The sequence below is a fragment of the Alexandromys fortis genome, unplaced genomic scaffold (assembly GCF_014885135.2).
Source record: "Alexandromys fortis isolate MF-2015 unplaced genomic scaffold, M_Fortis_MF-2015_v1.1 scaffold_157, whole genome shotgun sequence".
In the NCBI taxonomy this organism is placed as follows: domain Eukaryota; kingdom Metazoa; phylum Chordata; class Mammalia; order Rodentia; family Cricetidae; genus Alexandromys; species Alexandromys fortis.
In genome coordinates, this window is record NW_026068041.1 from 1,289,400 (window position 1) to 1,429,948 (window position 140,549).

The window sequence follows — 140,549 nt, forward strand, 5'->3', positions numbered from 1 at the left end:
CAGATGCGCGGCACCCCACAGTGCACCAGAGATTCAGAATCGGCCATCTGGCTTGGGGTCCTCTTTGGAAAGAGCCTAGGACTGAAGCCAGAAGACCTCGGGCCCTCTTTCAGGCTGTGACCTTGAGTGACATAGCTTGGGATGCTCGAGTGAGTGCAGCCACACACGAGGGCTCCAGGAATGGCAGGTGGAGACAGATTGAAGAGTTCCTTGTCAGTGTCCTGCGCTGTCCCGCAGGTGCAGCCTTGTGCTGCACCCTCGGTCTCAGGGTCCAGCTATGCTGCAGGGAGCCCTGAAGTGGCACCCTCAGCTAAGGCTGGGTGCTCAGCAGGCAAGGCTCCACTCCTCTGTTTGGTGTCCGGGGCTCTTGCTGGTCCCCGTGATTGTACTGAACTGAATGTAGAGGCAGTCAGGAAGAAGGGGGTATCGTGACTCGCATTGTGAGTTACTGGCTGCCTCTGGGCACTGATTTGGGTCTTTCCCTTCTCTCTCTCTCTCTCTCTCTCTCTCTCTCTCTCTCTCTCTCTCTCTCTCTCTCTGTTTGAGACAGGGTTTTTCTGTGTAGCCCTGGCTGTCGTGGAGCTCACTCTGTAGACCAGGCTGGCCTCAAACTCACAGAGATCCCTCTGCCTCCTGAGTGCTTGGATTAAAGGCATGCACCACCACCACCTAGCTCTCTTTCATTCCTTAAGGAAAGTCTCAAACATGCACAGTTTTAAAAGCTCGCCAGGAAAACAGGTTTCATCAGTGACTCCTCTTACACCCTATTTTCAGTCACCCCTGTCCGCTCTGTGCTCCTCCCCTATAGGGACACCTTTTTTAAAAATTATTTTTAACTATGTATATGGGGGGAGAGGTATGTGGGCACAAGTGCAGATGCCCTTGGAGGCCAGAGCCTCAGATCCTCTGGACCTGAAGTTCCAGACTCTTACTCAACATAGGTGCTGAGAACCAAACTCAAGTCCTCTGCGAGAGCAGTATATGCTTTTAATTGCCTAGCCATCTCCCCAGTCCTGGTTTGGTTTGGTTATGATGACAAGGTCTCACATAGGCCAGACTGGTCTAGAACTCTCCATAGAGCCAAGAATAGCCTCCTATCACCACCTCCCAAGCCCTTTGATGACAGTCAGGCAGCATCGGATCTGGTCTGTGTGGTGCTGGGGACGGAGATGCACCTGCCTCTGCCTCCTGAGTGCTGGCATTAAAGGTGTGTGCCACCACCTCCCGGCTTTATTGCCATTTTCTTAGGCTTGGGTTCTGGGAACTTGGGCACAGCAAGCAATTTACTGATTGGCCATCTTCTCAGCCCAAACAAGGTCTCACCGTATAGCCCTGTTCAGCCTGGAACTCGCAGAGACTCATCTGCCTCTGCCTCCCGTAGTGCTGAGATCAAAGGCGTGGGACCGCCATGCCAGACTCCAGCATTCACTTGTAAACCTCTCCAGCTATTTTCCTGACCTGCAAACTGCTCCGTGGTTCTGTGCACGCATTTCTCTCAACAAATACTTGGGATGCTATCACTGGGTCCTGCAGTAAGTATAGTTTATTATGTTTCTTTCAAATTTTTTAATGTGGTGTGTGTGTGTGTGTGTGTGTGCAGGCTCACTCATGGAGGTCAGGGAATTGTGTTAAGGAATAGGATCTCTCCTTCCACCATGGGACTCAGAGATCACATTCAGGTTCTCAAGCTTATGTGGCAAGCGCTGTTATCCACTGAGCCCTCTCACCCACCCCAAGGTTTTAATTTTTTTAAAGAAACCGCTAAACAATTTTTTCAGTAACACTGTAAATCCTTTATTATATTTATTGTGTTATTATAAGTAGAAGGTTTTTTTAAAATCATATTTTTTAGACTCAGCCAGGCTGACAGACATCTATAATCCCCATTCTCAGGAGGTTGAGGCAGGAGGATTATGAATGTGAAGTCACTCTGGACTACATAGTAAAAACCCTATTTAGCCAGGCGGTGGTGGCGCACGCCTTTAATCCCAGCACTCGGGAGGCAGAGACAGGTGGATCTCTGTTAGTTTGAGGCCAGCCTGGGCTACAAAGTGAGTTCCAGGACAGGCACCAAAGCTACACAGAGAAACCCTGTCTCAACAACCCCCCCCCCCCAAAAAAAACCTACTTCAAAAAAATAAGCCAGCTTGGCGGTAGTGCATGCCTTTAATCCCAGCACTCAGGAAGCAGAGGCAGGTGGATCTTTGTGAGTTCTAGGATAGCCAGAACTACATAGTAAGACCCTGTCTTTAAAAAAATCCAACAAACAAGGGGCTGGAGAGATGGCTCAGCAGTTAAGAACATTGCTTGCTCTTCCAAAGGTCCTGAGTTCAGTTCCCAGCAACCACATGGTGGCTCACAACCATCTGTAATGAGGTCTGGTGCCCTCTTCTGGCCTGCAGGAATATAGGCAGACAGAATATTGTATACATAATAAATAAATACTTTTATAAAAAATCCAACAAACAAATAAAAAACAAGAAATGAAGGAGGTAAGAAATGAAGGCAGGGAGTTTTATTCTGTTACCTTTGACGTTATATGCAATCATTTTTACATCTGAATATGATCCGCATACCACACAGCCACCACCACTTTGACCGTCTACTGCATTTATCCAGCATTGTTTGGGCCTTTGCAAGGCTACACAAGCTTCGCCAGTGTTTAATTCCAAAATATTTTTACCATGCCCCTCCTATCCCTCCGCCAAATATTCCCCCCCCATTCACTTCCTGGCTCTCCTTCCCCAGCTCTCCCCAGTCCTCCTCCGCTGTGACCTCGGAGTTGCTGCTGCGGAATAATTTAATGTGTGCCCCGTCGTAGCTGGCTTCTGTCACTCGTGTTGGAGCTGCAGTTCATGGTTTTGTTGTTGCTTTGATTTGTGCTTTTTTAGAAAAGACACTCTCTCACTATACAGCCCAGCCTGGCCAAGAGCTATGTAGACCACCAGTCTATCCTAGACTTTCAACAATCCTTAAGCTTCTGCCTCTTTTTTTTTTTCTTTTTTCTCTTCATGTTAAATCTTATATGTACGGATGTCTTGCTTGCGTGTCAAAGGGTAAGCCATGAGAGTCTTTTCTCTTCTACCATTCGTATTCTGGGGTCTGAACGCAGGTCGGCGGGCCCTGAAGTAGAAGCACTTACATGCTGAGTCATCTTTCCAGCCAGCATTAGTCTCTTATACTGCTTGGATGGAGGTGTCTCCTGGGTAAATTTCATTTTCTCATTATTTGCCTGTGGATTACTTTGGGGTTTTGTGTAGGCCACTGTGGCTCTTCAATGTCACTTCGCATCCTCCCTCCCAACCCCTACACTGCTTTATCTGGAAGTTTCCTATACAGCCACCGGCCTTGGCTGGGAGCTCGGATACAACACGAGCAGACACGCGGATGAGTGGCGAATGCAGTGAGGCTGATTTTAAGGGATGGGTCTCCCGCCCCTTTGGAAACTGTGCTGGGCTTCAGCAATGATCTTCCTTAGCTCTGAAGCTCCTTCCCTACCCCGACCCTGTGGGTCTAAGACCGTTCACCCCAGGAAGCTGCTGAAATGTGTCTCCAGGGCTGAGATGGCCTTGGGACTGTCTCCTAAGCTGCCCAGTCACTGATGAGTTGTTTAGACAGATTCCAAGTATTCCGCCAGGCTTGTGTTTCTAGGATGTGTACATGTTATTCTGCCTGGCTGGGGCTGTGCTGCTGGGGCTTATTTAGGAGTGTTAATGTATTAATGTTTGAGTAGGACCCATTTCCTAGCAGGCTTGTTCTCTGTGTGCCTTTGAACATGCCGTGGAGGGGACAAGGGCAGCCTTTATCTAGGCCTCCCTGTCTGTCTCTGTCCATTCCTTCCTCTTACACTACTCTGGCTTGAAGCACTTGGCCCATGAATGCTCCTGAGGGTGCCAAAGAGTGAGATGCTCTCTCCTGCTCTAATCTGAAATAGCTGTGGAGCTAGAGAGCCTGAGACCCGAGTTCCAGAGGCACCTACAGAGAGCGAGTGAGCTGTGACCCCCAAACCTCACTAAAAAGAGCATCATGATGGAATCCCTCCCTCCCTCCTCCTGCAGAGGAAGTGGCTAAGTAGGGGCCAGGGTCAGGGGTTAATGACCATATTGTGCTCAGGGCTGTGGATAGCTCAGCTTGTCAGTGGCAGCATCTAAGCATTCATAGCCCCAGGGGAGCCCCTCCCCTTTCCCATCCATCCTTCTCAGAGGGAGGAGTCCCTGCTGGCCTTTAATTGCCATCAGGTCATTATACCCACTGAGGACACCAGGCCATCTCCTCTGGTGGGGTCTGCTTTGCTGAGGCCCCAGATATAGCCCTCCACCTCCTCTGTCCGCAGGTCCCAGTTAACTCGCCACCATCGTGGACTGCCGGGATGTGGCAGGGACCAGGGGCCAATGAGGGAGGCAGCCAGGGACTCATGTAGCCTCAGCACACACACACACACACACACACGGAATAAAGTGAAGTTAGAAAATAGTAAACTCAGCTGAGCGCAGTGACATACAACTGCAATCCCAGCACTCAGGAGGCCAAAGCAGGAGGACTGCCAAAAGATGAAGGCGAGAGTCAGGTCTACATAGAGCTCCAGCCTGGCCAGAGCTACATAGTGAGACCCTGCCTCAAAGAATCGTAAGTCAATAGATAAACTCACTAAAGTCCACAATCCCAAGAATAAAGGTTCAAATTTTTTCTATTGTCGTTCCAGATTTTTTTTTTTTTAAAAAAGATGTTTGTTTATGTGTGTGTTTATGCGTGTACATGTGGGTATGCAAAGAGGCCAGAACGGGATCAGATCCCCCAGAACGGAGTAACAGGTCCTCTGCTAGAGCAGCAAGTACCTCAGCTCTGAACCACCTCTCCAGCCTCTATTACATTCTGAAAAGTGTTTGCATGTGTATAAGCATGTCTGTGCAATCTCCCCACCTTCCTCGGGTAACTTGTGTGCACATGCATACGGAGGCTGGAAGACAACATTGTGGAGCCAGTCCAGGGTGCGGCCCACCTTATCTTTAAGACAGGGACTCTTACTGGCCTAGAACCTGACAAGTTTTCTAGGCCGGCTGCTCTTGAGCTGGGGGATCTGCCTGTGTTCTCCGGTGTCGAGAATTGCAAGCACGTGATATCACGCCTGGCTTTCTCATGTGGTTGTGGGAACTGAACTCAGGACCTCAGGTTTGCACGGCAAGCACATCACCAATTGAGTCATCGCCCCAACCTGTCCTGTTTTCTCTCTCCACGTGTTTAAATACAGTGGATTCGTGCAGGGTTCACTATTAGCTTTGACCACACTGCTCCTAGTTGAAGCTACCTGAACGCACATATCTGCAGATGTCCTGGATTTCACATGACCTTACACCATAGACACTTCTCTACAATATTAAAAATCCTGCAGGAATGTCATTTTTTCACCACCACAATGCATTCTGTTATGTGAACGTGATCTGCCTTGGGTTCCCGTCCTGGGCTCTTGACTGTTAAGGTCACAGCCGGCTTTTGTTATCACACACACTGCAACAGCGTCTCCAGGCATAGAGCTACACAGACACATCTTTAACAGAGCGTTGTCGGGTGTCTTCGTGAACCAAGTCACCACAGAGACTGGACTGGCGTGTGGTCCTTTAGGAGCAGCCCTGCCTTGCAGTTGTGGCAGGTGTGTCCTGTGTGTCACATGGTGACCCTGCAGCCCGCCATGGAGGGAACCTGCAAAAGTTGAGACAAGTAAGGTTAACTCAACAAGGACCCCCGAGATCCTGGGCCCTTCTGCTCCTGTGCACCTTGGCTGGTCTCCTGTCCTGCTGCTCCAGTCCTGGGAACCGAGCAGCAAGGATGACTGATGTCTATGGCAGAAGGTACGAGCGGTCTGAGAGGCTCATAGCAGTTCCCTGGAGATGAAGTGTCCAGTTTGGATAGCAGGGGAAACGACCCCTCTCCTGCAGACCAGCAGGGGGCCCTGTTCTCTCCCTGTCAGGAATATTGTGTTGGGTAAGGCAGCCTCATGAGTAGGCTTTGAACTCTGCCAAGGGCAGACATTCCTACTATGTGCTACAGCACCATGTGTGGCGGGCGACATTTTTGCAGCCCTTTGGGGGGAGAGTGGGAGGGTTCACACAAAGGGATGTGGCTGAAGACCACCCAATCCCTCTGAAGCTGCCTAGCCCTTGCTCTCCTTGATGCCCACACAGTTGGGTGATGACAGCTGTCCATGACCAGGTGGAGTACCTCTGCAAAACCATCCATAATGGCATGGGTGTAGGACAGGGTCATTGCTCCCAGGCTGGGAATGTGGCCAGCACCAAGAAGGAAAAAGGCAGCTCAGCAACTCCTGGAGGTGCCAGCACAGGGCACCCCAAGCTCTATGCACCCTCATGCTCTCTCTAGAACTGGAGATGCCAGCTCTCAGTGTACCCCAAGCTCTATACACCCTCATGCCCTCTCTAGACTTGGAGATGCCAGTTCTCAGGGCACCCCAAGCTCTATGCACCCTCCTGCCCTCTCTAGACCTGGAGATGCCAGCTCTCAGTGTACCCCAAGCTCTATACACCCTCATGCCCTCTCTAGACTTGGAGATGCCAGTTCTCAGGGCACCCCAAGCTCTATGCACCCTCCTGCCCTCTCTAAACCTGGAGATGCCAGCTCTCAGTGTACCCCAAGCTCTATGCAGCCGCCTCCAACTGCAGCGTGGAAATGCCACTGAACAGAGCCTTCAGCTCCCCTCCCCCACCATCAGATGGCTCCTGTCTCCAGACCCTCCCTCCTTGACTCTCCTGCCTGCTGGGGGATCTTCCCCTCCAAACCACTTCATGGTCAGGCCTTCCCCATGCACTATCAATATCTCCCCTTCCCCACCCCTCCTTTCTCTCACCCTGTAGAGAACAATGCTCTAGACTGTGTTCCTCCATCCTCCTCCTGTATCCAAGGGAGTTGGTGTTGCCCCCAGATACCATCAGCAAGTCCTTTTTCTCAAACACACCCACCTCTGCTCTGGGGACGGTCCAGGGCTCAGGTCCTTGTCTCTGAAGTATCTCCCTTGTCTTTCCAGGCCACATTGCTGGTCACCTGACCTCTATGACCCCTGTGGCAGGAGGGCAAGCCAGCAGCATCCTCCTTCCCTCCTTTCTCCATACCCATGGGATCTGCAACTTTCCACACATCTCCCTGGCCTTGCCCTAGGATGGGGGGCCTTCACCTTGCCCCACTTTTTTTGACGGTCTCAAGCTGTGAGACTGTCCCCGTTCCCCAGACCTCATAGCATCTCCTCACATACATGCTCACAGTACTCAAACTGTTTTTGCCTTGCTATGAAATAGTGTGATCTATCTACCAAAAACACAGGGGGTGGGCTGTTCTTGATCCCTTCCCTGTCTTGTGCCTGCCCCCCACCATCTGGTCCATTTCCAAGTCTCACCCATCCTGATCCTCGAGGTGGTATGAGCTGGTATCCAGTGACTCTCCACCCACCACTCAGAGGTGGAGGTGCCTTGGGCAAGTCAGGTTCCTACCTGAGCCTCATCTGCCTGGATGATGTGACAAGAAAAGCAACCTTCCTCCTTCCTGGCTTGTTTGGGGGCTCTGTGAAGACCTTATGCCTTGGCGACCATCACTGTTGACATGATCTCTGTCGCCCCAACCAGGGTCCCAGGCTCCACATTCCCCCAAAGAAGACCCGACGCCGGAGTGCTGGCCATACACGGGCCACGGAAGTAATCCTGCCACGTTTCTCCAATCACTGCAACATGCCCACCAGGCAGGCACCTGTCACCCCATTTTACCCAGGAGGAGACTGAGGCCTCAGTGCCACAGTAGAGAGAGCCATTGCCTCCACGGATGCCGCCCACACCACCCACTGATTCAAAAGCTTTGACATCTGCTGGGCACTGTGCTGCTAGGTGCTGGAGGCCTAACAGTAAGCCAGGCTGGCACAGACCTAGCCAACAAGGCAGAGAACTTTCTAGAACACATAAATCTGACTCTATAAACTCAGCGAGTAGTTAGAGCTAATGGCACACGCCTTTAATCCCAGGACTGAGGCAGAGGCAGGCAGGTGTCTGTGAGTTGGAGGCCAGCCTGGCCTATATAGAGTTCCAGGACTACATAGACAGACTCTGTCTCAAACATACACACACACACACACACACACACACACACACACACACACACACATGCATAGAGCTTCCCTCTGCCCTCAGGATCCAAGCGTCTTCTCAGTAGTCACCATCAGTCCTCTGGGTTCACACGGCACCCCTCATTTTCCACGCTCCACTAGGGCACATATGGGCTATGGGACTTCTCCCTCCCACACACCATGCACCACCTCCTTGCCTGCCTCCCCCCAGTAGCAGCTCCTTCCTGCTTCTTACCTCAGCCTCCATTTGGAGCTAATCTCTAGCACCTCCTCCAGGAAGCTTTTCACCCTCAGCTTCCAGACAGAAGAAGGATCTTTCAATGTGTTCAGGCATCCGGACTCGCAGCATTTGAGACTCTCAACCCCTCTCTTTGAGGGCCACAGTTGTTCAACTCTCCCCCACTCTCCCAGTGCCCCTCACCACCCATCCCACCGAGTCCTCAAGTTCATGGCTGCCTCTGCCCCCTACGACACAAGCCCAGCAGAACAGAGACAGAGGAACACACATACTCCCAGCCTGTGAACATGCTCTGTCCATGCTGATGGGAGAGATGGAGCAGTCAGTGAGTGTTCTGGCCGCTGAGCCCAGCCTCCTCAGAGCCATGGCCTCTAGGATTCTAGACATGGCCAGGCGGCTGTAATCCACCTAAGTGTTCCTGTCCCTCTCCTTCCAGGCCCTAGGCTCTTTTGGGGTGGGCAGGCAGTGGTCCTGGAAGACAAAACAAGTGAACTGGAGTCAGTGGGGATGAGATCCGGGACCCGATTGTGCAGCTTCCCTGTGACTCAGTTTCCTGATTTAAAAAGGGCTCTCATCAGTCCTTCCATTTTGCGGGGTGGCTGTGGGAGGCGACAGTGGCACCAGCTTCCCAGGGAGCGGACGCTTCATTCACTGTCTGGCTGGCTTCCTGACACTCCCCATCTCAGACACAGTCTGTTTCATTTTGCAAAGTTCCGGGGAATTTGGTTTTGGCCCTCTCTAGAGGCCAGACCCATTGTGTGCGTTGCTCTCTCTAGAGGGGTCTGCTGGGGAACACCTGTGCCTTGGCCCCAACCATAGCACCTGCACACCGAGGCGTCGACACCAACACTCCCCCCTTGAGCCCTAGTCTCCACCTCCCAGGACAGAACTTCCTGGCCCCAGGAGGCCGCTGTGTAGATGAGATGGCTGACTGAAAAGTATCTTGTCTCAGTGCTGAGCCGCCTGGGCTGGAAGCTTGGAAGATGAAGGTCTCTTTTCAGCCTGGCGGCAGAAAGCGGGCCCCAGGACCTCAGTTGAGCCCTAGGCTCCCCCAGAGTGGCTTCTCCAGCCCTGGAAGCCTCAGAGAAGCCGCGGACAGCCTAGAAGGGCAGTTTTCAAAATGGCCGCCGCGGCCGCCAAGGTCCTTTCTCCTCCCTAGGCGCCCTGGAAGAGGGAGGGCAGCACGGCCAGGCCACGGTCACTCCTGCAGCCCAGGGGTGCAGCAGAGTAGGCCAGGAGGCGTGGGGAGGAGGGAGTTAGGGTGGGTGGGGGGCAGAGAAGAGCCAGAGAGAGGGGCCGGGAGAGGAACAAAAGGTCCCTTTGTGACACGGGGCAGGGAGAAGAGGGAGCGCATTACCCAATGCCCAGAAGCCATGTTGGTAACAAGAGAACCATTCTCTGCCTTGCTTGGAAAACAACTTGGAGCAGAGAGAGACAGGGAGAGATTTAACCCCATGGGCGCGGGCACAGGGGCCTGAGGCCACTGTGGGAGGCAGGGAGAAGTAGGAGCTGGAGGGGCCTATGGGGTCCAGAGCAGTGGGACTTCCTGTCTCCCAGCCCTCTCTGTAGTCAGAACCAGACTCCCAACATGGCCGCTTGGCCCAATCCCAGCTGCCTCTGGCCTGGGGACAAGCCATAGACGGGCTTCTACCTGCCTAGGCCTGGCCGGATGAGCCATGAGAAGGGCCTTCAAGATCGCCTGCCCTCTGGGGAACCCCCTGATTCCTGACATCTTCTGGGTTCAGGTCCCATGGCTGGTCTACCCAGTTCCAAGGCTACTGCGGGGAAGCTGTCTCTCCTTGACAAAGTGCCTCCCATCTTTGCTCTGTTTTGTCTTATAGGAAGTTCTTCAAATCTAATTGAATTTCTTTATTCCCAGCCCAGCTTTCTCCTGCTGCCCCACCTTCTATGTCCTATTCTTGGTGCCCAGGCTTCTAGAACAGGGCAGGGGACACTAAAAGATGCTTTTGCGTCCTCTCCCCCTCCTCCCCTTTCTCTTGACCTTCCTCCTCCATTCCCAGTCTTTCCTTCACGCCTTCCTCCCTCCCTTCAATTTCCTTCCTCCCTCCCCCCTCCCTTCCCCCCTCCTTCCTAATGTCTTCAATGATGGAACTCGGGCTGTGTCCTCGGCGCTGTTCCAGCCCAGGGGCTATAGCCACGGAGAAATGGCCTGCTTTTGCCCTTGCAGTCAATGTTCACTAGAGGGAGATGAACAATAAACCCATAAGCTGACATCAGGGCAAACCAGGAGGGAGGGGGCCATGAGAAACAGAATCGCTGCAGCTGCAATGACGCGCGCCCATTATCCCAGGACTCCCAAGGCTGAGCTAGGAGAATCTCAAGTTCTAGACCAGCCTGGGCTACAGAGAAAGTGCCGGGCCCTGTCAATAAAAAGGTGGTGGAGGAGGAGGAGAGGGGGAGGGAAGAGAGGAAGGGAGAACCACGAAAAGAGCGCGACATCGGACTAAGATTCTGAATGAAAGAAGGAAGATATGTAGAAGAATGTTCTAGACAGAGAGATCACATGCCAAGGCCCCAAAAGGGAACGTGTTGCTGAGCTTAGGAGCAGGCAGGGGGCCAATGGGGCAGGAGAGGTCAAACACTGAGGGTCAGGAGCCCAGCTGTGAAGGCTAAAGGAAGGGATGATGTCAGGGGTCCACCAAAGCTTGGAGCAGGGGATGGGGGGGGGGTTGATGTAATCTGTGCTGCATTGAGACAAGGACCCTGGCTGTCGGTGGGTATGACGTCATGGGGGTCTCAGGCATAGACGCTGGAGACCCCGAAGGATTTTGCTACATCTTTGGGGATTACTTCCACAGGCCCCTCCTTCTTAGGTGGCTGCCCCACTATCATCCAGTTCTTGCCGCTAATGTTTACACAATACCTACTAAGTGCCAGGAGTGGGAACTGTTCCTAGTAGGTGTGTAAGGTGAACTCCCTGGTCACCAGTGGGTGGGTGACAGGCCTCTGAACAGCACCTCTAGAGGACAAACCTCATCTACAACCTATGCCTTGGCTATATAGCATGAAGACCCTCCTTTGGACTGTTTCTAGGGACAGCCCCCCACAAGTCCCATCTTGCTGCGGTACCTTGCTACAAATGGCCCACAAAAGCAGAGTTTGACTGCAGGGCTTCCGCTCAGTCAGGCTGGCCTCTGGCCTCCTGAAGCTTTATGTGCCTGTGTACAGCCACAGCCACTCAACAGATTTGTGGTCCATTAAAAAAGAGAATTCAGTCAGGCATTGTGGCACACGCCTTTCATCCCAGAACTCGGGAGGCAGAGGCAGGAGGAGCTGTTCGGGTTCGAGGCCAGCCTGGTCTATGTAAGTTCCAGCACAGCCAGAGCTACATAGGGAGACCTTGTCTCAGAGAGGGGTGGCAGGGAGCAGGGGTGGTGTGGGGGGGAGGTGGGGCAAGAGACTATGAATTCATTCCTCAGAGGGCAGAGAGAGGTCACTCAGCTGAGGTCAGCGTCACTCAGCAAATCTACTGGCTGGGCTTGCTGAGACACAGCTGTGGGACAATCAGGCCAGGCCTGGGCATTCTCAGCAAGACGCAAGGCCCCTGCCATGAGTCAGAGGGCCTGACGCCATAGGTGGTGGCTGCCAGGCAGTGGCACAGTGTGGGCCCTTGGGCAGCCCCACGACTTGGCATCTTGTACCTTGTCCACTTCAAGGCCTTAGGATGGTGTCAAGAGAAAAGCCTGGTGCAGGGAAGGCTGCAGTTAGAAACAGAAGGGGTCCAGGCATGTGCACAATTCACAACGCCGCCAACCAGCAGGTGGGCTCCTGCTACAGGCTGTGCAGGGAGAGACAGAGGCAGAAGAGAGAGAGGACCATGGGGCAAGATTCTCATGTAAACTCTTCCACTAAGACACACCCTTGAGCAAGTCCTGATCTCGCCTCTCGCCGGGTCTTTGTTTTTCTCATCCATAGAACGAAGACCATGCTGGCGGCTTTCTCGGAGATTGTCCAGTAAAACAATAAACTCCAGGGATGAGCCTGGCTCCTCAGTTAAACCCTGGCCTGGCATATAGGGAGCATCATCAAAAGATAATTTAGATAATTAGTTATTAACCTCAGTTTAGTTACAGAGCCTGATGCTCGCACAAATGAGCTCAAGTTCCTACTAAAAATCAGTGACCCAGCCAGGCGTGGTGGAGCACACCTTCAGTGCCAGCCAGCACTCTGGAGGTGGAGGCTGACCGGTAGAGCTTTGTGAGCTTGAGGCCAGCCTGGTCTACACAGGATTTTCAGGCCAGTCAGGGCCACAGGGTGAGACACTGTCTCAATAAGTAAATAAATAAGTAAACAAATAATTCAGTGTGGTTTTGATTTTGTTAAAACTCCCACTAGCCCTGTGGCCTCTGCTTCTCTGGGCTATGAGATTCCAGCTTCTGTGATTTTATCCAGATTCACAGACAGGCCTGACCTCTCCAGGAAGCCAGATTTCCATCACACAGGGAAAGTACCCTTGTTATTCTCATTTTTCAGAAGGAGAAACTGAGTCTCAGAGCAAAGTCTCAGGCAGACAGCTGCTGTGAGGTTAGGGACGTTAACTACCTCAGGCACTTCTCCTACCAACCCAGCTTGGGGGGGGGGGTCGTTGGTTCTTCTGGAACAATTCCACTGCTCAAAGGAGTAGCTGGAAGCCTCACAATGCCTGGGATTGGTCCACTATCCCACAACCAGACAGTGTCCGAGCAGATCCTGAGGAGAGGGAGGAATTCGGAGGGAGCAGGGGTGAGTGGAATGAGTATGGCCACCGCTGAGGCAGTGACCAGAGCCTGGAGCCCGAGAAGGCACTAGCGAGAATGGGGTGTCCAGGTGGGACAGGCAGCAAGACCCAGAATGGTGGACCTACAAACAGGCAGTAGGAAAGAGTTTAGGGGGTAGATGGAGCAGGAAGAGGAAGCTAGGGAGACAGAGGCAGCTATGTATGCCCCAGGCCTGTTAAGGGACCTGGCCCCCAAGATGACATCCAGTCTGGGAGTCAGCCACCACCAGGATCACTCTTAACTCACAGGATCAAAGGTTCGACGCAAGTGGGGCAGCCTGCTTGGAGACAACGGATCACGCGGGGCGCGGCCCGTGTGGGCCCAGTGCCTTGGTCAACGCCACCCACTTGTCCAGCAGCCCGGGACGGAAGCCTCTAGGCCTTTCCACGCAGTACTGTCGTCAGCCAAGTCACATGGGGGCAGGCAGCAATGGGGCTATGGCGCCTTCCGGTGGCTTCTCCACCTCCACCCCGCCCCTCAGGATACCGCTACCACGTTTGGAAAACAACCGAGGAAATCAAGTGGAAACACAAATCCGCCACCCGGTTCCTCCCGTTCCCCCGGGGCCAGACACCCCTCACCCCCCTCCACCCCCTAGCACAGGGAGGCAGAGCCAGCACAGCTTGGTTTGCTTTGGCGAGGCCCCGTGGGCACTGTGGCACTTTCCCAGAATTCCCAGCAGCTAGGCCTATCACCCAGCCTCAGAGGAACTTGGGGCACCTTCCTTCTTCACCCCCAACCATCTAGACTCGGGAAAATGACCTGCCTGGCATTCCCAAAGACAGACAATTACCCCAGTCAGGTCCTTTCTTCTGCGGCTCAGTGCAAACTGGCAAGTGCTGAGGAGGTACCCTCTTGCTTTCGCACAGGCCAGATTGGAGAAGCTGACCCCATTTAGAAGACAGGAATTATGGATGGCAGGAAGGGTCCCCGAGGCCACACATCTCTGATCAGAAGTCCCTTCGTCCACAAGCACTTGCTTCACTGTCCCCCAATCTGGCCACCTCACCTTCCCAGCTTGACCTCCCCTAAACACTTCCAAGTCCCTACTAACTCCATACCCGCTACTTCCCTTGCCCAGGTCTGGCTCTGGACAGACTCTTGCTCATTCTTCAAGGCTTACCTCCACTGTCCTCTGCCACGCTCCGGATCTCAGAAGAATGCCACCTGCTGCCCCTTGTGTGTGTGCACAGCATGGATGGTGTTAGTGTGTGGCATCTGTGTCCTTACCCTGTGTCTGACCAAGGGCAGGGCCTAATGGAGGTAGGCAGAGGGCATGAGCAGTGGCGATGGTGGGCAGGATGCAGCTTGGGAGACAAGAACATTCTCGAAAGGTCAACTTGCAGTGTGGTGCCCTTCACATACCCTTTAGGGTTACTTCTTCCTGCTCCGGACTTAACCACAGTATCAGTGTCCCAAACCTCTCCTGGGCCCCAGCTTCCAGGATGCAGCAAGGTTCCTTGCTAAGAAGTTTGTTGGGGTGTGTGGTGGCGGGGGAGGAGGGAGGGGAGGCACGCTTGTGGATTTTAAGTCCCTTCCTACCAGGGATGCTGTGTGTTTCTTGGAGGGTCCCATTCCAGCACGACCCCTAGTGCTCTGCTGGGGTTGGCCGTTTAGAAAGTGGACAGAAGCATCCAGATTTCAGACCAAAACAGAGTTCAAGAAAGAGGGGACCAGAGCCCTCGGAAGGGGTTGGTGGACATGAACAATGGCTTGCGGGAAAAACTGCTGTGGCTGATGACCAGGCATGAGAGTGATGAATTCGAAAGCCTCATGCCTAGATCGTTCAAGAACAGTGGGGCCATTGATGCGCAAGGAAGTGGTGGGGACAGGATGGTGACACAGGTTTGGGACATGGATATTTCGGGGCTAGAGGCAACTCTAGACATCCCATATGAGGGAGTGGTAGGCAGATGAAGAGCAGCCACCTAGTCAGGAAACCTGGTACCAGGGCCCGCAGGTGGCAGGAGGCTAAGGCAGGAGACTCTTCAAGGTCACAGGTGTGAGGTTTGTGCTAAGCTGGTGGAACCCAGAAGGGAATGCCCCCCACTCTCCACCCTCAGGAGTTTGATGTCCTAGAGAGATGGACATGGCCGCAGTCCTATCTGGATCTTAGGAGTGCCCAAAGGCATGCTGGGGACCCTGGGGAGGAATAAGGGGGACAGGGAAGGGGACAAGAAGCAATAATGCCAACACTATCCCAAATAACCTCCTCTGTGTCAAGGGCAACCCATGTAAACCTGGCATGTAGATGGAGTGGCGGGCTGCTTCCCGCCACCCGGGAGGGCTCCTGGCCACCGGCTAGCTTTACCCAAAATAATTACATGGAAACTGTATTCTTTTAAACACTGCTTGGCTCATTAGCTCTAGCCTACTACTGGCTAACTCTCACATCTTGATTAACCCATTTCTATTAATGAGTGTAGCACCACGAGGTGGTAGCTTACCGGGTAGGATCTTAACCTGTGTCCATCTTGGAGAGGAGAGCTATAGCATCTGGCTCACTGCCTTCTTCCTCCCAGCATTCAGTTCTGTTTACTCTGCCTAACTAATTTTTTGTCCTATCAAAGGCCAAGGCAGTTTCTTTATTAACCAATGAAAGTAACACATAGACAGATGATCCTCCTCCATCACTGGCAGCCATCATCCAAGGTCCAAGCCACGCTGTGGTAAGGATGTTAATAGGATAACTGATTCATAAAACCGAGACCTGGAGATTAGAGAGCAGCATGCTGATTTCCTGACATTTGAGAATTACATTGTAATTAGGCAAAAGAACACCTTGTTTTAGCGAAAATGTGAATGAAGATTCAGCACCTGTCCTTCAAGGAGCAGTGCGAGTGTGCACCATGTGTAGCGTGTGTGTGGTCGTACACGTCACGTGCAAGCACACAGAAGAGTGGAAAAGAAAATGGTAAAACGGTAGACCCGAAGAGGTCAAATGGCGACCTTTGGGGCGCATTTGAATTTTTGCGCTATTTTAGTGGGCTCTTCTATCAGATATATTGCTTAAAAATAAAAGGGGCCTGGCAATGGTGGCACACACCTTTAATCCTAGCACTCGGGAGGCAGAGGCAGGTGGATCTCTGTGAGTTCGAGACCAGCCTGGTCTACAGAGCTAGTTCTAGGACAGGCTCTAAAGCCACAGAGAAACCCTGTCTCGAAAAACCAAAAAAAATAAAAATAAAAATAAAAGGAGCTGGAGAGACGGCTCAGTGGCTGAGAGTGCTGCCTGCTTTTCCAGAGGCCCTGAGTTCAACAAGCACCCACGTGGGGCAGCTCACAACTGCCTATAAGCTCCAAAGGGCCATATACCTTCTATGTCTGCCCCTCTCCACATGCGTATAAGTAAATAATAAAATAATATTTTAAAAATCTAAATAAAAACAGAATCTACAGGACAATAAAGTACTACATTAAAACAAAGTCCAAGCATTGCCCCTGATTGGATAAATGACTCTGAGAAGGATCAAGCAGACTGGAGGCCATGTTGGATCCCAGCCCTTCGGACCGGAACTTGTCCCAGAGACAGGGAGGGAAGGGCAGTGCCAGATGTACCAAGGCCCAGAGACCCATCCTGTCGCAGGCAGGTTGAGGCGTGGGTGGTCTAGAGTCTCTTGTCTGTCTTCAAGCCCTTTGCACTCCCTGTATGCCCCATCCCTTGTTAGCTGGCCGGTTTGTCCCACACATGAGCTAAGGGTAGAGTGGGAGAGGCCTGCTCTTCACCCTTGCGCAGTCCAGCCCATCCTGTTCCTAACCCCCTTCCCCTACGTGGTCCTCCAGTGACCTCACACCGCCCCGAGCGTGGGCTGAAGTTGCCTGATTCAAAGCTAAAGCTGAGGTGTAGGTCAGGGTCTCAGACAGACCAGAAAGGGCTTGCCATCCTGGCTGCCATCTGCTTGTCCCCCTGGAGTAAACAATAAACCAGCAGAGAAGGAGAGCTGGGTACTGCACCCTGCAACCCTGGAGGGGCAGCGAGCTGGAGTCAACTTACCCAGCTCAAGAGAGCTACCTGCTCTACTTTGCCTTGGAAACTTGACCCAGGTTGAAGGGAGAGTTTCCCACTGTGAGAGTCTGCATCTACCTTTGTTCTCCATCACCCTCGGAGCTGGTTACTAAGCTCCCTCCCACCTGCACACTGCTGCCCAGGGCCCTTCGCCTGACTCCCCTATAGGCTTCTTAAATCCGTCAAGCTCACTGGTGAGTCTTGGATTCATGAAGTTGTCAATGTGCTCAGAATCCTCAGTGTCCCCCACTGGCCACTAATAGAAGCCCAAACATTCCCCTGGGGTTTCCAGTCTGGCCCCAGGCAGGCAGCCACTGTCATGAGTTGGTATGGGACAGCCCTTCATTCCTTGGTCTAGGCCACACAGGAAGAGGTGACACTGGGTGCTAAAGAGAGAGAAACCTGATGGAACAACAGGGAGTTGGACTGAGGCTCTGGAACCAGGAGGGAGCTGGGAAACTGAACAATTGGCCACATGCTACCCAGGCTCTGGAGCAGGGATTGGCTGCTGACTTCATTTGTGGCAAACACAGGGGCCCAGCACAACCTTACCTGTGCTATGTGAAAAGCAGTTTCCCCGCTCTCTGGTCAGTCTCCTCAACTCCTCTCCGTCCTTCAAAACTCAGCCCAGATGCTACCTCCCAGAGGGTTCTTTCCTGCATCTGTCAAGTTCCCACTCTGACCTGTGCCCTCACCTGACTGATACCCCCTAGGCTACAGCCCTCCTGAGACAGAACCCTGAAGGCTTAGGAACCTGCTTTCTGAGTGGAGGGCTGCCTCTGTTATCTCAGCTCTCATCCTCCCTCCCTCTCTGGCCTCAATTCTTCCCCTCTGTTTTGTTTTGAAACAAGGTTTTCTTCTGTAGCCCAGGCTCCTTTAGAACTGAGCAATCCCCTGCCTCAGTCTCCTGAGTTCTGGGATTACAAGCATGAGCCACAGGGCCCAGCTTTCCCCTCTCTGTCTAAACTAGACTTAGACGGTAGCCTACTACGCTCTCCTCCAAGGGCCATGAGGACACCTGACACGGCGCCTCCTCTTTTTAAAAAAAATGATTCATTTACTTGATTTATTAATGTATATGAGTAATGTTTTGCCTTCATATATGTCTGCACCGTGTGAATGGCTGGTGCCTGTGGAGGCCAGAAGAGGGCATTAAATGCTCTGGAACTGGAGTTATGGAAGGTTGAGAGCCTCCCTGCAGGTGCTAGGAATTGAACCCAGATCTTCTGCAAGAGCAGTAAGTGCTCTAAATCCAAGCTGTCTCTCCAGGTTTGTTTTTTTTTTTTTTTGAGACAAAATTTCTCTGTGTATCCCTGGCTGCCTTGGAACTCACTCTGTAGACGAGGCTAACCTCAAATTCAGAGAACCAGCTGTCTCTGCTGGGATTAAAGGCCCGTGCCACCACTGCCTGGCCTCTCTTCCTCCTAATCTAAGGAGGAAGCTTCATGTCTCCTTCCCTAAGCTCCAGTCCTTGGTGGGCAATGCTCCCCGTTCTGCAGCGGTTACTCCTCCTCTGCAGACTTCCCTGGCAGTTTTTCAGGGTGCTTTATTTTTTCAGATTGTGCTTCCTGAAGGGACACAGACTGTGCCCCCCAAAACCAGTCTCCCTAGCTCCCTAGTAGAAACACACAGTACTCATCAGTGGACTGGGAAGGTATGGCCTATGCTTGCGTACTGTGGCAGATTAGCAGAAACCCCATTCAGATGGACCTGTCTATCACAGCGAGCACTCCCCTGAATCCCGGGGGAGCAGATGCATGAGAAGTATGTCTGATGGGCACAGTCCCAGGCGTGCACTGACGTGAGCAGGCGTGTGTATGGGAAGATGAGCCCCCTCCGCACCACAGATAAGGTGTAGTGGTCATGCAGTCACCACCGTCTCTGATCCATGCGCAGGCAGAGACAGTGCACCCTGCATATTTGCACGGACACACCTGCACACAAGTATAGACACCCTGCCTCTGTAATCTGTTGCAGGTGTCAGCATGCTGTCCACTGGGGACCACAGGGATCTCTCAAGGGCCTTTTCTTTTCTTTTCTTTTCTCTTAAAGAATTACTGATTTTATAAATGAGAGGGGCACACACGTACAAAGAGAGAAAGACAGAGCAAAAGCAAGCAAGAGCGTATGTGTGCCTTCGCACCTGTGCGCAAGTCAGAGGACAGTTCCATCATGGGGTGTCCCAGGAACTGAACTCAAGTTATCAATCTTAGCAATGAGAGTCCTTACCTCTGGCCATGTCACTGGGTCCTTATACTATTTTTTTTTTTAAAGATAGGGTCTCATGTAGCCCAGGCTGGCCTCAAACTCCATAAGCAGTCAAGATTGACCTTGAACTTCTGATCTTCCTGTCTCCACATCCCAAGTGCTGGGGTTACAGGTGTGTCTCCACACCTGGTTTATACACTTCTGGAGATAAACTCAGGGTTGATGCACATGAAGCAGGCACTCTACTAACTGTGTTATATCCCCAGCCCTCTCAAAGGTTGTGAAATCCCAGAGTAAAGGCTACCTTTACCCACAGCAGCACAAGAGAGGCAGACCCTGCTCTGGTTCTCTCCGTGTCCTCACGTGGTCCCCTTCCACATCCCTATCTTCATCTTCCCCTGGCTCTCTTGTGCACGGGGAATCAGAGAGCGCCCAGGCCTGGGGGAGGGCAGAGCATCCAGACAAGTGGCAGGATGTCAAGGCGACGCGCTCCAGGGGTGGGGGCTGCTCTGGGAGGCTCCTGGTTTACGCGGCTACAATGGTTCAGAGTCTGGTCTCTGACACCTCCTTCCTAAAAAGCCGATGATTCTAGGCAGCTCCAGACCTCCCTCTAGCCCAGCTGGCCTCTGAGTAACACAGCAGCCGGGCACAGCAGTGCCATAGAGCAGTCACTGTGATGCAGTGGGCTGACAGGTGTCTGCCCTACAGTAAGTGTTCCATAAACATTAGCAGCTGGCCTTATGAGCTAGAGGGGGTGGCATCCAAAGTCCCTGTCTGAGCTAGAGGCTGGGAGGTTCATGATGATGAGCTGGGACAGACAGGGAGAGAAGGAGGGGTAGCTCCTGGCCTCTGCACGGACACGCGAGACATGCGCACATGCTCCAAGGTGTACCGGGAAGCAAGCGAAGACAGTGAGCAGCCAAGCCCTGTGGAAGAAGAGAGAAGGGTGATGGCCCCTATCTATACGAGAGCAGAGAAGTGGGTGGAGCACGCTCTAGACGGAAGGTCACCTGAACAAATGCCCAGACATTGCTGAGCACCATGGTTGGGGACAGTCACTGTGAAACCCTCAGGCTCAAGAAAATCACTACCGCGTAAAGTAGCCCAGAGACAGGTGAGCTAGCCTCACTGTGCACAGGAGCTCCCACCCCACTCAGGATGTGACGCCCCTTCAAGCTCTGTGCCTTTGTTTACATTGCTTCCTTCCAAAGATGTCACCGCCTCTTAGAAGCACAGGCATCTAGTTCGTTTTGTCTATTATCATCAACAGACAGACCTAAACTAACGGGAAACTCGGACTAGTGGAATGAATGAATGAATGGATAGATGGATGAATGAATGAAGCAACTGTCACATCTCAATGCGGATGAGTCACCTGATGACTGGAGCCAATGGCATGTGACCACACTACACAACTCAGAGAACACCACCAACACACACCAGCAGGCCACCACGAAGCCTAGTTGTCACCGCCGCCACAACCACGCGGAGAGTGACTTTCTCTCCTTGTACCCCTCCCCACCCAGCCGCCACCCACACACACTTTCTCTCTTGCCTGGGGCAGCTGGTGGGAGGGGGCTGGGCCAAACTGGCGACTGGGGGAGGCTGGGAAAGTCCAGGCTGTCTCTCCTGTGGGGGGACAGGGGCTGTGTGCTGGGATGCTTACGGGGATGGAGGAAGGGAGGGTCGACAGCCAGTACAGCTGCGGTCCCCTTCCCAGCAGCCTGCCCGGGCACAGAAAGGTCTCTTTGTTCTCTGCCTTTAAAGGCTAAGAGAAACACTTACGCATGGCAAATTAGCCCAAAAATGTATTTCTCTAAAGCACCCGATTGTCTCCCCAGCCTGCAGCTGCAGGGAAGTCCCAGGGAGCTGGGGAGGGGCAGCTTTGGGGTGACCCTGGGGGACAGAGAGAGGAGGTGGGGAAGAGGGGCCGTCTTGCCTTCCTGCCTCTGCTCTCAGACTTCCAGTTACAGAAGGGCACAGCTGGGGAGGGTCTCGGGGTTAGGGAGACAACCCAGCCTTGTATTACAGAGAGGGAAACTGAGGCTGAGAGAAGTCATACTGAAGTGAGGAGCATTGACCTGTGGCAGGAAAGTTCCCTTGGACTGTTCTCTCTGCTTTGTCCTCACTTGAGCCAAGAGGTTCCCAGACCCCATGATCAGCCAAGTCAGCTGCCCCAGGTACAGAAGAAAAAGGAGCCTGCTCACTTGACTTATCCTCTGCCCACCCAGGGCCAGAAGGGGGACAAGGCCACACCTTCCATGGCTACTCCTGAGCCTGGAGTTGCTCTCAGACACCTGAAGGCTGACAGAGGCCGAGGCTGAGGCCCACAGAGGGAACCCTCCCTAGGGGCAGCAGGAAGGTCACCTTGGTCAATATATGAACAAGTCAGGTAAGGAGAAAGTTCCAGAATTCCACACAGTGTACTCCTGGAACCAGCTCTCTGTGGACCCTGCCAGCACAACTAGGTTCCCAAAGATGAAGAGGGCATAGTTGTGTCCCCAGCGAGCTCATAGTCCTATGAGGGAGACAGACAAGAGATGGTAACAAAAGTGTCCCACAGGGAGAAATCCCATAGACAGACCCAAACCAAGCTCCCCAAATCCAGGGAAGCCGATATGGAGATCTTTCCCAAAGAGGGTTTCAGGCCTTGAGACTAAGAATGGGAGGAGGGCCATGCCAGGGTGGCTCCCGACAACCACTCTTGTGACCACCACCTCAGACCCTGATTCTGTAGGATCCATAGATCATTTCTGAGCCCAGCCTGTGGTGGACAGACAAGACAGACCGCATCCTGGGGTGGGGGGCTCATCCACCAGCTGAGTGACGTGAGTTTTCTATGCGGGAAACTGCCCAGCCGGCACAAACTGCCCCCAAGGAGGGTTTAGCTCTGTGAGGCAATAAGATTCTTGGTGCACACTGGGGTAGGGAGGCTTCTAACAGGACAGTCACCAGAAGTAAGCGCTAGACACTGGATGAGCCAAGCCTGATGCCGAGGCACATGGCAGTTGCTAGGTACAGGTGCAGGTGCAGGACATACACACAGGCAAAACATTCAAACACATAAAATAAATAAATCTAGCTGGGCGGTGGTGGCACACGCCTTTAATCCCAGCACTCGGGAGGCAGAACCAGGAAGATCTCTATGAATTCGAGGCCAGCCTGGTCTACAAGAACTAGTTCCAGGACAGGCTCCAAAGCAACACAGAGAAACCCTATCTCTAAAAACCAAAAATACAATACATACATACATACACATATACATAAATAAGTAAATATTTTTTTTTAAAATGTAGAGTATATAGATGAGAGACTGGTGAGAGGGCTTAGCAGGTGAAGCTTCCTGCCTCCAAGCCTGACTCCAAGTTTGGTCTCTGAGACCCACTTGGTGGAGAGAATGGACCCCTAAATTGTCCCCTGATCTACACACATACCGACACACACTAGATAGATAGATAGATAGATAGATAGATAGATAGATAGATAGATAGATAGATGTAGTTTTTTGTTGTTTTTGTTTTTTCGAGACAGGGTTTCTCTGTGTAGCTTTTTGGAGCCTGTCCTGGAACTCGCTCTGTAGACCAGGCTGGCCTCGCTGCCTCTGCCTCCTGAGTTCTGGGATTAAAGGTGTGTGCCACCACTGCGTAGCAAGTGTAGTTTACTTTACTTTTATTTTATTTTTGCCTCAGGGTCTCTCTGTGAAGTCTTGGTTAGCCTGTGAGTAGCTATGGAGACCAGGCCAGCCTTTACCTCCCAAATGCAAAGATTAAAGGTGTGTGCCACAACACCAGACTTGTAAGTATAATATTTAAAAGCTAAGGAGCATGTGTGAGTGTGCAAATGAGTATAAATGAGCGGGTGTGTATCTGAGTGTCCTGTGGTTGCATGCAAGTGTGTGAGGTTGTGCACCTCTGCCTCTGTGTGTGTGTTACGGTTGTATATGACTGTGTGCTCCTCTCTGGGTGTTCGTGCCTATGAATGCGTAAGCACACACTCAGGTGACTAGTGCACACACTTGCATATGAGCGTGTACATGTCAGTGAATTTTGGGCATGTGTTTGTGGTGTCTGCTAGGTGTATATGTGTGTCTCAATATAAGTGTGCAATTAGATGCTTGTACAGTGTCAAGTTTCTGGATGGGAGTGGCCGGAAAATGTATGCGGAATATTCATACTGTGGGTACACGGGTGATTGTGGTGTGAGTGTGTATACGTGTGTGGCCATGGAGGGACCCCCTTCGGGAATGCTCCTCAGGAAGGGAACCCAGCTGAGCCTCTAGGTGTCAAGGGTATGAAGGAGCCAAGCTGCCTGGGCAATGTCCTCTTGGGTGGCTGCGGAGACCATGAAGAAGTACAGGGGACTGGTCTGCTACGGGTGAAGCCCTCACTCGACATGTTGTTCCCTGGCTCAAGGTGACACCAGCATTGAGCCAAATCCTGAGCGGTGCATGGCCCCCTCTTCTATAGTCTAGATTCTCACCTCCAGCAGAAGCCAGAGCTATTACACAAGACTGATGGACCCCGTCGTCACAGGCACACCCTGCTGGGTGCCTGGGCTCCTCGGGCAGACTCTAAAATACCACCCCTCGCCTCTCTCACACCTTGCCTGCTCAGGAATCCTCAGTTAGCCACCAAGGGTCTAACTTCACTGGGCCCTCCCTTTCCTCCCTAGGCGCCCCATAAGGTGTTTCTCATAGGCAGAGAGTGCAGTCCTGGAGTGTGGAGCTGAGACAATGGGAAACTTCTCTGTGATCCCTCTATAAAACAGCAGAGAAATTGAAAGCAGACTCACGGATGCAGGCTGCCCCTATTCCTAACAGCGTGACTCACACAGCCAAATGATGGATCAACCCAGGGACCATGGACAGCCAATGGGCAAACAGTATTCAGTGCCATAAAGAACATCGTATTGTTCACCATAAAAGGGAGGCAGGGAGGCCAGGTGATGATGGGTCAGCAGGTGAAATTGCTTGCCATTCAATCTTGATGACCTGAGTTCCATCCCTGGGACCCGGAGAAAGGAGGCAAGAGAGAACCAGCTTCACAGATTTGTCTGCCAACCTCCACGTGAGCACCAGGGTGACCATGCCCACATACATACATCATGCACATACTATGACATGGATGACCCTTGAAGACATGTGTTAAGTGAAAGAAGCCAGAAACAAAAAGACTCCACTTAAATAAGGTACCTGGAGTGGGCAAGGTGAGAGGCAGAGAGGAGAGCAGTGGTTACCAGTGAGGTGAGGGGAGCTCAGAGAGTTAGCACCTGAGAGGCACAAAATTTTCAATTTTGAAAGATAAGACAGCCGGGAGGAGGTGCAGCATATGTTTAAGCCCAGCACTCGGGAGGCAGAGGCAGGCGGATCTCTGTGAGTTCAAGGCCAGCCTGCTCTACAGAATGAGCTCCAGGATAGCCAGGACTACACAGAGAAACCCTGACTCGAAAAGATGAGAGAGTTGTGGAAATGGAGGTGGTTACAGTTGCACGGTGTGAATGCAACTAATGCCACTGAACACCCAAACAGGGTTGAGATGGTTACCTGAATATTATGGGTACTTTTTATACATGTACAACCACACTCAAGCGCGAGTTGGGTTTTGTTGTTTTGTTTTGTGTGTGTGTGCGTGCATGTGTGTGTATGTGCGCGTGTGTGGGTGCTGGGGATTAAATCCAGGGTCTCATGCATGCTAAACTGCATCTTCAGTCTCTGAAACATTTCTGGAGAGACACCAAGCCGAGACAGTTTTATAAGAAAATCACTTCATGGTTTGGTTTTGTTTAAGACAGTGTCCCATGTGGTCCTTAGCTGGCTTCAAAGTCACATGTATCAGAGGATGACCTTAAATTTCAGGTCACCCAGCCTCCCCTCCTGAGTGCCGTGATTACATCATGCCATCACACCCGCTGTGTGTAGCGCAGGGAAACCGAGGCCAGGGCCTCCTGCACGCTAGGCAAGCATTCTGTCGACTGAGCTGTAATGCAGCGCAGTTCTATAGATTTAGGAAAGCGCCCTTGCCTTGTAACCTGTTGTGACAGAGGGAACAACTTTGACAGGTGTCACATCCCAGGATCCTCCTGTCCCACACCCAGCTTGTGTGCAGGCAGAGTGGGGGTACGGTACCTGTGCCAATGACTATGTGATTGGGTCCCCTGCGGGGCAGTTTCTTCCCCTCACTCCACTCCCATGACAGCCCAGAATCTTCAGAAAAGCCCAGGGCCCCCCAAGGGGACACCAAATGGACAAGCGGGGTACAGACAGCCTTGTTCTTCTCATTTTCACTTTTACTGTCACTATCTTAAGGCTTCTACTCTGAAAGCGTGTAATACAGAACTCAGATTTAAGTTGTAAATGGAGAAATGGCTCTGGCTTGGGACGCAAGCAGACCCTAAGAGAGGTTCTCTGGGATGCTCTCTGTCCAGCCTCCAGGACACACGCCAACTGCAGCGATGGCTTCAGTCACCAAACTGGCACCTGGGGGCTGGTGCATGGCTCAGTGGCAGGGATTGCTTCTAGCGTGTGTGAGTTCAACCCTCAGCACCACTGCAAACCAAAAAGCTGGCATCTGACTTGTTTTTTTCATTTACTGATAATTTTTGGATGTGGGTGCTTCGCCTGCATGTGCATCCACATGCTACATACATGCTTGGTGCCTGCGAAGGCTATAAGAGGGTGTTGGGTCCCCTGGAACTGGAGTTACAGGGGGTTGTGGGATGTCTCTCCAGCCCCAGGGCATCTGATTCTTGCTCTCTATGCTCAGGAGGCAAATAGCTCCAGCTAGTGAGGACTCTGCATTCTGGGGTCTCTGTGCTCCACATTCTTACCAAGAAGGTGCACAGTGGGGCAAATCTGAGACAGTAGCTCAGGCCATTGCAGGACAGACATGCGGTCTCATTTGACAGGCAGGAGCTGCGAGCCTTGCGTCCTCACAGGCCCCTTCCAGATTAGCTTACTGCAGAGAGACCCATTAGCTCCTCCCTGGTACCAGGGCTAGAAGGCACCAGAACCAGAGCTCAGTCCCACCGAATCTAACCCAAAACTGTGCTATTTACCACTGGTTGCTCCCTGCAGGGACCTTATTCTTCCTCGAGGAAACACTCCTCAGAACCACCACACCAAACATCAGCACATCTGGGCACAAACTCCAGCCAGGCAAACATCTGTCCTGTCTATTCCTTCCCATCTAAATCTCAAAGTCAGTAACGCCAGGAAACCTTCCTTGGTCCTTTCCCTAGCTGGGCAACCTGTGATCCCAGGCCTTCCCCTGCTAGGGGCTCTCCCAGCGGAGAAGTGGCTCCCCCAACAGCAAACAGGCCTGTGTGGGATTCCCCTCTGTGGGCTGGATGCTCAGCAAAGACTCAGTGTACCATAGACAGCTGGCCAATGAGGGTATGCATGAGAGGCTTAGGAGGTCCCGTGGTCCCTTTGGGCCCTGATATATGGTGTGAGTGCTGACCCTCATAACAGAAGTCTAAAGTCCAGGATATGGACATAGAGAAAAGAAGACAGCAGTGACCAGAGCAGGTACCCTCGCCCACTTAGCCCCTGAATAGAGGCAGCAGGAAAGAACCAGAAAAGCCTGACAGTAGTGTCAGGGGAGTCGGAGGGAGGGAGGGAGGGAGGGAGGGAGGGAAGGAGAGAAGGAGGGAGGGAGGGGGGGCAGAAGCAGAAGTCATCCATCTCATCCCAGATGACTCTTCATTTATATACATACATACATACATACATACATACACACATAGGATCTCTTGTAGCCCAGGCTAGCCTCAAACTTCCTATGTAGTAAAAAATGATCTTGATTCTGATCCTCCTGCCTCTACCTGCCAAGTCTAAGCATTACAGGTGTATACCATCATGCCTGGTTTCATGCTGGGGATCCAATCCAGGTTTTGGGGGGCCCCACCACGTTCCATGTCTTCACATTGGACCCATCTCTGCTTGCTTTGGTCCCCTGCCTGTAACCAGCGTTTGCTTGGATGGTATAGGAGAAAGGGATGTGGCACATAGGGCTGTGCTGTGACTGACCTCTGACCTGACGGTCACCCTGCCCAGCCACCTCTAAGCTGGTCCTTGCTAGGCCTTGGGGCTATTTCTGATCTTGGAGCATCTCCAACTACCAGTAAGTCATCACGGGTTCTCAGCTGACAGGTTATGCAAGGTTCAGGCACTGGTCATGTGGGATGGCCGGGACCCTTGTGGGACCCTACGTGCCGAAGAGGCAGCACACACAGCTCACAATGACGGATAGAGGAGGCATCAACATGCCTCCATGCTGACCTACCCACGTCACACTTATGCCCCCAACACTAGTTCAGCCACCATCACGCAGACTTAGGAGCAGCCCCACGGGGACATCTTCCTGATAGGCAACGTTCTTCCAGCATATCCTGCACATAGTCAGGGGCTCCTCAACTTCTCTTCTTTTCCTGGCCCGACCTCTTCTACCCCACCCTCCCCAGTCTCTCTGCATTAACCATGTTTCCCAACCCCCAAGCGTCTCTCCACAGACGCAGCTCCAGACAGGGTCCTGACCCACATCACAGCTGAGTCCTGGCCCCAGGCCAGCCACAGACAGAGCCCTTGACACTGGCTATAGATTGTCTATCAAAGCTGGGTGATTGCCAGAGGCCTTTACCCAGCCTGACCCTGGTCCTGACCCCAGCCTGCAGCCTGACCTTAAACCCAAAATGAACACTTTACCAGCCTTGATCTTGGTGACAGACATGAACCCTAATCCTGAGTCAAAAATGAGCACTTTCCTTGGTCATAGACTAAGCCTCAAGCCCAGCCTGAACCATTATCCTCCCTCGAGAATGAATACTCACCCTGTCTCTGACAGTCTGTCTACTGAGCCCCTTTTCCATACCCTACATCACCCTGATCCTTGTCCTGGACAGGACCCTTATCCTGAGTCTGGATCTTGAGTAAATCCTGACTTTCTCCTACAATGAATTTCCCCCCATCTACAGACTGAGCCCTGACCCTAGCTAGACCTATTCTTGGTCATGATCCTAAGCCCTAACCATGATGCTAGTAAGAGCCCTGGTCCTAGCTACGATCTGAGCCATGATCCTAACCTCTGGCTGACTAAACTCCAATCCTGACGCTAGACTGAGCCGTGATCTTAGGCTGAGCTCTGAATAGCCGTAACCTGAGTCTGAGTCCTCATTCTGGCTATATATGGTCTTTACCCTAATTCTAAAAAACTGGTTTCCGTTTCGAGCATCACATAAACCTCCACCCTGAGAAGAATATATTCAACCATTCCCCGGACAGCAAGCTCCTAGCCAAGGAGGCTCTTGGAGGATCTTGAACTTTCCACAGGTCCAAATACGGCCTTGGAAACTGCTCACTCTTTGCAGGTAAAGAGTGGGGATCTCAGAGAGTCTTGATTTCCCCAGTGTCTGGGTTAGTCAAAGACAGAGTTTGCACCGTCACAGCGATGGGCTGGCCCAGGACAGATGTTACAGAGAAGGTCATTAGCAGTGGCAGAGAGAAGTCCATAGCCTCAGAGACTCCTCCAGCTCAGACAGGTCCAGGGGCTTCACGGCTCCTTCAGGAACCTTGAATTCACACATCTAGATAAGCCCAGGCCGAAGGCTGACACCCAAAGAGAGAGAGAGACAGGCTCGGGAGCCACCTTGCAGCCTGTGACTGAGCTGGATGGGCCCATGGCTCCCCCTCTCATGTTCAGGCACCTTTCTTTCCCGGCCCCTCACATCTCTCAGAGGCCCAGGTGGGAGATGAGGCCCCCAGAGCCAAGCTGACATTTGGTCTTATCGTTCCGGGGGCAGCTCAGGACCCTGTCCTAGCGCGAGTTTTCCCTCTGCCCAGGCTCAGCAGTACAGCCCAGGACTAGGGAGAGCACCCTTCGAAGTCCAGAAGGCCAGGAAGCCTGTCACCTCTAGCAGTGCCCATTTCACAGACCTCAGACCCAGAGAACTGAGAGGCACAGCCAGCTGCCCAGGCAGCGCAGGCTGGCAGGGCCACATCGGAATGCAGACCCCAACCCTGGCACTAGCTCCACTCCAGCTGCCTCAGGAGGACCGGCGGATGGTGGGGGAACCTGGTGCCAGGCAGCAGAGGCTAGGGTGGGGGAGACTGGCTGACCCCTCACGCCACCCCCTCCAAGGCACCCCTGCCTGGCTCCATGCGGCCCTGCTGCCCAGCTGCCAGGACATCCGCCCAGGCCCAGATATCAATCCACACCAGGGCCCTTGCTCGGCTTTCTTTGCCATTCTCTTCCCTCCCCAGCTCTCTTCTCTCCTCTCTCTCTCTCTCTCTCTCTCTCTCTCTCTCTCTCTCTTTCTCTCTCTCTCTCTCTCAACATGTCATTACAGTAGAAACAAAAAGCGCGGGGGACAATGCGGGCATTGACAGCGCCCCCTCCTGCCCCTCCCCCTTCAGTGCGTGCCAGCACTCTTTCCACCCGCCCAGGGCTGGAACCACTGCCAAAGGAGCCCTGCTCATAAACAAGAGGAACCAGATAAACCAGGAACACAATAGAGGGATTTGTTGCACTCAGAATGGTGGGAACAATGTCAACGTCGCGCGCAGCTGCTTCTAAGTCCCCACCCCACCAAGTCCTGCCAAGTAGCCCCTCGCCCCCAGCCCCTCTGATTTATGAAAGGTCAGAGGGCACCATGGCTAAAGGGCCCCTTCCTTGCATCCCTCGTTAACCCTTCGGAGACAATGGTCCCTTCTCTAAGAGGTGGCGCCTGGGGGCGGGTGTCATACACAGCACTTCCTGGAGCATCCTAGGGCCGGCTGGTGGCAGAGTATAATATAGCGAGGCAAGGGCTCCAAGATGCCTTTGGGCCAGGCTTCATCCTTTCCCAAGTGACAGTCTCATCGAAGGAAGTCTTGCTAGTGACCCCACACTGAGTTGAAAAGATGGCACCTGACATTGCTATCCCACTGTGCCCTTGGGGGCAACAGCCATTGCTGATGCCCACTGTGTACTGAGGCCCTTGCTAGATGCAGGAGGAGTGAGGAAGGGCGAGCTAGAGTCCCTAAGCTGGGAGGGGACAGATTGTGAGTAAGTGGAAGCCCAGGGAAGTTGGCCTGGCACCACTGGCACTGGACAGGGAAAAGGGAGGGTGGCAGGGCAGAATTCCAGGGCAGGTGATGCCTCAAGAGAGGTGGCAGGGGTTGGAGCAAAGCCGCCAGTTCCTAGTGCCTCCCTGCTCCACTCCGTAGGGACCGGAGAAGGTCCCTACGATTAGGGAGACAGGGGTCCTCGCGGCCACCTCACTGGGTGCTTAGGAACACTGAACGAACGGTCACAATCAAGGCGTGTGATGGTGCTCAGCGTGTCATGGCTACTGCTGTGTAGTCTCACTGCCATCCTGTCCTCCTCAAGATTCCCATGGCCGACCTGAGGCTCCCCTAACAATGCCCCCTGACCTGATCACAACCCGGACCTTACCTTAGCTGGGATCCCTCTCCCACTCAATTGCTTTGGGTTGCAGGGGGGGACCCCTGAAACCAAGAATCCGGGACTGGGGAGGAGAGGAATGCTGAGGACGGTGGAGGCCCAAGCAGACTTGAGGCTTTCTGAAAATATCCATATTTTAGCCCCTTTGTATTGAAGTACCAGCCCACACTGGAGGAAGGTCAATATCTTTCCACCTCTACCGAGAAGGGGCCCTTTGACAACGCCACCCCTCCGCCTCCCAAGCAGCACTTCTCCCCCAATCCTGTATGGATTCTGTGGTCTCTGCTTTCACACCACATGTGGGATGTCCGTTCTCCCTTCCATCAGCCTGAACGAAGAAGCCAGTGTGGCAAGACAAGAAAGAGGAAGAAAAAGCAGCCAAGTGGAAAGGGCGAAGGACGATGCTCTTCACAGTCACGTGGAAAATCCTCAACAAATGACTGACAAAAACTGTATAATTAATAAGTCAGTTTAGTGCCAGGTAGTGGCACACACCTTTAACTCCAGCACTCGAGAGGCAGAGGCAGGTGGATCTGTGAGTTTGAGGCCAGCCTGGTCTACAGAGTGAGTTCCAGAGCAACCCTGTCTTGAAAAAACAGAAAGTAAAAAAAGAAATATATAAGCCTTAAACAGTATCACCAAATAAGAAGTTCGGGAAATCGGGGCTGTATTTTTTTTATTATTTATTTATTTATTTATTTATTTATTTGGTTTTTCGAGACAGGGTTTCTCTGTGGCTTTGGAGCCTGTCCTGGAACTCACTCTGCAGACCAGGCAGACCTCGAACTCACAGAGATCACCTGCCTCTGCCTCCTGAGTGCTGGGATTAAAGCCACCACTGCCCGGCTACTTCCCACCTTTTTAAAGATAGGGTCTTATGTAGCCCAGGTTGTCCTTAAATTTACTATAGCGTTAAGAAGACCTTGAACTACTGGTCCTCCTACCTCCACCTCCTGAGTTAGGGGCCAACCTAGTCTATAAAGTGAGTTTCAGGTCAGGGCTACATAGTAAGACCCTGTCTTGGGTGTGTATGGAGGAACTGTTAGCATCACAGAAATCTGGGTAAAGGATTTTTCTGGAATTTTTTTTGAGTGTCCTTAAAAACTTTCTGTACTTTAAACGTTTTGCCAAACTAAAACATAAAATCAAGACAACTAACGGACTAAAACAGCCTTAGAATATGAACTGGGTGGGTGAGAAAGATGGTTCAGTGGGCAGAAGAACTTGCTCCGAGTCTGGTGATTTGGGTTTGTTCTCGGGGACCTACATAATAGAAAGAGAAGTGACTCCTGTCTGTTGTCTTCTGAGGTCCACACACACACCGCATCATGCACACACATGAACAGTCTTTTAAAGACAAAGGTTTATGAATAAATTTAACAGAAGATGTGAGGGCCTATTTGTGAAATCTATACAATATTGCCGAGAGACATTAGACAAAAATCTATTGCCAAGGTCTGTTACGTTCACAGAGGAAAAGACTCCATATTGGTGAGATATCAGTACCCTAAAATTGTTTGTTTAACAGATTTTTTTACATTTATTTATTTATTTATTTATTTATTTATTTATTTATTATGTATGCAGTATTCTGTCTGCTTGTATGCCTGCAGACCAGAAGAGGGTACCAGACCTCTTTACAGATGGGTCATAAGCCACCATGTGGTTGCTGAGAATTGAACTCAGGACCTTTGGAAGAGCAGGCAATGCTCTTTAACCACTGAGCCATCTCTCCAGCCCTGTTTAACAGATTTAAGTCGATTCCAGTCCCAATAAAAAGCCATCAAGGGGTCAGAGATATGGCTCAACGGGTAGAGCACTTCCCATGTGAGCCTGACAGCCTCTCCTACCGAGAGACGGTGACTGAGACACGACAACCCGGGAAGCTCAAGTGCTAGCCAGCGCAGTATTGGCAGTGGCAAACAAGACAGAAGGCAAGCACTAGAGCCTGAGGTCATCCTCCAACCTCCATACACTAATACCATCTAATCACGTGACTGGCAAAGCTACAGATCATAGTAGTATATTACTCCATCAAAAAATTATGTCCTGGGCATGGTGGCACATCACTTTAATCCCAGCACTTGGAAGTCAGAGGCAGGCAGGTCTCTGAGTTCAAGGCCTGCCTGGTCTACAGAATGAGTTTCAGGACAGCCAGGACTACACGGAGAAACCCTGTCTTGAGAAACAAAACAAAAATGCAGATCAATGGACAAACAGTGCTTAAGAATAAACTCACATAGTCAATTAATTTTCAACATATGGGCAGAAGACAAAGCCGGGACAGTAGGAAGCTCAGCAGGGTGCTTGCCACCAAACCTGATGACCTGAGTTCAGTACCCCAGAACCCTCGTGGTGTAAGGAGAGAACCACATGCTGTCCTCTGACCTCTGGACATGCGCTTTGGCACAGATGTGCCCAAACACATACATACACCCAATAAATAAATAAATAAATAAATAAATAAATAAATAAATAAATGTACCATGTTGATTGTTTTTTTGTCAACTTGCCAGAAGCCACAGACATCAGAAAGAGAAACCTCAACTGAGAAAAAACTGCCTCCCTCAGATTGGCCCACACAAGTCTGTGGGGAGTTTTCTTGATTAATGATGGATGTGGGAGGGGCCAGCCCGCAGTGGGCGGTGCTATGCCTGCTGAGTGGTCTTTGGTTATGTAAGAAAGCAAGCCACGGGGAACCAGCCAGTAAGCAGTATTCCTCGACAGCATTCTACTTCAGTTCCTGCCTGGAGTCCCTGCCTTGACCTCCCTTCTTGATGGACTGTAAGCTCTAAGATGAAACAAACCCAGTCTGGAAAGATCTGACACCCTCACACAGGAAAAGATCAATGCGTGTGTGTGCGTGCGTGTGTGTGTGTGTGTGTGTGTGTGTGTGTGTGTGTGTGTGTGTGTGTGTGTGTGTGATGGAACAAACCCTCTGCCTCCTCCTCTGCTGTGGGATATCCCTTTACACCGTGTGAAGCTATGACACTGACTGGTTTAATAAAAAGCTGAACAGTCAATAGCTAGGCAGGATTTCCAGGCACAGAGGATGTGGGGAAGAAGAGCGGAGAAGCCAGGCAGATGCGGAATGAGTCGGACACACAAAATGGGATAGAGATAAAAGCCATGTGGTAGAACATAGGTCAATAAAATTATGGGTTAGTTTGAGTTATAAGAGCTAGTTAGAAACAAGCCTAAGCTACTAGTCGAGCTTTCATAATTAACCGAGCTTTTATAATTAATAAGACGTCCCCGTGTGATTATTTGAGAGCTGGCTGGAGGGGACAGAAAAATCTGCCTGCACTCCCCAAGTTGTTTTTGGTCGTGGAGTATTGTCCCAGCAACAGCAACCAATCAGCAAACCAGGATGAGGTTTTTGGTTTTGGGTTTTTTTTTTTTTAAGGGGACAGGTCACTGGGGAAGGACAATTTCTCCAATAGGGTCCCTGCAACTGACTAGTCACGTGAAAAAACCCACATCTCACACCATATATGAGAAAATTACCCAAGTGGGTCGCAGGCATAAATAGCCCATATGAAACTGCTGTGCTTCTGGGAGAAAATCTAAGCCCTTAGGCAAAGATTCCGGAGACACGTTAAATGCACGGTGCACAGAAGGAGAAAAAGGTAAACAAAGCTCTTGCTCTGCACAGGACACCGCTGACAAAAGGATATTAATATGTGCTAATTAAAAGGCTTAGTTTCGAGGCAGGGTTTAATTGTGTGGCCCTGGCTGGCCTGCAACTCACAATGTAGACCAGGCTGGCCTTAAACTCACAGAGATCCATCCGCCTGCCTCTGCCTCTGAGCGCAGGGATTAAAGGTGTGTGCCACCACATCTATATGGCCTAATAAGAAGTTTTAAAAATTGAAGACCATCCAAATACAGAGAAATATTTGTAAGTTGCATAGGCAATAAAGATCTGTAATCAATAAAAATATAAAGAATTCTCGGGGCTGGAGAGATGGCTCAGAGGTTAAGAGAACTGATTGCCCTTCCAGAGGTCCTGAGTTCAATTCCCAGCAACCAAATGGTGGCTCACAACCATCTGTAATAAGATCTGATACCCTCTTCTGATCTGCAGGCCTACATGTAGGCAGAACACTGTATCTTTAAAAAAAAAAAAAAAAGAATTCTCAACATTCAAGAACGCAAATTACATTTTTTAAATTTTTAAAGATTTATTTATTTTACTTTATGTAAGTAAATGTTTTGCCTGCACATATTCCATGTATGTGGTTGTGTATGTGCCAGTTGGAGTCCCTGGAACCGGGGCGGGGGATGGGTGTGAGCCATCATGTGGGTGCTAGGACCCAACAAGTGCTCTTCAGCACCGCGCCGCCATCTTTCCATCCTTTATTATTGTTTTGTAAAAATCTGTTCATGTGTGTGGGCTTATGTCGGGGGGAGGGCACAGTTCAGGGCATATGTATAAAGGTCAGAGGACAACTTCTGAGAGCCAGTTCTTTCCTTCTCTCTGTTGAGGCAGCATGTCTCCTGTTCCTACCTCACTCTGCAGCTGGCCCATCAGCTTCCAGCTGATTCTTCTATCTCTACCTCTCATATTACTGCAGGAGTGCTGGGATTACAGATGTGTACCACATCTGGCTTTTTTCATGGGTTCCTGGGATTGCAAGCATTTTTACCAACTCAACTATCTCCTTGTTCCTATTTCTGTTTTGAGACATAGTCTCACGACATCCCAGGCTGATCTTGAACTCTGTGTAGCAGAGGATGACCTTGAACTTCTTGGTCCTCCCACTTCCACCTCCCGAGTGCTGAATTACAGTCCTGCCCCAATACTTCTGGCTTATGTTTTGCTGAAGACAGAACAGGGCTTGTGTACCCCTCGGCAAGTACTCTACCAACTGAGCCGCATCCCCGGGCCCCACCATTCTTTTATTCCCCCAGTTTTTCAAGACAGGGTTGCTCTGTGTAGTCCTGGCTGTCCCGGAACTCACTCTGTAGACCAGGCTGGCCTCAAATTCACAGAGATCCACCTGCCTTTGCCTCCCTAGTGCTGGGATTAAAGATATGCGCCACCACCACCCAGTTTCCTTTTTTTTTTTTATCTAATAGATAAAAGATCCATAGATAATTCAACAAAGAGGACATGTGGCAAATAAGCATAAGAGGCACCAGAACATGAACCATTAGGGGAAAACCAACCAGAGTCTCGCTGATGCTCCTCTGTGTTTATTAGAACGAGGAACCTTGAGTACAGTGTCATAGCAGGTGCCATCCAGCTTGGGGAGAAGCTGGGCACTCTCACACTCTGCTGGTAGGGACACTAAGTGGTACAGTCACTTTGTAAACTACAACAACCAAAAAAAAAAATTCTTACAAAGTTAAATAGACACAGTGTCTGACCCAGACACTGCACTCCTGGGTATTTACCTACAAGAAGAGAAACATAAGTCTATACAGTGAGAACACGAATGCCCATAGCGGTTTTGTTTGTAGTAAGTCCAAATCTGGAAGCAGCCCAGACATCCGTCAACAGACAGATGGATAAACAAATTACGATCCACCCATACAGCTTGGTGCTCTTGCACAATGAAAAGGAAGCACTCCGACTCGCAGCAGTGACGGACAGCAAACTCATTACGTTGCACCAAAGAAGCTGGACACTCTGCTCCCCGAAAGCACACACTGTGAGTTCCATGAGAAGATTCTAGAAGATGCAGATTAACCCAGAGTGGACCAGTCCCATTAACGGCTCTCTGGAGATGGGGCAATGTTGGAGGGAGAGAATGCCAAGAAGAAAACTGGGGGAGAATTTGTGGCGATGGTTTTAGATTTGGGGTTTCTTGTGTGTCAAAGACCATCTAAGTGTATCGTAAGCCTGAGAGCCTTGTATGTCAACCATACTTCAGTGAAGCTGTGAAGAAGAGAAAGTGTGTGTGTGTGTGTGTGTGTGTCTTTCAAGACAGGGTTTGTCTGTGTAGCTCTAGCTGTCCTAGAACTAAGAGATCTGCCTGCCTCTGCCTCCCAAGTGCTGGGATCATAGGCGTGTGCCACGGATGCTGCCTCTGCACCACCGCCACATAGCAGGAAGAGGAATTTTTAAGGCATGGGCTGTGGCTCCATAGTAGACGGCACTGCCAAAAAGAAAGGAGGAGGTCTCAGAGGAGCTGGAGGAAGCTGTGGCAGAATGTCTTTTATGAAAGAAAATGTATTTTCCATAAAAGAAATTTAAAAATTAAAAAAGTCATTTTTAAATGGGAAAAAATAACTCACAAACTCAATCAGGGCATTAGGGGTGATGTAGGTGTGTAGCTTTCATTGGTTAATTAATAGAGAAAACTGCTTGGCCTGATAGGGCAGAATTTAGATAGGTGGAGCAGACCAAACAGAATGCTGGGAAGAAGGGAAGTGAGGCAGACGCTATAGCTCTCCTCTCCAAGATGGACTCAGGTTAAGATCCTTCCCGGTAAGCCACCACATCGTGGTACTACACAGATTATTAGAAATGGGTTAATCAAGATGTGAGAGTTAGCCAGTAAGAGGATAGAGCTAATGGGCCAAGCAGTGTTTAAAAGAATACAGTTTGTGTGTTGTTATTTTGGGCATGAGCTAGCCAGGCAGCCGGGCGGCAGGAACGCAGCCCGCCACTCATATCAATACATAGGGGCTCACTGTGTAGCCCAGGTTGACCTCATTAAGTAGTCCAGGCTAGCCATGAACTTGGGACTTGGGATCTTCTTGCCTTCACCTCCCAAGGGCTGGGACTGCAAATGAGTCCCAGCTCCCTTAGTTTAGCGCCTACTCTTCTGAGTTACCTTCAGGAGCCTCTTCCTGGCCTTCTCAGGAGCGCAGAACGGGCACACCCTTGACAGTGTAGGCCCCAACCTACCTCTGCTTCACTTCAACGTTCTACCACTCCTGTCCTCAGAGCAAAGCCAGACCTGCGCAGAGACCATGTGGTGACCTCAGACCTCTACCCCCATTGCACGCCCTCTCTCCTTCAACTCCGGTCACACTGGCCTCCCGCTATCCCTAGAACACCCCAGCTACCTCTCCCACCGGGACTTCTGCACCCACTGTTCTTGCTGTCTGGAGTGTTCTTTCTGAGACACCCCTGGGCCTGACCTCCTCAGAAGTTTCGGGTCTTCAGTCAACGGCTTGATCAGGGCCCTGCCTGAATTCCTTTGCTCACAGCCGTGGCCTCCCTTCTTTCTGTTTCTGACACCTCCTTACTCAGTTTCCTCAAATCACATGGTGAAAACAATTCATCTGTAGCCCTTGTGATAGTTCAAGTCTGTGATTCCGACTACTTGGGAGGCTAAGGCAAAAGGACCACAAGTCCAAGGTTAGCCCGGGCAATTTGTCTCCAAAACAGGGAAAGGGTGTTCAACGCAAGGTGTTTCCCAGCATGCACTAGGCCTTAGGCTCCATCCCCAGTACTACTTTACTGACTGAGCCTGAAGGGCTTGAGGACACGTGGCACAGTAGATACCCTAAATATCTGTGGAAGCGATGCTCCCCATGTCCCAGTGTACACGTTTCAAGTGTCCCACACATCACAGTGGCCTCAGAACCCGAACTGTGGCTCCATGTCACAGATGTGGTAACGAAGCACAGCCTTGGCCACCGGCTCTCACCCAGATGTCCCTGCTGCCTCCCCCAGTGCCAGGCTTGGGTCACCCAGTCACAGCTTCCAGTCCTACTGGAACATATAGCTAGGCTCCTCCGAGCAACCAAAGTCAAAGATTTGCCCTTACCCGGTTCAGCCTCTTGTTGTAAGAACAACAGGGAGAATGGCTTCCTGGTTTTCATCCAGAGGGGAAAAGAAAAGCCAGGCATGGGACACAGACAATGCCGTGTGAAAAAAATCCAGATCACTGGAGCTGGGGAATCATCTCTCAGTCAGGGCAAGCCTGAGGACCTGAGCTCAGACTCCAAGCATCTGGCACAGGGGCAAGCATCTGCAATCCCAGCACGGGGTGGAGGTGGGGCAAACACCAGACAATGCCAGAAGCCTGCTGATCAGCCCGTCTTGCTGAATCAGTGAGGTTCAGCTTCAATGAGAGATGCAGTCTTAAACTAGGATGGAAGATACCTAATGTTGACCTCTGGCCTCCACGTGCATCCAGTCCCAACACATGTGCACATATCACACATACACACATACATGCACACACAACAACAACGATGACAAAAGGAGGCATATTAAAAGGGAGGTAGGTGCAGGGCCACAGCTCAGGGTGGGCAGCTCACTGCACATATGGGAAGATGTGGGCAGAGAATGGGAAATAGGGGGCACTGCTCCTCATATCCCTCTGACCAGTCCCAAGGACAGGGAAGACAGCACTACAGTCACAATGTCCATCAAAGCAGTAACCACTGGCTACAGTTAATTTTATCCCCCTTCTCCTTCAGATACCGTTTGCCAAAGAGCACTAAAAATAATAAGAAGCTAAGACTTAACCAAGTCAGAAGTTAATCATAACAAAGATAGAGAGACACGTGCAAAGGTTGGAGAGATGGCACAGTAGTTAAGAGCCTGAACTGCTCTTGCAGAGGACCTGAAGCCCGCACTGTGGGCACGCACACATGTATGGTAACATAAACACACATATGGTGTGCACATACATACACACAAATTAAAATAAATAAATAAGCAAATGAATATTTTAGGCAGAAATAAGTGTGCATCAAATAACACAGCATCAAAACACATAAAGCAGTTGGGCAGTGGTGGTGCAGAGGCAGGCGGGTCTCTGCTGAGTTTGAGGCCAGCCTGGTCTACAGAGCAAGCTCCAGGACAGGCTCCAAAACTACAGAGAAAACCTATCTTGAAACCCACCCCCAGAAAGAAAGAAAGAAAGAAAGAAAGAAAGAAAGAAAGAAAGAAAGAAAGAAAGAAAGAAAGAAAGAAAGAAAGAAAGAAAGAGAAAATGAGTGCTGTCTGAGAAGCCAAGGACAATGTCACTGGGTTTTGATCCTACTGCACGTACTGGCTTTGTAGGAGCCTAGTCTGTTTGGATGCTTGCCTTCCTAGGCCTGGATGGAGGGGGGAGGACCTTGGACTTCACACAGGGCAGGGAACCCTGACTGCTCTTTGGACTGGAGAGGGAAATGGGAGGAGGGGAGGAGGTGGAAATTTTTAATAATAATAATAATAATAAAAGAAAAAAAAACAAACAAAAAGGTGTGGCAGGGATGGGGTGGGGGAACTCTGGAAGTTTCCTGACAGCGAAGTTGTTATGAACCTCAAGACGCAGGTAGACACACACACACACACACACACACACATCAGTTCACACTCCACTCACAGACCGGCTCACTTTCTGTGCATTTTGCTGTCAGGCAGTTACACACGAACACCTCCAGATGTGCACAAGGCTACCCAGGCAGGCACAGAGCTGAGGGTCTGGAGAGATTCACACCCAGCTGTTACACTTCCTAGATGCACGTTTGTCTTCGCTGTTTTGTTTACTTATGGAGGAGATGTCTATCACGTGCCACTGGCACGGTTTTTAAGTGCGAGGCCCAGAATTCCCGTTCGTCGAAAGCTCCGTGATGTAGAGTATAACCGAATGGGACCTGTCACCTACCCCTCCCTCATTCAGGTAGGAAACTCTCGCTGGAACACAGCAATTCCAGGCCCACTCCGAACATCCGAGGAACAGTGAGTGCTGCTATTGCCACCTGCTTCCCACGCCCATTCCCAATTCTCAGATGTCCCCTCCTGCTCTCACCCTACCCTGGCTTCACTGGTGTCTGCAGGGTTAACACCCCAGTCTCCTAACAGCTTTTTGGCCCCCAAGATCTTCTAGCACCTCCTCTCCACTCCTCCAACTACGAATCTCCTATGATGCTTTAAGAGTAAACGTCAGGCTGGGCAGTGGTGGCACACGCCTTTAATCCCAGCACTTGAGAGGCAGAGGCAGGCGGATCTCTGGGAGTTCGAGGCCAGCCTGGTCTACAAGAGCTAGTTCCAGGACAGGCTCCAAGGCTACAGAGAAACCCTGTCTCGAAACCGCTCTCCCCCCCAAAAAAAAAGAAGAAAAAGAAGAAGAGAGAGAAGAATAAACTAAACTTCAGGGGACTGGGGAGATGGCTCAGTGGTTAAGAGCATTGGCTGATCGTCCAGAGGACCTGGGTTCAATTCCCAGCACCCACAAGAAAGTTCACACCTGTCTGTAACTCCAGTTTCAGGGGACCTGACACTCTCACACAGATATACATGCAGGTAAAACAGCGATGCACATAAAATAAAAAATAATTAAATTTAAGAAAAAAAGAATATACTTCAAAAACAGGTTGAGGTTGAGGGGTGTGACTCAGTATAGAACTGTTGCAGAGCATGGGAGGGGCTTAAGCTTCCATCCCTAGTGCCCCGCCACACACACACACAAACTGGCACTCCCATGCATGCACATGCACACAATGTCTGTGTTATTTTCCTATTCCTTTTCGAAAACTCTATGGTTCCTGGTTGTCCATAGAATAAAGCCCAAGCCCAGCACCTCACCCTCAGCCAGCCTTCCACACACAGGCTCCATCCAAATCCTCCACGTGTCTCCTTTAACCATCACTGGACCACTCTTCTGTCTATCCCATCTCCTCCTTTAAGGTTTGACCCAAATATCACCTCCACTGGGAAGTCTTCCCTGGTTGGCCCTGGACACAGCTATGTTTGCTGAACACCCCCAGTCTGACACAAAGGAATCCTTTCCCCACCCTGAGCCGTACAAATGTCTCTAAATCTTTCCATCTCCCTATAAATATATATGTATGTATAACAAATATATTTATTTATTTATAATTATTTTTATTTTATTTTGTTTTTTGAGGTAAGCCTTCTCTGTGCAGCCTTAGCTGTCCTGTAACTCTTGACCAGGCTGGCCTTGAACTCAGAGACCCACGTGCCTCTGCCTCCCTAGTGCTGGGATTAGAAAGCTGTGCATCACCGCTGCTCAGCTGTTTATTTTAAAAAGATTTTTTAAAATTAATGGGGTGTGGTGGCCCTTGCCTTTAATGCCTGCACATGGGAGATAGAAGCACGTGGATCTATATGCGTTCAAGGTCAGCCTACTCTACATAGAAAATTCTAGGAAATCTATATGGTGAGATTCTATCTCAAAAAAAAAAAAGCTTTTGCAAAATCACATGCACATGAGGGTCTGAACCCTGGAGTGCGGGTGCCCTCGGGGGCTCGCTGTGTTGTGTTCTCCTGAAACAGGAGTTCCCAGCAGTTGTGGGCTGCCTGACAGGGGTGCTGGGAATCAAACTTGAGTTTTCTGCAAAGTAGTATATGCTCTTAACCACCTGGCCATCTCTCCAGTCCTGGCTTTTGAAAACACTTCCATGGAGCAGATAGAGATAGAGTAGCTCATTTCTACAACCCCAGAGCTCACAGGCTGGAAACCTCAGGCTTCCTGCACTCCGTCTTGCGCCCTGCGCCCTCTGCCCTCTGCACCTCTCTTTAGCGTCCGTCCCTACACAAGGTTTGTGGACGAGCTTGGAACGGGACTGGCCCACCTGCTCTCCACCTTTGGGGCTGGCTGTCTTTGGGGATTCAGTTCTAGACCATTGAGCCAGTTCCATCATGGTGACCCTCAAAGTGGCCCTTCTACACTCCCCCATCTTTGTGAACCATGTCACACAAGGGGATTGACTGCCCCAGGTCTGAGATACATAATAACTTCCAGGTCAGCCTGACTACAACGTGAGACTGAAAAAAATAAAAGCAAGAAGGTGGGGCGTAGCCGGGCGGTGGTGGCTCACGCCTTTAATCCCAGCACTTGGGAGGCAGAGGCAGGCGGATCTCTGGGAGTTCGAGACCAGCCTGGTCTACAAGAGCTAGTTCCAGGACAGGCTCCAAAACCACAGAGAAACCCTGTCTTGAAAAACAAAAAAACAAAAAATAAAAAATAAAAAAAAAGAAGGTGGGGCGTGTGATCACAGTGTTGGGGGAGGGGTCAGGAGATCAAGTAGCTAAAGTCAACCTGGGCTACCTGAGAACCCATCTCAAACAACAAAACAAAAATACTTGTGTGGGCTCCTGTATGTGTCGTGTGTGTGTGTGTGTGTGTGTGTGTGTGTGTGTGTGTGTGTGTGTGTGTGTGTGTAGACCAGAGTCATTATTGGATGTCTTCATCAATCCTTCTCCACGTTGGCTTTTTATGTAATTTACTTTTATTTTACGTGCATTGGTATTTTGCCAGCACGTACATCTGTGTGAGGGTGTCGGATCCTCTGGAACTGGAGTTACAATTGTGAGCTGCCAGGTGGGTGCTTGAAACCAAACCCAGATCCTCTGGAAGAGTAGCCAGTGCTCCTAACCGCTGAGCCATCTCTCCAGTCCCTCCACCTTAGTTTTTAAGAAGATGAAACTGAAGCTCATTGGCATGCCAGCAAGCCCCAGGGATCGTCCTGCCTCCGCCTCTCCAGCATGGGATTACAGGGCCAAGCTCAGTTTTTTATATAAGCACTGGGGATCCAAATTCAGGTCCTCGTGGTTGTGTGACAGGCACCTCATTCCCAGAGCCGTCTCCCCAGCTCCTTCTTTGTGGATCCTCAGGCTTCCATATTCTTCTTCCAGTGTCAAAAATTTGCATAGCTCCATAAGAAACCTACACACCCTGAGCTGTGGGGCTCCAGTATTGAGACCTAGAAGACACCAGCGCTGCCTCCACGTCATGCTGTCCTCTGTTGGATAGAGCCTAACCATCTGTCTAGTCCTCGCTCTGGGTTCTTCCCAGCAAGGCAGAGCCAGGCTCCTGTGCCCTCACAGCTGAATAAGTTCATGAGTTCTCACACCAGCAATCTGCTTCTCCTGTTTCTAAATCTAGCATCTTGCAGCCCCTGCATGCTTTTGTCAACTGGTTCAGTACAAGGTACCTCTCCCAACACAGGGCACAGTGGCCAGAACACCATAGGACCTCTTGAGCCTTGAGTAACTTTCATCCTCCCCACCCCCACTTCATAGAAAAGGAGGCTCTGGCTAGGAGGGAAGGAAGAGCTGGTGCACAAGAAAGAGACTACAGCTTGAGTTGGAAGATGGCATGGGACCGTGTGCTCCCAGATTTCCTGATCTTTCTCAGCAACCCTGCTCGAGACAGCCATCAAGCACCCCCCACTCTTCCCTGTTCCCACCAAGACCCAGGCTTCACCTCCTACAAACACTTCATCTTGCCAGCAGTTGGGTTGGCTCGACAGCATCATCCTCTCCCACACTGACCGAGTTCCCATTACATACCAGATGGGGAAAACAATGTATGCCAACGTCATCAGCTTCTGAGCCACTCTGGGTGGTGGGTCCTTGTAAGGCTCCCCGAGATTTTTCTGTGGCCTGTATCCCCTGAGGATACAATACCCACCACATCTCCAAGCTATGCAGGAAACTCTGGGCTGCCTTCAGCCCTGTGCCATCTGCACCTCTAGTTAGAGCCTCCATCCTTACATGGGGTTTGGGAAGGAGCACAGAATAGCCTGGCCCACCTACTGTCCACCTTTGAGGCTGCCACTGAGGATTCCCCTAGAGGTCATTGGGCCAGCTCCTTCATGAAGACCCTCAGGGTGGCCTTTCTATACATTTCCATCTTTTGTAACAACATAAAAAAATCTGTGAAAGGAAATTAACTCTTCGCTGTTCCTCTCCCTTGCTGAGTCTCTACCCATCCTGGCTGGGAATAAGGAATTACCAAGGTCCAGTTAACTCCTGGAAGCTGCTGTGCATCAGGATGCAGGAGTCCAGCCTCCCAGCCTCTGGTGCTGATGGTTATTATTAAGTTGGCAGGATCTGGAATTACTGAAGAGGCAAGTGGAGAAAAAATCTAGATTGGATTGGGGTGGGAAGATTTACCCTCAGTGTGAGTGGTACCATTCCACAGACTAGACTAAATTAAAAGAAGAAAATAAGGCCTAGAGAGATGGCTCAACTTGCTGCTTTTTATAGAGGACCAAAGCCCAGTTCCTAGCACCCACATCAGACGGTTCATAACTGCCTGGAACTGCTCACAAGTGCTCCAGCAGACACCCTCTTCCGGCTTCTGCGGGTGTCTGTATGCACACAGGCATGCATAAGCACGCTCAAAAACATACACACACATAATAAAAAATGGGGAGGAGGCACCGGCATTCATCTCTCTTCTTCCTGACTGTGAGTGAAATACAACTGGCTGCCTCAAGCTTCCTGTGGCTCTGCTTTCCGCTCCGTGATGGCCTGCACCCTCCAAGTGTGAGCCCAGATAAACTGTTCCTCTCTTAGCTGCTCCTGTCAACTGGTCTGTGACAGCCTGAGACAAATACCTGACACACAGCCCAGTGTAGAAATGTTGGTATACTCTGCTGATTTCTTGGTACCCCAGGAGTCCCCTCCTCTCCAGACTCTAGCTCCCCAGTTCCCATGGTAACTAAGACCGGTCACTGCATAAGGGAGGAGACTGAGACCTGCCCTTCTGCCACAGTGTCATGTCCCCGACTCTTCACCACACCACCAGCCATCAGGGAGGCGGGAACGGGATGGTCATCAGATACAGAATGCCATTGGTCCATGGGCACCCTTCTGGCCATCAAGAACTCGCCCCACAAAAACTGCCACTGAGGACCCTGATGGCACTGCAGGTGCCTGGGCTGCTAGGTGCGGTTGCAAGCAGCCAATGGCATGAGCGGCCAGCCCTCTAGCCCAAGGGTACCGGGTACTGCCTAGACTTCCAGGAACTGTAATAGTCCTGAGCCAGGGCCTGAGCTCTAACTCAGCAGTAGAGTACTTGCCTGGAAGGCACAAGGCCTCAGGTTTGACCCCTAGCATCAAGTAAACAACTAAACAAAAGAATTTGAGGCCACCCACACACTGAGACAACGGGGATGTTCTATCGAGAACTCACCAAGTCCAGCTGGCCAGGGTCTGAAAAAGCCTGGGATAAAACCGGACTCGCTGAACATAGCGGACAATGAGGACTACTGAGAACTCAAGAACAATGGCAATGGGTTTTTGATCCTACTGCACGTACTGGCTTTGTGGGAGCCTAGGCAGTTTGGATGCTCACCTTACTAGACCTGGATGGAGGTGGGTGGTCCTTGGACTTCCCACAGGGCAGGGAACCCTGATTGCTCTTTGGGCTGACAAAGGAGGGGGACTTGATTGGGGGAGGGGGAGGGAAAGGGGAGGTGGCGGTGGGGAAGAGACAGAAATCTTAAATAAACAAACAAACAAACAAACAAACAAACAAATAAATAAATAAATAAAAAAGAATTTGAGGCCAGCCTGGCCTACATAGCGAGTTCCAGGACAGCCAAAAGTTTACAGAGAAACCCTCTCTTGGAAGAAAAAAGAAAGGGAAAGAAAGAGAGAGAGAGACAGAGAGAGACAGAGAAAGAGAGAGAGAGAGAGAGGAGGGAGAGAAGAAGGGAGGGAGGGAAGGAGGGAGGGAGGGAGGAAAAAAGAACCAAACTAAAAGCAGGCCACAGTGGCTCCATCCAGGGCCGAGGGTTATGTGGCTGCTACATTTCTTTTTCCCCTAAGATGACGCTGCCAGCTGACAGAGGTTGGTGACGATGAGTCACAGGGCCACAGGCTAGGTGCTTGACTGGGCCAGGTGCTCGGCACCCTCTGAGGCCCTAGTTCTTTCTGCCCCCAGTCTGCGTACACTGTGTTTGGTGTGACTCTTCACAGGGGGTCAGGACACCGATCTGGAGACAGATGGTCTGGGCCAGCTCCAGCTCAGCTCCAATCCAGGGCACGCTAGTGCCCTCCCAGGCCTCTGTGTATGTGCCTACAAAACCGGAAGTGTGGCCTGGAGCTCCTTCAGGGTCTGCATTGGGCTGTGATATTTCGGATGACTCTGGGGGCTGCTGGTCCTCAGCCATGAGCCAGGCTGACACCAGAAGGTGCGGGCTCAGCAGCTGATGAACTGCGCCCCCTGCGACAGCTGAGCTCCTCGGTGCGCCCCTCCCATGCGGGAGGAGTCACCTGGTGGCATGCGTCTGAGCTGACCCTGGAACTGGGTCAGAGGAACTCCTGGGACCAGGACAGAGGGTACAGCTCAGGAGCGCAGACTGGACTTTCACAGCCTGGGGGGTCTGAGTGAACCCTGGACCCTTAAGCAAAGACAGGACAGGTGGAGGTCCCCAGAAAGCAGGGGCAGCATTCAGTCCTGACAGGCTCCAGGTTTCAGGGGAGAAAGACACACCGAAGTGGAGGGTGCAGGCGTCTGAGAATGATAAACAAGAGAGGGAGAGCCTTGGTGAGGGGTGACAAGATCAGGTCTCCCTGCTGCGTGGGGATACGTCTGTGGGAGCAGGATCTGTCCTAGGGCATTACAGCCACATGCCAGGGGCTACTGTGACCAGCAGGCCTTCATGCCCTTCTCTTATATCTGAGCCTCACGCCTCCATTTGTGAACTCTTTCTCTGTTTCTCTGTCTCTCATCTCTTTGTTGTCTCTGTGTCTCTCTGTTTCTATGTCTGTCTCTGTCTCTCTGTCTCTGTCTCTTTCTCTCGCATTCCTCTGGGAGTTGATCAGGGCTTGAATGACACCCCCGTCCCCTCCTTGCTATTAATTCCCACACAGAGAATAGAGCCCTTGTTCCCTCCAGAGGATGGTCAGAGCCATCCCAAGAGTCCCTGACTTAACCCCTTCTTCTGACTCTTCCCTTACTTGTCCCTCACCGAAGCCACAGAGCAGCAGGGACCAGAGTAGTCAGGGACTCTAGGAGAACAGGAGCTCCCTCCTTCCCAGGCCCCCTGCAATCAAGTCCCAGGGTGAGAAAGGAGGCCCAGCCCTCAAGAGAGCCAGACCCCTGCTATGTACCCAAAACTCCCAGACAGGCCCTGGGGACAGAAGATCTCTACAGCCACACCTGGCCCCAGGGTCCTCAGCCTCCTCAGGGTCCTGACCCTGGGGGTACCTTCCTCCCAGCCCCCAGAAGGCCCTTTTTAGGGTAGGCCCTGGAGGATTAAGTAAGAAATAGGGCAGGACAACATCACACTGTCTGAGCAGGGTGCTGAGGGAAGGTGCTGCCTGACATTTGGATCCTCTAAGCTTGTGGGGCCCGAGAAGGGACAGGAAGTCTTATTCACTCTGGACATAAAGGCTTCAGCCACATCAGAAACAGAGTGGGGCTTCAAATGCCACCTCAGCCAGTCACTTTTGTCTCTATGGGGAAACTGAGGCCCAGAAAGGGAGAAACACAGCCCCCTTCCCTCTGCAAGTGAGTGGTTGGCACAGTTCCAGGGACCTGGCTTCGGCTCCCCTTCCTCCTGCTCTCTCTTCGGCCCCCACTTCCCTCCAACTCTCTCAGATCTGTAGGCCTGGCTATGGGACCCCTGAGCAAGTTAGCCTGGGCTCACACAGGAAGAAGAGGATCCCACACCTACCCCACCGTCAGTATCGACAGTCTTTGTCTGTTGCCCGAACAGGCCTGAACCCTCTAGCCCCAGATTCCTCCAGGCTGCCCCTGCCTCCTTGCCTGTGTCCTGCCACCAGCGGGCAGGAGTGTTGTGGGGGCCTGGGAGCCACATCCCAGGGCAGCCAGCAAATGGACCAAAGGTAGGTAGTTGAACCGGAAACCAGAAGAGGCAGCTCAGTGCTGGGCTCAGGCCAAGGGAGGGGCAGGTGACCCAGCACTTGCAGGTGAACAAGAGAGAAGCAAGAAGGAAAGGTGGGCTGGAGCCAGGTGGAGAGGACTCAGAGGTTAAACTAGGAAGACAGCCCCAACCCGAGGCATGCTTCGTCCTTCCAGCCTGTCACCTCTCCCCGTGGCAGTCTCATTTTTCCCAGAGTTCCCTAACTCCCAGGCAACCCCGCCCCCACCCCAGAGAAATGCACATAGAGAAAGAGACAAAGAGAAAAACAGAGACAGAGAGATGAGGAAAAGAGAGCCGGAGGGAGGGAATGGGACGCAGCCTAGAGGGAGAGAGAGGCAGGGACCTTGAAGACAATGGTGGACTGGATGAAAGGAAGCAAGGACAGGGAGACAGTCTCAGACAGACTGACCACTAAGAAAGATAAACAAAACCAGAAATACTGGCACACTGTTTTAATCCCAGCACTCAGGAAAGCAGAGGCAGGTAGATCTCTGTGAGTTCATGGCTAGCCTTGTCTACTATATAGGAGAGCCAGGATTACATAATAGAGGGACTCTGTACAAAAAGAAAAGAAAAAGATAGGGCAGGGAACCCTGATTGCTCTTTGGGCTGACGAGGGAGGGGGACTTGATTGGGGGAGGGGGAGGGAAAGGGGAGGCGGCGGTGGGGAAGAGACAGAAATCTTTAATGAATAAATAAAAAAAAATAAAAATAAAAAAACAAAAACAAAAAATAAAAAACAAACAAAAAAAGAAAAGAAAAAGAGAGAAAGGAAGGGAGAAAGAAAGAGAAAGAAGGGAGAAAGAAAAAAAAGAAAGAAAAAGAGAAACAAAGAAAGGAGAACAACAAACAACAGATTATGGCGTCAAGTAAGAGAGGCAGAAAAAGGAAACAGTAGAGAGAGAAAGAAATCGAAATGGAGACAGAGTCAAGAGGAAGAGATTCTAAGGTGGGCCAAGGGAGCAGAGATAGCGCCAGGCAGAGCTGGGACCTCCCAGGCTCCTCTGTGCAGGACAATACGCTGCTCCTGCAGCCTGAGTACACCGCTGCCAGTCCCTGTCCCAGACAGGCCACAGGAGAGACCTATCTGCTTGGTGGAAGTTTTGATGCTGGGCAGAGGCCGTGGCATGGTGGCTTTGGAAGGAGCATGCTCCAAAAATGTCCCTGCAACCTCCATCTTCATAGGTGAGCTTTTAAAATTACAGAGTTCTACCCAAATCTGTAATTCCAAATGGGTCCTGGGAATCTATATTTACAAATTCTCCAAAGAGTTTGTTGTGACCCCTGGTTTGGGGGCTCCCTTGGCAGCTAAAGAAAGTGGCGGTGGTCAGAGAAGAGCTGAACTCCACCTGAGATCACATAGCAACTCTCAGCAAGGCCTGACCTCCCAGGAAAGCTGGTAGATAGATCCCAGCCTGTCCTTCACCCTGCAGGGGGGCTGCCGGGGGGGGGGGCAGCACCCACAGTGCTTCCCTCTGTCCCTCTATCAAGGTCCAGGCACAGCTCCAGGGGCTGCTGAGGCAGTAGCCACCCAAAAACCCAGAGAAGAAAGGAATGGGTAGGGATGGGATTTCTGTCCTGTCCGTGTCCCTCACCCTACCCCACTCTGTCACCACCCACGTCCTCAGAGTGCCAAGGCCTGAGGCTGCAAGCTCTCACCAGAATGGAGGTGGAGGGCGGGACAGGAGGGAGGAGGGGAAGACACAGGGGCTTCCTGTCTCCCCCCCCCCTTGCCCTGACTCCCTGGGTTCAGGGCTGGGTCCCCTGGAGGGGCGGGTGGCATCTGAGGCTGACAGATCTGCCCTGTTCTTCCTTTTTGCTGGGGGAAGGGGTGGAGCAGGCTCAACTCTCTATCCCCCTCCTCCCCTTGTTTAGATACCAGGGGCCTGGTTCCCCAGTAAGTTATGTCCCATTCCAGGGCCCCAACTCCGGGAAAAGAAGAGTTCAAGATCTGACCAGTTGCCTCCAAAACAGAAGGGACCCCAGAGAAGGCTGGCCGCTAACCCTCGGCCAGCTCCTGGTTCCCCATTCCTCTCTCCAGGAGGTTTCATTGAGTTGCTAGTTTCGTTCCCTGGGCACCACCATGCACCAAGCACCACCACCCTCTCCTCAGGGGAGGATGGGCCACGTCTACAATAAACACAGCATCACAAGTTGCAAAGGTCAATAAAGGGAAATTCCCATGTACACTGTTGGAGGGGAGTTCCGGTACTGGAGGATCATGGGTTTGTCTGTAGACTTGACCATTATGCTGAGTGATAAGCAAGGAACCACATGGGAGGGCACGGTTGGCTCCCGCCCCACAGTTTGCAGGAATACCATGACCCAGACCACGGGACAGGTCTACAGGGAAGGGAGGGGAGGAGGATTCTTAGTGTGGTATCTCCATGGTCAGTGAGCTCAGTAAACACGAACCGATGTAGTATGCTAACACATTCAGGCCGGAAGCGGCTGTCTAGAGGAGACACAAAACCAGGTGCATGCTTCTCCCTGAAGACCCCGATGTTGACTGCGACAGAGCCCCTAGAGGTGGCAGAAGCAAGCTCTCTTCTTATAAATGAAGGGGTGCACCTATAGGGCAGCTGACTTCCCCAAGGTCACACAGGGACTTTAACAGAGTCGGGAACAGTTCCTCTCATTGCACCTGCTGAGATACAGTCTGCAAGACTTGACTCTGGACCGAGGCCCACACAGCAGGCACTCAGTCTCTGGTTTCTCAGCTCATATGGAGAGACAAAAGACCTGAATTCATGAGGCTGGGGTGGGTGGGCTGAAGCTTTGGTCACACCACAGCTCCTTGGTATGTGCACATTCCCCTCGCGGGCCTGTCCCACAGACCCTGCTCTTGGCATAGGGGCTCTTCACTTAGGAAGGGACATGATCGTCCAGGCCTTTTAATGTAGCTCATCGGCTGCCGTGCCTGGCCAATGCTGGACACACTAACTCACATTCCAAGTGACCCAGAGATGGCAACACCCTGCCCAGGTTTGCCCCAGAACTGCACAGAGCACTTGCCGTTCCTTGCTCTGTCCACATATGCAACAGTCTCATAAGACAGGTGTCGCCATCCTCATTTTACGGATGAGGAGACCAAGGCATAGGGAGATTAAGTGGCTCGACCTGGTAAGTAGGACAGAGATCACACTTGAACTCTGGTCTCTCTGGCTCTGCTGTCCCAGCCTCCATACCACTCAGCTCCCTTTCTCATAACAAAGTGATCTCATCAAAGTCACAGATTCCAAAAGCCCTCCTCCGATCACCCCCCTGTCACTTCTAGGGGACAGAGGTAAACCATGCGAGAACAAAAGTAATAAGCAAGTGTCCTGGGCTCAATTCACACCCAGCCTAGTACTGGGTGGGACCCTGGATGACCGAGAAAAATGACACGGGATCCCGGGTGGGGGGGAGGGGAGCCGCCAGCTGCTCATCTCAACAAGCCCCTCGCCCAGCTGCTGGCAGCTGGCTGTAGACAGACTGAAACCTCAGAGGTCACGTGTAGCCTCCCCTGTACGAACAGCCCCCTGTGTCCACAGCCATGTCTCTCTGCTCCAGGCCTCGGTCCCTGGTCCTTCCCTCCGTCTTCCCTATTCCCTCGTCATGCACATCTATCTGTACAATGTCACCTAAAAAGCATCTGGGGCATCAGCAAATGAACGAATGAACGGAAAAGCAATCCCTAATAAATGTGTAAGTTCTTCCCTTACCCTCCAGACAACAGAGCCCTCCCTTGGGTATGTCTTCAGAAGACCTGGAGGCAAAAGTCACAGTGATGTCCAGACCCATAATCACATGACTCCTGTCACCTGCTTCCCTTTCTGTGTGGTTCAGCAGGCTGGGACCCTGTTCCTGCTCTGTCTGGGTTAGCCGGAGCAGATTCAGGAATTCCTGGAGAAAGCAATTTGAGAGGACAAGCAGCAGTGACTACTGTGAAGCTCAAGATAATGGACAGTCACCTGTGGCAGAAGCTAGCAACAGTGACTGCCACTGACGGGCTCCACCGTGATCCAAGGACTGTCCTAAATGTGTACCAACACGATCTGCTTTAATCCCAACCTCAGCCTAGAAGGAAGCTAAGAGCCAGAGGCCATAAGCCATCTGCAGAGGAAACACAGCTGAGAAGTTGGGGTGCGGGATTCAAGCCCACAGCTGTGCACCCTGAGTACCAGCTCAGGCCTTCCCAGGCCCCCAAACGACCTCCACACCTACGCGCAGGTGATTCTCTCTTTTGCTGTGGACTTTCCTCCTGCAGCCCCACCGAGGAGGGAAGCAGAACCCAGCCCAGAGGTCACAACCTAAAGATATAAGGCCCCATGAGTAGGCAAGCAAGGCAGAAGGCAGAAGACAGGCTGGCCTGTGGGGTGGGAGGGTGGACTTGGCTGTAGTGAAAGCCAAGAGCTGGGGTAAATTGAGGTCCATGGGTTGGGAGGTCGGTGTGGGGATGGGAGAGCTGAAATCAAATCACAGCCCTTCTTCTCCCCTTACTCTTGGGACGGGGGAGGGGGAGGACAGGAAGCAGGAAAGGGTCTAAGTTGGAGGAGAGAAGTTGGAGGGAGAACAGAGGCATCAATCATGGGAAAGTGAAGGCACTAGACAGGAGGGGCCCCCAAGTCCTGTGAACAAGGCCTGACACCCAATAGTCACCCAGCAAATGTCAAAACAGGCAGAGCTGGGGAAGGCCGCATCATGCTTAGGCATTGAGGTGCCTCCAAGGCCACGCTCAGCAACTCTGTCCTCTCTGGGATGATGGAACTAGCATCCACCAAAACAGTAGTTAATAAGCAGAAAGGCACTGTGGTGCTTGCCTGTAACTGCAGCACTCAAGAAGCTAAAGCAGGAGGCAGTGAGTTCAAGACCAGCCTAGGCTACATAGCAAACAAAACCTGGGCCAGCCTGGGCCACGTCAAGTGAGACCCTATTCCAAAACAACAAAGACACTAACCCCTCCCCCAAAAAAAGGATTCCTCTATAAGTTCAAAGCCAGTCTGGTCTGAATAGTGAATTCCAGGACAGCCAGAGCTACATAGTAAGATTCTGTCTTGAAAACAAACCAAAATAAAATAAATAAATAAATAAATAAATAAATAAATAAATAAATAAATAAATTGAGGGTTCATGTTTTAAGTAAAAGGCAAGGCAATTTCTTAATTCTGGAACCTTGAACTTCCGACACATCATTAGAAACACATTACCACAGCTGTAGGGAAACACGGTGTCTGACCATGACCCTGACCCTCAGGAGAGACCCAGGAATGTGCCGAGGTGCACAAGGGACAGGCACTGGGCTGAACACTGTCCTCTTTACGAAGCATGGCACAGGCTATCGGGGCTCTCAGGATACCTTGCTACCCCTCATTTTACAAATAGGGAAACTAACCGGGCAGTGGTGGCACATGCCTTTAATCCTAGCACTCGGGAGGCAGAGGCAGGTGGATCTCTGTGAGTTTGAGGCCAGCCTGGTCTACAAGAGCTAATTCCAAGGCAGCCAGGACTGTTACACAGAGAAACCCTGGCTCAAAAAAATAAATAAATAAATAAATAAATAAATAAATAAATAAAAACAAACAAACAAACAATAAATAAATAAATAAATAAATAAATAGGGAAATTAAGGTCCAGAGAGGAAAGAAGGAAGCCAGGGCCACCTAGGCACCTGCAGCAGTTGGAACCTTTGGGCTCCGGCGGGGAGGGGTTCCAGTATATTTCATCCGTGAAAGACTCAGCCATGCCAGGTTCTAGGACTCCAAGCTAGTCTGATTAAACAAAGCCTGAACTCCAAAACCAGGCCTGCCACCATCACCTCCTGTCCCAGCTCCTGAGCCCCCCTGCCCTGCTCTGCCCAGAAGCAACTGAGCAGCTCGGAGCAGAAAGCAGGAAGGGCTCTCAGGCAGCTGGGTCTGATGACAGGAACGAGTAGTCTCTGTCTCTGAGGGCTTCTAAGAAGGGGGCAGAGGCCAGGCTGCCCCAGGCAGCACTGGGCACCAGCCCCAACTTCCTTGTTCCCGGAGAGGGTGGGGTTGGAAGAAGGAAGATTTGGGCCTCTGGAATGGCCTCCAGCTCAAAGAAGAAAGAGGGCAGGGCCAGGCCCCTGTTGGGTCAGGTCTTGGAACAGATATACTCCTCCTGCCTCAGAGCACAGGCCCTCCACCTCCAGGAAGCCCTCCCTGACTGTTCCAGTCCCTTTCTCTTTTCCTCCTTAGATAGGAGCTCAACTCAAGGACCACCAGCAAAAGGCATGCTGGGCTGCAACAGAAAATTATGGTCGTCTTGACCACCAAGCTGGGTCAGGAAGAGAGAACACAGGAAGCATACACACACAGACATGTCTCCACTGGAGCACAGAGGGAAAAGAATTCTAGCAAAAATGCCCAGAAGAGGGCCTCTTAGCTGGGCTGCAAGCAAGGACTAGACCTCAGCACACAGTTGGCAGGAGATGCCCAGAGAGAACTCGGTGGGCAAGGTGAATAGCCCAGACCAGCAGGAGAGAAGAAAAGATAGGCCCCTGTGACTCTGCCTGGGGTCTAGGGGCAGCAGACAGCCATGAGGACTAGACTGGAGAAACCAAACCCAGGTCTCATCACTTTCATAACTAGCTTGTTGCGCATGGGCTCATCCCTCAGCCTTTCTGAGCCTCAGTTTCCCTGAAGAATAAAGATACCAGACTCAGGCAGAGGTTTGATCAGAGTATGGAATCAAACATCACGAGCCCTCGGTGATGGGCAGGTTCTCCCTCCCCACTTTAGTTAGAGACTCTGGAAGCTGCTGCTACAGGGTGCAGAGTGGAGACCACACATAGGCAGGAGCTCAGCACATCCTCCCCTGGCCTAGACCTGGATTTGAGAGCCGTAGGAAAAGTTCCTGAGGGTAAGGGCTGGACATGGGTGCTTACCTAGTATGTGGGAGTCTCTCAGCCCTGGGTCCCCTTCCCCATTCCCTACTCCCTGGCACTACAAAAGCAAGCAGAGCCCGAATTCCCAAAGGTGGGTGTATAGCCAGGTGCCTGTGTGATGGGAATGAAGGGAACCCCTCACCGTGTCTCTCAGCATTAGCCCAGAGCCTACCTTATTTTCTCTAGTGAACGCTTACTATAATTACTAAGTAGATGTGTGTGTGTGTTATTTTTTCTCTCCCTTGCATACACACACTTTAAAGATATAAGCAGTAAATGTATGAAGCTGTCGACATTGTACAGGTAAAACCAAGTCCCAACATTCCTAGACTAGCCTGCCCAGGGCCACATGGGTATGAATGGTAGACCCTCCCCGGTGCCACATAACTTTCTACTACACAGCCTTGCCAAGATGGAGTGAGCTAGAAGGTGTTTAAGGGTGCATACTCATCCCCAGACACCCCCTAGTTGGATGCCAGGGTTACTCTTGACATCCAACCCTGACCCTCTGCTTCCCCAATGCACAGCCCTTCCCTAGCCACGCCCTCAAACTCAAGTGACTACAAGTTTGGTCACTGGCTCTCTGGCTCAGAGTCCAAGTAAGTCCTATCCATTCTTCTTAGACACTATGGATCTGGCAGGGGGGTCCCTCCCAGTCTTGGAATTGCAGGGGACCCTGGGAGGAAACCAGAGCCTGTCAAGGGAATTACAAAAATAAAAATAAAATATACCCGCCTCTGCTTCCCAGAAATTCATTCAAAACCAATCAGTCTGGCATAGAATCTGACATTTTTAAATCCAAATCAGCATTTGTCTTAACTGCACACAGCTGATATGGAGGTGCACACCTGTAATCCTAGCTCCTTGGGAGGCTGAGGCCAGGGAATGGAGAGTTCAAGGCCAACTGAGGCTGCATAGTGAGACTTGTGTACCTGATTCCAGGCCTGAGACCGTCCCTGGGCAGGTGCCAGGAAACAAACCTGGCAGGAATGCAGAACCTCAGGCCCCTCATGACTGAGAAGCATCAAGCTAGCCCCCAGGACTCAGGACAGCCAAAACATAGACTTGGGAAGGCAGATGAGAGGGAGCAGGGATTCCAGGTGTGGTCTATACCTCTGTGATCAGAGGTGGTCCCCATCTGATCCCTTCCATGTCCTATGAGGGAATCTGAAAGACAGATGACCGTACGAAAAACTGAACCTGAGGCAAAAGCTCAGGCTTTCCTAGAGCCATCCTAACACCTCACGGCTCCTGGTTCTGCCAGGTAGCAGGTTTCCCACTCTCTGTATATCCTCCAAGGCAGGGAAGGATGGCACTTCTCTGCCATGTGACAAATGAGAGGCCTGGGCTCAGGGTTGGGGATTATGGGTGAAGCCTGCTTCCAGGCAGGACAGCACCCCCAAAAAGGGTTAAGGGTTACTGTTTACTTAAGATGATCTGGCCTGGCAGTATCATCAGTGGACTTCGAGTCCCACTGAGAGATTCAGGTCCCTCCCAAGGACTACCTTCTGGGGGGATTGGGGACCATCTCAAAGGAACATGAGCTGCACCCAGGAAGCTTGTGATTAGCTTCTGCCCATGGCAGGAAGCCTGGATTCCACCACACACAGGCCTTGGCCCTCTCTGAGGAGCATACACCAGCACCACCCTCACCCATGGTGGGGAGGAGCCCTCCTCTCAGGGCAGCTTTGATAGGATGTGGGGTGTGGGGTCACGAGCATCCCTGGCATAGAATCAGGGATGGAGAGAAAATAGCCCCTCCCTTCTAGCTGCCAGCTGGGAAAAGAAGCAGGTGGTAGTCCTGGCCCTCCTAGCCACCCTGAGGTCCCTGAGGCCTGACATCGAAAAGCAGGGACCCTCCCCACTTTCCCAATTCCCTACTCTGTAGAGAAAATGGGGCCTTTACCTTCTCCTGCTGGAGAGCACTGGGTTCCTAAGACCGAAAATGAGGCAAAAGAATCATGATTGCCAGTCTGGGGCTTATAGACGTCTTGTTCACAGGGGAATCCCTCAATCAACACATAATCCTTCCCCTGTCCTCCCCCCACAGGCCTAGCCCCAGCAGCATCTCTCAGCAGGTAGCTAGGCAGGGTCCAAGCAAGTCAAGCACTCAGGAGAACCTGCATGCAGGGACGAAGAAACAGAGAGGGAGCACAAACCAGGTGTGACCCTCTATAGAGCCCCCCACACACACACACACGCACCCCTTACTGGCAGCTGGGCCCAAGAGGGTGGTGGCAGGGAACTGGAGAGGTCAGCGGCTGTGAGACCACCACCTCCCCCGCCCCCAGTTTCCTATAATCCTGGGCCCACTCCTCCCCACAGCGCTCCTCCATGCCCCAGGGGTCTCAGGCTCAGCCACAGACAGAGAGCAGGGAGGACCTTCCCTCCAAGAGGAGGGACTGAAGGGTGGGGAGATGAACAGGGACCCACCGGGAGAGAGATGCCAGGCCAGCAGGCGGGCAGCGGGCAGGCAGCAGCGGACGTTGGAGACCGCTGCAGAGGAGCCGGGACACGACTGGCTGGATGCTTGTAGCTCAGTCCCTCTGTCCATCCAAGGCGGCTTCTCTCCGGGAGGTTCTGAGGCCGGGCGGGCGCTGTTAAAAAGCTTTTTATGTGTGTGTGCGTTAATCACATGATTGCCGTTCACCTGTATTTCGAACAAAGACAGCTCACTGTTTCAAGGCCCCGAACAAGAGTCTGGGCACAGGGAAGAGAAGGGAGGCGGGGGGAGGAGGGTTGGCAGCGCCGGGGGTGGCGTCGAGGAAAACTGGGGGGAGATTGTCCAAGGCCAGTGAGCGAGAGAAAGAGAAAACCCTTATCAAACTCCTAATTCACTGGGCTCTGCAGCCCCAGACACACTGGCCCAATTGTCTGGCTGGTTGTGTGTGCGCAAGCATGTGTGAGTGTGTGTTACCAATGTCTGCCACCCCCTCGACATGCCTTTGCCCTGTGTGACTATCTCATTGTGTTCCACTATCCACCCTGGGGCCGTCCCCAGTCATGAGGCCTTGATTCTCCAGACCCCAGTTCCAGCCTGACTCCAGACAGTACCTGTTGGGTGTGGGCCTAGGACCTTGCCCAGCTAAGAGAGACAGAGAAGCCACATATTGCCACTGGTGTGACCCAGGCTCCTCTGCTTGTCCCTCCGTGGGAACCCTAGTTCTGCATAGCCACTCAACCAGGAAAGGCTGCCTTTGCTGAGAAGAGAATGGGACAATAGCCTATGGAGGTGTGACCAAGGAAAGGGATGAGGGGAAGGGACCCTGGGGCGAGGGGCAGGAAGAACAAAGGATGCGAGTGAGGGGCAGAGGAAAGGGGGGTCAGAGGCAGGGCAGCTCCTTTCTCAGTGTGGGACAGTGAGGGACTTCATGACATCTAGGGCTGGGACTTTTCCATTCTTCCCTGTCCCAGGAGAGGAAGAGATCAGTGTGGGAGTGAGACCCCAAAGTCCTCCATGTCCCCTTGAAGAGGACCCTCTCCCACCCGGCCTCAGCCTCCTGTGTCTCTCTACCTTGGGCAGGTCTACCTTTCTGAAGGCTGCTATCTAGAGAGAGGGAATTATGGATTGAACCTGGGTATATGTACATACGGGGCAAAGGTTGTTCAGCTGCGGACCTCCTTGTCAGGACCTCTGACTGTATACACTGAGAGAGAGCAGGAGAGGGTGACCGAGCGAGGCCGTCTGGCAGCGGTCCCTAGCACACAGTGGGACTCAGTAGGATTTCTTAAATCAAGCAACACAGGCTGCCACCCTTTGAGATTACCAGCTTTCCTCACATCTCCCCCTAGTCCTTTGTCAACAGCCCATGCTGATAGACCTGCGGCAGAGGTCTAGGGTCCCAGACAACAGGTTCTGACTGCGCCACCTGCATCTCTCCCTTCCCAGATGTAAAGTGCCCCGACTCTCACACCAGCTGCCCAAACCCAAGCTTAGGCCAGGGAGACGGGCCTAGGCAGCAGTGCCGGCAGGGCTTGGGGGGGGGGGGGAGCTGGGCAGAGTAGAGGCGTCCTGGGTGCTGGGGATGAAGGCAGCGCTGGAGGCTCCACCTTCTGCCCTTCCCTCCCTCCTTTTCCCCCCTCCCCTCCCCCTCCTTCCTTCCCCAGCCGTCTGCAGCGGCTCAGTCGCTCAGTCAGTCTCGGGCTGTCCAGCCAGGGTGTTTGGTGGTGAGGATTCAGGCTCCGTCCAGACGAGGCTGTGGCCTGAGGCTTAGGGCCCCCCAGCCCCTCCCTCCCAGTCCATCAGTGTCAGCCCCCCCAGCCCCGACCTGGACCGCACACCTTGGGACACGGTTTTCCACTTCCTCAGGACGAGCCCCAGACTGGAGGAGAGGTCGGAGGAGGTGAGTGCGCACCGCTCCCCTGGGCCAGGACTGCTATCATGGATCTGGGTCCCCCCAGTTTGGGGTGGGAGAGGCTGACACCCCACAGGCAGGCATGCGTCCCCCCACCCAGCTTCCTTAGACTGTCAGGGCAGACGAGGGGAAGGAGAGTTGAGAGAAAAGGTGGGAAATTCCAGGGGCCCGGATTAGAGTCGAATAAAGGGTCCGTTTTTCTTCCTTTCCATCAACAAACCTCCACCCAAGAGGAGGTTTAAGGAAAAAACCCACCCACACCTAGAGACGGTTGGGATCAGGGGGTGGGAAGACATAGAGGCGGGACGCACCCACTTAGGGTCTGGCATGTGCGCGGGCCCAGGCCCGAGTGGATTTAGCGCGGGCAGAGGGCCGCCACCTCGGGGCTACATCCGCGTCCAGCCTGGGGTGGCGCACGGCGCCTCTCCATAGCGCCCTCCTTCCTGTCCAGGTGGGCGTTGGGCTCTTCGCGAGGACCCCGGCGGTGGGCCTGGGGGAGGCGGCCGAAGCGGCGGCGGCCGGGAGCGACATGGCCGAGGAACAGGACCTATCAGAGGTGGATCTGAGCCCTGTGGGCTCCGAGGAGCCCCGCTGCCTGTCCCCTGGCAGCGCGCCGTCGCTGGGACCCGACGGCGGCGGCGGTGGCTCGGGCCTGCGAGCCAGCCCGGGGCCCGGCGAACTGGGCAAGGTCAAGAAGGAACAGCAGGACGGCGAGGCAGACGATGACAAGTTCCCTGTGTGCATCCGCGAGGCCGTCAGCCAGGTGCTCAGCGGCTACGACTGGACGCTGGTGCCCATGCCCGTGCGTGTCAATGGCGCCAGCAAGAGCAAGCCGCACGTCAAGCGGCCCATGAACGCCTTCATGGTGTGGGCACAGGCGGCGCGCAGGAAGCTGGCCGACCAATACCCGCACCTCCACAATGCCGAGCTCAGCAAGACGCTGGGCAAGCTTTGGAGGTGAGCCCTGCCCCGCCCCAGCCCCGCAGGCCCTAGCTTCGTGGGCATTAGGGCTAGCCTGGGGCCCCAGAGTAGAATCGCCCAGGCCCCTCTCCTAGGGCCAACCATCTCTTTAGAAGACCAGATTTGGTAACCTTGCCCACCCATCTACCCAGAGTGCTCCTGGGGGACTCCTCGGGCTGCTTGCCCTGGAACTCAGAACCCCAGCGGCCTAGGCTAGGCCTCCCCATCCTGAGATGGCGGACGGGGAGGCGCCCCCTCGTGGCTGGAATTCTGTGGGTGGTGGGCAGGGAAGATTGCGTGGTGGGACGCTCTGATGACCTCCACTCAATCCCACATTTCACACATTTGGGTGCCGCTGCCACCCGTTTCAGTGGTCGAAGAATGTGGGAAACTCTGGGAGAGAACTGGTCTTGCTGTAGACCAGTTTTGCGACACTGAAGCAGCCAGATGGAGAACTTGTGGGGAGGAGGGGTTGCAAGGAAAACAAGAAAGGCAGAGAAAGCAGAGTTCCCTGCTCCCACAGGGTCCCTGCTCCAACTGCCCTGGGAGAGCTTCCTGACCCCAGCCTCTGCACTGAGGGCTTCCTTATTCCCAGGACAGGGCACACAAAAAGAGGCCCTCAGGTCCAGCTATGTCCCCGAGCCACCAAGCTACTCCCTCTTTTCCACTTTCTCCAGCTTTGGCGCCATCTTCCCTCCCTGGGCTCCACCCAATGGTTGAGCAACCTCTTCCCCAAGCTCAAGAACTGGAGCTGAGCACCCTAGCCAGGAGGAAGCCTGCTTCCTGCCAGGGTCCCTCAGAACCCTAGGCTACCTAAGCTGCTCCTCAAGTCTCTGGGGCAACGTTTTCCCAGGGAGCAAATTTGACCCTTGTGCTCACCTGGCCAGTCCCAGATGTGTGGAGCACCCCTACTCGCCACGGGCACCCTGGGCCAGGTTCAAAGGGAACAAGGGCTCCAGCAGGAGCTAGATTGCTGAGGTCACCTGATCCCCACTAGACTTTCCAAGAGACAGGCCCAAGAGGCAGTCTTGGCTACTTGGGTCAGTCAGCGACAGAGTCCAGTCACCAATCCTTGTCAGAGGTTATTCCCCACATTCTCTCTGGTGACAGAGGTCACACTTGACTCTCTGGAGTGGTCTGGAGTGGGCAGAGAACAGGAAAATGGAGGGGGCTCCATGTTTGAGGAGACTTGGGGTCTGTTAGAGGAGCCGGCTCCTTCCACTTTGTTGGCCTGGTGTGAAGACCACAGGCCTTGAAGTAGCAGAAGAAGCAAACCGTTCCCTAAGAACAGAGCCATCCGCAAGCAGCTTCCTGACCTGTGCTTGCCATGTGCTTGCTGAAGGCCCGGCACCCCTCCCCCAGCTTCCTCAGCCCTGACCAGGCAATAGCTGGACGCCCAGCCACTATGAGCCCAGAGCCCAGCTTTGCTCAGGGAAGGCAGTGGCGGCTAACTCCTTTGTCCAAGGTCCGTCTCGGCGTGTAATAGCACTGAGAGATGGACCCCCCAACTCTCCAATCACCATCTGTTGCCAGGGTTTATGGAGTCCCTCCGTTGTCCCTGTCCCAATTCCCACTTTAGAACCCCTGACTTAGTCCCCTTCAGGCAGACTCATCCCTGGCTACCACTCAGACTGTGCCCACAGCGTTCCACCTGGAGCAAGTGAGGCAGGAAAGCCTGGATGGCCGAGGATCACCCCAGGGATGGGAAGTGGCAAAACAATGCCAGGGAGCCAAGACTGTGTCAAGGGGAGGTGGCTGCTTAGGCCCTGGATGGGGGTCCTCAGGGACACCGGAATGTGAGCTGAGCTTGCCAGTTGCTCCAAGGGTTTGAACACACTTTTTCCAAGCTCATGCCTCTAAGGACATTAGGAGCATAGATGGTTGGGTCAACAGAACTGAAGAGCAGCCTAAAACACAGACTGAGGAGAGAGCTGTGCATGAGTCTGGGATCAATGCACTTGAACACAGGTCTTGGGTGGCCGTGTGAGCACTTGGCACACTAAACTTGGCTGCCATCTGGGGAGGAACCATGACGTGCTGACCTGTGGGATGTTCGGTCCTGTTTAACCTGTACAGAAAGTACAGTCCAAGCCAGGAAACTGGGACCAGGCTGCAGCCGAGCTCCTCCTGTAGGGCCCTCATTGGCCTCTCCTGCCTCAAGTCACACAGACTCTTGCTCACATGTTGGCCTGGCAGGAGGACACATAGAACAGCGGCCAGTGCCCCACTAGGAGCTGCCCACTGGGCTGGGAATCAGCCTCCCTTCTCCTTCCACCCATTACAAACCAAGAGGCAGGTAGAAAGAGGGAGCAAATGAGGACCAAGCTGGCCGGGGGAGGGGGCGTGCAGTGGAGAAGGGCAGCTCTGAATGTGAGGGTTTGTACAGGAGGAGAGGGTGGCTTTGGAGATGGTGTGGGGTGGATGAGGAGACCTGCACAGACTTGGCTAAGATTGGCGCTACCACCACGGCTCCCCCAGGTTTCTGTTAGGGCTGACTGGGTACAGGGCAGCTTGGGGGGGGGGGGTGATGGTAGGCTCCAGTGTCGTAATCTTCCTGCACTTCTGCTATGTGGGGCCCTCTCCCACATTCCTTGCCACTTTCTTGGTGATTTCAGGTTGGCAGCCAGGCAGGGGACACTGAGAAGGATAGGAGAGACTGTACGGTGTCACCAGCCACCCCAGGAGCATCTGTGCTGGATCCATGCTGACAGGACCCCACCATTCTGCTCTGTGGTTCTTTCTAAGGCCTAACTTGGGGTCTCCACCTATCCAGAGAGTGTACTAACTCTAATGGAGTCTGGCTCAGCTAGAGGGTCCCTTGGAGAATGCTGAGAGGGTGCAGGGCAGACCAGGAGGCTAAGCTGCAAAGGAATGCTGCTGCTGGCTAGAAAGTGCCTGGCATAACCATCCCGGAGAGGGGGCTTGGTCTTCTGTTGCCTAGGAGAAGAGGGCACCAATTGGGTGTGCTGGAGGGAGAGAAACCCTTAAAGTGGACCAGTGGTCCCTGTGTCTGGAGTCTATGGATCTGTTCTTTCCCCCTATTTAAGGTGCCCCACCCTGTCTTCCTTACCCTGGGGCAGACAAGTTCTGGTACCCTCCACCCTTCAACTTTGACCCGAAGCTGGAGTCGAATGGGTGGGGGCACTGCTATGAGGGCTTTTCCACGTCATGAGGGCTGGCCTCAGTCTGTCCCAGAGTCTGGGAAGAGACCCAAGATTCCTCTGCCTTCTGTCACTCCCAGGTCCAGACACAAGATCTCTCTCTGGAGACAGTGCCCCCGTATTGAAGGGGCTCACACCTAGAACACTCAGCCCCACCACATAGAAATTTCACCAAATCATTTTTCTGGACTTGAGGATCTACCCTTGGGCTGTCCCGTGCAGCTCCTCCCCAGGCACCATCAGAGTAGCCCCTGTTTCCTCTAGGTCCCCCCTCCCCAAGCCCAGGCACTTCGTGTATTTATATATATTTCTGGTGACCCCACACCCAGGTGAAGTAGGTGTTATCATCCTCGTTTTGTAGGTGAAGAAACCCGGACTCAGAGAAGTAACTTGTGCAAAGTCTGGCACACAGCTAGTAAGTAGCAGAGACTGGGTTCCTCTACAGCCGTGTGCTTCTGTCTGCACGCCTCCAGGTGTGCGCCAGGGAGCTCGCCCTTCAATGGGGCTTCAGTCACAGGACCGACTGCCCTCTGCTCGCACTGACACCTGCCCCTTGTAACTCCTTTTTGACCGCATGCTCAGAGGCTGGTGGCTCCTGTTGTCCTCTAGCCACTGAGAGGTAGGGGACAGAGATGACAACCACCTCAGGCTGGGGCTCCTTGGTCTGACATTTTCTGGGAGCTAACCACAGGGCACAGTCCTACATTGGGCCTGCCCTCTGGGTTCCCCGTCCCAGGAATGAAGTTCAGAGGGAAGCTCACCCGGGTGCCCCAGCACTCACTAGCTCTGGTGTCCTCCACCTCCAGGCTGCTGAACGAGAGTGACAAGCGCCCCTTCATTGAGGAGGCTGAAAGGCTCCGCATGCAACATAAGAAGGACCATCCCGACTACAAGTACCAACCTCGGCGGCGGAAGAATGGGAAGGCAGCCCAGGGGGAGGCAGAATGCCCAGGCGGGGAGGCTGAGCAAGGAGGGGCTGCTGCCATCCAGGCCCACTACAAGAGTGCCCACCTGGATCATCGACACCCGGAAGAAGGCTCCCCCATTTCAGACGGGAACCCAGAGCACCCCTCAGGTGAGTGCTGGGTCGGGAGCTACCAGTGTGCTGTTGGCAGAGCTGCAGTGGGGCTGGGAGAAGCCTGAGCTGAGATCTGGGAAGGGCTGGCCAGGGGTGCAGCTCCTCCAGCTGGAGGACAGAACCTGGAGGCAACTCAGTGGGGATTCTGGTGCTTTTGAGAAACGATTGGTCAAAAGCCAAAAACCAAACAACAAACAAACAAAAAAGACGGTGGTGGTACCTCTAATCGAGGCAGAGGCAGGTGGGTCTCTGAGTTCAAGGCCAGCCTAGTCTACAGAGTGAGTTCCAAGGCTATGCAGAGAAACCCTGTCTGGAGAAACCAGAGGTAAGAAGCAGGCAGGGTGAGTGATCAAACATGGGTGGAGAGGAAACCACTGCCTCTTCCGGCTCCTGCCCTGGGGTGATGCTGAGCACATGCCACAGAGCGTGCCAGGCTGCCTTGCATATGTGGATCCCTTCCACCAGCCAGTCAGCCTGAAATGCTGTGGTGAGGTGAGCAACTCCTCACCAGCGTCCTGCAGATGAGGAGACAGGAAAAAGAGCCTGCTCCTCAGCTGAGGTCTGAGCCCAGGTGATGGGACTCTGTGGGCGATGTTTTGCTTGCTTGCGTTCCTCATGAGCAGAGCGCCAGTGTGCCGCGCAGGAAGTGCTCACAGAGTAGAGAGCTGCTCTGGCTAAGGCCTCATTGTGTCAGGTACCAGGAGCCACCAGGAGAAGCCCACGGTCCCTGGCTTAGGAGCCTACAGTCTAGAGGAGGAGTAGGGATGGAGTAGAATGGAGTGAATAACGTATAGGAAGGAACTAGCATAGGAAGAGCCTCTTTGAGACTCAGGCGGCAGCATCTATCTGTCCAAGAATGATCCAACTCCAGGCTGTAATCACAGCAGGCTCCCCAAGATGCAGTACCTAAGCTCCCTGGTCTCATCTCCCCAAGATACGGTACCTACGCTCCCTGGTCTCATCTCCTCTTTACTGACAAACTGCTTAAAGGAAGATTGAGGGTTTTCCCGGGGTCACACAGTGAATGGCAGAGCCAGAATTCAAGCCTTGGTAGGTCTCCTGAAGTCCGCAGCCCTTGGCTAATGAAGGACTTGGCACTGCCTCCAGTGTGACGGCTGAGGTGCAATCTGCCCCGGCAGCTGCTGGCCTTACAACGCTGTGCTGTGGATTTGCTCCTCTGTGCTGGGATGCTCGGTCCAGTCACCTTCCTTCCATGTGATCTCATCATCTGAGCCCCTTTGAGACTCCCCCAAATCCCTGAGACAGCAGGTGGCTTCCTTCTCTCACTCCCTCAGTCCTTTGCATGAGCCTTCACACAGGGCCCACTGATCTAGAACCCTGTGGGGGCTCTTCTCTCTCCGTGGCTGCAAGCTTTTGGAGACAGGGCCTGATTTTATTTCCATTTCTTCCTAGGATCTGGTACACCTGGCCTGGCACTTAGCAGTGCCCTGAGCATTTGCTGAGATGTGTGGATGAGAAAGTTAACAGACAAAGCCAAGGGGGCAGCAGGGCAGGGAGTAGCCAGGCTTGAGGCCACAGTGCTGCTGAGGTAGTAAGAGGTAACAGTCCAAAGTAGACAGGGAAAGTGACCAGCAGATATCAAGGGTGCTCTGAAGAGCAGGCAGGGCCCAGGACGATAGCCCAGCATGACCCAGTAGACTCCGCCGTTAGGCAGCATGTCTGGTCTTAGTGGTCAGCATCCTGTTGCCTGGAGATGAGCCACAAGGCCTTCTAGGGTCCATTTGCCTCTAACCTGCTCATTATCTCTCCTCTCTCTCTTTTTCTCTCTCTCTCTTTCTCTCATCCAGGCCAGAGCCATGGCCCTCCCACCCCTCCAACCACCCCAAAGACAGAGCTGCAGTCCGGCAAGGCAGACCCCAAAAGGGATGGGCGCTCCCTGGGGGAGGGCGGGAAGCCCCACATCGACTTCGGCAACGTGGACATCGGAGAGATCAGTCACGAGGTAATGTCCAACATGGAGACCTTTGATGTGACTGAGCTGGACCAATACCTGCCACCCAATGGGCACCCAGGCCATGTGGGTAGCTACTCAGCAGCTGGCTACGGGCTGGGCAGTGCCCTGGCTGTGGCCAGTGGACACTCTGCCTGGATCTCCAAGCCACCAGGTGTGGCTCTGCCCACAGTCTCACCCCCTGGTGTGGATGCCAAAGCCCAGGTGAAGACAGAGACCACAGGCCCCCAGGGACCCCCACACTACACTGACCAGCCGTCAACTTCCCAGATCGCCTACACCTCCCTCAGTCTGCCCCACTACGGCTCCGCCTTCCCCTCCATCTCACGCCCCCAGTTCGACTATTCTGACCATCAGCCCTCAGGACCCTATTACGGCCATGCAGGTCAGGCCTCTGGCCTCTACTCAGCCTTTTCCTACATGGGGCCTTCTCAACGGCCCCTCTATACGGCCATCTCTGACCCCAGCCCCTCGGGGCCTCAGTCCCACAGTCCCACACACTGGGAGCAGCCGGTATATACGACTCTGTCCCGACCTTAGAGGGGGCCCTGCCACCACCAGTCCCCACCTTCCCCCAGCCTGTGTGCCCTGCTCCCCATCAGCCTCAGGCCTGGCAGGGGCAGTAGGGGAGGCTGAGAGGCCGACAGCAGCTGGGAGGTTTCTGCCAGCTCCTGCCCTGATGCCCTCCACGTACCCCAGCTCGGGAGGCCCAGCCCTGACTGAGCTGGCAGGGGAGGACTTGATGGCTGCCCCAGACTGAGGGTGAGGGACCACCTGCCCCTAGAAATGACCCTCTACCCCAGGACCCGAGAAGTCCTGCTCACTCCTTCAGGGAGGTCGGAAGCATTAGGGTGGGAGGCCTCACTCCCGTTTCCTCCTTAGAAAGCAAGGGGCTCAGTGGCCCAAGCACCGCTATGTCACAGTGCCTGAGAGACAGGCTGCCAGGGACCTGCCTCAAAGTCTAGAGCTGGCTGTCCTGTCCTGAGGACTCATTGGGGACAGCTCTGAACAGCTTTGTGGGGCGTAGGCTGGGATAGTCCCTGGAAGCTCCTGTCTTTTCAATGCCCCCCACACCTGGACACAGGAAGGAACTGGCAGAGGTCCCCAGATTCAATTCTGTGTTAATAACCTTGTCTATCTGAGGAGAGCCCCACGTTCTTCCCCACCACCTCCCACACCTCAAGGCCCACCCCAAGTGAGGAGGCAGGGGCTCCCAGAAAGCCAGAGGCCACTCAGCCGGTCTTCCTCTCGCCTCCTGAGTGTCAGCCTCAAGTCCCCAGGCTCAGAGTTAGCGCTGCACGGGCCCTAGTCCCAGAGCCCAGCACCCAGGCTGCTGGCAGCAGGCTGGACACTAAACCCCTGCGTGTACATTCCACCCTTGCCCTGTGCCCTTCGCTCCAGCGATACCTTAATAAAGAACGTAGCTCTGTCTCCCCAGTCCACATGTAACACATCGCTGCCCCTTATTTATCTGCATAGTCGCCATGCTCCCGCCCCTCCTCTAGCTACCCCAGTCCCCATTAACTTGCATTAAGCACTCCGAGTAATAAAATCAAAACTTCCGGTCACCTGCTTGGTGGCCTGACCTGGCCTGTCTCTTGGTCTCTTACCCCCATACCTGTGCTTCTTCAAAGGTTTTCTGGGAGCAGCCAGAAGAGTGCAAAGGTGAGCGATTCCTAGGGTCTTTCTCCCCTGACCTGGGGATGGTGGGTCCATAGAATGTGTGGATGGACCTTCTGTGGCCACACTCTCCACCTACCGCCTCCCCCAGCGCACAGACACACACAGACACACAGACACACACACACACACACACACACACACACACACGAGAGAGAGAGAGAGAGAGAGAGAGGGGGGGGGGGGGGGGGGGGGGGGGGGGGGGGGGGGGGGAGGAGAGAGGAGAGAGGAGAGAGCCCACGCTATCACAGCAGCAGGTTTGTCTAAGCCAAGCAGCTCCATCCATTTCTGTGTGTCCCCGCCCCCCAAGAGTTTGTCCTCAGTAGTGGCTGTGACCTATGCCACTGCCAAGCTCACCTCACCAAGGTCAAGGGGAATCTCTACCAAGTTGCTGACAAGAAGTGCCAACGGCCACACATCTCACAGCAGCAAAGCTCCTAGTGTGCCCCCAGTTGCTGGCTTTGCCAAGACATACGTAAGGACGCACATACATCCATTAGGCCTCTGAGGGAGTGGCTCCCGTTGCCTGATGCTTTGGGAAGCTGGTGCCCTCCCGACAGCACGTGCCCTGAACTACTCTCCAAGGTCTACTGTTCCACATCATCCCCCCATCTCCATCAGTCCCTGAGTGGGTGGGTACCGGGAACACGACCCACCATTCCATCTAGACACTGTAACCAGTAAGCTCTTTTGGTCACCTCCCCCAAACCGCTGGCTCCTTTGAAGCCTGGTATATGAAACCCTCGCTCTTTTTAACAATATCAAATGCAGCATCAGACCACCCAAACTACATGGAAGCTGTATTTTTTTATTGGGCTTTATTAGATCTTTACCTGTTGGACGACATGACCCGTTGCTCCACCTTTATTAAATCTTGGGGCCTAGCTTCCCCTGAGCTAAGTCTGGGCATATGCATCTACATACTTGATTATCTTCACTGAAGGCACTAGGCTGGGGGCCTGCATGTGCCCGAGTGCCCCTCCTCATCAGTGCTCTTCCTCATAGACTACCTTCTTCACCCATCGCAGGTGACAGGAGACTGCCGATTCCCTGGGGAAAACAAGGGCTAGTGATTGGGGCATTCCCTACATCTACCAGACCAGGAACCATAGACAAACTTCACTTGCCCCTCTACTGAAAAGCAGGACATTTGTCCACTTCCGGTCTACATACTGCATCTGCTCTGATGGGGAACTGTAGACAAGCTGGCAAGATGGAGGGGCCCATGGGGGGCGGCTGTTAGCTCATGAGGTTGATCATCCAATCACCACTGGTGCAGGTAGCAGGGAAATGGCCATGGGGGAAGGCAAGTGGAAGCCAGCGTTAGTGGGCTGTCCACATCCCTTGGAAGAGTTTGGATGCGCTCGGGCACAGCAGAGGCTCCAGAGCCAGGTGTTTCTTTAAATGGCTGGGGAGATGACCTTAAACCTAAGGAGACAGATTTGACAATGCAGGCAAGTGACAGGCCCAGCCAGTTGAATGAGGTGCTTCCCAAGAGCAGAATTAAAGGGGAAGATGAGAGGGAAAGCACCCTCTTCTGTCTCCTTACACCCTATCCCCTAAGGGTTAACGCCCCCTCCTACCCAAGCTCCATCTCCCTTTAATCACATCTGATACTGAGCAGCCCAGCAGGGAACAAAGGCACCATTTAGAGAAATGGGCCAAGAGAGTGACCCCGCACTCTGGGGTGGCTGCCTGGATGCCGGCACAAAGGCGGCATTTCAGGGCTGAAATTTCAGCACCCAGCTTGATTAAAGGATTCCAGAGGCTTGGAGGAGGGTGGTAGGGTGCGAAGTCTGTGACTCCCAGAATTAACCACCATCCAAAGCAGCAAGCACCCTCCTACTCCTGTGCCACGCATCCTTCCCACCCTGACCAGGGTGCCCAGTCCCATGTGGCATGCCATGACTCCTTGGAGTTGCAGTGGACCAGAGGTCTTCCTTTTAATTATGCCAGAGTCCATGCCTTCTTTTCTAAAACAAATTCTTAGACAAGTCTCACCTAGCCCAGGCTGACCTTGAACTCACTCAGCAAGCCTCCTGCCTCCACCGTCCTGATCCCTAGCTCCACACACATCTCTGCCACAGGATGTGAAGGGGTGGGAAGTGGGACGCACAGAAGAGGGACCCTTGCGAATGAGCTCAGGCTGAACCCAAGAGCAAGCACATCATCCTAGCTCAAGTCTGAGAAGCAGAGGCACAAGGTGGCAGAGCAAAGAGATGGCCATGGAGGGCACTATGTGAACTGGCCCGGGACAGAGCTGGACAGGTGCTTGGTTGTTGTTCCAGTTGCTGACTTGCCCAACAGGGCTCTGCCTGGGGACAGTGGGGGAATCACTGCACCCCCACACTTCCTGCTAGGGCACCACTCCTGAAAGGGGATCTGAGTCCTTGATAAGAGCTCCAGGCAGGTCCCTAGGAACAATGGCTGGCTTGATGAGACCTGCTCTGTGATACTCCTGAGAAGGGAGAAGCCCCTGCAGCCAGTCCCCACTGGAAAGGAAATTGGGGGTTTCCATGGCAACCAGCTCCCTGGGCACAAAGACTCATCTGTCTGCTGAGAAGGCAGCTGAGGTGTCCCCCTGCAGCAGCTTTCACTCTGGTGCATGGGGAGATAGAGGGAGGGATGGGAGGACCCACGGGGTCAAGTCCCTGGTGCTTCAGAAAGAGCTAACAGTCACAGGGCCACCTCGATGTGGGCCCGCTCTCTGCAGCAGGTGGCAGCACTGCAGACAGCAGGCGCAGAGGGGTAGGAAGGGCAAAGTTTATTATTTACATGTATAAAATGGGCATAGAAATGGCGCCCGGCACAGTCCAACAGCGCTGCTCAGTCGGTGATGATGAGCTCGTCCACACCCCAGTCTTCATAGCTCCCATCCGGCAGGTAACGGCGAATGATGATTGGGATCTTCCGGGCCCTGTGGTGGGGAAGTCACAGGACATGAGGGCTGGTGCCCTGGCTCTGCAGCACGGAACAGGAGGGAGAAGCACGTGTCACAGAAACCCCCTCCCTCATCTCGGGGGCTTGACTATGAACGAGCCAGAGATCTACAGGATCAAACACCAGCTTCCACAGACGTAGAAGCCGAGAGTTGCTGCTGCGCTCTGGAGGAAGGACCCCTGTCTGAGGGACTTACTTGAGCTCCTTCATGGCAATGAGCAATGGGTCTGTCTCTCCCTCCAGCTCCACCATCACAGGGGCACACATCCTGCAGGGACAGACATGGGTTGGAGAGACAAGAAACAAGGCTCAGAGAAGGTGACTATGGTGTCCTGCTCCTCATCCAGCAAGGTCACCTAGGCAGGCAGCTGTGGTGGTGGAAGTATACAGGGAGCTGCCACTAAGCAGAGAAGACCAGCAGACCGGATTAAATTGTGCCTCCAAAACAAGCCACTAGATTTCTGTCCACATCCCAATGGTCTCGTTTATTTATTTATTTTTAAATATTTATTTATTTATTATGTATACAGTATTCTGTCTGTGTGTATGTCTGCAGGCCAGAAGAGGGCACCAGACCTCATTATAGATGGTTGTGAGCCACCATGTGGTTGCTGGAAATTGAACTCAGGACCTTTGGAAGAGCAGGCAATGCTCTTAACCTCTGAGCCATCTCTCCAGCTCCCAATGGTCTCATTTAAAAATGAAGATAATCCCTGTCTCACTGGGAAAACTGAAGACTAGAAGACTCCACGCCACTCACTGTTCTCCACCTTGACATTCTCTGTTCATTTGAGGGGAGTCCCACTTTGACTTTTTTCTGGTGAGGAAACTGAGGTACAGAAAGGCGAGTAACCTACTCAAGGTTCAAACACACACAGGCAGAGAGGCAGAGTCTAGATGTGTTCCTAACCACTGTGCTATGACGTGTCCTATGAAACACACTAAATTAATCTAACTNAGATGGTTGTGAGCCACCATGTGGTTGCTGGAAATTGAACTCAGGACCTTTGGAAGAGCAGGCAATGCTCTTAACCTCTGAGCCATCTCTCCAGCTCCCAATGGTCTCATTTAAAAATGAAGATAATCCCTGTCTCACTGGGAAAACTGAAGACTAGAAGACTCCACGCCACTCACTGTTCTCCACCTTGACATTCTCTGTTCATTTGAGGGGAGTCCCACTTTGACTTTTTTCTGGTGAGGAAACTGAGGTACAGAAAGGCGAGTAACCTACTCAAGGTTCAAACACACACAGGCAGAGAGGCAGAGTCTAGATGTGTTCCTAACCACTGTGCTATGACGTGTCCTATGAAACACACTAAATTAATCTAACTGTAATGCTCCATCAGAAGAGGCCCTTCATTTTTACCACATCAGTCAAACCCACAGCCCTTCACAGCAACAACCCCAGAAGGGTCACATTCTCCCAGCCTGGCCCCCATCCACACACCCAAAACAAACTTTTATGCCTCCCCGCTCCCGTGTTAAGTGTCCCCTACATTCTTAAGTTAGCATGATGATAGTATCAGACAGAGGAGGGGCCTTTGTCCTGAGGGTGGGACCACTGTGAAGGCTTTATAAGAGGAAGAGAAACCCAAGCCAGCTTGCTTGGTCTCACCATGTGACCCTCTACCATGCTATGACGCAGCTTGAAGCCTCGTCAGGCACAGATGTCATGTTCTTAGACCTTCCAACCCCCAGAACTGTGAGCCAAACGTACGGAGCGAGGAACCTTCTCCAAGGATTCTGTCACAGCCACAGAAAAGAAGCTGAGGCACCTGTCCATTCTGCACCATCTCTCCACAGCCTGAGGGCTCAGGTGTCCCCACTCCGGGAATGACAGTCTTCACTGCCTGTGAGTTTACATGTGCCATTCATGGCACCAAAGACACCAGACTACTGTCCACAGCAAACCATGAGCTGCTGGTGGCCCAGGACCACACATGGCCACTGTGAGGGCCCATTCCCCAGCCAATGCTTGGCCCAAGCAGGGGCCCCAACACTAAACAAGGGGATGGCACCTCCAGTTCTGTGCCCTAAGAACAACTCCCCTGATCACCCTGGACAGGCTTATACCTATAAATCCAGGGCCCACGTGTAGCAAGCAGAGTGGTGTCACACCTGATGGAGATGTATAATCAACTCCTGAGATGGCTAAGGCCTGACCTATGCTATGATCACGCAATGATTATCAGCTGCCTGCATATGCGTGGGCCTATGGGCAGTGCCCACCTGGCAGTTCGGGGTTGGCAGCCCATGCCTACTTAAGGGCTGGGAGAGGGTTTGCCCAGAGAGAGAGAGGGTAAAGAGAAGGAGGAGAAGGAGATAGATTGCTGTGAATAAAGTCCTGAAAACTGCTGCAAGAAGAGCTCCGGATGTTGCGTTTTTCCTTGCGGGACGAGGGTGGACGTGACAATTGGTGGCCTCGTACGGGGAACCTCCAAACCTCTCTCCGTGGAGCCCAGAACTTGCTGCAGGGGGTGTAACGGTAAGATTGAGGAATCGCAATAAATGCGGGTTTTATGCTCTCACCTGTAGAAAAGGTAGAGCGGGAAAGTATAGCCACGACCAAAGTGGACGGTTTAAAATGAAACTAAAAGGAAGGACGGGAGTTTAGAATGGGCGCTTCAACATCACACCTGATTTTTCTGGCTCTTAACGAGCTGTTACTGAGTGCATTGGAGAGGTTTTTGGCTAAATGTGACACAATTGCACTTTGGTTTGCCGTCTCTGGCAATATTAATGTGTCATCCTGGGATAAGCCTGGTAGAGATCTGGATTTTGCCGCTGAACAAGGTACGCTAAGGAAGGGAGGTATTTTCATGTGGTTTGAATTACCGAGGCCTCCAGTGGAGTGTAAGCAGCTGCAGCTCCAAGACCAAGGAGCTCCAGGCGGCTCCAAGGCCAAGCAGCACTGAGGGTCTGGAAGCTGCAAACACCAGGACCTGCCTTGAAGATCACAAGGCCAGAACGCTAGGCCACTCCCAGCGTGGGCCTCAGGGCGCAGAAGCGCAGCACTGTCGGGTAAGATCTGTTGGCCTGAACCTCTGTCCCAGCCCGGGGCAACCAGCCAGGACCAGGGTCGGGCTGGCCGCTCAACAGCCAAGCCTCCACCTAACAGTTCGGTGGGGAGGAAGTCTCGCCTCTCCCCTGCCTTTGCTGCGACCCGAGTTCGAGCTTGGCTGGAAAATGGCAGTAGATTGTAGTAAATACCTTTAAGAATGCAACGTCCCCGCTCAGCAGGAAGTAGCCAGACGGACTGACAACGCCCAAATTCCCTAAAACACGGTTTAAGCGGGGCCATTTCAGAGCAGAAGCAGGATCAGCTGGGTTGCTAGGGAAGCCGAAGAGGTGCACTAGGGAGGTGTCTTCCATGCACTCAGCTGACAGGAATAAATGAGCCACGGGGGTATGGTAGCTGGGGTATGTTATTTAGGGGACTGCTGAACTGCTCCTGAGGTTATGGCAAAGCTACTCCTAATGACAGGAGCAGGCAGAGGAAAGCCAGGGAGGGGAAAGCAAGATTGCCTCCCCTTCCTCTCCTCTGTGCTGGCCCCTCTGCTACCAGTTCTGACTGCCCTTGCTGCTACCGCAAGCACAGCCGCAGCTGTGGCAATTGGCTCAGCTTGGCTGTGAATGGAAGTATCTGGGGTGGTTGTGTGTGATATGAAAAATTTAAAGAATTGTCTAGCTATCTTTTAGGTAATTGGTCTGGTGAATTCGAACAACAACTGGAAAAGTTGCGGGTGACGATGGTGACTGCAGATTCTACACGCATGGATACCAGCCTGGCAGAAGAACTATCCTCCTGGATCACTCCATGGATCATCTAAAGGAGTGGGCGGGAGTAGGAGCCCTAACAAGGCTTAATGGTGCTTGCCTCCCTGGTATGCCTGTGGTGCATCTGTCACATAAGGGTTTCACAGCATTGCAATGCAGTTATGATCATTCAGGCCTTCACGGCCATTGAAACAGGACAGTCTCCCCAAGTTTGGCTAGAGATGTAAGAGCAAGTCTGATTGCATGTGGGTTGGTGTCTAACTCCCACCTCTGTAAAAAGGCACCGGACAGGTCTAGTGTTCTGAGTGGATGACACCTGGACAAACACTAGTACATGTTCCATTTTTAACAGAGATCAGACCTCTACTCTTTCTTGCCTGTTGCTTTACAAAACAAAAGGAGGAACTGTAGCGAGCAGAGTGGTGTCACACCTGATGGAGATGTATAATCAACTCCTGAGATGGCTAAGGCCTGACCTATGCTATGATCACGCAATGATTATCAGCTGCCTGCATATGCGTGGGCCTATGGGCAGTGCCCACCTGACAGTTCGGGGTTGGCAGCCCATGCCTACTTAAGGGCTGGGAGAGGTTTGCCCAGAGAGAGAGGGTAGAGAGAGAAAGAGAAGGAGAAGGAGATAGATTGCTGTGAATAAAGTCCTGAAAACTGCTGCAAGAAGAGCTCCGGGTGTTGCGTTTTTCCTTGCGGGACGAACGAGGGTGGACGTGACACCCACGTCTTCTCTAGACCATCAGGACATATTTTTTTGTTTGTTTTTTCAAGACATGGTTTCTCTGTGTAGCCCTGGCTATCCAGGAACTCACTCTGTAGACCAGGCTGGCCTCAAACTCATAGAGATCTGCCTGCCTCTGCCACCTAAGTGTTGGGATCAAAGGTGTGCACACCACCATCACCGCCCAGCTTGGAACTGGAGGGATAGATGGTGTGAGCCATCATGTGGATGGTGGGAACCAAACCTGTGTCCTCTGCAAGAGCAGCAAGTGCTCTTAATTGCTAGGCCATCTCTCCAGTCCTTTCTCAGTAAGGGTTCTGAGGATTGTACCTTTAGAGCTGCCAGGTGACTCTGGGGCCAACCAGTTTGAGAGCAACACTGACTAGTTCATTACTAAATATTCTCATCTCTGCTACTCTCAAAAGCCTGAAATTTTCCCAAGAGCAGAAACCAAATGTCCTTCCTGAATAACAAAATGTCTCCAAAACTTGGGGTGTAGTTTGGCAATAGAACGTAAGGCCCCGGGTTTAGTTCCTAACACCAAGAAAACAAAAGAAACGCCCACTGCATACAAAGCCTTACAGACATGCATGGCTGTATTGACCCGTCTGTAATGCCCACTGCATACAAAGCCTTACAGAACATGCACGGCTGCCCTGACCTGTCTGGGCCTGGTCTCCCCATACATAACAGGAGCACCTGAAGGGCATCTGTTCATCAGTGAGTGTCCCTATCTATGGACATGCAAGTGCAAGTGTGGGCTTCAAGTGACTGTCTTGTGCTGCAGCCACTACACATCACCCACCCAGTTAGCAAGATGTGGGCAAATCAGCCACCAGGTGGTGCTAGTGGGCCGGACCGAACCCCATCAAAAGCTATCCAAGCAGGCATTTCACCACCTAAGCAAAGGTTACCCATCCAGTGCGGAAGTACAGGATCCAGCCTGGCTGTCCCTCACAACAGGCAGAGCACCACCAGAGGTTATGGACCCCTCAGGGGAAGGTGCACAAAAGCCCCAAGGAAAAATATGACGGTCAGGTTGTCTTGGAGCCACAGAGATGCTCCTGATTCCTGAGATGCGTCCACTATTGGGGGGAGGGGATTGCTTTGTTTTCATTTGTTTGGGTAGGTTTTTCTGTTGTGGAGGTGGTGGTTTGGGGCTTTTTGTTGTTTTTGAGATGGCATCTAACTGTGTAACCTGGCTGTCCTGGAACACACTCCGTAGACTAGACTGACCTTGAAGTCACAAAGATCCACAGGCTCAGCCTCCTGAGTGCTGAGATTAAAGACATGTGCTATCTCACAGGGCCAATTTTTTAATTAACTAATTAATCTAAATGGCCACATGGAGATACTGAGTGCCATAACGGACAGTATGGGCCAATAGGACCGTAGTCCCTGAAGGTGGCTCTAACTTTACTCAAAGGAGCCAAGAGTGCAACCGTTCTAGAGAAAAGAAAGGTCCATTCCTGAGGAATGGCTGAAGACCACCTCGTCCACACACAAAACCCTTTATCAAGGCAACACCGCAGTTATCTTTCCCCAGGGCTGTGTAAACCTGTGAGGGGATGCAGACAGCTCTATGCCTCCAGCATGCAGGTCTCCACATACCCGGTGGTAGAATGCTCCGCTGGCTGTGTTTTCTCTAAACTCCCAGGTCTGTCCTGCAGCATCCGCCATTCCCCCACACCACCACGTCAGAAGTCCAGCAGTTTCTCTCAGGCTCAGGTCTCCCACTAGAGTTCCACTAACTCTGCCTCTTCCAGATTACAGCAATCACGGATTGCCTGAGTCTGCCTGCCTACCGTCTAGACCCCAGAAGCCACTGCTGCTCTTAGGCTTTCCCAAGTGAAGGGCCCTCCCTACCCCACTGGGCTGGCCAGTCTCCCTCCTAACAGGCAGGGGTATAAGCCTGAAGGGCTACCATGGCCTTCCCTGAATTCATCCTCATCTCACTTCAGCAAACTGACAGGAATTATCTGAACTCAGGGCCTCACACGTGCTAGACAGACACTCTGCCACTGAGCTATGTCCCCAGATCCCTTTTCACTTCTAGCTTGAGACGGGGTCTTACTAGTTGCCCAGAGTAGTGTTGAACCCATAGTCCAGGTGGACCTTGAACCCATTCTCCCACTGTTTCTGTCTCCTGAGTGTCTTCAATTACAGGTCTGTGACACCAGGCCTGACTAGGGTTCTTACTGACACTTTTTTCCTGTGTGGTTACTTTTCATGGCCTATTTTTTACATTACACCACAGGATCCCTAAGCCCAGCACAATGCCTGGCACACAGGGGCTGGGCAGGATCAGCAGCCTGGGGCTTACGGTGAGGACAGCAAAGGGCAACACTTACGCGATCTGGAGTGCCCGGGTGCCCAGCACACGGGCTCGCTCGTACTTGGTCATGTACGGGGTGGTGATGCGCTTCTGGTTGGCCTGCGGTCGCTCACCAGAGGGGAGAATCTCAACATTCTCCTGACCTTCCTGGATAGAAGAAAACAGAGGGGACATCTCAGGGTGAGTTTTGGGTCAGAGAGGAAGATGATGACAATGACCTCACCACCACCATTAACACTTTCTGGATGTCAAGGACATCTACTAATGCCCCATTCCTTCCATTCCTTACTACCCCGTGAGGAATAGGCGGGAATCATGGTCCCTATTATTCCAAGGGCTTCAAGAGCCAGCCAACCTGACCAAATTCTCCAAACCAGCAGTAAAGAAGACTCTGGTCAGGACTCCAGAGCCAGCTGCCCCACCGAAAAGAAGGCTGGTCCTGTAAGTGATGAGCACACCCTAAACGGGAAGTTGCACAAATACCAGATCTTTCACGGGTGGCAACTGAGTCAATGGGTCGAGTGGCAAGGACAGTCATGGTAAGAAGAAAGAGTCACCACCCATACTGAGCAACAACTTGCCACACATACTGTCCAGGCTAGCCCTGGGTTCCACCCTCTGCTCCAAACATACGCATGCACACAAGCACACATACACACACACACCTGGGTTCCATCCTCTGCTCCACACACACGCATGCTCACAAGCACACACACACCTGGGTTCCACCCTCCGCTCCACACACATGCACAAAAGCACATACACACACCTGGGTTCCATCCTCTGCTACACACACACACACACACACACACACACACACACACACATAATAATCCGCCAGCATGGCCACAGATGCTGAGGTACTAAGCAAAGGGTTTCTGATAGCAGAGTCTTGACCTAGAGGAGAAAACAGAGGCACAGAGCACCAGCTGCTGCCAGGATCGTGCACAGCCTGTGATGAGAGTTTACAGGATTCTGAAACCAAGAATTCGAACTTAGGGTATGGCTCAGACAGGAAAGAGCTTGCTGCCCAAACTGGAGGACCTAAATTTGGATCCTTAGTCTCCATGTAAGACTCTGGGTATATAACAGTGTGTGCATATAACCACAGACCAGGAGGTAAGAAGAGAAAGATTTCTGGGGCTTGCTGACTGACATCTAGCTGACGCAGTGAGTCCCAAGCTCAGGGAGATCCCATCTTGAAAGAGAAGGTGGAGACCGTAAGAGGATGACCGCTGAGAGTAGCTCTGCCCCTCCACCGCACTACACAGTGAGTGTACCGCACACAGACACGCAAGTGCACATGCACGAAAAAACTTTTTTTTAAATATTTATTTATTTATTATGTATACAATAGTCTGTCTGTATGTCTGCTGGCCAGAAGAGGGCACCAGACCCTCAACAGATGGTTGTGAGCCACCATGTGGTTGCTGGGAATTGAACTCAGGACCTTTGGAAGAGCAGGCAATGCTCTTAACCTCTGAGCCATCTCTCCAGCCCAAAAAAACTATTTTTTTAAAAGATAAAAATTGTGGGGGCTGGAGAGATGGCTCAGCAGTTACGAGCACTAGCTGCTCTTTCAGAGGACCCGGGTTCAATTCCCAGCACCCACATGGCAGCTCACAACCATCTGTAGCTCTAGTTCTAGGGTAATCTGACACCAATACACAGAAAATAAAGTTAAATAAATTAAAAATAATAATGATAATAATAAAATAAAAACTGTTTGCCGAGTGCTTGCTACAGGCCCCGAGGTATTCTAAGTGTTTGGGGTAGAGCAGCAAATGAAAGGGAGCAAAGCTGTTCCACCTGGGCCCACGCCCTATTCAGCACGCAGGCGGCACAGACAGGCTGGTTGCTGTGAGCTAGAGGCCAGCCTGGTTTAAACAGCTGAGTTCTAGGGCTATCTACCAAGAACAAGTCTAAAAAAACCCATTCATAATAAGATACAACAATCCCAAGACCAAGCTAAGGTCTAGCTCATGCAAAGGCCAAGAGTGTATCTGTAAACTGGGTAGTGGTGGCGCACGCCTTTAATCCCAGCACTCAGGAAGCAGAGACAGGTGGATCTCTGTGAGTTCGAGGCCCGCCTGGTCTACAGAGCGCGTTCTAGAACTGGCTCCACAGTTACTGAGAAACCCTGCCTGTATCTGTGGGAGACACGTCCCTGGAAAAGGGAACAGCGAAACCGTTCGGCAACCATCACCCACCCCGCTGTCTAGTGTCCGGGCTGCAGTGCAAGAAGCTGAGGGCTGAGGGGGGCTACTGACCTCCTCGGCATTTTCCAAGTCATCTAGTCCTTCGTCCTCCTCCACATCGTCAAAGTCATCGCCATCAAAACTAAGCCAGAAGAAACAGCTGGTTAGAGCGTCACCTGCCAGAATCAGAGCCACAGCTCGGTGTATCAGGTGTGATGTAGGAGGGACCGCAAATCTCAATGAGGGAATCTCTGGCTTCGCTGTATGCCTTCAATCTTGTCCCGTCTGCCCCCCAATTTTGCTAGGACTTGTTCACCACTGTTCCCCTCTCTATGAACTACTGCGATCAGCTCGTAACAAAGTACTTTTCTGGTCTGAGGACTTTTTTTTTTTTTTTTTCAGTTTTTCGAGACAGGGCCTGTCCTGGAATTAGCTCTTGTAGGCCAGGCTGGCCCCAAACTCACAGAGCTCTGCCTGCCTCTGCCTCCCTATGTGTTTGTGTGTGTGAATGTGAGTGTACGCACGAGTGTGCAGATGCCTGTGGAAGCCAGAAATGGGGTGTCAATTCCCCTGAAGCTAGTATTGCTCAACACGGTACCAGGAGCAGAGCTTTCACTCCCTGGACAAGCAGCAGTGCTGGTGATCACTAAAGCCATCCTCCAGTCTCCAGTGCAGGACAAGCCCCACCCCCATGTAGAGGGGGAAGCTATACATCTGTGAGTGTGATGCTACACTCCCATACTCCTAGCATTTGGAATGGAGGAGGAGGCGCAGAAGTTCAAGCCCAGCCTGGGCTATCTATATAGGGAGATGCTGTCTCAGGAACAAAAACAAAATTTACTTCAGGGCTGGAGGTGTCGCTAAAGTAGTGTATACACAGCATGCACAAAATCCCTGGGCATTAATTCCCAGCAGAGAACATTACCACGATCACCCTACCCCTGAGGTGAAATGACGACTGTGAAGAGAAGATAATCTAACCTCGGTGAGACTTCCACCACGCCCCAAGCTCTGCTGCTCACTGATTACTTTTTTGTTCTGTTTTCTTTTTTTTTTTTTTTTTTTAATTTTTCGAGACAGGGTTCTCTGTGGTTTTGGAGCCTGTCTGGAACTAGCTCTTGTAGACCAGGCTGGTCTCGAACTCACAGAGATCCGCCTGCCTCTGCCTCCCGAGTGCTGGGATTAGAGGCGTGCGCCACCACCACCCTTTTGTTCTGTTTTCAAGGCAGAATTTCTCTGTAGACCAGGCTGGCCTCGAACTCAGAGACCCGCCTGCCTCCGCCTCCCGAGTGCTGGGATTAAAGGCGTGCACCAGTCAGCTTCACTAATGATCTTTTCCTTGCTAACTCCTTCCCAGTCTCACTCGTCTTCGGCCAACAGCTGGCACATCTGGCTCCTCCCTCCTGCTTCACACTCAGGGGGAGCACCTCCTCAGCCTTTCCTGGGTTCCCCCTTTTCCCCAGTCACTCACTAGCCACCTCCTCTCTAGGGGTCCACACAACCCTGGTTGACACACACGTCTCTGCTTTCACTGTATTTTTCCTGCGTTTTGTCTGCTTGCTTCTGAGACAGCGTCACTCTGTACACTATGTGACTCAGGCTGGCCTGGAACTCGCTACGCAGCACAGACTGACATCTGTTCACAGCAATCCTCCTGCCTTAGCCCCCCCCCCCCAGTGCTAGGATTACAGGGGTATGCCCACCATATCCAGCTTCTATTTCTGAGTTTTGACAGCTACATCTATTTTAGGACTCCCATAGTTTATCTTCTCTTTTGACCTAACACATGCAGCCATCAGGAAATCCTCTTGGCTCTATTTTAAACTATATCAGCAGCCAGGCATGGTGGCACACCCCTATACTCCCAGTGCTCAGGAGGCAAAGGCGGGCGGATCTCCGTAAATTTGAGGACAGTCTGATCTACACAGTGACTTACAGGACAGCTAGGGCCATGTAGACAGACTCTCTCTGTCTCTCTAAAAAAAAAAAAAAAAAAAAAAAGAGGAAAATATATCCAGGAACTGGACATGGTGACATAGACCTATAAATCCCACTGTTCTGGAAGTAGAGGCAGGTGGATTTTTTTAGGTTTGAGGCTATCCTGGCCTACACAGTGAGTTCCTGGACAGCCAAGGCTACATAGCTGAGACTTTCTCTCTCTCTCTCTCTCTCTCTCTCTCTCTCTCTCTCTCTCTCTCTCTCTCTCTCTCTCTCGTATGTGTGTCTGTATGTGTATATGTGAATACCATCTCTCTCTCATATATGTGTCTGTGTATAAGTGTGAGTGTATACCAGGGGCCAGGCATAGTGGTTCACGCTTTAATCCCATCATTTGGAAGACGGATTGCTAAAGTGGAACCACCTGGTATACAATGAGATTTGGTCTCCAGATAAATAAAATAAATATATATCCAGAGTTCAGCCCACTTCTGGCCACCTATGCTACAGGCCCGCGCCTGCTCCCAGCCTCCCAGGCCATCTCTGGATAGCTTCTTCCTATTTCTACGACTACACGAACTACACCACCGGCATTCCCTTCCTGAAAGGGGGTGCCCAGAGGGCTTAACTCCGCACACTGTCCCGGGAGCATTGCTCCGCGAGGTAGGAAGTTCTCAAGACTTCACCCCCACAGACCCCGTAGCTGGGCTAGCCTGTGCTCCAAGCACCCAGCTCGCACCACGAAGTCCTCCCCTCCGAGCCCGCGCTCACTTGTCTTCGTTGTCTGACATGATGCCTTCACCGCACTGATGGCTCGGGACCGCACAAGAGTGAACCGCGCGCTTCAGTCGTCCCCGGCACTACCCGCGGTCTGCGCCTGCGCCGTGACCCAAAAGCAATCACTTCCTGGAGGCAGTCAAGAACGTGACGCGAGTGCGCACGCGTGGGCGTGTACGCTAGTTACCGTAGTAACCAGATGCACTTGGTGCGGGCCCTAACACACTGGCTTCCCCGAGGATCTCCTTCAGGAGGGCGCTGCCACGCTTAGGGTGAGCGCTCCGCCCGGGACCGTCCCGATGGGGACTGTGTTCACTGCACGGTCCGGAGCCGAGGGTTCGGGCACCAGCTTCTCAGATACCCAGGGTGCTGGCGATGAGAGGTCGGGACTGCGACGCGAGGGCTGGTCATTGCTTCTCTCCCTCCTAGGGCCCTCCCATGGCTTCACAGGAGAGGGTGGGCGCAGTGTCCAAAGGAACCGGGTTCCGGCGCTGCCCTAAGCAGGTCACTTACACCCCGGGGACCTGCGAGCTGCTCAGAGGTCAGTGCTTTACAGGAGAGGTGGTGATTTCTTTAAGACACTGGGATAAAGAAAAGTTCAGGAGAGGACCAAAGTCCAAAGGACGGAGAATTTTGGGGTGGTTACCTCATCTTTTACATTGCACGTTCAATGAAACCTAACTTCTCCTCACCACAGTGAAAACTTCCAGTACCAAATCCAATTGCCTTCCCTGGGCTTAGCACAATATATAGTCCGTCTTATAGGCTTTTGGTTTCCCAGATATCACCTTAAAAAAAATTATTTATTTATTATGTATACAACATTCTGCCTCGATGTATGCCCGCACACCAGAGGAGGGCGCCAGATCTCAGTACAGATGGTTGTGAGCCACCTTGTGGTTGCTGGGAATTGAACTCAGGACCTCTGGAAGAGCAGCCAGTGCTCTTAACCTCTGAGCCATCTCTCCAGCCCCTCACCTTTTTTAAAAAAAGATTTATTTCTTTTTATTTTTTGTGCATTGGTGTTTTGCCAGCATGTATACCTCTGTGAGGGTGCCAGATTCCCTGGTACTGGAGTAACAAACAGATGTGAGCCCCGTGCAAGTGCTGGGAACTGAACCCAGGTCCTCCTGAAGAGCAGCTGGTGCTCTTCACCGCTGAGCCATCTGTCCATCCCTACAGCCAGCACCTTCTAAATGGTGAATGCCCCCAGGCAGAGAAAGTGCCTGTTTCTACTCACAGTTGTGGCGCCAGCCTCTGATACATGGATGAGCATATATACATTCATTTATCCAACAACTAAAACACCTGATATGTGATTTTCATATTCTCCTACATACTGGAAGTAAAGTGTTAGGGGATTGCAGAAAAGCAAACAATTCTTGCTTCCATAGAGCTAACAGTATAGGAGGTTAACAAGAAAAAATTATAGAGCTGGGGTGTAGCTCAGTAACATGTATGCTAGGCATACATGAAGCCTGGGTTTCGATCTCAGCACAGGACACACAAAAATGTTACAGTTGGAAAAGTCGGCTCAGTGGTTAAGAACGTGTATTGTTCTTCAAGAAGACTCGAGTTCCCATATTAGCCAAAAAAAAAAAAAAATGTGTATGTCTTAGGCAGATATAATGATATGCAAGTTTGCCGCTTGAGAGGATTGCCTGAGCCAAAAAAAAAAAAAAGACTGGTCGGGATAATTAGATAATTAGTAATACCCTGTCTTTAAAATAAAATACAATAAAGGCTGTAGAGATAGCTCAGAGGTCACTTGCTGCAATTATGGAGGACCCAATTCAATTCCAACAAGCATGTCAGGTGGCCTGAAACCACCGTTAGAGGTTCCGTGCCTTTTTCTGGCCCCCACAGGCACCCATACACACATAGACATACTCATGCACACACACACAAAATCTTAAAGCCGGGTGGTGGTGCACGCCCCTAATTCTAGCACTCGGAAGGCAGAGGCAAGTGGGTTTCTGAGTTTGAGGCCACCCTGACCTACAGATGGAGTTCCAGGACAGCCAAGACTACACAAAGAGACTCTGTCTTGAAAAAACAAAACAAACAAACAAACAAACAAATAAATAAATAAATAAATAAATAAATAAAAGCCTTAAAAAAAACTTTTTTAGGTGGGCAGTGGTGGTACATGCCTTTAATCCCAGCACTCTGGAATCAGAGACAGGTAGATTTCTGTAAGTTCAAGGCAAGCTTGGTCTACAAGAGCATATTCCAGGACAGCCAGAGCTGTTACACAGAGAAACCCTGCCTCGAAAAAACAAACAAAAAAGACTTTTTAAAAAAAATCCATAGGCCGGGCGGTGGTAGCGCAGGCCTTTAATTCCAGCACTCAGGAGGCAGAGGCAGGCAGATCTCTGTGAGTTCAAGTCCAGCCTGGTCTACAAGAGCTAGTTCCAGGACAGGCTCCAAAGCTAAAAACAAACAAACAAACAAACAAAAAAACCTGTCTCGAAAAACAAAAAAAGAAGTAAAGAAAGAAAGAAAGAAAGAAAGAAGGAAAAAAAAAAAGAAATCCATATATAGTGGCTTATGACTTTAACCCCAGCACTCTGGAGACATAGGCGAGTGAGTTTGAGGCCTGCTCAATGAATATACCATGTTTCAGAACAGCCAGGCTACACAGTAAGACCCTTCCAATAATAAATAAATAAATAAATAAATAAATAAATAAATAAATAAATAAATGGATAGATGAATATATAGAAGAAAAAGAAAAAAACTAAAAATGTGACATGCACTAGAGAAAATGGAGCAGGCAGAAGAACATGCGTGCTTAGTTGGGAGTTGGGGAGCAGTGCTGCAGTGTGGAGTTTGGGCAAGATGAGACATGCTGAGACGTGGGGGAGATGCGGGGTTCAGCTGCAGCTCAGGAGGTCTCACAGTGTTTTATTTTGCAGTGATGATGAAGGAGTCCAAACTGACTAACTTCCAGCAACGACACATCTTGGACACCATGAGAAGTAAGGACAGTCACTCTAGAGACTTCCTGGACAGAGGACCAGGGATATATCTTTAATATTCCTCTATGTGAAAGGGAAGGGGAGTTCATCTCAAAGGACAGAGATAAAGCCAGACATGATTATATACACTTCTAGTCCAGCACTTAGGAAGCAGAGGCAGCCCACAAACTACACGGAAACCTAATCATGGAAGTTCAGCCAAGGGCTTGGGCTTGCCCCTCTAGCTCTATTCATCTACATGCTGCCACACGACTTGTGCCTTTCACCTCTCCTCTGCATCTGGTTGGTGACTCTGCCCTCTTCTCTGCAGCTCTCTGTCCAGAAGTCCTGCCTATACCTCCTGCCTAGCTATTGGCCATTATCTTTTTATGAAACCATTCACACTGACACATCTTCACACAGTGTAAAGGAATACTGACCAGCCAGTGGTAAAGAATACTTAGTACTCTTGCAGAGGTTCTGGGTTCAGATCCCAGCTCCTACATGGTGCCTCACCCCCATCTAAACTCCAGTGCGAAGTGATCCTCTCCTGACTCCTGTGGGCACCAGAAGAGGTTCATATATGGTATACATTGATATGTGCAAACAGTCATAGACATAAAATAAAAATAAGTTCACCTTGAAAGACAAGTCTTCCTTGAAGCTGTTCCCTAGGAATTCACTGTCTACTTTTCCTTAAGCAAAACACTGTTTCATAGCTTGGTTGAAGCCACAGATCCCTCTCCCTGATATGAATGTCCAGCATCACTGAGGCTGTAACTATTTGCTTGCTCAGGGGAGAGGCAGACCTGGGGCATGGGATCATCTTGAGAATGGTATCTGCTTGGTTCCATGAAGGGAAGGCAGTGGGGGAGTGGGGAGTAAAGGCAGGCACACACTTGTAAGCCCACAGCACAGAAACCCAGTCATCCTTGACGGCCCTTGTTCTCCCTCCTACCTGGTCAACAGCCCTGCAAGCTACAACCTGACCCTGATAACCTGTCTTCCCTGCTCCTCACCAATGCTGCATGTTATCTGAATAGCTGTTTTCCTTGACCCTACCCTTGGCCATGAATGGGAACTTTCAACAGCAGAAAGGGTAACTTTCCCCCAAACCCTCCTACGGCTTGCTACGCTATAGAATAAAATCCTCTTTCCAGAACCTTCCATAAGTCCTGATCTCTGTCTCCCACCCCATTAGCCTCTTGGCTGCTACCTAGATACCTGGGTACACGGTGCCTGAGCGCCTTCACCCCAGCTGTTCTACCTGGAACAGTCTTCCTCAAAGTAACTGCAAGTCTAGCTCATCACCCTTCACTGTCTGCTCAATGTTACCCTTTTACAAAAGCTTTCCCTGTTACAACCACAATCTGGGCTGCAGTTTTGGCTCAGTTGGTAGAGCCCTTGCTTCAGATGCACCAAGCCCTGATGCATTCCAGCACCACAGAAACCAGGTGTGGTGGCAAATACCTACAATCCATGCACTTGGAAGATAGAGGCAGGAGGATCAAAAGTTTAAGGTCTATATGGAGTTGGGAGGCCAGTCTGGATAGACCCTGCCTTTAAAATAAGCAAAAACTGCCAGGTGGTGGTGGCACACATCTTTAATTCCAGCACTCGGGAAGCAGAGGCAGGTGGATCTCTTTGAGTCTGAGGCCAACCTGGTCTACAGAGCAAGTTCCGGGCCAGGCTCCAAAGCTACAGAGAAACCCTGTCTTAAGAAAACAAACAAAACAAACAAAACAAACAAAAAACAACATCAAAAAAGCAAAAAACAAAACACAGGGCTGGTGAGATGGTAAAGCAGGGAAAGGTGCTTGCTGCCACGTGTAACAATCTGAATTTGATCCCTGGGACACACATGGTCAGAGAGAACTGATTCCTACAAGTTGTTCCCTGACCTGTACACATACACAGACATGCATGCACACAGCACATTAAAGCAAAAACCACACACAGAGAAATAAAAACACCACACCAAAGACTCAGTGTATAAGAATGTTTATTGCAGCATTTTCAGAAGTAGTAAAAATCCAACCAACAAAAACAAAACAAACCCAGAGAGAACCTGAATGACTAGCTGAATAAATAGTGTAATCATTCTAACAACTAGTAGATTACTATAAAAAATAAGTTACATATAAATGTGTCTTTATGGAAAGTTGGTCATGATAAATTGGTAAGTGAAAAGGGTCTGTTATTGACCATACAGTGTGATCCAGTGTTTAAGAACCGTTTGTGTACATATTGAACAAAAAACATCCTTGAATGTGTTTTAGAAGCATCAAGAACAGGGAGCGACCACCTAATTGTTAGCACAGCCTGTAGAGGAGCAGGCTCGGAGGGCTGGACTGTCCACACTGTTTGACTTCTAATTGGCAAATACCATTTCTCTTCGAAAAGAAAGACAAACAGGTGCCGTCACTTGACCTTTTTGTTCCAGGAGGAGCCCCTCTGCCCCTGCAGTGCAACCCAACATCCAGCCAGAGGGGCTCTCCTCCCAAGAAGCCAGCTACAACCATCTACCTGCCTCCCATCCTGGCTACCCACTCCCACCTCCGGCCTGCCAGCATGTGTCAAGCCAATGGGGCATACAACCATGAGCAATTCAAGCCTCAGGCCACCAGTAAGTGATGGATGGTCTTGGGCTAGGGGCTCTCTTCTGTCTTCTGGGGTCACAGAAGCCTGGGACAGACAGCACCATTCCAGTAGTGGGTAACAAAACCCAGACAGATAGCCCTCTTCATCCTATAGCTTTTTTCAAATTAATCCAGTTTTCCTAATCCTAATCCCAGAGGGATACATGGTCCCTCAAGTTCATCTCCTCTGTATTTGAGCCCGCATCTGGGACCCCCTCCTCCTGGCCTCTAGTACTGCTTTTGGCCCAGATGCCCCGGGATCCTCACAATTCCCTACACACAGGTCACCTCGGAGGCCTGCATTTCTGGATTCTCTGTTAGCTCTGCACTGAAGCTTTTTCTTGGTTGTCTCAACTGCTAACCTGCCATGATCTGCTCTGGAACAGCCAAGGGAGGTGCTGGATCTGCAGAGTCAACTCCTCTCAACCCCAACACTCAGCGTGTAAGGGAAACAACTACTCTTCCCTCTTAACAAGACCATCTCTGGGCCCTACAGGAGATCTGGAGAAGGAGAAACGAAGACTCCAAAATATCTTTGCCACTGGGAAGGACATAGAGGAACGGAAAACGGCTCCACATGTGCAACAAGAGGACCCAGCTCCCGAGGTGGACCGGTTTGAAGAATGTGAGTGTGTGTGTGTGTAGAACTGACTACACAAGAGAACAACATGACTTGCTATAGACCCCCTCCCCCACCCCGCCCCGCTCTCCCTCAGAGGCCATGTGCTGGCTGGGCCCCTGTGCACTCCCACTGTCCTGTGCACTGATGGCCCTTCCCCTCTGTGCAGTGGTGAAGGAAGTCCAGGACAGGAAAGAATTCTTGGCTGCCATGGAGGCTCTGGGACAGGGCAAGCAATACCGAGGAATCATCCTGGCTGAAATCTCCCAGGTAGGAAAGCCCAAAAGTGGGGAAGAGTAGAGTCAAATGGGAGGAGCCCCAGCCAGCACCACAGCTGGCCTTTCAGGTGGCAAGCTCCCACCATGGTGTCCTGCCATGACAGCCATCTTCCTGGTGGCCCTTTGCAGAAAATAAGGGAAATGGAGGACATCGACCGCAGCAGAAGCGAGAGGCTCAGGAAGGCTCTGGCCACCACCTAATCCTAGACAAGGGCGGGCCAGCCCAGTGTGACCACCAGAGCCTTCGCTTTGCCAAGCAGTGTCGTCCCCAGGTCTGCCCACCCTCAGAGACCACGCCAGATCATGATGTTGCACTGCCCAGGGATGCAGAGGCCTCAGTGACGCCTCTGAGTCACTGTCACAGCCACAGTGTTGGCACCTTCTTCAGGGGAAAGAGCCCAGACATACCATGGACATCTGCCTCTCTCTGGCTCTTCCCACACCACAGCTGTCCTCCAGGTGCTCTGTGAACATGATTCTGTCCTTCCTGTATCTTAGGATCTGTTTCTTTGCCTTCTTGTAGCCTTGGGCAAATGTTTGACCACAATGATTAATTGGCCAATAAAACACATTTAACTTGGCCATGACATGTGCCGCCTTGTTTACACAGGAATAAACACATTTAATCTGTTCAGAATCAGAACCCGTCCAGCGCACATGGGTTCTAACTGCTGTTTGCACATTTCCAGAGGAGCAGGGAAACAGATTCCTGAGCAGCCTGTCGTCAGTGCTAGCCCTCAATTCTGCGGTGTGAACACCCGTCTCACTAAGACACTCCATCCAGGTAGTTACTGCTGAGGGGCCCACTTGGGGTTAAAGGTCAACTTCATGACTTCCACCAAATGAAGACTAAGGAAAGAACCATAAAAGGAGGGATCCATACTAAAAGGGCTCTGGCAGGTGCCACAGCCTTGGTTCCAGTTCCATTCACGTGCTCCCGAGGTCCCAGCCTGAAGGTCAAGGAACTCAATAAGGAAACAGCCCTGCTCCCACCTGGTATGCCCTCGCTCCCCACAACTGGTTTACTGCACAGCAGTGTCCTTCAGGTTGTGACTCTGAACAGCCTGACCTCACTAGTATCCCATCATTTCCGTCTCTAGAAATGAAATACTTCCTGCACCTGCTACATATAATCTGTCTTCTTACTGAAGAATAACCATGGCTGTTACACAAGAGCCAGCAGATAGCATCAATCAGTAGGGACACAGCCTCCAGCCCAGGCCTAGCACACTGGAAAAGCCAGGGCAAGTGCTGCCTACAGTGGCAAACTCAAATAGATGGCAACATTTACAGATTATGCCTGTACAGAAACTGGATTCTGGGTTTCTTTTGAAAAGTGAGCAAGATGTGGCAAGCCTGTGCCCACATTCACAGGCAGCAGGTGACTTCTGTGAGGAGGGCTGGTCCCTGGAGACATGGGAACTATGATCAACACTGAGACAGCCTGGTGGAGCCCTCTCCTGGGTTACAGCAGCTGGGTCACAGGACCCTTCTGAAAAACCTGAGGTGGTGGCCTGGGCTCCAGGTCAACAGCGCATCTGCAAAGACTGCCAGGGGCTATATGGGAGTGCAAGCACCTCTCCCCAAACAAGAAGGGAATCCTGTCCCATGGGAGGCACTGTGGTCAAGTTCCCAACTGCGTGGACAGCCCAGCCCCTCCCAGGTGGCCAGACACCTGGCCAAGAGGTGGAGCACACACAGGCAAAAGGGCACAGATGTGGCTGTGGCCAAGGCTACTGGGCACTAGCAACTGAGAGACAGCGCACTCCTTCCCAGGATGCAGAGGGAGGGGCAGGCACTGAAGACGCCGAGAGCAAGAACAGTGCCTGGACCACAGGCTGCCTGGCATATTCCCCAGGGAAAACATGTACCCCAGCACTGTTCTCCCAGGGCCATCCAGGGGTGAATGCCACCAGTCCTCAGAGGGAACAGACAACCACACAAAGGAATGGGTCCATCCCCTGGGTATGGGGTGGGCAAAAACCCTGTATCAGAGGTCAGATCACAACACCTTAGAGAATAAAGGTTAGCACCTACCAAAATCACACCTTTCTAGGCTAGTCTGAGTCACCACCTCAGCACAACCACCAGGTCCTCATGTTGTGGGTGAGACTTCCCATGAACCAAGAGAGGTAAGGGAAGAGCCCCCTACAGCTTGGGAGGAAGAGGAAAGCAGTTCATTCCCAACTGACACAAAACAGCACTCACTGAGGGGCCAGAATCTGAGACTTCATAGAGCTCCTGAGTGAGGGGACATGACTTCACGACTTTCAAGGGCACGTGTGTTGGAGACAGGAAGGCAGAGACTAGACTTTCAAGGGCACGTGTGTTGGAGACAGGAAGGCAGAGACTAAGAGTCAGGGCTGAGAAGGAAGAAGTTAGGCAGCCAGCCTTGTTGCTGGCCTGCTGCAAGGTGCACATGTCGTGGCCTGAGCCTGCCTTGGGCAGGACTGACAGTGAAGACTCCATCTGGCCTGGTTCAGAAGTACAAGGAGAGTTACTGCCTCTGCCTAGTCCCTGCATCCCTGCTTGCGCCTGGGCCTGTCACAGCATCTGGAGTCAGAATCCGAGTGGGCAGGGCTAAATCACAGCTGTCTGGGACACAGGGAAGAAAGAGAGAAGAAAACTTCAGCCCAAACCAGCTGGAGACTCCCAAGGAGGCCAAAGCTCACCCAGGGACTCCCTCCCAAGGTCACTGTCCCCCTTGGCAGGTCTGAGGGCAGCAGAGTGCTGTTCTGGCCTGGAGGCTCCAGGAGAGGAGAGGAAGTCTGCTTCCTGCGCTGTCTGTCAGCTCTTGTCCGCAGGGACCTTGCTTTTGGTGTCACGCTTGTTTCCCAGCAGCTTCAGCACCTTCATGGTCTTGAACTTGCCTTTCTTCTTACCCTCGGACTCAGCCTCTCTTTGGAACTCTGCAGCAAAGAAGAGGGACCATCCGGGGCAGGATGGAGCAGTGGCCAGCGTCACTGAGCAGCTTCAGCCCATCCATGCACCAAGTCATGTCACTATGCCTAGTTCCCTTTTCTCCCTGGGATCCACACCTGGAGGACAGTCTGGAACCTGAGACAGTGGTGCTCAACCTGTGGTCGCATACTCTTCTACATATCAGATATTTATATTACGATTAATAACAGTAGCAAAATCACAGTTATCAAGTAGCAAAGAAATAATTTTATGGTTGGGGGTCACCAAAATATGAGGAACTGTACTAAAGGATTGCAGCATTAGGAAGGTTGAGAACCACTGTGAGGTATAGCTCACGTTTTAGTCGTGATCACCTAGACTGACGTACATTTCTCTGTAGGCTACAACAGAAATCTCAACTGCCAGGACTAAGGAACACCTCAGAAACCTCTGCCCCAAACCTCAAACTCTCACAAGGAAAATGTGTGCCTTTGAAAAGAACCAATACCAACCATGTGCTTGTAGGTGCCTAATCCCAGACTGGTGCTTTGCACCGTTAGCTCCATAACCCTCAGCCCACACCGGGGAGAAGCACCATGGCAATGGGAGTGAAGTGAGGGCTGAAGGAACTGGCTCAGCCACCAGCTCATGTTCGAGAAAGGACCAGCAGTCACTCTGGCTCCAGCTTCAGCCAAGATATAGCCATGAGGCCAAACAGTGAGCCACAGGTGGGACTAAGGTCAAACCCCAACCCAAACAGCTCTCAGGGAGCAACTCCAGGCACTCTGATCCTAGCTCTAGATTCCCATACCCCTAAGCCAACCCGCAGAGCTCTGGAAAGATAATCTGCTCAGAGCAAAGCCAACCTGGGTCAAGGCCCCCTGGTGGACCAGTCCTCCCCTCCCAGCCTGAACCAGAGCTGCATGGTTGTGACTGGCCTCACTACACTTGGCTTTCCAGCAAAATGGAGCCTGGAATTTGCATTATGACCAACCATCCCTATGGGGCCTGTTCAACCTTCTATTTCCAGGCTGCAAACATAGGCTGGCGTTCACAGGTAAGTACTGGTCCCTCCACAAGATGAGCCTCACCTTTCTTCCTCATCATAGCTTCCAACATCTTGTCTTCCTCTTCTTCCCTGGGGTGGAAATGACAAGCTGATTGACCACAGCAGGAAAGAGCCAGGTCACCCGTGAGCCCCTTCCAACCTTCAGGCCCCACAGGACTTGGCAAATGTGAGGGAAAGCTGGCAGTGAGGGCAGAGCTCTGCCAGGAAATGGCTCCACCTGCGGGGTCCCAAGCATGTCACCTCTGCCGGTCCTCATCCAGGCAGTTGACAATGGCATTGCGCTGCTCGATGAGGGTCACAAGCTCCTGCATCAGCACCTTTTCTCTGGCCCGATCCTCCTCTGTCCAGTCCTTTTCTGCCAAAGGAGAAAGCCGGGGTGAGTGGTGGGGACCCTCTTCCTCACAGTAACAGGACACACCACCTGAGTTCCCAGGAAGACAGCAGGTAACTATACTGTGGAATGAGTGGAGGGCCCAGAGTTGACACTCACAAGCTCTTAGAGAGATGGAAGCAATTCTAGAAAAAAAAAACAAGGACACCCGGAAGCCCACCAGAAAGCCTTCAAGAGACGCCCTGTAGAGGAAGAAACCCTCAAGGGCATCCTGCTCACCAAACACATCATTCAAGGATACCATGCAAGGCCAAGGTGCCCACCAAACACACTGTTCAAGGAGCTCGTGTAGGGCTAGCAATTCTCAAGGCTTCCTGCATATCAAACCCACTGTTCAAGATACCAAGCAGGGCTAGCACTCCCCAAAGCCTTCCTAACATTTGTTGGTGGCATCTTGAGAAAAGCTATTGGACTGGCTTGAGTGGACAGGGGTGGGAACGACAAGGAACTTCCAGAGGTCCACTTGCAGAAGCAGTATGGTCCCAGTCACGCAGAGGAACATGTTCCCAAGGCCTATAGGAGGGCACTGGGGACAGGAGCCCAGTCAGGAGGATCCCTGATGTCACTTCCAGCCTCTTCCCTCTTCTAGGCCCAGGGCTGCCTCACAAGACCACCGTCAGGGGCGCACTCATGTCTGTCTGGTTCCTCTCACCATCTCCAGACTCCAGAGCACCCACACCTGGTGTGCTACATACCTAGAAATAAACCTCCTGAAGCTACCCTTCCCCTATGACCTCACCTTGCCAAAACTGAGGGTCAGGAAGTCCAGCCCAGTTCTGGGGACAGAGTATGGCTTCACAGTCACCACCCAAGTTCCAATCCTGCTCTGCCTTTCTTCATCTAGAGCTTGGTAAATTATGCTTCTAATCTACACGGAGGGAAATTGAAGCTTTGAAAAACGAAGCCTTTGGTCAGCAATGGCCAGAGACGGTAAAGCCAAATTGAACCCAGGCAGCTTGACCGCCTATTTGGTATCTATGGACCGAACTCCCTCAGGGTCAAATAAACCAGCTTTATCTTCAAAAGCAGCATCAGGGGAAAGCTAAAGAGGACAGGGTTACAGCCACAGCCTTGGGGCTGATGGTTCATATCCACTCTCTCACACTGGGCTCCTGAGTGCTGGCCACACCCCCAGCTCCTGCTGACTTGGAAGTGACTCATGGTTGGCAAAGGACGCCTAGGACATTCTGTGACTTGGGGTTACTCCAGCGTTCGAATTCCCCAGTCAATGGAGAGGAAAGACAGAGAGATGGTAGACTGGTGTTGAGGACCTGCACAGGGCAAAGGCAGAGCTAGTAGCTACACAAACAAAGAAAGCCCAGCCTCTGGGTCCATTTCTTTTTTTTTTTTTTATTTAATTTATTTATTATGTATACAATATTCTTTCTACATGTATGCCTGCAGGCCAGAAGAGGGCACCAGACCTCATTACAGATGGTTGTGAGCCATCATGTGGTTGCCGGGAATTGAACTCAGGACCTTTGGAAGAGCAAGCAATGCTCTTAACCACTGAGCCATCTCTCCAGCCCCCCTCTGGGTCCATTTCTAACCTCAGCTGTGAAATGGCAATGACGGTCCATCACCCGAGTCTGACATGATGTCACAACGTAGGAAAGAGGCTGGAACCCTGGATCCTTCCATGGCTCTGTGGACTCTACTAGCAGCTATAGATCAGTGCACGCCACAGCCACACACACGACAATCATTGCACACCACAGCCACAGACAAGCTCATCACAAATGCATAGGTTTTAAGAGTCAAACTTGGATCCTCATACAAGCACTTAGTGACTAAGTCACCTCCTCAGACCTTCATGGGTTTATTTTGTTTTCCAAAACAGGGTTTCTCTGTGTAGCCTTGGATGTCCTGGAACTTACTCTGTGGACCTGGCTGGCCTTAAACTCAGAGATGCACGTACCTCTGCCTTCCAAGTGCTGGGATTAAAGGCATGTGCCACCACAGCCAGCTACTTTTCAACTTTTTTGTTTTTTTGAGATGGGGTTTCTCTGTGTAGTCCTGGCTGTCCTGGAACTCACTCTATAGACCAGGCTGGCCTCAAACTCACAGAGATCCACCTGCCTCTGCTGCCTGAGTGCAGGGATTAAAGGCATGTGACACCACCACCCGGCTTATTTTTCAGTTTGTAAGGCAGGCTCATGTAGCTGAGCTGGCTCACCTGGCTTGTTGAGAAGGCACCGCAGTTCATATTCTACGTCAGCCTGGCGCTGCTCCAGGTTCTGCTGCTTGACACTAAAGGGTGAGATGAAGAGGAAGTAAACGCTTCTGTGCAGTGCCAGCCACCCACACTGAGCTGCCATGGCAGAGTGTGCAGGCTCCCAGTCCTCCCCAGGCCCCAGTGGGGAGCAAGCAAGGAGTCAGGACTCACACGTAGATAAGCTCTGACTCTCGCCGCAACAGTAGGTGCTTCTCATGAATGAGCTTGAACCAGTCCACCAGCATGTTGTCCTCGCTGCCCTCTGGAAGCCAGATCCCCACTGAGGCCAGAGCTGGCACCCCTCCCAGCTCAGCACCCCAGGGTGAGGGGCTCCCATCAACCCACAGCCCTCAGCCATCTCCTCTCGGCAGCTCCGCACCATTTGCTCCTCCACGCAGCTTCTCTTCCAGCAGAACGCCACGGTGTTCCAGGGCATCCAGCTGGCGCTCAATAGTGTCCATCTCACCATAGATGTCCTCCTCAGGGATATACTGGTCAGCCTGGACCTGCCCAACAATACTCTGGTCACCTAAAGAGCAGTGGCCTTCCCCTCCACCTGCTCCCGTCCAACTCACAAGGTCCCCTGGCCACTGCAGGCTGCAGGAAGCCAGGTCCTGTCCCACAAGGTAGCATGACAAGAAGGCAGCATAGGTGTGGAGAAGGGGCTGTCCCCTCCCTACCAAGGGGCTGACAGACTCCCAATGAGAGGCCAAGTTCCTGCTCCAAGAGAAGCCTCTCCCTTCTATGTCACTCAGGAGGAGTTCTTTGTGGGCCAGACAGCTAGTGTAACAGGTTACAGAGCACCCTGGGGGCACCCTTCTGAGAAGCACACGATTCTTCTAGTGCCCACTCTCTGCACTTGAACTACTGTTAGAAACACCCCCTCCCTCTGCTCCTGGCTACACAGGATCCCTGAGTTAAATTCGACCTTCCAATTGGGCCACCCACAGGTCCCAGATGCCTAAGGCTGCTGCGGGGAGGGTGCTGGGCCCAGGCCAGCTGGGCCTCGGGGTCTCTCTGCCAGCACCTTGCGTTTGATGAGTGGAAAGCCATGTCCGGGGGCAGGTGGCCTCATGGGCTTGGCTCCTTTGGTGGCCTTCCTTACGGCTGGAGATGCGGAAGGAGATGGCTTCCGGTTGAAAGGATTCTCTTTGCAGGAAGACTGAAGGAAGACATGATGGATGGTAGAGTCTGAGAAGTCTGATCACACAGGCTATGGAAAGCAGGCCAGGACCCACGTGGCAGGAGGGGAGGGCCCAGGCAAGAACAGAATCCCCCAAGTTCCAAATGGTTCCACTTCCAGAGTACTTCCCCAGGGTCAGTTCCACACCTTACACACTTTCTGCTCAAGGGCACGGCTGAGGGAAAAGTCTTTGAGCCCAGTGTGGTGGCACGCCCATTTAATCCCAGCACTCGGGAGGCAGAGGCAGGCCCATCACTGTGAGTTCAGGGCCCGCCTGGTCTAAACAGTGATTTGTAGGACAGTCAGGGTTATTAAAAAAAAAAGGGGGGGGGGAGGGGTTATGTGTTAAAGGGTTAAAGGATAGAGCAGGAGATTAGAGGGTAGGGAATTTATCAGGACGCATTTTATAAACCAGGCGGTGGTGGCACATGCCTTTAATCCCAGCACTTGAAAGGCAGAGGCAGATGGATCTCTGTGAGTTCAAGGCCAGCCTGATCTACAAGAGCTAGTTCCAGGACAGGCTCCAAAGCTACAGAGAAACCCTGTCTCGAAAAACAAAAACAAAGCAAAACAACAGAATACATTTTATATGTGTAAGATATTGTTCAAAAAGCAAAACTAAATCAAGATTAAAAAACAAAATGATGGGTTGCCTAACAAGTGCTAGCCTTGGGTGCTAGCCCTGGTACTCAAGCACAGAGACTTCACTCACTGCATGCCCATTTACAACTGAGCTCAGTGCAGAGAGGTTGAGCACCCAGCTCCAGGCCACCCACTTCCCACAGGTCCAGCAGCATCCACCACAGGTCAAAGACCCCACATTTGACTATACAGCTACAGTCTTCATGGCCACACTTTCTCCAGTGGAGACTCAAAGGTTCAGAGAGGCATAGCTCCCCCATCTAGAGTCACCCAGCCAGGAAATGCAATAGCAGGAATCCCACCCTCCCTCTACCTAACAGACAGAGGGGCGATTCTCCCCTCCCTCCCCTCTCCTGCCCACCACAGACACACTCAGATCCTGGCTCTTCATCTTTCTGTCTCTCTAGAGACCCCTGCCCACTCTGAGACCAGGGTCCTGCCTTCCCTACAGTGCCCCTCGGTTTATAGAAAGCAAGCAGCACACTTGAGGCCTCAGCTTTCCTCTACTGGGCATGGTGGGGGTGGGAGCAGGCCCTGCCCTTATCCAGTCAAGTTCCAAGCTGAGCAGTGGTTCCCTGAAGCAGAAAAAGTGCCTAAGCCAGAGTTGAACATGGCAGGACTAACGTCTCTGCCTGGGACAGAGACAGTGTGGTCACCCATAACTTCAACATTCTCTCCTAATCCAGAGGTAAGAGTGAGATTGAGTCCCTTAGGAAGACCTGAGATTCTGCCCTTTCCCTCTCTGTATCAACACCTAGAGCGAGTCCAGGAAAGCCAAAGGCCTGAGTCCTTCCAGGCTTTTAAAGCCACAGAACATTCTCAAATCAGTCTCCTGTACAAGCCATCCTTTCATTACAAATGTAGGTGGGCAGGCTGCAAAGATGGCTTAGTGGTTAAGAGCACCCACTGCTTGTCCAAAGTCAGATCCCAGCACCCACATCAGGTGACCACCAGACCCCTGTGACTCCAACTCTAGGAGGTCTGACACCCCCTCTGCTGGCTACCACAGGCACTGCACTCACATGCACAAACCCATACACGGATACACATATTTAAAATAAAGAAAAACTAAAACATATAAACAAAGGACCTGGAATGGTTCTTTAAGCTACCCCAAGTCCATCACCTACCACCATCTAGATACCCAGAGGCTCTTTAGAACATTCTGGAAACTTGGCACAACCCAGTAGCTTACTGTCAAAAGTAGGCCTTTTCAATGTCACACAATAGGTAGCAGAGTTGGAAATACCATACCTACATGAGTCACTATGGCCCAGGAAGGATCAGTACAAGAAACAAGACAACCTAGAACTACAGAACCTGTCAAAAGCCAGATTCCCGGATGGGGCCCAGCTAGGGGCCCAGCTAGATCCTCCTCATGCCTGCTTTACCTCTGAGAGAAGACAGAGCCTAGCATGGGTCTAGGGTCGGGCCTGGTCTTATACCCCATAACCATAAAAGAGAAACCCAGGAAGGTGTGCATCCTGTGCCCTTTAGACTGATGGGTGCCAACCTTGGCTCCTTCAAACCAACATGGCTCCCTGTGGGAGTCATTTCAGAACCTGCAGACCAGAAATGACAACGGGCCACTCAAGAACAGAGGCCACTAGGCCTGTGTGACCTCCGGAATCCAGGTGTCCCATGCACAAAGGAGGTACCCTCCCCACTTCCTGGTAAGAGCTGCAGTGTCTAGTGAAGGCGTCCTCTTTCCTATCTGTACTTCACTCCATATTACAACAATCATATGCATGTCTGCCCATGGAGACAGGGTGCCCCTAGAGGGCAAGTACAGGGTCTTAATGAACAAGCCCAAGACCTGGCATCAGTGAAGCCAGCAGGTGGTGGGGTAGAGGAGGTGTGGGCAAAGGGTACAGGGGCGGACAGATCCCACCGTGTCAGAAACAGGCTGGGAGCAGACAGACAGAGGGATGGAGAAACACAGACCAGGGCCTCACACAGGTAATAATGGGTATGTCCACTCAAGATCCCAGACGAGGGCCTCCTTGCCCCCAGACGAGCCACACATCCACTAGCTAGAAGGCTGCTTCTGCACTCACCTTGATCTGCAGCTGTGGGGATGAACTCCCCCGGGAAGGGGCAGGGCTCCGGTCTCCAGCCAACAAGAAGGGCGTGGGGGTAGCACCACTGAAGGGCTTGGTGGCCTGGGTACCTGGGCTGCCCCTGGTCCTAGCCTGGGGTACTTGTTCATCACCAGGCTGTCCTAGCTCCCCAGAAGACGATAGGGAAGAGTTGGCTGAGGGGGTGACGGAGTTCCCAGCTATGCCAGGGGTACCAGGCACGTGCACAGCAGGATCTGAGGAGCTCTTGGGTACAGCAGGCATCTCCAAAGGCTCTGCACTGGCAGTGTGACTGGAGCTCTCGGATGCCAGGCTCTCTACACTAAGGGCTGGCGATGGCGTGGCAGAAGGAGGTTCTGAGTGTGACAGGCGGGAGGCGTGGAGAACTGTTGAAGACGAATAGCAGTAAGAGTCAAGTGGTAAGCAGGACTCTGTCCTCCCCCAACACATCCTGCTCCCAGAGCTGGGGGTAGCCCTGGACACCCAGCTTTTCCCATCTAGATGGGCAGGAGGCCAGAGAACACCAAACCCATGCCAGGACCCACGTCACAAAGGCACTAGGTCATTGTACCCCTGATGCACTAGTGTGCCAACTTGTGGCACATTTATGGCCCTAACTTCCCACTCAGAAAGACAGCTGCCTTCCACTTCCCCACATGTCCCACGATCCTACCACACCCTAGCCCACTCAAAGGCAAGCCACAGGGCAGATGGAGGCTCCAGTACAGGGAAGGCAGGGGAAATGAGGCTGGCCTTCGTCTCCAGCAGAGACTGGAAAGAAAGCAACAGCACAGGGTGGGGGCAGCACTTGCTGCAGCCAGAGCTGGGCCAGGCACTGCCAAGCACAGCTTTCCCCTTCTGCAGATGACATGGACTCTGCCTCCACGTCCATCATTGTACTTCCTGGATGAAGCCGCAGACTCAGGGAAGGATCCTCCCTAGCTAGGGTCACCCTTAAACACAGCTCTGTCCAACTTCAGAGCTCATGCCCCCATTACCCCAAACCCAACCAGCAAGTGGACCCAGGGCATACAGGACCGAGAATTTGCCTGTAATTGCTCCCAGCAGGTGCTTGGTCCCAGAACTTCCAGCCATACCCCTAGGAGTAGGATAGGGGACCAAGAGTTTAAGACAAATCTGAGGAAAAACCAAAACATACAGCGTGCTAGGGTGAAGGGACCTGGAGCTGACCTGCATCTCACACATGAGGAGACTAAAGACTAAGTCCTATAAAGGTAGAAGCCAAGCTTCTCAGTGGTTGGAGAGACAGACACAGGGGGCAGGGTTCAAATGAACTCCTGCCTCATGCCTTTCACAAGTCCAAGGCTGTGCCAAGTACTCCCTGACTTCCATGCTAAATTAGCACAACAGGAAGTGTTAAAAACTGGAGCTCAGGGGCTGGAAAGATGGCTCAGTGGTTAAGAGCACTGGCTGCTCTTCCAAAGGACCCGGGTTCAATTGCCAGCACCCACATGGTCACTCACAACTATCTGTTGTTAGTTCAGGCATCTGTGCTGGCCTGACCTTGGGGTATACGTCCTCAGCTGTAGCCAGTAAGAGCACCTCCTGTGCACATTCACCACGTTCCCCTTTAAAAGGGCCCTGCCCACCTCCCATCTCTCCCTCGTTCTCTCTGTCTCTGTCTGTCTGTCTGTCTGTCTGTCTGTCTGTCTGTCTGTCTCCCTCTCTTCTCTTCTGCCACTCCTGTCCCCAGAGGCCGGTCTCCATCTCCCCTTTTCCCATTCACTTTTCCCCAAAAAAAAAGCCCTCCACCTTAGCTCTGTCACATGGTATCTTTCTTTCACATACCACTTTTTCCAAATTATAACATCTGTAACTCCAAGATCTGACACCCTCACACTGACATATATGCAGGTAAAATTCCAATGCACATTAAATGGATGGATGGGTGGGTGGATGGATGGGTGGGTGGATGGATGGGTGGATGGACAAAGCTGGGGTTCAAATTCCGCCTCCACTGCTCCAGTGCTCTGCGTCTCCTATAAAGTGACTGCCCCTCTCCCAGCCTCTCTTGGATGAAATGGGAGACCACATACCCACAGTGTACAAAAACATAACAAAGCTCCCCGAACCTCAGACCCAGAACTCACCAAGGGGGGAAGCACTGGGTGCTCTCGGGGCAGGGCGCTTCTTTGTCTTGGGGCTGCTGGTGGGGGTGATGCCATACCAGGGGTGCAGAGACTTGGGTGTGGATTCTTGTGGGGCTGGGGCAGGACCTGGAACTGCTGGGGCTGTCTCTTCTTCTTCCTCTTCCTCCTCAAAGGGGTTGTAGGGCTTGGGCTCTGGCCCAGCTACTGGGCTTTTCTGGGTCCTTTCTTCCAGGCCTCCATTCTCCACCTGTCTGCTTGGTGACCCAGGACTGCTGCTGGGGGGCGGTGGGGCTGGTTTCTTCTTTGGCTCTGTCTGCACCAGTGCGATCCATGGGGGGTCCTTCCTTGGTGCTGGCATCCTAGAGGAAGGCCAAGGCAAGGGGTCAGCCTTCTGCTCTCTAGGAAGTTTCGGTTTGTCCCAGAGGAGGGGGAAAAGCTGCCCCCTCTGTTCTCCCAAGCCTAGCCCCAAGGTCAGGCCAAGCAAAAAGGTAAAATGGGTTGTGACAGTCACATCCCAATAGGGCACCTTGGAGCCCAGAGAAGACAAGCCTTCAATCACACAGCTGCTGTCAATCCAGCCCAAAAGAGGGGTTGTGTGGCATTTCATGATGTCACCCACCTCCCTATGCCTCAGGCTCATCAGCTCCATGGAGGCTTAGCTAGCCTTCCATTTCACAGGGTCCAAGTGAGTTTGACACCCTGCTCCCGAGTGTGGTTACACACCAGGAACTGCACAAATGTTTACTAGTGGGGCACTGTGGCCCCTTACCCCTCCCAGGGCAGCTATCCTAATGAGGACAGCTCTCAAAGAAAAGCTAGAAGTATGTCCTCCCCAGAGTGGGGTTGGAGAGAGGCAGACACATCAGCTTTGTCTATGAACTATGTACTCTATGAACAAGGCCTAGACGCCCATGTCATGCAGGAAGCACAGGCTTGGGAGGCAAAGTGACTCTAGAGGTGGCTGTCCCCACTTGGAGCACAGGTCAGGCAGGTTGGGGACACGGCTTTCTTTCCTCACCCAGAGAGGAGCCTCCTTCCCCCATCTGGGCCCTGGAAACCCCCACTTCCCCAGAGGCCTTTCAGGGGCCAGCATACCTCTCCGACAGCTTGGGTGTCCCTCTTGGCCTGGGAACAGGGGGTTCCTGCAGTCTTCCTAGACGTGAGAGGACAATGAACCAGGCCTTCATGGGCTGTAGAGGGGTACCAAGAGCCAGCCAGAGTGCTGGCTTTGCAAGCCAGCACTTTGTGCCCTACATGGCAAATCACAGACCAGGGTGATCGCAGTCCCTCCCTGCCCCGCCCTCAGGGAGATAAGATTCACGATCAAAGGTGAATAGGAGAATGGTCAGTCAGGCTGTAGGCAGGCTTCTGACAGGCCCAACTGCATGCTAGCTGAAAAGTCCCAACCCAAATCCCTTCAGTCACTTCTTCTATACCAGGGTGTCAACCCAGGTGCCACCTCCACCTGGAAACCTCCCTTGACTACAGCTATCTAAATCCCAGTCTTGGCTTCCTTTCATCCACCCCAACAGTGTGTCTACACACTATCAAATCACTGGTTCCTCCAAGAAAACACAACAAGGTCCAAACATTATCGGTGTCCATAGTACCCAAATCTAAGCCTGTCTCCAGAAATGCTGAGAATGTTTTGGCACAAGTCCTGGGATGTTCTCTCCCTTGGGCCTTCATTGCCTTCCCTGACCAAATGATAAGGGATGTTCTGCATAACTCAGGAACACATGGAGGTCATCTAAGAATACCCCGCAGACAGCAGGCCAAGAGTTCCCATGAAGTTCAGATGAGCCCAAGGGCCCTGACCCCGCTGCCCTCCCCAGACAGATAACAGATCACATAATAAGAGTGGGAAGTTACCTGAAGCATACCTGGGAATAAACCAGGACACATATTATTGACATCAACACGCACAATCCCAGACACTCAAGACACACACATGTATGCCTGCTATACTCCAAGCCACAAGACAGAAACAAAATGCATACACGGGACACAGGTGGCGTTGTGGCTTGAGCTGTACCAGTTTGGAGAACAACATGGCACGAAAAGGCACAAGGTGACTGGGACACACACAGGAGACCTCATCACACAGTGCATACAGGTGCCAGCTCAGAGCAGTTCATAGGGCTGGAGAGATGCCTCAGCAGTCAAGAACACTTGCTGCTCTTCCAGAGGACCTGGGTTCAGTTCCCAACACCCAGATCAGGTGGCTCACAACATCCTGTTTCTCCAGCTCTAAGGGATCCTATGCCCTCTTCTCGACTTTGGACTTTGAAGGCACCTACAGTCACATGCACAGACACACATACACACAATTTAAAATAGATCTTGAGGGAAAGAAGAAAAGCTGACACTGTTCCAGGAACACGAGGCTATGTACATGCCCACAGGAGGGAACACATTCAGCCAGCACACCCCGTCCACTGTGTTCTCACTCACCATTCACAAGGCCGCTGCTGGTACCCTGCTCCACCAAGCCATCCTGCTGCAGGCTAGACCGTGGCCGTGGTGTTGGGGGCGTCAAGGCTGAGCTCTCAGAAGCCTTCCTGGGGGCAGGTGTGGGCCGGCCAGCAGGGGGACTGGCCAACTCCTGGGGCTTGCTGGGAAGAAGTGGCTTGTTCGGGGTCTGGGGCTGTACCTCGGAGCTGGCCTGGAACCCATCTGCCTCGGCCACTGCAGACACACTAAGGTCACTCTCCTCTCCATCCTTGGCTTCTGCTAACTGCTGCTGCTTTCGCTGTGACAGGGGCCTAGTTCCTGATCGGCCTCCTGGACCCAGCCTGGTGCAGCGTTCTGCACACACAAAGGTGCCTTCCTCGGGCCCACTATTATAAGAACCCGGGAGCAGCGTGCTGGAACACTGCCGACATCTGCAGGGGACAGAGTAGGTATTCCCTTAGCAGAGCACATTGGCTAGGCCCTGCGTAAGTCCTCCATCAGAGACCAAAGTTATTATCCCCTTACTCCCTCCTTCAACTGCCAGGCCCAACTGGCTTTATACCCTGGAATTTCCAGAAGAAAAAGAACAAGGCAACTGTTGGAATCAGAGGGGAAGAGTAAACCAAGTCAAATTAGAAACAGGCATTGTGAAACAAGCTTGTGCTGCAAGGGGGAAGAGGCGAAAGTGCCCCAGGGTTTGCCCCAGGGGAAGACCGCCACCAGCCAGTTACTCTAGAAATCAGTTTGGTTCCCTACCTACCAGGTTTGTTTTGGTTTCACTTTGTTTTTCAGGGCTGGGAACCAAAGTCTCTAAAAAGGCTAAACACTGTGCTCTACCCTTGGACCACAGCCCAAGCTCATCTGTTTTGGGGTGGAACACGGAACCTTGTGAATTATGAATAAGGACTCCACCACTGAGTCACACAGCCCCAGCCTGGGCTGGCTTGCTCTTAATGAAACAGAATAAAATACAGTGTATCAGAGTGTCTCCTGTGTGGGTGAGCCCAGCTACAGAAAGCTCTTGTACAGGGCACACATCTACAGACACAGGGTCAGACCATGCGTGTACATCTGGTAATATCAAATGCATGTTGCGGCGGGGGGGGGGTACTTAATCTTAAATAAATAATAAATCTTAAAGATTTATTTTATGTGTTGGGCTTTTTTGCCTACATGTAGACCTATGTACATGGATGCCTGGTGCCAAAGGAGGCCAGGAGAAGGCATCAGATCCCCTGGAACTGGATTACAGAGGTTGTGAGAGGCTATGTGCATGAAGGAAATCAAACTTTGGAGCCGCTGCAGGAGCAACCATTGCTCTTAAGTGCTGAGCCTTTGCACCTGCCCCTCAAATGCACTTTTGAAAAAGTCAGGTATGGTGGTACACACCTGTTTTGTTTGGGTTTTTTTTTTTTGGTTTTGGTTTTGGTTTTATAAAACGGGGTCTCACTTTGTAGCTCTGGCTGTCTGGCACTCACTCTGTAGCCAGGCTGGTCTGAAACTCACAGATCTGCCTGCCTCTGCCTCCAGAGTGCTGGGATTAAAGGGTTACGCCGACGTACTTTATCTCAGCATTTAGAAGACTGAGGCCAGAGAAACACCAGTTCCAGGCTGGCCTGGGCTACGCAGTAAGGCACTGCCTTAAAACAAAAACAGAAAAAGCAAAAAGGAGAACCTGTCTTCCCTTGGCTGGAAGAATAGCTCTGGTAGAGTGCTTGCCTAGCAGACACAGACTGCGTTCAGTCCCAGCACCACAAAACCAAACAACTTGGCATCCCCAGGAAGTCACACTTAAACCTAAGAAAATTCTTTGTTTCAACTGAGCTCCAATGATGAGGGGGGCTGAGCACAAAACTCAGTGGTGAGACGCTTGCCGTGCACATGCCTGGGCCTGGGTTCAAGCCTCAGCACCTCAGGAAAAAAGATGGCTCAGCATTTGAGAGCAACTGCTGCTCTTGCAGAGGACCTGAGTTTGGTCCCGAGCACCCACATCGAGCCACTCACGACGGCCTGTAGCTGCAGATGGCTTCCAGGGGCGTCCCCACACACAGCTTTTGCTTCCACAGTCATAGACACATACATAAAAATCAATACATCTTTAAAAAGAATGAGAAGGGGGCTGGAGAGATGGCTCAGAGGTTAAGAGCACTGCCTGCTCTTCCAAAGGTCCTGAGTTCAATTCCCAGCAACGACATGGTGGCTCACAACCATCTGTAATGAGGTCTGGTGCCCTCTTCTGGCCTGAAGGCGTACACACAGAACATTGCATACATAATAAATAAATATTTTTAAATAAATTAAAAAGAATGAGAATGGGAGGGCAATCCTGTGACTGACTGGGTCTTGGTCTTTCTCTTCTAGGCCACAGTTTCTTCCTCTGTGAAGTGAGGAGAAGCTGAATGCCCAGTATAAACAGCCTGGTGGGTTTGAATGGCCACAGCAGGTGTGAAGGGCACAGTGGGTGCTGACCCCAAGGGAGCTCCCTCCCGAGTGCTGGGAGCTATGCCCTGCCCTACAGCACTCACCGGAAGCAGTGCCGGTGGTAGAGCCTGCCCTCGGCCAAGTACCGCTGCACCAGGTGCACCCGCTGCCCGCAGGCTGCGCACGCGCTGCTGGGGGGCTGCTGTTTGCCCTGCTCAGACAGGCTGGCTGAGGAGAGGTCATCACCCTGCAGGAAATGGGGCACAGTTACCAGCCATGCTGCTCCTGAAGAGTTCCCTTCCCTCTCCACCACAGCCAGGTCCCTCAAGTGCACACAGAGCTCCATAGTGCTAACACATGAAGATCAGAGTCCTAGGAGAGCCAGAGGACGGCAGGCTGTCGCCTTCTCCCACGTGAGGAAGCCAGAGCCCAGAGAAGGTGACTTTCTCAATGTCCCAAGTCAGTATAGAAACAGTGAAGCCCAGACTTCCAGCTTCCAAGGAAGGCCTCTTGGCCCTAGGAAAGGCAACTTTTGGTTGCCAAGTCCCTCCTGGTAGCTGCTCTAGCCAACCCTCCTTTCCTCTGGTGGCCTTGGCTCTCCATCAACTAGCCCACTGCTGTCAGCCCACTCAGGCTGTCTGGGTACTCACTCTGGGCTTGCTTCTCTCTAAAGCTCATGAAAAGCTGATATCCTTTGGAGAGGGGACTAACAAGGTGGTCCCCACTTCTCTACTGAGCGACCTTGGACAAAGTACCAAACCTCACTGAGTCATTGTTTCCTAGGGCCTGAGAGATGCCGCCTTGGAGGGGCCTCATTCACACTGAGTGGTTCAAACCTGGGACTCCACAGAGTCAAAGGGACAGTCACATCACTGTGTGTCATTCGCATAGCTCCTGACAGTCCCATGATGGCAAGGACAGCATGGGGTTTGTCCACAGTCACAGGAATGAACGTGACTCACTCAAACTCTGGAGAAAATATCCAGGCTGTGCCCCTCGCCTGCTCTTCCACCCAAGGAGTCTGCCTACCTGAGCCTCCTCTCCTGGTTGCACAGCAGGGGATGCAGATGGGGGAGAGGGGAGTGCTGGGTCTTTTCCTGGTGAGGGTGATGGTGGGACAGCCGCTATAAGACAGGAAAGACAATGTCTGAGGCAGGGAGAGAACCTGGAGACCAGGGAGGCGCCAACCCACCCAAAGCTCCACGGCCGCCTCCTCCGGGCAGAACACGAGCCTGCACCTGGGCTGTACATAAGACAGAGCAGGAAACACTTCCACTTTCAGGCCCTGTGCCAGGGGCCTTGCTGAGCCTCCCTCAAGTGGAGCCAGCGATTCACACTGTCCAGGACTGCCACAACCTGGGTACAGCAGGCTGAGCCTCAGCTTCCTTCTCACTCAGGCAAAGGGATGAAGCCTGATCTGAAGGCTCAGGGAGGTGGCCTGCTCCCTGAGGTTGCCCACCTGTCTCCAAGTGAGCCAGGTCAGAGGAAACCCCACACACATGCCAGGGCTTCCCTGAGGTCATCTCCCTCCTCCATCAGCTAGTGTCAGGTTGAGAACCTCCTCTGCACCCACGCAGTAAAACAATATCCAACCTCTAACTTCTAGAGAACTGTGCACCACAAAACAGTCCGTGTGTGGTGATCTGACAAGTATCCAGACAGCTCATCCACAAAGCGCTTGGCTAACATAATCCAGGCTCTGAGTTCAAGCCCAGTACTAAAAAGAAACAAGGTATGTGCGTGTGTGTGTGTGTGTGTGTGTGTGTGTGTGGTGCACACCTGTAATCCCAGTCCCTCGAGTGCTAACACTACACGATTATGAATTCTGAGCTAGTCTGAGCTACAAAGTAAGAGCCTGTCTCAAAAAATAACTAATTAGTGAGTTAATCAATTAAAGGGCCAGTGAGATGATGCAGCAGGCAAAGGCTCTTGTTGCCAAGGCTGATGATTTGAGTTCAGTCTCTGGAAACCACATGGTGGATGGAGAGAAATGACTCCCACAGTTGTCCCACACATGAGCCATGGTATACATGCACACAAATTAAATAAGCAAATGTGAATTTTGGTGGGGGTGGAGGACTGAGACAGAGTTTCTTTGGATAGCCCTGGCTGTCCTGGAACTAGTTCTATAGACCAGGCTGGCCTCGAACTTACAGAGATCCACCTGCATCTTCCTCTCAAGTGCTGGGATTAAAAGGCATGTGCGTCCCCTGCCCAGCTTAAAAAAAAATGGCTCTTACACCAGATGATGGTGGCGGTGGTGCACACCTTTAATTCCAGCACTCAGGAGGCAGAGACAGGTAGATCTCCGTGAGTTTGAGGCTAGCACCAGCCTGGTCTACCAAGTGAGTTCCAGGACAGGCTCCAAAGCTACAGAGAAACCTTGTCTTCAAACAAACAAATAAAATGGTTCTTACAGAGAACCTGGCTTGAGTTTTTGCACCCACATGGCAGTAGTTCGTGCACACCTGTAACTCCAGTTCCAGAGGATCCAATGTCCTTCTGGACTTCTGCAGGCTTATGACGCCAACATATGACTCACAGAGATATGCTCTGCACACACACACACACACACACACACACACACACAAAACAAATATTTATAATAATAATAATGATAATACAATTCAATTAAATACAACATCTGAACAAGGGTATACACAGAGGAGAAACATCTACTCAATGCAAAGGCCATCATGTCAGATGGGAAGGGACTGATTTCTAAAGCTTATGTCACTTACACATGTGTGTGAACTTGGGGATGTGGCAGGGAATGCATCTGTTTTTGCTTTGCTGTATTTTATTGAGACAGGATCTTACTATGTAGCCCTGGCTGCCCTAGAACTATATAGACCAGGCTGGCCTCACACTTGATATCCACCTGTCTCTGCTGCCCTAGTGCTGGGATTAAGGGCATGCCTGACTGGAAAGCTGTTTTATTCTGAGTCACAGTGAAAAGGTTAGGAGACTCAGCAGCCTAGGCAAGCCCCTGGGGAGATTCCCTGGGCTGGCTCCTGTCCTCTTCCCCCTAGAGCCCAGCAGCACAGGACCCATGCTGCTCTACCTGCCACACTCCTCCCCACACCTTCAGAGCTGTCTGGCTGTCTCCCGCTCACTTCAGACATCCCCTCCAAGGCCCTCCAAGACCACACATCTAAAGTGACCACTTCCTGCTCTCCTTGGTGAACTCTGCCCTTTGCTCAGATCCTGAGAAATGTTTCATGCTTTCTTTCCCTTCTTCCAACACCATACAGCATGATCTCTGAAACTCTCTCTTTCCCCAGCAGCCAGCACAATGCCTGGCACACAGCAAGGGCTCTACAAGTACTTGTTAAGTACTGGGTTCCAGGTGCTGGTCTGCAGGGAAGGAAGGCTGGGACTGGGCTCAGTGTGAGGTGCCTGTTTAGCATGTGGGAGTCCTGGGTTGTACATACTTAAGTATATTCTGTGTGTTCCCCAGGAGAAAGAGGCAGTGGCTGCTGTACAGATGAGAGGGCCAGGCAAGGAAGAACTGGCCATACTCCCCTCTCTCTCTCTCTCTCTCTCTCTCTCTCTCTCTCTCTCTCTCACACACACACACACACACACACACACACACACTTTCCACTTGCACAAAAGGTACAATACAGGACCATCTGGGGGAGGGAATATGGGTTGGAACACATCACAGCGGTGGCAGATGGGATAAAAATGGTTTGTATCTAGGGGCCAAATGACATAAAAGATACAAACTTTTTTTTCAATAAAAAAATTATATTAAAAAAAAAAGATACAAACTTTATCTTAACCAATGAAACTCCACAGGACACCCCCACCTTGCAGGCAGGTCTAGGAAGTTGACTCCCAGGAAGGGCTGAAGAGAGATTCATGATTGGCCACAAAAAGACTGAAACAAAGTGAGCATTATTACACACATCTGTAACTGGCTTAGAAGGTGAGGAAGAAGCATACTGAATTTCAGGCTAGCCTGGGCTACATAAAAAAAAATCTGAAAGGGGTAGGAGGAAGCCGAAGAACAGAGTAGAGAGGTGCAGTCTGGAAAGAGAACTGTGATCAGGGTCACAGGGTCCATTCATGGAACCTGACTATTATGCAAGCTACACTCAATCAGCAATCCAGATACATATGTTCTTCTGTTACAGGGGCTTCCATCCAACAAGACCATCAGCACTGGAAACACCCTTACGGTGATGCTCATCCTTTATAACTCAGCACACGGTACACTAGAGATGTTAGTTGTTTCCCAGGCTGTGAGAGTCACAGTCATGAGATCGTACCGCACAAGCTGGGGACACGTGAGTCCTACATCAGAGAGGACAAACATGCTCTGCACACATCCCCTTCACTCCTCACAGCAACCTTGTGAGGTGGGCTCTATGCACAACCCAATCCCAAAGAGGAGACCGAGGTGGAGGTTAAGCAATGCAAAGGGAAAAGTCTGAGGCCATGTTCTTATCTCTACTGAAGCTAGGCTCCTTCCCACAGTGACTCTGGGGTCTTCCAATGCAGCTGTCCCTGGCGTGTGCAGATACCGAAGTTCCAGCATGCTCCAAACGGCTACATACATCTTCTAGACACTTTGCTTACTTAATTTCAAATTTTAAAGTTTTCTTTTATGTTTTGATTATGTGTATATGTGTGTGTCTATGTGTTGTTGTTTGTTTTGTTTTGGTTTAGTTTTTTGAGACAGGGTTTTGCTGTAACTTTTGAGCCTTTCCTGGAACTAGCTCTGGTAGACCAGGCTGGCCTTGAACTCAGAAGTCCTTCTGAGATTAAAGGCGTGTACCACCACCTCCCGGCCTCTGTGTTATTTTGCACACATGAGTGCAATGCCCATGAAGGCCAGATCCTCTGAAGCTAGAGTTACAAGCAGTTGTGAGCTGCTGGGCATAAGTGCTGAGAAGAGAACTGTCTTTTATTTTTTGTTTGTTTGTTTGGTTTTTCAAAACAGGGTTTCACTGTGTAACAGACCTGGTTGTCCTGGAACTCACTCTGTAGACCAGGCTGGCCTCAAACTCTCAGAGATCCACCTGCCGCTGCCTCCCAAGTGCTGGGATTAAAGGCATGCATCACTACTGCCCAGCTCTGAATTAAGTCTTTATTAGTAGTCAAACCATCTCTTCAGCCCCTAATTTATTATTTTTAAACTAAGATTTTGATATTTATTTACTTTTCGGGTACAGAAATTGAAAGCATCATGGTTCACAAGCAGAAGTCAGAAGGCAAATTTCAGGAGTCAGTTCTTTCCTTCCATGATGTGAGTTCTACGGCTGGAACTCAGTCATCAGCCTTGGCAGCAAGTGCTGGCTCAAAAAACAGATTTTTTTTTATTTTTAAAGACAAGATATTATGTCTCCCAGGCTGTGTAGCTGACAAGGACTTTGACCTTCTGGTCTTCTGCCTCCATCTCCCAAATGCTGGGATTCCGGGGTGTTGGCCATTACCACTAATTTACATGGTGCTGGTAAATGAACCCAAGCAGGGTTTTATGCACAGTGTCCACACACTCTGACAACTAAGCTACATTCTTAGCTCTAGAACAGTATTTTTTGGGTTTTTGTTCTCTTTTATTTTTTTAAGACAAGGTCTCACAATGTAGCCCTGGTTGGCCTAGCAGACTGGGCTGGTCTTAGATTCACAGAAATCACCTGCCTCTGCCTCCTATGAGCTGGTATACAAGGCGTGCACAACGACATTCAGTCTTTTATAAAAATATTTTTTATGGCCATGCAGTCGTGGTGCACGCCTTTAATCCCAGCACTCGGGAGGCAGGGGCAGGTGGATCTCTACAAATTCGAGGCCAGCCTGGTCTACTCCAAAGTTTTTTATTATCATTTAATTATGTTTGCATGTATGTTCATGCCTGATGCTTGCAGAGGTCAGAACATTCGATCTCCTGGAACTAGAATTATAGACTGTTGTGAGCCTCCATGTTCATGTGGGTGCTGGATCCCCTCAAAGAAGACTATGTTCTTAACCACTGAGCCAGCTCTCCAGCTCCACCCCGTCCCGCCCCATTTAAAGAGACAGACTGGAATCTGCCTACACAGAGCAGACACAGAAAACATGACCCACATGGGACTGGCTATTCAGGACCTAGTGGCAGCAACTGCCCAGTGTAGGACTCAGAACCCTTGACTCCTCAGCCCCATTGTTCAGCTTCTGTGCTGTGTTCTTGATCTCCTTGCTTCCCCTCTTTAGACTCACTTCCCCTATGCAGAAAGGAGCTGTCTGCCCCCAGCTGCCCTGGGACACTCATGAACCTGACTAGAACAGAGAGGATGCCTGTCCCTCCAGCATATGCCCTTCTCCAGTGTCTCTACACTCAAGTCGAGGAGGCAGGCTCTGCAAAGATGCTATGCAATAGCCCAGAACAGAGCGCATGGCAGGAAGAAAAAGCGCTGGGAAGTGTCGGGACAGGAAGTGTCAGACAGGAAGTGCAGTGGGTGAGGGGAGGTGAACGCACAGATGAGCTCACCTGTGTTTACTGCCTGTCTCTCTCACACTCACACACACACACACACACACACACACACACGGCAAAGCAGACAGGGTCTGATTGTGATTGTGCGGCCCTGGCTGGCCTCAGACTTGAGGTAATCCTGCCTCAGCCTCCCAAGTATGGAGATTACAGGTGTGAGCACATCACCCAAGCCAGTGCTGTTTTAATGCAAAAAAAATAAGAACTAGCAAATCTACAGTCAGTGAATGAATGGCAGGCTGTTTGTTTCCTGGATCTATCTATCTATCTTTCTTTCTATCTTTCTTTCTTTCCTTTTTTGTTTTTTTGAGACAGGGTTTCTCTGTGCAGCCCTGGCTGTCCTGGAACTCGCTCTGTAGACCAGGCTGGCCTCAAACTCCGAGTTCCACCTGCCTCTGCCTCCCATTAGAGGCGTGTGCCGCCACCACCTGGCCATCCCAGCTATTTCTGTACTGCTCAGAAAAGAAGTCAACAGCCCAGGGCAGCCTCCCTGAAGAGCTGTCCCCTCTTACCTTGGCCAGAACTAGTGAAGTGGTTGTAGTACTGGGACACATAGGTCATGATGCTGAGACAGTCAGGGACACTCATGGAGACCATGTCATTGGGGTCCAGGAGAGCAGGGATTCCCAGCTCTTTTTCAGCCACTTCAAAGGCCTAGGATGGAGACAGGAGCGGCCACAGTGAGGAGAGGACAGCGAGATGGCAGAGTCAGGGAACACTTCTCAGACAGGGACCAGCTCATTGTAAGGGGACTGGGTGACTATAATCCCATCCCCACATGGTGGCCTGAAGGAGCAGCTCCCATGGGAGCTGTGAGAAGGGAGAACCAGACCTCCCCTAGGTCCTGAACCAGTCCCCTTTCCAAATGTAGTGGCCCTCTACGACCCCTGCCCTCTCCTACCACAGCCCTCTGTGCTCCCATCTGTCTGAGGACTCACCAAACGGTTATTCTCGAAGACATTTTCCTTGGAGAGAGACTGGAAGTCGCTGCAAGAGACAGAAGGACTGATCAAGAGAGGTGACAGGCGGAATTAGGAGGGAGGGAGGAGGTGATCTTATTCTGGTAGGACCAGCCTCAGCTCTCCAAGAGCTGGGAGAGCACCTAGAGGTTTCTGAGGAGGAAACTGAGGCTGCAAGCCCTGATGGAACTGTCGCTGTCAACTAGAAGCAGAGAGTGAGCCTATGGCCCCTAAAGGTACCCAAGCCAGGCTTGAGAAATCACTGAGAAGGGGTGGACTCAAGCCAAGCTCCAAGTCATGGCTGGATTCTTTTTTTTTTTTTTTTTTTTTTTTGGTTTCTCGAGACAGGGTTTCTCTGTGGCTTTGGAGCCTTTCCTGGAACTAGACCAGCTGGTCTCGAACTCACAGAGATCTGCCTGCCTCTGCCTCCCGAGTGCTGGGATTAAAGGCCATGGCTGGATTCTTGATTCATGGCCAGTTCTTCCTCAGGAGACATTCTCCTCAGTCAGTGGCAAAAAAGACAAACCAAGCATGCAGACTTGCAATGTGGGCATTCCCATGCAGAGGAGCCTGCACTTCCCTGCAGCTTGCCTGACAGGTGCTCACCCCATTTTACAGAAGAGGGTGGTGAGATTCAAGAGGGGAAGCTAACCAGCCCTGGGAATCTATACTTTTGGAACTTCCATCAAATGTCACAAACACACAAGCCATACCAAGCATGGAATCCAAAACCCCATCCAACACCAGGAGGAATGTTTTTCTGTTTTGTTTGTTTTGTTAAATTTGTATTTTTTTTAATGTGTATGTACACATACATATTTTCTTGTTTATTTAATATGTATTAAATAAACAAGATATATACATATATCTGTTTTCCAGCATGTATGTCTGTGTCCCATGTGCCTACCTGATGCCCAAGGTCAGAAGAGGGCATCAGATTCCCTGGGACTAGAGGTACAGTTGCTGTCACAGTGAGTGCTGGGAGTTGAACCCCGTTCCTCTGGAAGAACAGCCAGAGCTCTTAACCACTGAGTAAACTTTAGCCCCTACATTTGTTTCTCAATGGGGCCCAAAATAGAACAAGCTAGCAGCAGAGCAGAAATGAGCATACTGCAGAGCCGCTAGAACTAACAGCTGGTCTGTCCCATCAGCCACTCCTGGGGACAGCTTCCCTCCAGGGGACTTCCTACTTCCCTAAGAAAGGGCTTCTTGGCTTCTGAGTGGGGCAGGTGAGTGGTGGCAGGACCTCCCCTCAGGGCACTGGTGTGGGAAACACAGGTGCTGGCTGGCTTTATCCATCTGTGGAAACCAGTGGGCTGGACCATGAGTGGGCGGGGCACTGTGGGCCTGCTCTTTCAGGTAGGCTGTGTGACTGTGGGCGTCGGGAACCCTACCTGCCTCCACTGCTGGAAGACTCAGGAGAGCCTCAGGCCTTGCTCCTGGGCCGGAGTGAGGGCCAGCAGCATCTGAGAGAGACAGAAGGAGGCCTCCTAGATACTGCAAAGTGTACAAGCTTTGCCACTGCCTAGCTACTTCGTCTCTCTGTACCTCAGTTTCCTCGTCTGTAATACTAAACACCGTAGTGTCCAACACAGGGGACTCCAAATCCAGTGACAGAAGGGCAACTTGTCTAGACCGTTTGGTTTCCTCAGCAGTGTTCCCAGAAGGAGGGGTCATAGTTTGTCCCCACTGCCTCCCCAGGACCCTACACAGTTCCTGGTGTCCAGGAAGTGTTCTTGTTGAAATAATACGTGATGAAACCTATAGAACTGGGGTAACTGGGACTGGGGAGGTGGCTCCCTTGTGACACGCTTGTCACACAAGCATGAGGACCTGAGTTCAGTTCACAGCGCCAATGCTCACGTCCCCAGCACTGGGGAGAAAGAGACAGGCGGTCTGGTGGCCAGTCAGAGCCTAGGCTAATTAGCCAGCCCCTCCCAGGTCTCAATGAGAGCCTGTCTCAAAAAAACAGGACCATCATCTTAATTTGACCTCCAGCCTACACACACACACACACACCATATACACACACCATATACACACACAATACTAGTGTTTCCTCAGCATTTCCCACTTCATCTCTACCCCTAAACACCATCTGGGTTTGGGCTGCACAGATCTTTCTGAGAATTTTCAAAGGCCGAGAAAGTTCCATCTGACGCGAGGAAATGAAAGCACAGAAATGAATGCCACATGGGCCCTGGTCTCGAGGGAATTTAGAAAAGGCTGGAGGAGGCAGAAGGGCATTGTCCAGTTCCTCACCCAAACAGCAGGAACCCCCACACATGCGCACACAGAGAGAGAGCCTGGGACCAGCCCTGGGCTGGCAAGGCCTGCAGCCCTGGAGCTAGGACCCTTACTCCACATCTGCTCCTGTACGGATCCGCCCCGAAGTGCTGAGGCTGCAGCTCAGTGGCTGAGTGCTTCCTTGGCAGGCACACGGGACTGGAGTCAATCCCTAGCAAATAAATAAATGGAGGACAGATAAACCTCCACCCTTCTCTGCACTTTATGGAGAACCTGGCAGGGGCTGGAGAGTTGGCTCAGTGGTTAAGAGGTCCTCTCTGTTCTTCCAGAGGACCTGAGTTCAAGTCCCAGCAACCACATGGTGGCTCACAACCATCTGTAATGAGATCTGGCGCCCTCTTCTGGGCTGCAACCAAACATGGAGGCAGAATGTTGTATACATAATGAATAAATAAATAAATAAACAAATAAACAAACAAAACAAAGAACCTGGCTTCAGTTTCTCTCCCATGCAATTAGCCTGGTCCAGGCCCAGCCTCCCTAGCAAATGACCAACTGGATTGAGTCTAGACCTCTGCTTGGGAGGGAAGCCCTTCACACCTGCTTTCTGAACAACTGAGTGACCTCCCTTGCGCCTTGAAAGTCCTCAGGCGGGGCCTTGGGGCTTTGTCTTGACCTTGGCCTTTCCCCAGGATGTCCCCTGGAGGCCTCCAGTTAGGGACCCCTAGTTAGTCACCTCAAGCTCTACATGTGTGACAGTATGTAGACTTTTTTGGTGCTGTTTTCGTTTTTGATTTTCAAGACAGGGTTTCTCTGTGTAGCCTTGACTGTTCTTGAACTCAGTGATCTACCTGCCTCTGCCTCCCGAGTGCTGGGATTAAAGGTATGGGCCACCATGACTGGCTCAGTATGTAGGCTTCTGCCTTGCTGGCTGTGGTCTCTGCCAACTCCACTGTGTGGGAGCAGTGACTACACATACTTGTTGACTAGATGAAGGGGTTAAGCAGTCATTCCCACCCCCTACCGCCTAATAGCACCTCTTCTAGTGGTTAGTGTTAACTGCCTGCTTATTACCTCCTTTAAAATCCTGACCACAGGGCTGTGAGGTAGGTCTTGTTATCAACCCCACCTTCCAGATGTCCAGAGAACCAATGATTTTCCCCAGGGCTTAAACATTAGCACCAGGCAGCCAGCACTTAGTGCTGGGGGTTCAGCACCTAGCATCCTGCCACTAAATCCTCTCTTGAGGCTCATCCTCCGCCTCCTGCTTCAGGGCTAGTCCCCAACAAAAACAGAAGACCCTGAGCGGCAGCTCCAAAGCAGGGGCCAAGCCAGCTTCTTCTCCACCACTGCAAGCCCAAGCCCCACTCTCCTTTTCGGTTAGCACTGGGTCCCGTGCTATAAAACCTAGCTCCCTTCCCAAACCCTGTCTTCCAGGGCCCCTGGGACACTATTCAACTGCACACACAGTAAATCAAGTTAGAGCTGGGCAATCCTTTCCTGGGCCCTCCCACAGCCTGTCCTATGGAAACAGGTCTGGGAGAGAGCAGCAGAGACTGCCGGTTGTGAGAGCTGGAGAAGCCCTCCCAGGGGAGCTGTAAGCAAGGCAGAGCCAGGCCTCTTCCAGATTTGCTACTAAAGCCTGAAGTGAAAGGAAGGCAGACACCAGATGAACTGTCACTTTCAGTTTTACGATTAAATAAATCAATGAACCAACGAAAAGATCCAGGGCTTAGAAAAGAAGCTGAGGTAGAAGCCCATGTCAATCGTTCTGCAGGCCTGAATACATTTTTCCAGGAGACCCTTTGGAAGTGGCTCGGGTAGGAGGGACCCACTTTCCAGCAGGAAGCTACAGATCGGGCTGTCAACTGTCCTAAAGTTGTACCCCCCACCCCCCATCCCCGCCGCCCCGCTCCTTCTCTGCCCCATCGCTGTGCCCCACTGTGAACAGCGGGACTATAGGGCATACACCCTGTCAGATTCCTACTTGAGTGGTGTTGGGAAGTAGTGTGCCCCAAGTCACCTGACAGTATTAATCCAGGACCTCTGTGCCAGAAATGAGGTTAATGCCCAATAGCGCATCAGCCCAAAATGCCTAATGGAGAGGTGACTCCCCCCGCCCCCGTTCTTTGCACTTTAAATGTAAATGGCAAAAAGAGCTGAAGAGAAGTGAAACTAATGACCTAGATTCCCGTGGGAGTCCGACAAAATATGGGACTTGGAGAGTCGGATGACAGCTTATATATAGAAGGGAACCGGGTTTAGGCTTCTGGAGAAGGGAAGAACCGGGTGAATAGAGCCGGGCAGCGGTCTCAGGTGGGACGAGATTTGGGGCAGCCTTCTTTCTGACACCCTTTCCGGTGGTTGTCCTTCCCGATGTAAATTCCTACTGGAAAAAGTCAGCCTCCCAGAGCACCTGAATGTCCGCGCACACGAGCTCAAACTCGGAGGCAGCCTATCTGGGGGAGTGGCACAGCCTGATCCCCTACAGTCAAGTGTGGGGGTACTAGGCACAGGCGCCGCCCAAGGGAGGCTCAACGTGTGCGCTGGAGCCTCGAGTAGGAGCGTCCCTGAGGAGGGGTCAGCCTGACACCAGGGGCCCAAGGCGGGGGAGGGGTGCACGGGTCTGGGGTCTCGGCGCCCCTGCTCTGCACACAGAGCCGACGGGTGTGGACTCCCGGATCTCTCGGGATGGCGCGCGCCACCGCGTCACTAAGGGGGGCGGCGGTCCCCAGCCCCGCGCGCTCGCGCGCCCCGGGCACTCACAGCAGGTCGGGTCGGTGCCGGTGCAGGATGGCGCAGAAAGCCAGGCCGTCCCGGAAGGAGCTGCTCAGGTCGCGGATGTCCACGCCGCGGTAGCCCTCGCACTGGCGGCGGCACCAGGCCAGGAGAGCGCCCCGCGGCCCCGCCATGGTGGGCCGGGCTCGGCCGGCCCCGACTAGGGTTGGGACTCGGGCTTCGGCTCGTGCGGCTCCGACTCTGGATCAGGTAGCACGAGGCTGGTGCTCGGGCTCCTGCGAGGCCGGTTTCCGGCAGAGACTGCGGCGCGGCTGGGAGCTCGGGGCGCCACCGGCGGCCGGGGCGGGGCCTCGGTGTCCTCGCTCGGCTCTGGCGCGGCTAGGGCTGCGGGCTCGAATCCCGACCCCGCCCGGCCAGCCTGCCCCGACCTGCCCGCGCAGCCTCCACCCCGCGTGGCCCGGCCTGGCCGGCCGCCGCTTACTCACCGCGGCCCGCTCTCCTCATTGTGGGCCGGCCGCGGGCGCCCACCGCCTCCGTCCCCGCCCCTGCCCGCCCGCCAGCTCGCCCGCGCCGCGGGGGAGCGCGAGGAGGAGGAGGCCCCACCCTGCGGCCCCGCCCACGCCGTCGAGCCCCTTCCCCGGAAGGGCCGACGCCCCATAACCTCTTTTCTCCAGACCGGTCACCCCTTCCCAAAAGGAACCCCTCCTGGCAGCCGGGACAACCCATCGCTGGCTAGCCCCTCCCCATAGCCACCCGCAGGCTCCCCAGACCCTCCTACCCCAGAGGCGGGACACTCTCGCTTGCCACTTGCCTGCCTCAAGCTCACCCCTCAAAACCTGCGGATCCTCCTCCCTGACTTCTGTGAACCACACCCACACCCGATCTAAAAAAAATCAAGGCACTTTCCACGCAGATCCCAAGCCTCCATATGGTCACCAGCTTCCTACCACCCCTCCCCACTCTATAACACCCCCGGTCGCCCTCCCTCCACCCCCCATGGCCTGCCTAGGGGACGCAAACTACTACCAATCCAGAGAGCTATGTAGTGACAGGCTGGAGACCCCACAACCAAGCTGGTCCTTCTTGGGAGTCCCCATCTAGCTGTGTAAACTAGATCTCACTCGCTCGCACACACCCTTCTGGGCCCGCGTCCCTTCAACTTCAAGAATGGCAGGGGGCTGCGCTTTTGCTGGAAGGACCTAGAAACAGACCTCGTTCGGAGAGGCCTCTGGGGGAGGGGTCTATTGGCGGGGTCTTAAACCAGCAGACCAGACGACGAGGCAGGGGAGGTTCCAAAGCCAGGTGTTGAATCAGCTGCAGAGATGGTGACATCACTCTGACCTAGTAGGATTGGGTCTGCTGCTCCCCCTGAGGGAATGAACGGGGCCTGAGTCATCTGGAACAGGGTTTTGGAGTTCTATCAACTCAGTCTCAAATCCTGGCTCCCTCCTTCCCCAATCCCATGATCTAGTATCACCTAGTATCTTAAACATGGAGCTAGAACCTCTGGTTTATGGCTATAATCCCAGCACCTGAGAGGTGGAAGCAGGAGTTAAGATGTCAGTCTGGCCTACAAGAGACCTGGTTCAGAAGTAAAGCTAGGAAGAATGGCTCACATGTTTGTACAATGGGCGAATGCAGAGGCAGGAAGAACCACCCAAGTTTGAGGATAACCTTGGTTACACAGGAGCAGGCCAGCCTGAGCTACAACATAAAAATAAATAGGAGCCTGGAATGATAGCACACCTTTAATCCCAGCATGCAAGTGGATCTCTGGGAGTTGGAAGCCAGCCTGGACTAGTGAGTTCCAGGACAACCAAGACTACACAGAGAAACCCTGTCTCCAAATAAATAAATAGGGCCAGTAAGGATTGTTCATCAGAAGCCAGGCAGGGGTGGCACATGCATTAATCCCAGCACTCCGGAGGCAGAGGCAGGCAGCTCTCTTGAGTTCAAGACCAGCCTGGTCTACAAAGTGAGTCCCAGAAATGGTTGTACCCGTTTCCAAAAGGAGAGCCGGTCAGTGACTTACTGCCGTTGGTCTGACCTCGGTCCCTTACATTGCCTTAATAATAGCTTAGACAGTTCAGCCCTTGGCCCCCAACAGCCATCTGTGGGCTTCAGAAATCCAGTGCCTGAGTCAGCTTGCCGCATCATGGAGGGCCTGCACAGTGACCAGAGCTGTGTAACTGCAGGCCAGACACCTCACCCCAGTGAGCCCCAATTTCCCTCCCTGTAAGGTGCGGATAATAATCTTTGCCCTGCCTGCATCCCGGCTTTGTGGGTAACCAAGTGAGATAATGACAGTAAAATGCTGTGTCGACAGTCAACCAGGGTGCAGGAAGAGGATGAGTCCTTGTTTACGGGGAGGTTCAGGAGCCACAGACACATGGGCAGGTCTGGTGTCTTGGTCAAAGTGAAGACATGATTTCAGGATTAGGACTTTAGAGCATTGTTTTTTTCTTTTTTTTTTTTCTTTCTTTTTTCTTTTTCTTTTTTTTTTTTTCGAGACAGGGTTTCTCTGTAGCTTTGGAGCCTGTCCTAGAACTAGCTCTTGTAGACCAGGTTGGCCTCGAACTCACAGAGATCCACCTGCCTCTGCCTCCCAAATGCTGGGATTAAAGATGTGTGCCACCACTGCCTGGCCTTTAGATCATTTTTCAAAAAAGACAGCACCTCTCTGTATAGTCCTCGCTGCTCTGGAACTCTCTCTCTGTAGATCAGAATGGCCTCAAACTCAGAGATCTGTCTGCCTCCACGTCCCGAGTGCTGGGATTTAAGGCATGGCCCGCTATGCCCAGGTAGCGCTCTTGATCATTATGTCTGCACGTGTCTGGTTCTATTTCTGCAGTACTGGAGACTGACTCCAGGGCCCTATGTGTTTGTTCTGCAAGCACTCTACCAGATGAGTCCTACCTTACTTTTTACATCAATCACTGAGCCTGGGAATGTGGCTCAGTGGTATGCCATTTGCCCAGCACGTACAAGACATTGAGGTACATCTCCAGACTCGGGGAGGGGGTTGCTTTAACAGAGAAAGTGAGCAATGGGAATAGAGTGGCCAGAGCCAGAGAAGGTTTCTGGTTGACCTGGGCAAGAACTGAGGGCAGTGACTTCCACTTGCCATTCTGCCAGACAACTCATTTAGCAGAGGGCTGTGCTGGAGATTCGAACAAGGTTTTATTTTATTTTTTATAATGTTTATTTTATTTTTTATTTAATTTAATTTATTTATTTATTAAAGATTTCTGCCTCCTCCCCGCCACTGCCTCCCATTTCCCTCCCCCTCCCCCGATCAAGTCCCCCTCCCTCATCAGCCCAAAGAGCAATCAGGGTTCCCTGACTTGTGGGAGGTCCAAGGACCACCCACCTCCATCCAGGTCTAGTAAGGTGAGCATCCAAACTACCTAGGCTCCCCCAAAGCCAGTACGTGCAGTAGGATCAAAAACCCATTGCCACTGTTCTTGAGTTCTCAGTAGTCCTCATTGTCCACTATGTTCAGCAAGTCCGATTTTATCCCATGCTTTTTCAGGCCCAGGCCAGCTGGCCTTGGTGAGTTCTCGATAGAACATCCCCATTGTCTCAGTGTGTGGGTGCACCCCTCGCGGTCCTGAGTTCCTTGCTCGTGTTCTCTCTCCTTCTGCTCCTGATTTGGACCTTGAGATTTCAGTCCGGTGCTCCAATGTGGGTCTCTGTCTCTGTCTCCTTTCATCGCCTGATGAAGGTTAATATTCAGGAGGATGCCTATATGTTTTTCTTTGTCGAACAAGGTTTTAAAAACTGACAATGTATTAGTTACTTTCTCCTTTAAGCAGCATAAGGAAGGAAAGGCTTGTATTGGCTCACGGTGTGATGGTCCAGCACGTCATGGTAGGGAAGGCATGGCTGCGGGAGCATGAGGAGGCTGCTCACATTGTCAGGGGGCTGAGGGGATGATGCTGGTGCTGGCTGACTTTCTGCTTTTATGGTTTTGTGCGTGCGTGCATGCATGTGTGTGTGTATGTGTACAAGTGTGTGCACCCATGCACACGTGCACAGAGGCCAGAGAAGGCTGTCAGGTGTCCTACTCTTTTGAGACAGGGTCTTTTACTAAGTCTGGAACTAAGCCGGCAGCTAGCAAACTCCAGTCATCTTCCTGTCCCCTCCCAAGCCCCACAGCACTATGGTTACAGGTACCTGTGACAACATTTGGTGCTTCCCATGCTGCTGGTGATCCAAGCTCAGATCCCCGTACTTGTGCAGTAAATGTTCTTACCCACTGAGCCATCTCCCCAGCCCCATTTTATTTCCCTTCATACAGTTTGGAACCCCAGCCCACGGGATGGCATGTTATTTTAATGAGAACGGCCCCCTAGGCTCATCTACTTGAACATTTGGTTCCCAGTTAGTGGAACTGTTTAGGAAGGATTTGGAGATGTGGCCTTGTTGGAAGAAGTTTGTCAAAAAAAAAAATAATAATAAAGAAGTTTGTCACTGGGAGTAGGTTTTGAGATATCAAAAGCCCATGCCAGGCTCAGTCTCTTGTTTTCTCTCTCCATCTTCTGCTTGTGGATTGAATATAAGCTCTTAGCTATTCCAGTGCTATGATGACCATGGACTAATCCTCTGAAACCGCAAGCCCCCAACTAAGTGCTTTCTTCTATAAGATGTCCCGGTCACATGTCTCCTTTTTTTTTTGTTTTTGTTTTTGTTTTTCAAGACAGTGTTTATGGTTTTGGAGCCTGTCCTGGAAATAGCTTTTGTAGACCAGGCTGGTCTCGAACTCACAGAGATCCACCTGCCTCTGCCTCCCAAGTGCTGGGATTAAAGGCTTGCGCCACCACCGCCCAGCCTCACGATGTCTCCTTGGCAGTCACGCAGTAACTAAGGCAGATGGTATCACTTGCATTCAAGGAATGTCCTCCTCCCTGGCCACTCACAAGGGCCCAAGATGTATGTGTCCTAGGTGATTCTATGTTGACAATGAAAATTAACCATCACAAACAGCAGCCAAAAACCCACTGATCATGGGGGAGGGTAGCATTTGATAAATACTGGTGAGAAGGAATGAATGAACAAACCAGGACCCAGGACTCACATTTATTTTCACATGCAGGTCTCAAGGCGGGTTCCAGGGACAAAAGGGAGAGGAACGGGCTACAGACAGCTTCAGTCAAGGGCAGACTGCTTACCTAGCAATTGCAAGACTTTAGGCTCAATCCCGGTCCCTCATCCCTACCCTGCAAAAAAGAACCTCATGGAAGATTTTAGAGAGGGCCTAGAGGCATATTAGTGTGGCCTTTAACCCCAGCACTTAGGAGGAGAAGCAAGCAGAACTCTGTGAGTTCCAGGCCAGCCTGGGCTACACAGCGAGACCTGGTCTTGAAAATATAAAAATAGGGAAAGAGAGAGAGAGGAAGGAAGGGAGGGAGGGAGGGAGGGAGGGAGGGAGGGAGGGAGGGAGGGAGGAAGGAAGGAAGGAAGGAAGGAAGGAAGGAAGGAAGGAAGGACATTATTGCCATCCAGGGACCTCTGGTCTCTGATCCTGGCCACCTGATAATGCAGCTAGCTGCTCAGAGGCCCATGGTCCCTTCCATCTTAGAGGCAAAGGTGGATTTGTGTGTTCCTGGGTATGGGAACAGCTACCTGGTTAGCACAGTCACACACCAACTGCTCTCATGTCTGTGACTTCCTGAAAGGCCCTGAGTAAAATGTCACCTGCCTAAGGCTCAACATCAGCCTGCGTAAAAGGGAAGAGGTTTCCACCTGTGACAGCAGGCCTAGTTCTAGGACTGAGTTCCAGAAGTGACACCTGAGGAGCTCGAGGGTGAGCATACAGTGATAGTCATTGCTCACAAAAGTCAAGCTCTGGAAACAGCGTTGCTCAGCAGGGAACTGGGAGATTGAGTTTCCACACAGCTGGATGATACCAAAACACACAGTGGTCTAAAAAGAAGCCTTGGGAAGCCAGGCACAGTTCTAGCTATGGGGAAGGCTAAGGCCAGAGGACTGCAAATTCACAGCCAGACTGAGCTGCATAGTGAGAGCGTGTTTCAAAAAAAAAAAAATAATAATAATTAAAGCTGGGTGGTAGTGGTGCGCGCCTTTAATCCCAGCACTTGGGAGGCAAAGGCAGGTAGATGTCTATGAGTTCGAGGCCAGCCTGATTTACAGAGTGAGCTCCAGAACAGCCAGGACTATTTCACAGAGAAACCCTGGCTCGGAAAAACAAACAAACAAAAATAATGGAAGCTGGTTGTCGTGGCACACACCTTTAACCCAAACACTCCAGAGACAGAGGCAGGAGGATCTCTCTGAGTTACAGGACAGCCCTAGCTATGTAGAGACCCCACCTCAAATAAATAATTAAGGTGAAATCAGCGAAAGTGAAAGGCCTGGCATCGGCTCAGGACACTCCAAGACCAAGTTTTCTGCACAAAGGAGATTTATTTGCCTCAGAGGGACAAAAGGCAGGGAATAAGAGACAAAGACAGGAGAAAGATGGAGAACGGGGAATAAGGGAGAGGGGAAGAGGTATTTGTCCTGGAGGGACCAAGGACTGTCTCTAGATACAGGGGAGACACGGCCCACAGACAAATGGTGGTTTATAAAGGTAGAAGGGGAAGCCCGTGTCAGGGTGAAGTGTTTCATTTTAATTGGGCATGTTTATGAGGTGAGTGAAAGGGTGCTTTTGATTGCAGGACTTCAATACTTGGATAGCTGGACCTTAGCAGTCAGTCTCAGGAGGAGGAAGTAGTCGTACAAGAGTCACCTTGGTGACTAGCTTTAGGAATGTAATCTAGGGGATTTTAGCACGGTGGAGGGAATGAGGGAGAAGGGCAAGGCCTGCCAGAGCCGTGTTTGCCATGCTTGAGCTGGCCAGAGTCCCTTCAGAGAGGGCTCAGTGGATAAAGGCTCTTGCTGCCAAGCCTGGTGACTTGAGACCCTCATGGCAGGAGAGCACTGCCACCCTCGAGTCCTCCTGACTTCCACCCCTGCTGGAGCATTCACAACGTCCCCCTTCCCACCACACAAAATAAATGTAACAAAAAGAAGTTAAAAAAAAATAAGGTAGAGTGTGCTCAAGGAAGACATTCAGTTTCGACCTCTGGCCCTGCACCCATGTGAACGAGCACCTTCCCATACATGTGCACAGACCCACACGAACACATAAGTATGGCACACACACACACATGAACATTCATTTTAGCTTTTTCATGTCAGTGTGACACTGCTTTCAGTTAATGACACTTTCTACAGAGTTATTATTATTGCAGGGCTGACTGTTCAACCCAGGACCTCACTCTGCCCAAGCACTAGACAGCACTAGAGTACCAAGGCACACTCCGGTGCCAGGGCTCTGATTTGAAAATAAAGCCAGCCCCCAGACAAGGAAGTACAAATATGCCCACTCAGCCACCCAGGGCCTCAGGCAAATCACTGGGAAGATGGGAGGTCTGGGTAACTCAGAGAAGGGTCGGTACAGCTTTATAAGGAAAGGGAAAGAAGGAGAAAGAGAGATGGAGAAAGAGAGAAAGAGAGGGAGGGAGGGAAGGGAGAGGGGAAGGAAGAGAGGGAGGGAGGGAGGAAGGGAGGGAGGAAAAGAGGGAGGGAGGGAGAGAGGGGGAGGGAGAGAGAGGGAGGGAGAGAGAGAAAGAAAGAGAGAGAGAGAAGGGAATGGGCTGTGTGCACACAATCACCCCCTGGGCTGGACAGACCAGACTACAGACCACCTGTGGCCTACTGTGCACTGCATTCTCTAAAAGGCCTTGACCCTCAGATTCCAGGGTTCTCAGCCTAGGATTCCCCAAGTTCCTTAGCTGCTTCTGGTGTGGCCTGCAGATTTTTCCACCCAAGCTGTCCCAAGAATGAGGCCCTACCCAGGCCCCCAGCTTAGAGCTGCTCCCTGGGGGTCAACCTGGTGGAGCAGTGAACAATGGGAGCCTTGTGGAGTCCCAGGGACAGGACTAGGGCCAGCAGTGGGCACATGGAGGGATGGCAGCTTTCTCATCTTCACCAGGATTCGCTGGGACACTTGCTCACAGCCTGAGCCCTGGAATCCCACATAGGCCTCGCCTTCCAGACCTTCCTGTCCTCACCTACTATGTTCTAGAAATTCTTCCTGGGACTGGGCAAATGGGGCCACCCTTATACTAAGCTCTGCAGAGAGGAGCCTGTGCTGCCTGTCACTGGGTGCATGCTGTCACTGGGTGCATGCTGTCATCGGGGACTGCCCCGGGGTCAAAGAGCCTACTGAAAGCCCTAACAGGCCAATATCCTAATTTAGCGAGTTCCCCCTATGCACTGAACTGAGCAGAGGAGGAAGAGGTTTGTTGGGGGGCACAGATGTGCTTGGATTGGGAGTCCAACTCCTGCCCTTTCAGCAGGCACTGTTGAGTCTTGGGCTGTCCCTCTGCTTTTGGCTGTTATAAGATGCCTATTGCTGCTCTCCGGAACTGTGTCTGGGCTCTGAGACCCAACCCAGATGCCACCTCATCCCTGAAGCCAGGCCTTCAGGTCTTCTCACAGGACTCACCCTCAGAAGAAGGGCCCCAGAGGGGATGTTCCACGCGTCTACCCCGGAGGAACTGACAGCTGGTATGGAAGACAGGTCTGTAAGCTGTCCTGGACAGCTACCACGTAGAGGTGATGAGTAGTGGGGCGAGAAAACGGGCAAATCACCTTGAGGATCCTCTCACTTCCGCAGGAGACGCCCTTGGGGGGTCACCCACATTAGGGGTCACCCACACTGGATGGTATATATATTGTACACGAGTGTTTGCCCTTTGGACCAAGATGATAAATAATACCAACAGCTAACCTGGGTATCAGCTGTAGTCCAGACATTGCATGTGCTTTGTCACGAACATGCATTGCCATGCTTCATAAGGTCTCTGGGGTCACTGGCATGCATTGCTACACTTCATAAGGACTGTAGGGTCACTGGCATGCTTTGCCCTGCTTCATAAGGACTCTAGGGTCACTGGCATGCTTTGCCCTACTTCAGAAGGACTCTGGGGTCACTGGCATGCTTTGCCCTGCTTCATAAGGACTCTGGGGTCACGAACATGCATTGCTCTGCTTCATAAGGACTCTGGGGTCACTGGCATGCTTTGCCCTGCTTCATAAGGACTCTGGGGTCACGAACATGCATTGTCACACTTCATAAGGACTCTGGAGTCAGAAAGAGGCCAACAGCAGATGCAGTCAGGACTCAGCTTTGGTCTTTTGGAAAACAAGAGTTTTCTTCACCATCAAGATGTATTCTTGCTGGGCACAGTGGTGCACATCTCTAATCCTAGCATTCAGAAGGCAGAGGCTGGTGGATCTTCGAGTTTGAGGCCAGCCTGGTCTAGAGAGTGAGTTCCAGGACAGTCAGGGCTACACAGAGAAACCCTGTCTTCAAAACAAAACAGAAATCCATTATATATTATATATTAATATATATAAATACATCCTGAAAGAAAGATGTATTCCTTGTAAATCACAGCAGACATTGTGTCCGGGGCACTGCTGCATAGCTGGCTGTCACCATTCAGCCAGCTTCTTGATTGCTGGTGAACAGGAGCCACCCTAGGCTGCTCCAATTACACTGGAGCCCTGCCTTCGGATGTCAAAGGCCAAGCCTGGGCAGACATCCCCAAAACCTCCAACTTTGGCCTCCTAGCAGTTTCTCATCCCCCTCTCAGCAGCGGTAACTGCCAATGGCAGCACTTGCCGGTTGGCCAGCAGATTAGCGCAAAACTTCACCTGGAGGACGAGTCAAGTACTTACTTGCCTTAGAGGTGGTCCGAGCGGCGAATTGCCCAATTGTGCTTCAGGGGAGCCCTCTCCCTCTCTGTATAAACTGCCCCTCTGCAAGTCAAAGGCAGGCAGGGCGGAAATGGTCCCTGAGCTTTCCTGACACAGGAAGATGGCCTCTCCGAGGACTAAGTGCTAAGGAAAGAGCTGTCACACACAGGAAAAGGGTTGTTTGCTTCCCAACTGCCTGTCCCCCTGTAGCACGGCGCCAGTAGCTCTTCCTGTCACAAACAAAAAGTGGCACTTTTCTGTCCAAGAGCTAGGGAGTTAGCGTGGGTTTCAGCCCCAGGTGACCCAGGACACCAGCTAACTGGGGGGATAGGAAGTTAGGCTAATGGGGGGACATCCAGGGGGATGGCAAGCAAGAGGCTCCATTTGACTGCCTGGGTAGATAGCAGAGGCTCAGGAAGTTAACACAGAAGTTTCCTGGTTTGGAAGGGGCCACATCAGAATGGGAACCCTGGAGGCTCCTTGAGTTCCCAGATACGATCAGAGGAGGCCACCTCTCAGGATTCACCAACTTCAGAGGACATGGAGGTTGGGTGCAGGAGGGAGCAGAAATGAGCAAAAGCCTGGCCTCACAGCAGGCTGGACAGGAATGTAGAGCCACAGGCACCAGGACACACTATGGCTTCCCTTCCCCACCTCCTTCCGGAAAACCTCAGGAAATTGCTGGTTGGGTTTTGGACCTTGACATTGGCAGGTCCCCTGCTTCCATCTCAGCCTCTTCCTGGAACCTCTCCCCATCTCGGGATGTTAGCTCTTGACCTGACTGCAGTGCAGGCTGGGTGAAATGAACAGCCACAGACATGAAGTCAGGCAGGCAGTCACTGTTTCCCCTCCCAAGTGCAGCCCACCATCCGTGGTTTTGTGGTCCTTGTTCTAGGTCTCCACTTTCTACATAGGACTTGTACACACCACTTAAACTGATATTGGTATGCTAATTCCTTTTTTTTTTTCAAGACAGTGTTTCTCTGTGTAATAGCCCTGAAACTCCATCTGTAGAGCAGCTGGCCTCAAACCCAGAGATCCGCCTGCCTCTGCCTCTGCTGCGATTAAAAGCATGCACCACCCACTTCCTGGTGTGTGGTTATTCACATATTCCTCAAGGATTTATCAGCTGCTCATTCAAGACGCTATGTCCACTGTCTGAGCCATTGCTACCAAGAAACCTCTTTCTCAGGTGCTCTCAGGTTCACATAGAACCTAAATGACACCCAGAATTCAAGACCGGCAGGGCTGATATCTGCCTTACTTGGCAGAAGAGCAGTCCCGAGTCACCCTACAGTCTAGGCAATACGGGAAGGAAAGGCCCATTTCGGGTTCACTGTACAGTGTATAAGAGGAAGAGAGTGAAGAAAGGGGGAGGAACTGAGGACAGGTTCCCAAGGCCTTTAGAGGATGCTGAGAAACCAACTCTAGTCTGGGAGTCTATCGCTCAGGACTCTAGCCCCTGCTAATGGCTGGCTCCACGTTGTAATGCCCTTGGAACCTTGCCAGTCTCACACAGGCTCCCCGCCCACCTGCAGATGCCTTCACTTCCCTCCTGCCCTGGCACTGTCCCCACTTCACCAGCTCCATCATCAGCCACTGAGTCAGAAAACTGGCCTTCTCCCACCTAGCAACCCCCATAGCTAAATCTTGTCCCCTGTAACTTCTGAAGCCTCTGGGTTTTCCTGTGCCTGTTGCTGGGCTACTCTGGGGAGTGCCTGAACCTGTGAAATGGCCTCTGCACCGGCCCTTTCGTACAGGAGTGGACCCCAGGGTCCCCCAAAGGCCCTGCATGTGCTATGCCACTGAGGACTCAAGCCCCAACTCTCCATTTCTCCTTGGAGAAACAGACTGGTCTTTGAGGTTGCAGGTCCTTGCTCTACCACGACATCGCCAGGCTGTTACACACATGACCTTTCTGCCTAGTCTACGACTGTCAAGTTCACAACCCGCTAATAATGGCTTTCGTTCCCTAACTACACTTTAAGTGCTGTGCTAAGAACTTTACTCATCAGCACAATCTGGAGGCAGGTGTCTTCCCATTTTATAGTTGAGAAACTACAGCACTTGACAGGCAGGGCTCAAACCCCAGTGCAGACAAGCCCGCACTCTGCTAACTTCTCTTACTGATTCAGAAACTTCTGGTAACCAGCTCCACCCAGAACTCCCATACCCTGACAACAGAATACTTGATTTGCTCTGGCCAAGTAGGGAAGGATTCTGAGCCGGCTTGCTCTGCCCTGGGCAAGACAGAACCAGGCCCCTGCCTGTCGGGTGCAGCTGCTCAACTCACTGCCTTTCCTCCCTGTGCCAGGCAGAGTCCAGCTGTGCCTGCCCGACACAAGGGCTGCCGGCTGCCAAGCACAGCCACTGGGCTGGGAGGTGATCCGGAGCCAGACACACACACTGGCTCTGTGTGATCCTGGCTAGGGAAAGCAGAGGGCCAGGAAGCCCTGTCAGCCTCCTCATCTGGAAAAAACCCTGAGTGTTCTTTTTATTTAAACATGTGTACGAGGCTTAGTTTAGATGCAAGGTGCTTACAGGTGGCCAAGGATGCCCTGGAACTGGACCTATTGGGAAGTTTGTTTTGTTTTTAATTCACTTTTATGTGCACTGATGTTTTGCCTGCACACATACCTATTTCAGGATGTCAGATCCCCCGGAACTGGAGTTATCAACAGGTGTGAGCTGTTCTTTGGTTGCTGGGAATTGAACCTGAGTCCTCTGGAAGAAGTCAGTACTCCTAACTGCTGAGTCATCTCTCTGGACCCTCATACGGGGAGTTTTGAGCCACCAAATGTAGGTGCTGGGAAGTGAACCCAGTTCTTCGGTAAGAGCAGTATTTGCTCTTAACCACTGAACCATCTCTCCAGGTCCCTGATCCAGACTGAAAAGAGAAAACCTGCAACTCCAGTGTTAGCCCAGGAGCTGTGTTTATTTTGGTTAATGTTTGAAAGACAGGGTTTCTCTGTGTAGCCCTAGCTGTCCTGGAACTTGCTCTGTAAACCAAAGTGGCCTCAAACTCAGAGATTCACCTGCCCCTGCCTCCTGAGTGCAGGGGATAAAGGTGTGCGCCACCTGTCAACTTTAAAACATTTGATCAGGCCTCCCAAGTGCTAGAATTACAGGTTCACTTCATCATGCCTGGCCTTAAGAACTCAATTTTTGTTCGACTCATGGTTTCTCTGTGTAGCTCTGGCTGTGCTGGAAATCGCTCTGTAGATCAGGCTAACCTTTGCCTCCCAAGTGTCGGAAATAAACCATGCACCACCACCACTCAGCAAAAACTGAATTTTTAAAACACAACAGGGGAGAAATTAGCCCAGGGGAGTCACCCACATCCAATGCCAGGGCTGATGGTGGGACAGCAGGAAGCATTCCTTAGGAATCTGAGCACAGCACAGTTCCCCCACAGCACAGCTAGTTCCCAGCCAGGGAACTAGCACTGGACAGGAAGATGGAGGAATCCAAAGCTTAGCAAATCCTGACTCCACTCTTCAGGCTCCTACAAGGTCACAGATGTAGCGCTTGGAAAATTCCCAAGGGTTTTACAAGTGCTTGAATGTTTTCCATATTAAAAGGGAGAATGCGCTCTGGCTTTTTCCCTTTGGGAGTGGGGCTGGGTCCCAGCACAACAGTTTTTAGAACTGGGCTGCCCTGGGTTATATCTGAACTCCACCCTTTGGCTCTAGAAGAACTAGCAGAGGGCTCTATTAATTCTTTGGTGGGGAATGGCTTCCCGCCTCATGCAGGCTGCCACCCTTACCATCACCTACAGATCCCGCACGGTCTCTAGCTTCCCACTCAAGGTATCTGTACCAACCAGCCTTCCTTCTGCCATTCCCTCAGCATCTGGTGTGCTCTGGTCTCAGTGCCAGTTTCCCTGTGCAGATGAATACTTGCCCTGGGTATCTGTAACATATGCCTTCAGTATTCTGTTCGAAAAGACACCTATCAGTGTGTTCCCTCATCGTCTCCGAAATCCATTCCCCCATTCCCTCTGCATGGTGGTCTAGAGCTTCCAACGATCTTCCAGCTTCAGTCTCCCAAGTGTGGGGATTACAGACAGGAGCCACCATACTTGAGCCAAAACTACCCTTGTGAGATTGCCTGTAATTCTCCATAGCTCCTATCACCATCAGATACAGTAAGCATGATTTATCATATATCCACCATGAAAGTTTAGCTGGGCGGTGGTGGCGCACACTTTTAATCCCAGCACTTGGGAGGCAGAGATAGGCAGATCTCTGTGAGTTTGAGGCCAGCCTGATCTACAGGAGCTAGTTCCAGGACAGGCTTCAAAACTATAAAGAAACTCTGTCTCAAACAAACAAATGAACAAACAAAAAGTTTAAGCTGAAAGATACAATCTGGTTTTTCCATACTTGGACCTCTTCCTTGCCTAGCAGACCCTGGTGGATCTAGGACTCCATTGTCTTACTAAGTTCTATGCTGTCCCCAGGGCTGCTGTACCAAATTGTAACACGCTTGGAGGCTTAGAGCAGAAATCACACTGAGCTACTCCTCAGCACATGGCTGAGAAACCCAACATCTGTTCCTGTCTCTACCTACTGTGGCTCTCGTAAGGATCCCTGTCACTGGATTCAGAGCCCATCTGGATGGCTAAGACTCTAGCTTCTATCCACACAGATCTCCTTCCACATAAGGTTACAGCACTAGCTTGCAGGCATTTGGTGAATCAGTGGGAGAGAAGAGTTTATGAATTCCAAATGCGGGGGAGGAACGAACGAGAGAGCATCCACTGTGTGCCAGGCAACAAATGGGTACAAACAGCATCTGCCCGTTCCTGTTGGGCTCACAAAGTGCAGTTGTCCTGCAGTCACCTTCTGCACCAGGCACCAAACCCAGGCACTGGGTTGCCAGTCAAGACAACAAGGTGACAGGCACATCACTAGCGCCCAGGAAAGGAAAAGCCACTTTGCCCAGCTTTAGCACCTGTTACCACCAGAAGTTACCAAGCCGGACGATTACAAGTCTGAGATCATTCTGGGCTACTCCGAAAGCTATGCCAGCCTGAGTCACATATCAAGATCCTGTCTCAAAAAGTAAAAAAAGGGCTGGAGGGATAGTTCAGCAGCTAAGAGGGATCTGACTCCCCTTTTTGGCTTTTGCAGGCACTACACACATAGTGCGCAGACATATGCAAACACCCATACTCAAGATCCCCCCACCAAACCCCACAAGGACACATCTATAATCCTAGCAGTACGGAAAGTGAGGCAGTAGGATTTTCTAGGGGCATGCTGGGGTACAGCCTTGTCTCAACCAACCCCTGCCCACACGAGAAAGACTTTTACAACAGATCTGTAGAGCAGGCACTAATCTGGACAGAAGGCAGTAATAAATTAGTTTGACGACTGGCTTGTTTCTAACTATACGACCTCAATCACCACAGGATCTATCTACTGTCTCAACAAATGGGACACTGCACAAAACCTGAGCTGTAGGGGCTAAGCGCGTCTGAGACTGCACAACTCTTGGCAGTAGCGAAGTCCGGCAGTCAAATTCCCAGGGCCCAGCACTGCCACTACCATGCTATGCAAATTATAGCAGGTCAGACGTCCTATAGAGCACACAGTTTGTCATGAACACAGGGATGAAAGAACTCGGCTTCCACACTGTCTGATACACCACGAAATAATGAGACCACAAAGGCAGGTCCAACAAACACCCTTTACTGAGAGCTCCTAAAACACCCAGTCCTTAATCTGAGCACGTTTCAACTCAGCTGATGGCTGGCTTAGGTAAGGCTTCTCGGTCACAAGAGTGCTTCCCTCTCTATTATCAAACAGGTTCTCAACTCCTGCACGAGCATCCTCAGGGCCTCTGTCCCATCTTCTTCAGGGTTCGATTAAGCTACAAGGAACAGTAAAGCAAAGTTAGATGTGGGATTTTTGGGACCCATCCCAACAGTGTCCACAATTAAGAAGCCAGACTCCCAGCAGCCCTGAGGTCAGGGAGGGCCACAGAAAGCCAGGCATTCCTTAGACCCTCAGTGGTCACAGTTTTTTTTCTTGTTTTCAATTGACAAACCCATACCCTATACTGCTCTGCCTATTTCATAGACAGGACAGGGATTCAGGGGGGCTAGACCAGTTAGCTTTAACCTCTCCCTGATAGAACAGTCCTGATTCACTGTCTGACAGGCAAGGCTTAGACGGCTAAATAGTAAAAACAGTGCCACATGGTCACGATCCTGAAGGAGCATGGCCTCTGTCGGAGGACAAAGTGGCTCAGAGATGGACAAGGGAGTCCCACCAACTTGTGCTCTTTGGCATGACACACAAGACATTTCTTAGGGTAAGACAAGTGAGTACCAGGCCTGTTAAACACAGCTGCTAGTCGTTCAGCCTGCAGACACTGGCCAGACCTGTCTGGGCTGGAGAACACCACCAACTGGGAACTGGGAAAGGAGGGACTCAGCAGCAAATCCACCCATATTAGGAAATACCAGGAAGGGCAAGGAGCAGCACCCTTTAAGGCCACCCGCAGACCAAGATCTTGGAAAAAGATACCCTTGAAAGGGCTGACACAGCAAGTCCTGGGCCCAATCCACTCCCCAAGCTGCCAGGCAGCTGAGCTTAGAAAGTTAAAGGGCCAATCACACGTTTCTTAAAAAGAAGCATGAGAAAAATTTAAAAGCCCCATCTCTATCCTCAGGCTTATCAGCCACTCTCTCAGACATCTTACCTCTTCAAATTTGTGAATCTGCCGGATAAAGAAATCCCCGTAGCGTCTGGCAACCTTGGTGTCTGCAATATGGATCATATCCTATGGGAGAAAGCAGTCAGAAGTGGTGGGGGGGCGGGGGAAGAGGGCCACCTAGTGTGGAGCCACTTAACTGCAAAGTACAATGGTGCCAAGTGTTGTCCCCAGTACTGGGGGCGGGGTGGGGAGGCTACACTACTTAGCTACATCCCCAGTCCTCTTTATTTTTCTTTTTGAAAGGGTCTAAATTGCCCAGGCTGGCCTTGAACTTGAGTTGCTCCCTTCTCAGCCTCCCAAGCAAACAGCATTAGAGAACCTGAACTATCATACTCAGCTCCTACACTAATTTTCAAAAGCAAATTTGGGTAAAGCATATCATGACCAGATAAATAAAAGCATGCATACGCAGGCACACACATGTAGTCCTAACACTTGAGAGGCTGATGAAACAGGAGCACCCCTGCTTCATCTACACAGTGAAGACCACCTGCTCTTTTTTTTTTTTTAAAGATTTATTTATTTATTATATATACAACATTCTGCCTCCATGTATGCCCACATGCCAGAGGAGGGTGCCAGATCTCAGTACAGATGGTTGTGAGCCACCATGTGGTTGCTGGGAATTGAACTCAGGACCTCTGGAAGAGCAGCCAGTGCTCTTAACCGCTGAGCCACCTCTCCAGCCCCGACCACTCTGCTCTTAACACTCCAAACCACCCAAGTCATAACTGGCATAGATGCAGTAGTAATTTTATCTGAATACAATGTCACAGCAAAACATATTTGTGAGCTGGCTCAGTGATGGTGATCATCTATAATCCCAGGATTCCTAATTGGGTTGGGAGGTGGAGTCATGAGAATCCAGCAGAGCAAAACAAGACAGACTATCTTATCATGACGGAAGGTGAGAATCAACTCCCAAAATTGTCCTCTGACCTCTACATGCACACCAGCACACAGATCACACACACAAACACAAAACAGAAAAATAAAACTTGTAATTTATGAGCCAACTAGGGAGAAGTAAGCATCTGAGTTGGGAGTAGTTGTTGGTCACTAAGAGATGATGGTGGGTAGAACAGGTCAATGGTACTATAAAGAAATTGTTTATGTCAAACACTGAGAAAGAATTCAGTGCAGAGAACAGGCGTGTGGGAGGGGTGCGGACACACATCTGTGCAGATGTATACAATTGTGCACAGAGGCCAGAGGCTAATGTAGAATGTCTTCTTTCATTACTCTCCAACTTACTTTTAAATTAGGGGCTGGAGCCTTGTGGTGGTGATGCATACCTTTAATCCCACCACCTGGGAGATAGAGGCAGGCAGATCTCTGTGAATTTGAAGCTAGCCTGGTCTAAAGATTGAGTTCCAGGACAGTCTTCAAAGCTACATAGAGAAACACTGTCTCTTTTCTTTTTTTTTTTTTTTTTATTTTTCGAGACAGGGTTTCTCTGTGGCTTTGGAGCCCGTCCTGGAACTAGCTCTGTAGACCAGGCTGGTCTCGAACTCACAGAGATCCGCCTGCCTCTGCCTCCCGAGTGCTGGGATTAAAGGCGTGCGCCACCATCGCCCGGCGAGAAACACTGTCTCAAAAAAAAAAAAAAAAAAAAAAAAAAAAAAAACCAACCCTTCCCAAAGTAATAACAATAATAATAACGGGCTGGAGAGATGGCTCAGAGGTTAGGAGTACTATTGCTCTTCCAGAGGACCCGGGTTCAATTCCCAGCAACCACATGGCAGCTCACATCTGTCTGTAACTCCAGTTCCAGAGAATTTGACACCCTTATACAGACACATGCAGGACACCAATGCACATAAAATAAGAATTAAAAAAAAAAAGTTAGAAAAAGATTTTAAATTATATGCAGGAGGGTATCTGCATGTCTGCATATGAGAGCAGGTGCCCAAGGTGGTTAGAGGCTTTACACAGCAGCCTGATGTGAATTCCAGTCCTTCAGAAGAGCAGCAAGTATTCTTTTTTTTTTTTTTTTGTTTCTTTGTGTAGCCCTGGCTGTCCTGGAATTTATTCTGTATCCCAGGCTGGCCTCAAACTCACAGAGATCTAACTGCCTCTGCCCCGAGTGCTGGGATTAAAGGCCACCACTCCCAGCTCCAAGTAAACTGTTAAAGCCAAATTACTGGAAAGCCACATGAGCCTGATGATGGGCACGACTTCAGAACCCATGAAAGGTAGAGAAAGAGCAACTCACAGAGCTGTCCTCCACCCTCCCACACACCATGTGGCACACGCACTGGCTCGCTCCTAACAGACTACCCAGAACAGGACCCATCCATTCCATAATCACACACACACCCAAGCCTGAAAGCACTATTCACGAGAGCCAGAAAGAGCTGCTGCAGTGGGTACAAGCACTTTCTGTGAAAGCCTGATGGACAACCTGACACCTGGATCCCACACTGCAGGACAGAACTGCAAGTTGTTCTCTGACCTCCACGCAAATACACCAAGGGGCACTTCAAGTGAAGTACCCTGGTAAGGGAAACTGCAACTACTTGATAAATAAATGAATCAATGCAAATTAAAGCGAGGCTGGGTGGGGTGGTTTGAATGAAAACAGCCCCACAGGCTCATATATTTAAATGTTGGGTCTCAGTTGGTGGATCTGTTGGGAAGGATTAGATATGATCTGCTAGAGAGGCTGTTACCAGGAATGGGCTTGGAGGTTTCAAAAGTCCACACCACTCCCAGTTGACTGTTTGTCTCTGCCTCAGGCCTAAGGGTCGGATGTGAGCCCTCAGCTTCTGTTCTAGCACCATGCTCCCTTCCGTGATGGCTAATCTTTGAAACCATGAGCCCCAAATGAAATGTTTTTACAAACTGCCTTGGTGATGATGTTGCCATGGCAATGGAAAACTAAAACAATGGGCATGGTGGCACAGACCTGTACCCCAACTACTTAGGAAACTGAGGCAGGAGGATCAAAGTTCTAGGCCTACTTGGACAATTTCACAAAATGGGTTGTAAAACTGGGCTGGAGAGTGCTTGCCTAACATGCACAGGCCCTGCTTCATACCCAGCACTGCACAAAACAACAACAAAAGTAATTTTCATCTTCTCATTACACAGGACACTAAAGAGTCTGGCTCCACCTGGAGTCACAGCTCTACTCTTCAGGCCGCCGTAGTCCAAGGAAGCCACTGCTATGCTGTTAACACTTCAGTAGGAACTCAACACATTCTCAGACGTGTATACAAATGTGCTACCGATTACTGAGAGCGAACCTATAAAAGCTTTATGTACACTGGAAAACGGCAGATGTGTACAACCCAGCATATGGAAAGCTGAAGTAGGAGGATCATAAGTTCAAGACCCCATGTGTTCCTTCATGTAATAACCTAAAATCACCCAGAAGCCCATCAACAGGAGAGTAACCACTGTAGTGGGCAGGCGATGGGAGGTGACTGTCGGTCTCAGGGCAGGCATGAAAGAACTGAGCATGCACAGCAATTGTGGAGAACAAGTCTCTCACAGCCAAAGCTGAGCTCTCATCCCTGCTTAAACCTCACTTTCTCAACAAAGCCTTCTTTACCATTTTATGCCTGTAACTTACTACATATCTGACTTAATTAGAAGATCTATCATTTAGCCCTTGGAGAGGATAAACAGGGGATGCCATACCTTATCAATATAGAAGTCCACCTCTGAGGCTGACTGGAACTCGCCATCTAGGGCAGAAATGCCACTGGTCCACACCAGGTTCTTCATCTTGTGCTTGAAGACAAGCAGTTGGATACGGAACTCTTGTTCTGTGAGGTCCAGGAAGCCAGCCAGCTTGGCCACAGGCATGGTGGTGTAGAGCTTGAGGAAGCTGCGGATGGTGGAGAGCTGGGCCTGCTGCTGCACTTCGTCAGAAAACACCTTCAGCTGCTGCAGGAAGGGCTCTTTGTGATAGTTAGGATGCACATTGTCATAGTTGGGCACCACAGGTGACAGGAACTTGGGACAGGCATAGCTAAAAAGCTCCTCATAGACCTGGGGGTCGCCCTTCTGCATGCGCAGCATCTTGTCCCCATATTTCTCCCGCAGCTGGAGGTGGATGCTCTCATCAATCCGCATGGGGTACATGGTGAGGGCAATGGCCAACAGAGCATGCATCTGCTCGTTCTGCTTGTTAATCTGGGGAAGTCAAACAAACACAGACCATCATTTATCACGCTGTCCAGCACACATGGGTCGCCGCACTCTCCCAGGGGGCCTACAACCCCAAGCTCTCTCGAGCCCCACCCAGGGCTAAGTCCTCCATGGCTGTCTCCAGAACCCTCCCCCCAGGGCCTCTCTGATTGGCCTCACATTACTGGAAAGTCAATTCTTATGAAAACTTGTTAGCAGAAACATATGATGCTAAAAGAAAAAAAAAACTTCAACCTGATAAAGGACGGACTACCAAAACTAATCCCTGCATTCCCAGGAAGCCCACTGCCTAAGCTAGTCTACAGAGCTGTGTCAGGACTCTCCAGCTCCAGCCCCCCTCTCTGCTCAGGCCATCCATGCTTCCTAGGAAACACCTCTTCAGCCCA

The 140,549-nt window shown here is 51.8% G+C and overlaps 5 protein-coding genes across 10 annotated transcripts in view; 2 read left to right on the top strand and 3 right to left on the bottom strand.

Moving 5' to 3' along the window:
- Positions 1 to 59,407: 59,407 nt before the first annotated feature.
- On the top strand, positions 59,408 to 68,251 carry Sox10 (SRY-box transcription factor 10). Its single transcript, XM_050165552.1, has 4 exons — positions 59,408 to 59,560; positions 60,024 to 60,529; positions 64,500 to 64,768; positions 66,580 to 68,251. Exons 2-4 carry the CDS (start codon positions 60,102 to 60,104, stop codon positions 67,281 to 67,283), a joined length of 1,401 nt encoding a protein of 466 aa, XP_050021509.1. The 5' UTR covers positions 59,408 to 59,560; positions 60,024 to 60,101; the 3' UTR covers positions 67,284 to 68,251.
- Positions 68,252 to 69,217: 966 nt separating this feature from the next.
- Positions 69,218 to 83,248, bottom strand: Polr2f (RNA polymerase II, I and III subunit F). Of its 2 annotated transcripts, none has more exons than XM_050165557.1 (5): positions 83,116 to 83,248; positions 80,479 to 80,548; positions 78,225 to 78,355; positions 71,560 to 71,631; positions 69,218 to 71,340 (listed from the first exon to the last, which is right to left on the bottom strand). In XM_050165557.1, the coding sequence occupies exons 1-5, from the start codon at positions 83,133 to 83,135 to the stop codon at positions 71,250 to 71,252; spliced, it is 384 nt and encodes a 127-aa protein (XP_050021514.1). In that variant the 5' UTR covers positions 83,136 to 83,248; the 3' UTR covers positions 69,218 to 71,249. The 2 variants fall into 2 exon arrangements, with proteins under 2 accessions (XP_050021514.1, XP_050021513.1); XM_050165556.1 differs by having other exon boundaries at positions 69,218 to 71,384.
- Positions 83,249 to 83,282: 34 nt separating this feature from the next.
- Positions 83,283 to 90,199, top strand: CUNH22orf23 (chromosome unknown C22orf23 homolog). Of its 3 annotated transcripts, XM_050165553.1 has the most exons (7): positions 83,283 to 83,393; positions 83,551 to 83,662; positions 86,040 to 86,102; positions 88,525 to 88,707; positions 89,217 to 89,345; positions 89,509 to 89,609; positions 89,747 to 90,199. In XM_050165553.1, exons 2-7 carry the CDS (start codon positions 83,560 to 83,562, stop codon positions 89,816 to 89,818), a joined length of 651 nt encoding a protein of 216 aa, XP_050021510.1. In that variant the 5' UTR covers positions 83,283 to 83,393; positions 83,551 to 83,559; the 3' UTR covers positions 89,819 to 90,199. The 3 variants fall into 3 exon arrangements, with proteins under 3 accessions (XP_050021510.1, XP_050021512.1, XP_050021511.1); XM_050165555.1 differs by lacking the exon at positions 83,551 to 83,662 and having other exon boundaries at positions 83,316 to 83,393; XM_050165554.1 differs by lacking the exon at positions 83,551 to 83,662 and having other exon boundaries at positions 83,345 to 83,503.
- Positions 90,200 to 90,341: 142 nt separating this feature from the next.
- On the bottom strand, positions 90,342 to 120,196 carry Micall1 (MICAL like 1). 2 transcript variants are annotated; one of them, XM_050165551.1, is made up of 17 exons: positions 119,536 to 119,664; positions 115,917 to 115,988; positions 114,502 to 114,550; positions 114,076 to 114,217; positions 108,112 to 108,206; positions 107,187 to 107,329; positions 104,662 to 105,092; positions 103,303 to 103,360; positions 102,208 to 102,566; positions 100,076 to 100,482; positions 97,221 to 97,355; positions 96,573 to 96,699; positions 96,365 to 96,455; positions 96,155 to 96,228; positions 93,828 to 93,942; positions 93,610 to 93,656; positions 90,342 to 92,526 (listed from the first exon to the last, which is right to left on the bottom strand). In XM_050165551.1, exons 4-17 carry the CDS (start codon positions 114,158 to 114,160, stop codon positions 92,405 to 92,407), a joined length of 2,289 nt encoding a protein of 762 aa, XP_050021508.1. In that variant the 5' UTR covers positions 114,161 to 114,217; positions 114,502 to 114,550; positions 115,917 to 115,988; positions 119,536 to 119,664; the 3' UTR covers positions 90,342 to 92,404. The 2 variants fall into 2 exon arrangements, with proteins under 2 accessions (XP_050021508.1, XP_050021507.1); XM_050165550.1 differs by lacking the exon at positions 115,917 to 115,988 and having other exon boundaries at positions 119,536 to 120,196.
- Positions 120,197 to 134,954: 14,758 nt separating this feature from the next.
- Positions 134,955 to 140,549, bottom strand: part of Eif3l (eukaryotic translation initiation factor 3 subunit L) — a 22,638-nt gene continuing 17,043 nt past the window's right edge. For both annotated transcript variants that reach the window (XM_050165707.1, XM_050165708.1), the window contains 3 exons: positions 139,651 to 140,148; positions 135,991 to 136,071; positions 134,955 to 135,156 (listed from right to left, as the gene is read on the bottom strand). In XM_050165707.1, the coding sequence (XP_050021664.1) occupies positions 135,118 to 135,156; positions 135,991 to 136,071; positions 139,651 to 140,148 (618 nt within the window). In that variant the 3' untranslated portion in view covers positions 134,955 to 135,117. The remainder of the gene's footprint in view (positions 135,157 to 135,990; positions 136,072 to 139,650; positions 140,149 to 140,549) is intronic.

Coding starts and splice junctions, on each gene's coding strand:
- Sox10 (XM_050165552.1), top strand. CDS start 60,102: ATGGCCGAGGAACAGGACCTATCAGAGGTGGATCTGAGCCCTGTGGGC. Junction 60,530..64,499: donor ACGCTGGGCAAGCTTTGGAG/GTGAGCCCTGCC, acceptor CTCCACCTCCAG/GCTGCTGAACGAGAGTGACA. Junction 64,769..66,579: donor GAACCCAGAGCACCCCTCAG/GTGAGTGCTGGG, acceptor TCTCTCATCCAG/GCCAGAGCCATGGCCCTCCC.
- Polr2f (XM_050165556.1), bottom strand. CDS start 83,135: ATGTCAGACAACGAAGACAA. Junction 80,549..83,115: donor ATGTCAGACAACGAAGACAA/GTGAGCGCGGGC, acceptor CTTCTGGCTTAG/TTTTGATGGCGATGACTTTG. Junction 78,356..80,478: donor ACTTGGAAAATGCCGAGGAG/GTCAGTAGCCCC, acceptor TCTTCTATCCAG/GAAGGTCAGGAGAATGTTGA.
- CUNH22orf23 (XM_050165553.1), top strand. CDS start 83,560: ATGGCTTCACAGGAGAGGGTGGGCGCAGTGTCCAAAGGAACCGGGTTC. Junction 88,708..89,216: donor ATTCAAGCCTCAGGCCACCA/GTAAGTGATGGA, acceptor TGGGCCCTACAG/GAGATCTGGAGAAGGAGAAA. Junction 89,346..89,508: donor GGTGGACCGGTTTGAAGAAT/GTGAGTGTGTGT, acceptor CCCTCTGTGCAG/TGGTGAAGGAAGTCCAGGAC.
- Micall1 (XM_050165550.1), bottom strand. CDS start 119,681: ATGGCGGGGCCGCGGGGCGCTCTCCTGGCCTGGTGCCGCCGCCAGTGC. Junction 114,218..114,501: donor TCTTCGAGAATAACCGTTTG/GTGAGTCCTCAG, acceptor TCTCCATCCTAG/GCCTTTGAAGTGGCTGAAAA. Junction 93,943..96,154: donor GTGCCTTCTCAACAAGCCAG/GTGAGCCAGCTC, acceptor CTCCTTTGGCAG/AAAAGGACTGGACAGAGGAG.